At 39.9% G+C, this 144,179-nt stretch overlaps 3 protein-coding genes across 3 annotated transcripts in view; all 3 read right to left on the bottom strand.

The window, feature by feature from the left end:
• MRNIP (MRN complex interacting protein) overlaps nt 1-7,122 on the bottom strand; it is a 7,365-nt gene extending 243 nt beyond the window's left edge. Inside the window, exons 1-5 of the mRNA XM_063292249.1 lie at nt 7,023-7,122; nt 5,381-5,440; nt 4,060-4,157; nt 3,534-3,594; nt 1-773 (exon numbers count right to left, since the gene is read on the bottom strand). The exon at nt 1-773 is cut by the window's left edge and continues 243 nt beyond it. Coding sequence (XP_063148319.1) covers nt 246-773; nt 3,534-3,594; nt 4,060-4,157; nt 5,381-5,440; nt 7,023-7,082 — 807 coding nt within the window. The 5' untranslated portion in view covers nt 7,083-7,122 and the 3' untranslated portion in view covers nt 1-245. The remainder of the gene's footprint in view (nt 774-3,533; nt 3,595-4,059; nt 4,158-5,380; nt 5,441-7,022) is intronic.
• Nucleotides 7,123-13,729: 6,607 nt separating this feature from the next.
• On the bottom strand, nt 13,730-63,168 carry TBC1D9B (TBC1 domain family member 9B). The gene is made up of 22 exons (XM_063292220.1): nt 62,987-63,168; nt 58,551-58,661; nt 58,114-58,232; nt 57,190-57,418; nt 56,587-56,845; nt 49,801-50,008; nt 48,319-48,519; nt 46,344-46,505; nt 41,845-41,995; nt 41,173-41,387; nt 40,061-40,178; nt 38,510-38,795; nt 34,429-34,558; nt 33,568-33,666; nt 32,129-32,197; nt 30,006-30,243; nt 25,670-25,735; nt 21,808-21,879; nt 21,422-21,472; nt 18,623-18,676; nt 18,386-18,489; nt 13,730-16,012 (listed from the first exon to the last, which is right to left on the bottom strand). The coding sequence occupies exons 1-22, from the start codon at nt 63,102-63,104 to the stop codon at nt 15,353-15,355; spliced, it is 3,720 nt and encodes a 1,239-aa protein (XP_063148290.1). The 5' UTR covers nt 63,105-63,168; the 3' UTR covers nt 13,730-15,352.
• Nucleotides 63,169-89,594: 26,426 nt separating this feature from the next.
• RNF130 (ring finger protein 130) lies at nt 89,595-142,183 on the bottom strand. The gene is made up of 9 exons (XM_063292219.1): nt 140,929-142,183; nt 121,375-121,569; nt 119,855-120,105; nt 109,365-109,436; nt 101,530-101,612; nt 98,541-98,637; nt 97,188-97,392; nt 91,564-91,657; nt 89,595-89,771 (listed from the first exon to the last, which is right to left on the bottom strand). The coding sequence occupies exons 1-9, from the start codon at nt 141,185-141,187 to the stop codon at nt 89,756-89,758; spliced, it is 1,272 nt and encodes a 423-aa protein (XP_063148289.1). The 5' UTR covers nt 141,188-142,183; the 3' UTR covers nt 89,595-89,755.
• Between the last annotated feature and the right edge of the window lie 1,996 nt (nt 142,184-144,179).

Genomic DNA, 144,179 nt, shown 5'->3' with positions numbered 1-144,179 from the left:
CCTTTTTCCGTGCCTATTGTATCAATAATAGTGGCCCCTTTAACAATACAGTACTCTTGACAATTTTGGCATTCAGTGTATCTCCACAGATCATTAAAGCACTTTGTGCTATACCCAAAACAGCATGACTTGAGTGTAGTCCTCTTTATTATTCAACACTGAATTGTCTGTTTTTAAAGGCAGACCATATTGCTATTACTTTAAACCATCTAATTAGAAAAATCAGCAAACCTCACTGTAGAAACTTAAATATCATCAAAATCCTCTCCTGTAGAAAAAAGGCTCCAATAAAGGTTGTTTGGCTTGACAGTAGAAAGGGACCTCATAGAAGTGGTAAATTCTGCAGGTTCTGCCTTATCTTGGCAAGTAGCCAAAGCTGCAGAGTGTTTGCTGCTTTTCCCAGGTATTGTGTCTATTGCAAGGTGATCAGAGTTGGAGATCTCTATCGCTCTGTCAAGAGAGGTGACTGCATTCTTCTGCTGTTCAAGATGCCAGTTACCACACCCAGCACTGGAAGTGGCCATTCTTTCATCACTTGCACCTGCAGCAGGTGTTTTGACAGATGTCCTCTGCCTTCCAGCTGTCATGTTAGTGGCACCAATATTACAACTCTTGTCAGATAAGAGGAATTTCTCCCATTTTGAAAGTCCAGTTAATGTTGATTTCGGCTGTTGATCATTTCTTTGTAGCATGTGCTCTTCTGTCACAGGAATTTCACTGTCACATAAACCATCTTCACAGTTTTCACTAAGCATGACTAAGTGTCTCTTATCCTAAAATAACAAAAGTTGAAACTGTCAACTTAAATGCTAAAGTGTGGGGGACCTTTAGGCTGAAAGCTATCTTTATAGTTCCCAGAGCCCCTTCGTTCTACAAGTTTCAGTTCAGTGGTGGTGATTGCAGTTTGAACTGTAAGAATGGTGGCAATGGCAGCCCTCTAGAATTGTCAGCCCAGCAAGTCTCGGTAGCTGAGGTGGACTTTAACCTGGCACACTGTATCACACCTAAAAGGACAGTAATACAAACCAACCTAGATAAAATACAAGGTTTCTGCCATTCTCTGCCAACAGAACACTGAGACAGTGTTTGTCCTATATTTCCTAATACACAAACATCAGAAAGAGTCCTATTAATCACTCCTATGAAAAGGAAATATTCTGTGCTGGAACTGAAAGGGAACTTACTATTTCATAAAAAGCAAAGGATAATTTCTATATACAGGTAGTCCTTGACCTGCGACCATTTGTTCAGCACCTGTTGGTTCTCGGAGTTTGGCCATCATAGCACCTCTGCGGTCACACAATTGCAATCTGGGCTCGGCAACCAATTTGCACTTAGGACTGGTTGCAGCACCACGTGATCGCCATTTGCAACCTTCCCTGCTGGCTTCCCCAGAAAGTCAATGGGGACGCTGGCAGGGAAGGCTGGGGTAAGTCTCGCCCGCCTGCGCACCCTCCCCTAGGCTCATATATTGGCAATTCAAAACCATAAGCTTGTTTCTTCTCCTACCTTTTCAATGAAGGAATGAGGAATCATGATGTTGGAAGAGACCTTGGGGGTCTTCTAGTCCAACTTCCTGCTCAGTGCAGGAATCCTCACTGCATCCTGAACAAATGGTTTTCAAATCTTTTCTTGAAAATTTCCTGATGGAGCACCTGCAACTTCAGGAGGCAGGGTACTACACTGCTTAGTAGTTCTCAGTCAGAAAATTCCTCAATTCATTTTTGGATCAAACTGTAAAGCTTCCAACCATTGGTTCTTCTCTTACCTATGGGTGCTCTGGAGAATAAATCCACACCCACTTCCCTGTGACTTACCTTCATGTTTTGGAAGACTGCTACCATGTCCCCCCCCTTAGCCACCTCTAGGCTAAACATCTCAAATACATGACTGGGGGGCTCACAATGTTAAAACAATTAAAATATATACAAATATTAAAACAAAAACAGCAATCGAATCGTAAAAAGCCCTCAACATAGCCAAGAAACGGGCTCCGCCCCACACCCAGGACCTCAGGTTCTGGCCCAGAACCAGGTCTTCAAAGCCTTATGCAAGGCCAGGAGGGTGGGGGCCGACCTAATATCAGGAGGGATGATGTTCCAGAGGGCAGACACCATGGCAGAAGAGGCTCTTCTTCGGGGTCCCACCAGCTGACGCTCCTTGGCCGTCAGAACCCGCAACATGCCTCTCCTGCTGGATCAGATAGGACAGGTAGGAACAACTGGGAAGAGATGGTCTCATAAGTAACCCGGCCCTGAGTCATGTAGGACTTTAAAGGTAGCTACCAGCACCCTGAACTGCACCCAGAGCCGCATTCTGCACCAGCTGAAGTTTCCAAGCTCTTCGGGAGCTGCCCCATGTAGACTGCATTGCAGTAGTCAAATGGTAGGTCATGAGGGCATGAGCAACTGAGCGGGGGCCCCTGGTTCAGGAACAGGTGCAACTAATGTTCCTTTAACTGCTATTTGTAGGATTTAGCCTCCAAGCCCCTTACATCTTTGTCATTCTTCTTTGCACTCTTTGCAGTTCCTCAACATCATTTTCACACTGTGTTGACCAGAACTGGACACAGTATTGAAGGTGTGGTCAGACCAATGCAACATAGAATGGTACTATCATTTCCCATGATCTTGACACTATACCTCTATTGATACAGCCCAAAATCTATTGGTTTGAGGCACATTGCTGGCTCAGGCTTAATCTGTGGTCTACCAAGACACCCAGATCTTTCTCACAAGTACTCCTGCCAAGCCAGGAACCCCCTATCTTGTCTCTTCTGATAAGGTAAACCAACCTGCACTTGGATATTTTTCACGTAACAGCTGACTCAGTGTCAGATTCAGTATCATAGTCTCTTCCTGAGCTTGTGAGATTTGCTGGGCACCCACATCTTTGTTACGCCCTATCTTGACTACTGCTGTATGTGAAGCTTTTGTTGAAAAATACTTGGAAGTTGCAGTTGGTGCATCATGCAGCAGCTAAACTGCCCACCAGTGCACAGTACAGGGATTCTATGATGCCTGTACTAAACTGATTGCCAGCTGCTTTACTGGGCACAATTTAAGATGCCATTGATCGTAAGTGGCTTAGGATTCAATTCTCTAAGGGACCATTACAAATCTGTCTAAACCTGTTGTTAATATCAACAGCAGACCTGCCTGAAGATGTTGCCACTGTGAGAAGCTTGTCTTTCTAGTAATGGGAGATGGCCTGCTCTTGCTTTGTTCCCAGGCATTCTCTTAGAAGCTGCAATTGGCCCCATTCTCTTAGAGTTTAGGAAATCTGCAAAGTTGCATCTCTTTTGTTCAGCTTTTAATGGTTATTTTACTACTTTATTGATTTTTAAATCTGTACTGTTAAACATTTTTTGTTTTTGTTTTTAAATGTTGTAAGCCATCTTGACTGCTCGTAGAAATAAAAAAGTCGAATCAAATCAATCAAATCAAATCATACTTTTTACTTGATTTAACAGCTCATGATTGTACGTTTTGATTTTTTTTTAAAGATGCTCTTTCTAAATCAAAAAGTCTTACCTGCCATCCTAATTTTTCTTTGATGTTCTCATCATCTATTTGTACTGATTCTTCTTTACACCTGGAAGTAGATCACACTTAACTATACAACTGTATCTTTGTATACATACTGAAAAGTAAAGGCAACCTGTCAAATATCAGGAATGAATAATTAATGTTTAAGTGTACAAACAGGAAAACTGCACATACATGCCAAATACAAACAAACTTGTTTTAATAAGGGAGTAAAGGAAATCTATTGATACTTGCAATGAGAAGTATTCATATTCAATGATGTGCATAAATGCTGCTAGGCAAAAGTCTTTGTGCACACCAGCATCAGCACCAAATCACAATGACACCAGACTTACCACACACAGAATGATGACATGTACACAAATGCTACAATTACATACTTGTGTCAGGAGTTTGACACACATACAGATGGCATTTGCATGATTATATAAGTGTTGTTATTTACTCCATCACCTAGGATGCCTGTGTGCATAAGTACAGAAAAAAAGCAATCAAAATGTTAATACTATACCTAAGTTTGTTTACAGGTGTCTGATCCTGTTCTCCTTGCAGCAAGTTTAGCTTCTGCACATGGCGCCTGCAGTCAGCTCCAGAGCCCTGACCAAAAACCTAAATAAGTTGAAGTTCCATTAAAACATTATTTCCCTTCAATTATTGAATGCTAAACTAAAGATTAAAGAATATAATTACACCTGAGTACAAGTGTTCTAAGGATAAGTGGGAGGAAAACAAGTCTTGTACCACACTTGGGTATATGCATATACCAAATAAAAATACCACAGTAATACTAATACATATAGGCAATCTGAAATCAAGTAACATTTTGCTTTTGCCTATAAGCTTACATTACAAAGTTCAGTTTACCACTCCATAACTGGATAAAATATATTAGCTAGCCACTTTTTGCCATATTTAAATATCTATGTTCTTCAACAAAAATATTGTTTTTCATTAAAAAATCTATCATAGTAGCTTTCTATGTAATGTTTGTTTATATATATTATAATATTTAATTGAATATTATATATAATTGCATGTATATTTGCCTTTCTCCTTGAGCAAGTATACTTGGTAGTTAATAATAATAAATTACAAAATGCAAAATTAAAAAAAAACATGTTGAAGTCCAAACCAAGTCTGAAATCAATCAATAAGCAAAAGTATAGCAAAAGAGATTCATGTATTCTAATATCAAGAATGTGGGGCCAAAGGCAATTTCCAAGGGAGAGGCACTGATGTCTCTTTATTTCATGTCAGAATAGCAAAACCTGGCAGCAGGGACATCTTCAGCAGGGCTCCCTGGAAGATTTTAACATAACAGGACAGATGGTCCCTCAGCTAGTTAGATCCTAAATTGTTTAATGTTTCAAAGATTAAAATCAGCACCTTAAATTGTTCCCCATTAAAATGATCAACCTAGTACAGTTCTTTCAATACACATATCACATGATCTCTATATTTGGGCCAGTAGTAGCATAGCTACCATATTCTGCACTCTTTGTACTTTCGCATGTATTACAGTACTCTCTGCAGATGAAATATGTACAAAAGAAAGAAAAAAAGCGTTGTTAAACTTTAATGCTCACGTTACATGAGCAATTTTACAAAACTATTTTTTTGCAAGAAATGGTAACGCTGATGACAAAATCTTTTTTTAGCATTAGAAAACATAATCTTGTACATGTGAAATCAGAAGCAAGCCCTGTGAACTTCAGTGAGACTTGCCCATAGGTAAGTACAGAATTGAAGAGTGAGACTAAGGAAGTGTTCTGCTGCCCAAAAGCCATCCCACTGATAGTATTAACTTTAATAAAGAAACATGTATTACATACCCTTAGAATTGACTGCTTTTCATCACATATTTTGCAGTTCCATTTTTTGCTTTTTTTAATCTAAGAAAGAATTTTAAGTACAGTTACTGTATTTGCATTAATAGTTCAGACATTCACTGTTCAGACTGTGTAAAGAATTTCCATGACAATTTAATCTTTCATTGAATTTACATATGAAGAGAAAAAACTTTCTTTCCCCAAATAGCTATAAGTTTATAATCTGGTGACTAAACTCTAGACCTGAAAGATATAATTCTGGGTCACTGAAGCCTGAATTTCTTAACCTGTCTAAATTATGCAGATTAATTTAGATGTACTTGTTTAACTCACATAATTTATACTAAAGCTAAAATAATGCCATGCACAACAGCATTGTTGATGCTAAACTTTATGAGCTTTTGGTACCAGTTTAAAATGTAATTTTTCACCCAGGCTTTTGGTTAAAACTGTACCAATGGCAATGTTAAACCTTTGTATTATTACTTTAAACATTTCTTTTAACATACTATAATTTATTTTTAAGTTCCACATTTTGAGATCCTTTTTAACAGTGCATATGAACAAGCAAGCATTGAATCTTGCTTCAGATCACTAAGATGACCTAATTTTCTTCCTAGTTCTAAACATGTGTGTTCAGTGGAGCAACAAAAGGAGAGCAAGGGTAGAAATCTTCTCTATAATTTAAATATGTTGTAAATTTATAATGCAATGGGATCAAAGTTCTTCTGTCCCTAGTACTCTTCACTACAGAGCATAGCAACTCAGCAGGCAGCTGCACCTGGTTGACCTTACCGGAAGAGTCAGGCCTGGTTAGTACTTGGATAAGAGACCACCAGGAAATCTCAGAAGGCAATGATAAATCATTCCCATATTATTGTCAAGAAAATTGCACAGACTTGCCCATTAGTTAAACAACTCAACGGAGACTTCAACTTTTTATAGAGTGTGGTACGTGCAATCCAGAAAATACTCTGCTGTAAGAAGAGAGTAGGAAGTAGTTTTTCAATTAGTATCTCTAGGGATTCAACCACAGCACATTATATTGGAGGAGAAGCAACAAACTGGGGTTCAGAGTCAATTAAGGGCACATATTACATGGTAATATCAGAAAATAAAAAATAAAAATTAAGCCTAGCTTAATAACCAGGTCAGTTTGTAACACTCAGATTGGTTTGCTAATCCTCCACAAGTGTAGCTCCAAGAGTTCAATTAACTTGTCCCCTGAGAGGCAATCACTAGCTAGCTCCTCAGTCATCCCTGATTCATGTTCTGTTGGTTGTGGATTATGGGAATGGATGTTCAAGGCAATGGAACGACATCAGTTTGGGAAAGGCCCTGTGAAACTAAAGCCCATTTGATTTTATGCATCAGACCACTGCCAAACAGACATTTCCCTAATCCCAGATACTTACTAAGAAGATCTGCCCCTTGCTCAAGAGCATCAGAGCCCTGAGAATGGATGCCCGTTTTTTCCACACTTCTTATACCCTCCAACCTAGAGTATTCTGCTATTCCAAAAACTTCGTAGAGTTTCACTTCCTTGGTTCAATTCAAATTAGCCTTTTATCCAAAGCAAAAAGTTCCTTTTTTCTCTAAAAAAAAATGTACTCCGGATTACAGCCAGTCTCTCCCAGTTTCTCACCTGCTGCACTTGGAAGATATTACAGGAACAACATCTCAGCACCTGAAACTGCTGAGCCATCAAAAAAGGTTATTTGGTGTTTTCGTGGAAAAACAAAACGAAACAAGCCCTTCCCCTCTTCAGGTACCACACAAACAGCCAGCCGATATCTCAAGGGAGTCTCTCCACTTCCTCCCGCGGTCCTGTTTCACTTCTCTTCACTAAGGGTTTAGGCGGGAAAACGTGCGATGCCCCAACAAGCTCTTCCGCTTTGCACACACTGCCCTTCGCATTGGTTAAACGCGCAGAGGCACTGTTTTGACGTGCGCGAGCCCATTGGCTGAAAGCAACCGGGGTCTTCAAAGCAGCAATCAGACGCAATCGCTGGTGGGTCTGCAGAGCGCAGGTCTGATTGCGGCTTTTCATCGTTAGTGAGAAAGCAGGGTCGTGACCGCGCGCGCCCTCAGTAAAAGTGAAGCTTTCTCAAACTCAGGGCTACAGTATTCATTTGGAAAACATTGTGATTGTCAGTGTTGAGATATTTAACAACCGTCCGGGAAACATTTTGTAGTGAAGAATGTAATAAATTGTGGAATGTGATTATTCCCCAAAAGATGAGTTGAAAGATATGCCCGTATTGGGAAGGGTAAGAAACTGACGTCAAGAATAGCTTGCGATACATCTGCAAGAATGTCTCTTGCTATTTTACTTGTACTGCGCTGCAAATGGGTAGATGCCACTATTGAGAGAGAGTGGCTTGGGCAGCCAGGTAAGAGATGGTGTGGAATTAAGATTATCTCAGATATAATGTGTAACTATGAAATAATGCTGTTCACAACGTTGGAATGAGGATTTGGGTTGAGGCCAGAGTCACAAAGCAACCTTGTTCCAATCACTTGCATGCAAAAATGAGTCACAACAGGAGATAGCTATGAATGTCCTAAAGGTAGCTGGAAACCAGGGGAAATCTTCCAAAGAAGTAGCAGCCCAGCTCTGCTAATCTTGTGAAGTATGAATAAAAAGGCTCTTGAGGTATCCTAAAACACTGATCAATACATGGATGGGAGGCTAGAATGGGAAGTTGATAAAAGAAGAAAGGTGGTGCAGTGGCAAATTACTTTTGTATTTTCCCAGGAAAATTAGATGAACATGTAGCTGCTGGAAGTCAAATTCAGCTCTGGGGAAACTTTATAATGCCAGCTTTCACAGACAGGAGGCTGTTGTACAGTATTAAAGCTGGTAAGAACAATCTTCCACTGATAAGTTTAAACAAAATATATTTGATAATTTACAATCTATAGTAGTTGATAAATTCCTGGTTTCACTTAAGACTTGAGTAGATTCTAACCTGTTGATAAATTCAAGTCTAGTGATTTCATTCTGGAGCCTTTAATGCTTTTTTTCAGGTAAGCAGCACAGTGTCCTCAGCTGAGTTGTTACTCCTAAATAGATAATGGAGAGAGGGAATTGTTGGTGAATCACTGTACGTGTTACATTGGAAGAATGAGTAAACAAAGAGATGACATGGGTGATGTTGCTTGAACTCAATAGCATTGAGTTGGTATCTGGGTTATGAAAGATGAGTAGCTATTCTAAATTACAAGGGCTAATATAAGTATGTTCACCGCCTTGAGTTATTTATATAATAAAGGCGGGACAATAAATAAATAAATAAATATCAAGCTGAACTGCCCAAAAAGTATATAAGAGAAAGATAATTAGCCAGGATGAGGTAGGACAATTGATTGTGACTAAAGAGTAATTATTCTGGACTGCCACTTTTTGTTCTGGCTTCTGTAGCATGCTATACTGTGTGTCAATTTGATTTTTTTCAGTCCGTTTCTTCTGTTTATTGATTTGGTGTTACAGTCTTTAAAATGCCAACTATAAACGTTCTAAAACATAGGGATCTTGAAAGAGGTAACTCCCATCAGGATCACCTTTGCATCTTATTAATGTGCTACCTGGTGGACAAAGTGACTCTCAAGTCATTCCCTGAATCACAAGGCTTTTGGTATTTATATAGCTTCTGCTTTCAGAAAGGCTTGGGTCAGGAGCTGGTAACTTATTTTTTATATTTAATTATGCAGTTTATCTGCTCCCTCAGTCCAAATGAACTCTAGAGATACTAATACTAAAATAATACCAAAATGACATTAAATCATTAAGACCAATAGTGGTGGCCACAGCCAACCCTCCCAGTTTTTGCCAGCTTCTGAGAGGCTAGGAGAGAAGGGTATGATTGAGGGCCCATGTCCCTGTAGGGGCACCACTAAAGTGCCTCAGCTGTTCCCTTCATTATTGCAATCTGCTTGTTCTCTCTTTGATCTGGCTCAAACAGTGGTGAGAAGCAATAGGTGCTGCTATTTATTTGCTCCTTGGCTTTCTGCCCACCAAGCAAATAGCAGGGAGGAGGAAGAAGAGCAGCAGGTTGTTCTGCCAAGTGTCCAGGCAGGGATCAGGTGCCCAGACAATTGGTTGTTTTAGTTCCAGAGACAACAAGCACACCAGTGAATAAAGAGATTTTAAGCTTTATTATTAACTTAAGCTAACAGATTTAAACAGAAACACAGTTTAGGCAGATTAAACAGAAGCATAAACAGCATAACATAAGGAAAGAAAAATCATTAACATACCAAGCAAGATGATACCCAATCTCCCATTGTCTGTCAGCAGCCCCTTAATAACAACAGTGGAGATACCCCAGGGCGGCTCCATTTCCAGAGTACTCAGCCCTAAGTCTGGGGGGAAGCTTCCCAACTCCATTTTGCACCCAGCACCTGGTACCAGGGTCTGTGGCCAAGCTCCCCACTCAAGAGGCAATCCTAAGGTTTTTATCAAAGGCTGGCCCTAAAATCTCATGACCCTGTTTCCATGGTACTGAGACTGTAGGATCTGACCTTGACTGGATAGTTCCCAGGGTCTGGGCACCTGTTTATGACATAATCCAAAAGCCTGGGACGATATACAGATAAACTAGTGCTAACATAAACAATCTTGGGGTTTTCTCTTCTTCCCCTTTTCAAGCAAGAATGAAAAACAAGCAGATTAAATACAGCTCAGAATGAACTCTAAACTTCTATAATTTTCTTAATATGAAGGAGAAATTAAAAAATGTCATTTAAACTCCTTGAAATATAATCGTCTTCTGCATTGCCACTACACAGGTGACATCAGTGCTGGCAAGCCAGCAGACTCACTGAAATGCTGAGCAATAAAGGTATGTTGTCCATGGTCTTCCCAAAACCTGGAGTAAGAGTAGGTTTAGGAGTAGGTTTCTAGATGTATTTGACATGATTATTGTCAATTGCAGTTTAATGTTTAGAGTGACCCCATGGAAAGGCTTTACATCTGAGCTGGGTTGGTTTCTAGCTGTTCCTCCTATACCCCAGGGCTCTTATAACATGACTTCCCTCCTGCACAGCAGATGTTTTTACCTGAGTTGCTCATGGCCAGGCTGGCAGTGGAGTGTCCAAGCTAATGTTGCTGGGAAACTTAAACCTGCCATAGCTTGCTGTGAACTCTGGTGGAGTTTGGGAGTTCGTGGCTACCATGGTGACCATGACCCAGACCCAGGTCAATGAAGGTCAGTCTCTGGAGGGCACATGCTGGATCTATTTTTATCTTGGGGAAATTGCAACATGATCTGAGGAATATTAATGTCCCCCCTCTCTCTTTTTCAATATAATTTTTATTAAAATTTTACATAAGATTAAAAAACTATGGAAACATAGAAGGAAAAGTAGAAAAAAGAAAAGAATATGAAAGAATAAAAGAAAAAGTAAAAGATAACAAAAAAGAAAAAGACATTTAAAGCGACTTCCAATCTTCTTTACAAACGTAGTAATTACCATTCTGATCCTCCCAAATTACACATCATGGTCCCCTTCTTCTGTAAACAAACTTTTTAAATCAATAAATCCTGAAATCACCATTTGTATCCATTTTCAGCAAAAAGTCCGTAAAGGGTTTCTAGTCTTTTATAAAAGTTAATTGTTGTTCCCTCCTTAATCAAATAAATACCATTTAGCCATTTTTGCAAGCTCTGCCATCTTCCTCATCCATTCCTCCATTAAGGGTATTTCTGTGTTCTTCCATCTTTGTGCATATAATAGCCTTGCTGCAATTACCATATATAAAACCAATCATCCATGAGCCTAATATCTCTCCTCTCTCATGGTCAGATCACTCTCTCATTGGTCTAGAGCAGTGTTTCTCACCTTGGAAACTAGAAGATGTGTGGACTTCAACTCCCAGAATTCCCCAGCCAGCCATGTTGGCTGGGGAATTCTGGAAGTTGAAGTCCACACATCTTTGTCGTTAAAGTTGAGAAACACTGGTCTAGAGTTTGCCAGAGATGATCCTGCCAGCAGGGAATAGGACCTATTTGATTGGTCTGTCCAAGACACCTGATGAATTCTGTTGGTTTTCGGAGAAGTGCTTGAGGAATTTCCTGATGTTTTAGTGGGCAATTTGACTGAGGCCTAAGTCACCACTTGGAACAAGCATGTAAGCAAGGCCTGGATCAGATTGCTCATGAATGGCCTCTCCCTGTCTGTTGATCCCTGGGATCCCCTTGGTTACTGAGTTGAAGAGAGACCTAGTGTGGTTGAAAGGCACTGGGGGTGAGCCTGCCTGGACATGTGTACTGTATGAACCTGTGTTAAAGACTATCATGGCAATAAGAGTATAATTATTTTCAACTCTTATTTCATCTGCCAAGTGCTGCCCAGCAATCCTGTTTAGTCTGACCTAAACTTTCTGTGGAAAGGAAGGGCCTGATTAATATTTTAAGGGGTGCTGTGAAGATTATGCTAAGCTTCAGAAGGATAAAGTCACTCAGATACACTTAGAGCTGCACTTCGCCTGGACAGGTCCTATTGAGGTGACAGAGGGTGGGTCTTGCCCTGTTATATAAAAAGAGTTCAAGCTTCTGAGTCTCAAGGGAGGAAGTGAACAGCATTCTCAGAACTGTTGGTGCAGTCTCTTGGATGGTCAAGGCCACCTAGGAGATAATGCATGGTTTAATTAATTAATAGGATTTAAATGTATTAAATTTAGTTGGTTGACGCAGTGATTTCATCCTTGAGGGCTGATTCCTCCTGCCTTGAAAGTGGTGGTAGTGTACCCCTCCCCAAGAAGCCATCACTGGACCCAACAATACTAGACAACCATCTCATCTCTAACCTTCCCTTTCTGGAGAAAGTGGTTGGGCTGAAGCTCTAGGGAATGCTGGAGGAAATAATTATCTGGACCCTTTTCAATTGGGTTTCAGGCCAGGTTATAGCACTGAGACAGCACTGATTGTGCTTCTGGATGACTTCTGGTGGGATCAGGGTAGGATGGTGCAACTAGCCCTCCTTGGCCTCATGGCAGCTTTCTATATCATCAATCACTGTATCCTTCTGGACTGACTTCATGGTTAGGGAGTGGGACTACTGCTTTACAGTTGTTCTCCTTTCTCCAGGGCCAGTTCCAGGTGGTGTTGGGAGGCATGGAAAAACCAAGTCCTAGGGTTTAGTTTGCAGGCTTCCTCAGGGCTCAAGTTTCCCCTCTTCATGAGATTTCTGAATGTTATCCAGCAGCATGGAGTCAAGTATCAATATGCTGATGATATATCTTAGCCCCTAGTTTCCCAAGGGATGCTGTCAAATGCCACTCTACTGTCTGGAGACTTAAGGTGTGGATGGGAAGGAACTGGTTCAGACTCAACCCCAGCAAGACTGAGTGACTTGGGTTTATGGATCAGCTTTATCTGGAGACTTGTTATCTTTAGTTTTTGATGGGATTGCATTTCCCCAGATAGAACCAGTGAATGATTTAGAGGTCCTCCTGGTCTCAAGAGCAAGCAGCAGCCATAGCCAGGAGGGATTTTGCACAGATCCACGTTGTCCACCAATTGCACCTTTTTATGGATTGGCAGACCCTGCCCAGTCACTCACGCCTTAGTCACCTCTTATTGGATTACTGCTACGTGCTGTATATGGGGCTGAAGTATCAAATTTCCCCATCAAATTACAGTATTAAATCTTTAGTGGAAAAGCAACACATTTGTTTGCCAGAGGGAAGAATAGCAATTACACATTGTATGAACTGTGATTGCCTAAATTTCACAAGACTGAATAATGCAGAAAATTGCTGTGACATCACCTTCATACCAAATTGTCTAGTCCTCTCTTCTTTATTGAGTAGAATTTTATAAATTAACAGTATTGGTTAAGATTAAGTCTTAAGGTATAGTTAATTATTCAATTTAAATGAAGATGTTACATTCAGAATTACTTGGCTCTTGTTTTGCAATGGGCAAGCATAGTATTCTCATGTTTACCATTTTTCAAGGTCTTTCCCTATCTGCTTTTTCTTAGTTTTTGTCATATGCAGTGTTAATATTAAGACCTTCTATCTGAAAGGCATGTTCTCTGCCTCTAGAATGTCTCATCTCAGTTAGATGATAACTGTATATGCCTGTGCCAATAAATGAGAAAGAATGGGCCTCTTCCCACTCTGAAAGGCACTTCTTTTGCAAGTCTCGAAGATGACCCATGGCATTAAAAAGAGAGTTAAAGAGCTGATCTGAGTTTAGCCTAATAAAGTCATGCTTTCAAGTCTGCTTATTTTAAGTACTGTCTACAAAGCTCTTACAATGCATTTGAAAAAAAGAAATGTGGAACAGAATTGCAGGTATCTTAAATAGATAATCTCATGATAAACTAAAATGAAAACGAATCTGACTGATTCTGGTTATTTATTGAATATATACATGATTGATCAGACAAAAACAATGTAAAACGACATATATATATTTAAAAAGATAAATTATTGAAGAATTAGTAAAAGCTAATGTCATTATTGTCTGCTTTCAGATGCATGAATATGAAGTTTGAGACTTAAATATACAGAATATGCCACAAAATCAGACTAACACTGGGTATTGCACCAAGTGGTGTATTCCATGTATACATACGCTCAAGATCTTTAGACTTTCCTATTGAACAGCCAATGTGACCACACTAATAGGTGGCGCAGCAATTACCATACACTAGCATTTATACAATTTCAATTTAACTCATGCAACTTGTGTACAGAGTATGTATACAAATATAAACAAACAGTACTTCTTGAGTGTGAATGCCTTCCCACAGGGAAGCTATCATCCAAAATGGAGCTCCAATTTTCTTCCAGTCCACAAGTGATTTTGTACAGGACAGGTCCTGTATCTGAATACTTATACTATGCCAACAGAACACAAGGTGATATAAACTTCCCCCCTTAACATACATTACATACATGGCTGGAATCTTATTCTTGTACTGCAGTTCAAATGATGTACAACATTGTGGCCACCATATAGCCAGTAAGTTATGCATTTACATTTGATTTCCTATGGATTACTTACAAACAAAAGAAAATCATTTAGACCTACTTCAGATCAGAGAGAAAAACGTGACTGAAGCAGACTTTCCAATTATACAAGTAATCAAAGATAACAGGCTTGTAGGTTATAAGCTCAGGCTATGTACTATCTCAAATTATGAAGAAACAATAAAATGGTCTAAAGACAGTTAAGTCTTTTGCCGTCTCATGATCCTCAGGGCTGTGGTATTCTATTCGCTCCGCTCCATTCTCCATGGCCATTACACTCTTTTCTTTCAGGGAAATTAAAAATGAATATGGCACTGAAGAGTTAAAACAGGGCTGAAAGATATTAGTAAAGGTCTGTCTTTGGAGTTTTGGAAGTTACATATTGTACTGATTAACGTTAATGAATCACTTGGGATAGAAACCAGCTGTCCCAAAACTCTGGTGCATTTTGAGTTGCAGGATGCCAAGAGTAAGAGAATGCAACATCTCTCTCTATGTTGCTCCACTGTATTATCCGTTCCTAGCAGAGCTTACTTAAGCAGGCTAGAGATCTCTACAGCATTTTAACATGTTGTGTGAGGGCACAGGGAAGCGGCAAAAAGATACAGAGCAAGGCTGCACTTCTAAATAATTACCAAGAAACCCAAAGCAAAGGGAGGCATAGCATAGCGTGACTGAAATTAAGCTGCATTGAAAAAGACAGGCAGGGACACACGTGCATCATTTGCTGTAGTAATTTTAAGCCACAGACGTTATTAGGTTCTGTGCTTTCATGCTTTTAAGAATGTGATGTTATTTCAGCAAGCAAGGTGTCCTCCAGGGAGGCGTATATATCAAAGAGTCACTATGATAAACCTCTCATCCAGCTGAAGTTTCTTTAATTAATGCATAGTTACTGGTGTTGGTAAAAAACCAAACAAGACGAACGTCCATCCATCACATTCCTAGATCTCCTGCCTCTTGCCCAAGCTTTGCTTTATTCCCCAAGTTCAGCCTGATACCGAGGAGAGTTCATAATCACTGGATGAACTGAATTGCCTTTCAATTTTCCTCTGCTCCTTGATCTTCTGTGTAACATCAGTTTTCTTCTCAAAGTAGTTTACTAGGACTGACTCTGTAAGGATAGAGGCTAAGATCTGTTCAAAAGAGATGGACCAGTCCGTATCAATGGTGTTGCCACATCGTGCAGCCGAGCTGCCTGCCTCACAACCAACTAGAACGGTATCATCTGCAATATCTTCACACTGTAAAGAGCCTGTGCTAACCATAGAATATGAGGACATGGACATATCATCTTTAGTTTCATCATCTGAAAACAGCTGTATGGGAGATCCTGGACCTTCACCTCCTCCATCTACAAAAATCTGGTTTTCCTGCTGATTCTTCTCAATTTGAATGTCCCCAGAAGCTTTGCCTTCTGGAGTAGCCTGAGAATATTGCTCCATAATTGAACTCTGACTTTGATCAGAAGCTGGAGACTCTTTACTTACAGGATACTTTTTAACAGGCTGATGAGAGAACTTTTTGCCAACCTCCCCAATTTGTAGGAGAAGGCTGGCAACAGTGGCAATGGCATGGTACAGTTCTTGCTCCAAAGAATCTTCACTGAACATATTATATAGGGTCTTGCACAATTCTATAAACTGTTCCTTAAAAAGAGAAGGACATACGATAGCAATTAATAAGGTGAAACTGATAATGCAAAGCTAACAAGTCCAATTCTAACAGATGCTCTCTTAATCCTCTCAAGTGAACAGCCCAGCAATAGCATAGTAAATTCCCATTTGCGATATTCACACTGTAAAACTACAGACAATTAAATGTTACATATTATACATTCAGACTAGAAACTTCTATTAATATAAAAAGCCGTAACTTACTTATATGCCCTGATACAATATGACTGAGAGTGTAGCTTAAATTCTAAAATTTGTTGGTCAAATTCACCAATCAATGATAAAATAAATTTTCACTCCTGGGGAAATGACAATATTTTCACTTAGTTAGAAAGTTGTCTGGTTTTGACAATTAAAATGGAGATAAGTGTGCATGTACACCAGAGTATATTAGTGACCTCTATCTTTAAGATGTGCTTCTATTTTTAATTTGGAGTGAAATTAAAAGTATTTTCCATAATCACAAATTGTCTACCTACTTATGTAATCATATATGAAGTCTATTTTACTGTTTTGAATCTCTTTTATTTGTAATACTAAAAAACTAAACAAGCAGTTAATTCATTTTTTTTGTATTACCAAAAATCCTAATATCTGGGATCCATTCAAATTACCTCTCCTATCCTTGTTTGAAATCCTTTGAAATTCTACAAGCTAGGCTTCAGCAATATATGAATCGAGAACTACCAGAAGTACAAGCTGGGTTTCGAAGAGGCAGGGGAACTAGAGATCAAATTGTTGCTGCATCATGGAGAAAGCAAGAGAGTTCCAGAAAAACATCTATTTCTGCTTCACTGACTACCCTAAAGCCTTTGACTGTGTGGACCACAACAAACTGGCAAATTCTTAAAGAGATGGGAGTACCAGACCACCTTACCTGTCTCCTGAGAAATCTGTATACGGGTCAGGAAGCAACAGTTAGAACCGGACATGGAACTACCGATTGGTTCAAAATTGGGAAAGGAGTACGACAAGGCTGTATTCTGTCACCCTGCTTATTTAACTTTTTATGCAGAGTACATCATGAGAAATGCTGGGCTGGATGAATCACAAGCCGGAATTAAGATTGCCGGGAGAAATATCAACAACTTCAGATATGCAGACAATACCACCCTAATGGCAGAAAGTGAAGAGGAACTAAAGAGCCTCTTGATGAGGGTGAAAGAGGAGAGTGCAAAAGCTGGTTTGAAACTCAACATTAAAAAAACTAAGATCATGGCATCTGGTCCCATCACTTCCTGGCAAATAGAAGGGGAAGAAATGGAAGCAGTGACAGATCTTATTTTCTTGGGCACTGCAGATGGTGACTGCAGCCATGAAATTAAAAGTTGCTTGCTCCTTGGGAGGAAAGCTATGGCAAACCTAGACAGCATATTAAAAAGCAGAGACATCACCTTGCTGACAAAGGTCCATATAATCAAAGCTATGGTTTTCCCAGGAGTGATGTATGGCTGTGAGAGTTGGACCATAAGGAAGGCTGTGCCAAAGAATTGATGCATTCAAACTGTGGCACTGGAAAAGACTCTTGAGAGTCCCCTGGACTGCAAGGAGGTCAAATCAATCAATCCTACAGGAAATCAACCCTGACTGTTCATTGGAAGGACAGATTCTGAAGCTGAAGCTCAAATACTTTGGCCACCTAACACGAAGAGAGGACTCACTGGAAAAGACCCTGATGCTAGGAAAGACTGAAGGCAAAAGGAGAAGGGGACTGCAGAGGATGAGATGGCTAGATAGCATTACCGATGCAATGAACATGAATCTGAGTAAACTCCGGGAGACAGTGGAGGACAGGAAGGCCTGGTGTGCTATGGGCCATGGGGTCACGAAGGGTCGGACACGACTTAACGACGGAACAACAACAACAATCCTCATTTGGTGATGCTAGTGTAAGAGTTAGAATTATCTCTAAATAAAGATGTTACAGTTTGATTGTTTTGGTCATTCCATAATTATAAGGAATGCAAATGTTGAGTTCGTATCTTTTGTAAGGGTATGCTTTTTCAGTTAATCATATGGGGAGGGGGAGAGAGAGCCAAAAGAAAAGGAAGAGATTCTGGCTTCAGACCCCCACCACTACTGCAGGGGTAGAGGGTCCTACAACAAATTATCCTTCAAGAGTAATATTTTACATAGTGCTAAATTATTCAAATATGGCAGAGGGCAAATCACTTCATTTTTTCTTCCTTAGTCCTGATAACATGACAATTTTTCTTAAAGGGAACACCACCACCTCAAACCAATAAAAAGAGCTACAACAAAACTTTCTAGCTTGGTTTCACATTTTAAAACTCTCGATTTCAAAGACACCTTTTTAAACCCATAGATTCTCCAGTAAGTTTCTACCTGACTCATTTTAGGGAGATCTTTGATCGTTTCTTTTCTGGCATCCTTCTCCTTGGCCCACATTCGCAGGTGGTATCTGTAATCATGAGGACTTGTACCCTTCTCTGCAAGGAAGATTAATCCAATATAATTAATGCATATTCATGAATTTTGGTAATGTCAGCATTACCTGGAAATTTCTTTTAGAGCAAGACATCTTGTTTAAGGAAACTATCAACAATAAGAAAACTGCATTACCTTGATCTTTGGAGTCCCCATCTCTTGCTGATTTATCTTCCTGAATATCTGTTTCTATAAAATCAAACATGGTTAGAGTAATGGATATTTTTATTACAAGCAGGGCACGAACAAAGCAAATTAATGTTTATCCTATTATTGCATGTACACTGAAGTAAATATAATGAAGCTTCTGGATCAAAGTTAAGGAAAGACCACTTTTATAGTTACTGTAGAAAAAAAGTTGTACAACAGGCTAAAATTAGGTGAGGTCTGTAACTCAATTTCCTTTTCCCTGGAATTAGTTTTTAACCTTTTAAAAGCTGATTCTGCTTTTTTTAACCACAAAGGGGAAATTAATTTAACCAAATATTTGTCAGCAAAATACTTTAAACTTAGAATTTAAAAAAAAGTTGTGCTGCATTGCCAACAAGAGGAGGTCACATGGGTTACTTAAAATTACTGTCCAGAGTTATTGTTCCTTCAGTTCCTTGAATTCCCACGCATGCGAATTCTCTTATAGTCCCAATGCATCTGAAGCATACTAAGCTGGAGAAGATTGCCCTGTATTTGAATACTTTTAATCCTGGTGCACTGGGGGACGGGAAGATTTTAATTTATTTAATTTTTTAATCCCGCTTTTATTATTTTTTTATAAATAACTCAAGGCAGCAAATATACCTAATACTCCTTCCTCTTCCTATTTTTGGGGGTAAGATATGGGGGTAAGCAAAAATGTAAGTTAAGTAAAATAAGCAGTAATCAGGTATTTTAAAATTTAGAAAGCAACAACAGTGATGCAGTGGTAGGACAAACTACAAATGATGTGGAGAGAACAGAGATTCTCTAATAGGCAAAATACAAATAAAGTGTTTAATCAGAAAGTTCAATTAATATGAAGTTTCATGTGGCTACAAACTGATACCCTCTTTTTAATGATGTGCTTTAAAAGGATCAGGCAAATCCTTTCTCAAAAAGCACACCTAAACACAATAAAAACTATCTTCAGAGATGTTAGACATTTGATTATCAGACTCTGGAAACAAGGAGCAAAACATGGTGTATGGTATGGTTATGTCCAGAACGCCTGCCCAGTGAATCTGACTCTTCCTTTTTTAAAAAAAAGGTTGTTAACAGATGATCCAGAAAATATAAGTAGTGTTCATATTAGGAAAATATTAACAAGGTCTTCTGGAAGAGGAAACTACATCAATTACATATTTGATATGGCAAGAAAAAAAAAAGACTGCAACATCAGAGTATATAATGACCAGCAGGAAAAAAAAATGGAGTAAATCACAAAACCTAATTTAAAATAAAAGCATTTTCTTCTAGAAAAAATCTCAGTGCTTTAACCTGGAAGGAGATGGAAACATTACCCCCTGATAAAAGGAAATAAAAGGCCATCCATGAAGGGGGCAGGAGATGGTCCCCTTCCATGCCTGGTCCAGGTCAGTATAAAAGAATTTGAAGTCTCCATAACTGAATCTTGAGCTTTGTGGTGGAAAATGTGGGGAGTCATGCCCTGCTTTCATCCCCAGAGCTCCTTCCTACAACAGTCTGAGACCAGCAAGCACTTGAGGGTTGTCTAAAGTGAATGCAAAATGTGTGGAACAAACTAAAAAGTGATTTTCATTGGGGTGTGTATGTGTTTAAAAAGCCAGTTATTTTAAAATCTCCAACCACTTATGGAAAGAAGTTGGAAGTAACAGAGCCAGAGTCGTCATAAAATTGACATTCTGTGATCAAGCAAAAAAAAGGGAGCTTGCTTCAGATGTTCAAACAGATTTCTGTATTTTCAAACTTGAGATTTTACTTTTCTTTCAAGTGAAGCCACAGTTGATTCATGATGTCCCAGCCAAGATTGCAATGACTTTGGCATTAGACATTAAGCTTTTTTTGCAAATTTCACTTGTTCCTGCTTCTTGTTAGGGTTGGATATTTTTTATTTTTATTTTTTAGATTTTTTATCCTGCCTTTATTATTTTTATAAATAACTCAAGGCAGCGAACATACCAAATACTCCTTCCTCCTCCTATTTTCCCCACAACAACAACCCTGTGAGGTGAGTTGGACTGAGAGAGAGTGACTGGCCTAAAGTCACCCAGCTGGCTTTCTTGCCTACTTACTTACTAATGGGAATTTCAAGTAGCCTACATTTGGTCTTGGATAAGATCAATATTCCAATCTCTAAACCCAAGAACCCCCTCCCGAAAATAGTCGTGCAGTAATTATTCTCTTGAGAGCCACTACACAAATGGCCATGGAGGTGCAGAGCCCAGTGAATGGATGGCAGGGGGTGGTCGCAAAGCAGACCTACCAGGCCAACCAATGCTCAGCAGATTGCTGACCTCAAAACACCTCCTCCACGCTTCCACTGTGAATTGTCTTCTACCATGATAGCTGATTTACTTCATCCTGCCTCAGCAGTGGACTTGCAATGAGATGGAAACTATGTTGTTAGGACACACCATTAAAAAAGAGATGTACGGCAGGCTTTGTGAATGAACACACGTATATGACTTTTTATATTGAAAACATTTTTTTAAAGCTTTTGTTTAGCTCTGGAGCATTGGCCAATGATTTGCAGCTTCCCTGCTACTAGTTACACACTATTGTCAGATTAATTTTCACAGTTGTTCCTGTGCAGTGGGTTTGAAACAGGGGAATAATATGCCTAAGGAAATGAAATACTATGACTGGCTGCTTTGCCACAGTAGCTGTGGCTTGGAGAAATGTTAAAACAATTTCATTTTATATTAAGCAGGTCACTTTAGCACATCAACAGCAGCCCATCTGTGCCCAGCTGTTCAGACTAACCTTGAGAATCACAATGGAGGAAGAGATCCAGTTCTGAGACAAAGGGAGATACTAGAGAGCAAAGGGAAGAGAGAAAGAAAGAAGAAAGGCTTTGAGGACAGGGAGAAATTCAGGGGGAATGAGTGTGAGTCAAAATTCAGAACAACAGAGAGAAACCAAGAAAGGAACAAGTTATAAAAGATTTGAGCAAGAACCTTGGGCTGGAAAAAAGTGATAGTCTGACCTACGTTTCATATGCAAATAACCCACCCCCCATAATCCATGACAGAGGCTAGAGCAGTTGTGGGATAATAGTGTGATGGCAGAGAAAGTCAGAAAACAACTCTCCTGGTTTCAATGTGTTTGCATGCCCACTTTCCCAAATGGATAAAACCACTCATTTTTACCTTCAGTAGCGTTATTTTCTGTGAAGTAACTTGCAGCCTCCAGAGCAGACTCTGCTTCCTCTGGACTGAGAGCTATACAAGGAGGGGAAAAATGGTTACTGAATGTATACTCTATTTCCTTAAGAATTACTCAAGATAGGTCTAAATACCCATCTTGAGCTGATGGCCTGTATCCAATGGAATCCTTCCACTCAGGAAAGGCTCTCTGATCCAGCAGAAACTTCCACAGACAAAAGGGGAGGAGGCATTTTTAACTGATTCTCCTTTTCTTCCACAACTCTTCTGCCCACCCTGCAAATCTGCTCTGGAGGATTTGGGAGCCTCTGAAACAGCACTAGAGAGACAAGTGGGTTGTAGAAGAGAGGAAATTTGGAGGAACAAAAGCCTCCTTTTCAGAATGGGATGGCTGCTTTTATCTGTTCAAGTAGTAACCTGTTAAATTTCTTCTAAGGCAATTTCTAAGTACATAAATAAATAAAACAACCCTAACTGACTTTGACAGTTCTCCAGGCGGTGAACTTTTAGGATACTGCAGAAGTGGTACAGAGGTACACTACTGTTGGTGGGTGTTGTGAGGCTTTACATGTCTCAGTTTGGCTGCTAAGGTCAGATTGGCTGAAGTATTTCAGAGACATGACATGGCATAACCTGGTAAGAATCTTTACTGCAAACTGGAATGTAGCTACATCGAACAGCTGATTACCCTCTGTCAGCATGAAGTTGTGGTTTCCCTTTTACATCCATGGCAGCTTAAACCCATTGCTTCTTCTGGTTTTTCCCATATTTCAACTGACTCTTTGCCCTACAGCCTTTAAGTTGAAGAGCTGTTGATAGTCATAACTGAAATCTCTGCCTCTCACCTGCTTTCCCACAGGGGATGCAGTTGCTTTGGGGGTTCCTGTTACAACTGCGGAAAGTTCTGCAAACATAAATCAATCGTTGCATCTGCTGAGGCTAAATCCTAACATGCTGAGGGTGGCTCTGGGTCATTTTTCTACAGCTCCTACCTTCTACCAGGAAGTACCTAACATCTTAGAAAAACTGCCTCCCCCACATTCTGCTCAGTTGGTACAAGTTGGTGGGGTTACTTCTCCACTTAGTTTAATAGTGTGTGTTTCTCACTAATGTTATGTGCCATGCTGTTTTTAGAGCAATTGTAACTGGAGTTAGAAAAATCTAAGTGCCTGACCTCTTCCTCATTACAAGAACGAACCCAGGTCAGCCTTGCACATTCTTCTTTTTAACCGCCAGTTCCAATCAGAACCCTAGCCACCTTACTTTGAACTAACCAGACAATCTTCAGGAGAAGTCAAATGTATAATACATTATAAAAATATAAATGAGATATTACCAGTGCACAAATCAGAGAAGCCAGGCTACCTCTATCCAAAAGAATCATAACTGGCATAACAGCCTAACATGGTAAAAGATCTATGAATATCTGAGATGTTAATGACAAAGATGAATCCATTAAGATAGCCAAAGTACAAACCTGATCCTATTAACGGAAGTGCAATCTTCAGGCAGAGCCACTAAGTACCTCTGTCTGGTCTGGACTGAATTTCAGTTTATTGGCCCGCATTCAATTCATTATCATGGCCAGGTACTGATTAAGCACTTCTACTGCATCCCTTGAACCTGACGAAAAAGAGAGCTCTGCGGTCTCACTCTCCTGATGATTTTACTCAGTGGCTTCATGTTAATCAGTACAGAATGGCAGGGTTCTGTGAAACCACAGCACAAATGCCACCAGGTTAAACATAAATCCCCTAATATGCCCTCTGAAGATAGCCATCCCAGTTTAAGTGGGATCAGTGGGAACCATCCACACCCAACACAGGCAGTCCTTCTAGAAGAATATATTGCCAAAAACTGCTGGAAGGATAAGGAGAATCAACAGGGTCCCTCTTCCAGCAAAAATCATCCCATAGGACAAACAAGGCAATTGCTTTGTCAAAGCTAAGCATAAACCCTGAATTGTTCTAGAAAATAGATTAGTTTAGCCACTACACAGTCAAGCACCTTGTCCAGAAAAAAGCACATAATTTGTTCAGATCCCCTGGATCCAAGTTTGTTTTTTACCTAAGAAGTGGTTCCATTACAATTTCCTTTAAAAAGCCTGGAACTACTTCCTCTTTCATGGATGAATTTATAGACAAAATTGATCATTATCTTTAGATTTAATAAACATGAGAAATAAGGGTTGGGCAAACAGATGGTTGGCCATATCATCCATAGCATCTCATTCACATCCTTAGGCCCTAAAAACAAGTTCTAACCTGGACAAACCATAAACTGAATTACTGGAACTGATGCCACATAAAAGTGATTTTTCTCCTCATAATATCTTGCAAACATCTCACAATGCTTTAACCAATGTTTCATCAGATCTCTTACTAAGCTGAAATATAAAAGGCTCTGAAACATTCATAAAAGCTCTACTGGATAACCTTAGAATATGCAAAAGTGAAGGGAAAAAATAAAAAGTGTTTTTGTCTCCATAGCTTTCACTTATATAGGCAGTCCTCGCTTAGCGACCACAACTGGGACTGGCAACTTTGTTGCTAAGCAAACGCAGTCGCTAAGCAGAAAATCATGTGATCACAAAGGACTTACAATGTCATTTCCCATTCAGTTGATAAGTGAGTCACCATGGTCATTAAGCAAAACACCATATGACCATGACTTGCAATTTTACTTCCACATTCTCCATTAACTCTGCTTGTCACAAGCAGGCTGGGAAGCACGCAAATGGTGATCATGTGAATGCAGGATGCTGCGACAGTAGTAAATATGTGTTGGCTGTGAAGTGCCTGAATGGTGATCACGTGACCACGGGACACTACAACTGTCATAAATGGAAGGATTGGTCACAAAGCTGGGGTTTTTTACATTCTCATAACTTCAAATGGTCGCTAAATGAGGCAGTCAGTAAGTGAGAACTACCTCTATTCAGCTGAATTTAAAACATTTCTTCTACTTAAATTCTGATAATCTCTCAGTCTACTTTTTTTCTCTCAGCATAGATACATACCTTGGAGCTAAATGGACTGTGAAGAAAAGAGCATGCTAGAAAGTGCTCATGTCAACTGCCTGGGTTACCTTTATATTTCACAGGGTGATCAGGGCTTCAACACTAACACTGCACTAGAACTCTCTGGAATACTTCACCATTTTAATAGGTCCTCACACCCAAAAGAGAGGCATCGTAAGTGCAAGTCTACATTTCAGTAGGAAGTGGTTTGACACCCATCTTCCTTTCTGTAGGAAAAGATATGACACGTAACTGGAAACAAACCCAACGACCCAAAGCACTTAGCAAATACTTAAAGATTATTTTGCAAAGCTACTAAAATAATGCAGGGATGAAAAAGCTCACACAAAATTAAAACTGTATGCTAGAAACTCCTACCCCTTATGAATACTGTAATGAACATGTTCCCTAATTAACCACATCATCAATTGATCCATACCAATTAAGTCAATTAAAACTTACAAGGCAAATATATATATAATTAAAAGCTGTCTCTTGGGGCTACATGTCATATGTTAAATACGTAGAATAATTCTGTCTTCTTTTTCTTATGTAATGGGCCAATCCCGATAAGCACATAAAGAAAAAACTTCCATTTCTGCCAACAAGTTCTCTTCTTCATTAATTTGAGGGGTGATGGAGAGGTTAAAGCCTCTCCTACCTACGTACACTAAGTCTCCACACACCTATACTAAAATAAGTAGCATTATATATGTTCTTATGGATAGAATATTGTAACCACTTATATGTACCATCAGCCTAGTAAACTTAATAGAACCTACGTAATCCTTAACTACCACCCACAGAAGTTTGAAAGGAGTGGATCACCTGGGGGTAAATGTAGTTTGTAAAGGAGTTTCAGCTTCTCCGTCAGATCACCATGATACATTCCACCTGTTAGGATCAGAAGACACACCCAGATTTTAGAAGTACTCCTAGACTGCCATTTTTTTTCCCTGTTGGATTCTTATGCCTAATAACTATGACATGTGTCAGTTTAGCTGGTAAAGTTTTTCCTATTCCCATGATTATCTCTGAGAGGTTAAAGCTTGTTCTTATGCTTCTTCTCCCAATATGATTCATTAATTTATTACATAGATATATTTCTATGCCACCTCTTCTAGCAGCTCTAGGTGGCTTACAGTCTATGAAACTAAAAACGTCCATAAAATCACCATTGAAAAAACCACCATAAATAAAATTGTAAATACTATTAATAAAAACCATTAGATAAAAATTTTCTACCTGAATGCCTTCCCAAAGAGGATTGTATTCCCCATTTTTCCTAAAGGACAAAAGAGGAGGGGCACATCTGATCTCAGGGGGCATCCTGCTCCAGAGAGAGGGGCCAACAGCGAGAACGGCGTTCTATGGGGTCCAATCTGCTTAGTCTCTTTTAAGTGGATATCCAGACCACTTTCTTTCTGCTAGACCATTTAGAGCAGGCAGATTCTCCTTGGAGAAGACAGTTCCATAATAAGGCCCCAAGCCATATATGGCTTTACAGGTAATCAAATTGAGCCTAGAAACCCACTAGTGACTAATGGAGATTGGAGACTGGCTGATAATTATTTAAGCTGATAGAGTCAAGAAATGGCTTTCTAAGGAGTGGGAATATCACTGCCTCCTTCAAGGTAGGCAGCAACACCCCTTCCACCAACAGCGCATTCACCCAGTTCCTGTACCCATGCCATCATGCCCTCTCTGGATGTGCAAATCATGCAAGAGTGGCAAGAGTATAATTTGCAGGTGCTGAACTCATCCCACAGATTTCCTCACTGAAAAAATCCCAGATAATCTTGCATGATGTTACCTTGTTATCTCATGAGACTATTGGATAGTGTCCAACCCAAGAGTGAATACGAGCGATTCTGTCCTCAGAGTGATTAGCAAACTGCTCACAAAGGCCAGCAGAGCAATATTCCAGTGTCCCAGAACCCAAAAGGGAATGGGTCACTCTAAATAAAACTGCTGGTCTGCAGTCCATATATATAATAAATGTGGAGAAAAATTGGTACCCTGCCACCCTTATTGCCACAGTGTATGCCTGAATATGGGCTTGTGTCCATATCTGGTAATCACTCCTCCTTGTCTTTTGCCAGTGTCATTCAGGCATCTCCTTTGACACTTCACCCCCAGGATTGGTGCCCAATCAAGCCCCCTGGCTCTCTCTAAATTCTAGAGATCATCCAGGTGCCCCACAAAACTACCCACTAGATCACTGGGAAGCTCCCCAACCACCTGTCAAAAACCAAGTGAATCCATAAGGCAACTGGAGTGGACTAATTTAAGAGATCCATCGTATTTGTCACAGTGGTGGGTGTGAGTCTCTAGGCAACTAGATAGTGATGTGTCCATAAAATAAGACTGATGCTGATCTCCATCATTAGACCACGTCAGTTGCTCTGAAGCAAAAAGCAGATCCAATATATGTTGAGTTAGCGCTGTGATGACTTGCAGCAAGATAGCAAAGTATGCCTATGTAACACCACTAATATAGAAGCTGCACTGATTGTCAGCTTGCAGGTGTAATTCAAAGTGCTGGTTATTGTTTTTAAAGCCCTATATGTCAGCCCCACTAGGTAGACCAGACCAAGAATCAACTCCACAGGAAGGCTAAGACTAGTTTTATTGACAGTGGCTATAATAACAGAATCTTGCAAGTCTGATTGTGCTATGTCTCCTCCCCTTCTTATACACATGTGAATTAGGGAAGTTTCTGTCTGAGCCACTTACACATATATTCTAGTTATTTTGGACTTAACCTATGTTCTTCTCCTTGTTGCTTTGGTAAAGGATCTGGCCTATCCCTGTCAAGGTCAGCTTCCTTACCCTCTGCACTATGTGACTTAGGGTGTGGATATGTTCAATACTGAATTCTCTAGGTTGAATTTGCCTTCTAGTAAGAGCTGGGACAGAAGGCTTGTTATGGGGCCCTCCAGTGAGGAAATGCCACCTAATGAGGGTAAGTTCAACCCCATAGCTGAACTTTCACAGTGCTGGCCCCCTTCTGTAGAACAGCTTGCCCGAAGTGTCGGAACTGCCCCCGCCCTTCTGGCCTTCTGAAGAGCTGTGAAAACATATCTCAAATATTTCAGTACAATGATAATTAAACTATCCCTTTGGGTGTTGAAACTAGTAGATATTTGTTGTTATATTGTGATGACAATATTATATTATGGTTTTTAACTTTTTGTCATTGCTGGATATAAGCTGCTCAGAGACTTCAGAAGCCGAGTAGCATAGCAGACTTCTCGGGGAGGTATGGTGAACTGAAGATGTCTCCATGAAAGCGGAGCTGACGACTGCGGCAAAGACCAAAGAACCGGTGAGTAGAATGGGCCCTTGGAACCTCACCAGATAAAAAGAGGACAGGAGATTGCCCACATGTGCTCCGGATGGCTGCTCCTCACGAGGAGACCACAGGACAGTGGTTTTCCATGGGTTTGAGCACCAGGAGATGAAGGGATTAGCCATCTTGCTCGCAGCTGTGGCGGGGCCTTTTAAAGGACACTAAGTTTGCAAACCTCACTTCCTAATCACTTTTGGAAATTGCCTATTAATCATTTTAAAGCTATTAAAGACCTCTGAAATGGCACGTTTTAAAAGTCATTGGGTGAGTTTTATCTTTGACTCTGAACAAAAGAAAAATTAATTATAAGCTTAAGAACTTAAAGAATTAACAGCAAAAAGCTAAATAAGATTTTGATCTAAGAAAGTTATAAACAGATAAATTTGGAATATTGACTTTTACTATAAGATTTTGGAATTAACTATAAAAAATAAATAGCTTCTTGGGAGAAGCAGACTTATTTTGGCTATCTGGGCTATTGTAAGCCATAACAAAGATACATTACTTTATGATTTTAGAAACTGGACACTACAGGGGACTAAAGATTCTAAGCAGAAGGAAAAAAAAACACAAACCTGTTCTTGATGTCAGTTAATACTGGGACTTACAAAATGACACAAAATGTTTTAACATCGGAAACGTTAAAGGAGATCTTTGAAGAATGGAGCCAGAAATTAGTAACTACAATATCAACACTGTTGATAATGTTGTCTGCTTCTATGGATAGATTATGTCCAAAAGAAGTTAATGAGGGAATGACAGATGTGAAACAAATTTTATCTGATAAGACAGAGAAAGTACCAAAAGTGAAACTATAACTCACAGGCCAAGAGAATGATTTGGAAAAGGACGCTTTACTGGATATACAAAAGAAACTGGCTGAAGTTTTAAAAATTAAAAGGGAAATACAAACGATAAACCAAGAGAATAACCTGGAAAATGTTTTCTTATTGGATCTACAAAAGAGACTTGTTAAAGCCTTGAAGAAATCTGTGCGATGGGATAAAGAATTGAAGAAAAATCAAATCCTACAACAATATTTAATTGAATTAAAAATTAAGACTGTTAGACATAGAAAGAAGGAATATAAAGTTGGTTTATTTGATCAAGGTTAAAACAAGACATTTTTGCAAAGTTCTGGCAACTCTTTATGGACTTTTTGCTGATACCAGGATTGAAAAGTTGATGTTTTATGGATTTGCTTATAGATAGTAGTCACAATAAACCAATTAATCAATAGTTAAGTAAGAAAGAACATTATTCTAATTTTAAACATTTCAAAGGTCTTTAATAGCTTTAAAATGGTTAATTGGCTGAGAGATACCAGCTTGCCAAGGTTATTGAGCTGAATAATGGAACTTGAACCTCAGTTCCCAATCAGATCACACCAGTTCATGCTTCTATCAGTCAAATACAGATATTGTACAAATAGCTTAAAGCCATAAGTAGCTTTGGTTGGATTTCTGAGTAGAAGATAAGACTGTCAGAAATACCATTTATGATTTTTATCCACCCTGAGGGGAACATGAATCACTCTAATAACGATAATGTGTTTTGAACCATTTCTGAAGATATCATTCAAATTTCCAGTTTTGTTTGGAGCTGCTGTATCTGAACCAGATGACCACTGGGTGGCAACAAAGAATGAGAGTTTTCTGTATATCTTGTGTACTGTAGGGACTGCAGCCACTGGCAAGGACAGCTTGAACCTCAATCCCAACTCCAAGACCTTTTCCACTTCAAATCCAAACAGCTGCACTATTGTTACTTTTCACCAATGATTAACATATAAGATACTGAAAAGTTACTTACTCATGCCTGTTGCAAACTCTTTGAAGTTAATGAGCGCATCTTTATTTTCATCCAAAAGTCGGAACATTCTTTCTGCTAGCACTGCTGTGTGGAGTCCACAAGACCAAGGTGTAAGAGAAGCAAACAAGTCTTTGAATTGCTCAATATTGATGCGGTACTGCTCTAAGTAGGGTAGGGTCTGGTCTCGTTGAGCAGCTGAAGTATGATTTCCCCAGTAACAGCTCAGTAAGTGTTTTGCCTATAAACAGAATAATTTATTTATTAGATTTGTATCCTGCCTTTATTTTGTACAACTTAAAGTGACATACAGAAGCTCCCTCTTCCTATTTTCCCACAACAACCCTGTGAGCCAGGTTGGGCTGAGAGAGAGTAAGAGACACTTTTTTCAATCTGTCAGCCTTTATATTAAAGGTTTAGGCATCAGTTCTGAAACATGCAAGACAATGAAAAGTATAATTATAAGGAATCCAATCAATTTGCACACAGATTCAGGCAGAAATTGTTCAATAATCTGAGAGGACAGTTTGGAAATAAAGAAGGGATTTTTTTGGCAGTGCTATAGCCTTTGAAATGTCACAGTTACCTGAAAAGTTACTTCTAACATTATAATGAATGCTCTACTGCTTTTCTATGTTCAGTTGTGATAATCTGAAAGGCCTTGGTTAAAGCACCACAGCCTTCAACCTCTGCATTTGGAAAATTAGGAACTCATGTTTGTTGGGTAAGCAGAGACTGTTTCGGGACATTGCTAATTCTACAATGCTAAGAATGCTTATCTTTCACTAAAATCAATCCAATATACAAGGATGGTATCCGATATGGGAAGACTGAACCGAGGAGTCATGGGGGAAGCTCAGGCTGAATCAAAAGAGCTGCACCAGTTTACCATCACTTGAGGAAAAAAAAAAGGTGAAAGGTCCCCTGTGCAAGCACCAAGTCATGTCTGACCCTTTGGGGAGACGCCGCTTTTGCGACGTTTTCTTGGCAGACTATAGCGCGGTGGTTTGCCATTGCATTACATTGCATTGCATTGCATTACCATCACTTACAGATGGCAAATAACAAAGACAATTTCACAGAGGTGGATGGGCAGAAACATTTCAAATACTTAAATAATTTCTGTAGCAATAGTGGTAATTTCCTCTTTCTCCTTTAAACTGTTTTTAAAACAAGATAAATGCACTACAGTTAGTCCTTGATTAACAGTGGAAATTGGGACCAGAAACTCCATCACTAAGCAACACGGTCATAAAACACGATGCCATGCCGACTTATGACAGAGTTCTGGTAGTTCTGGTAGGCAGTCGTTAAGGGAATCCCACACTGTTGTTAAGCACGACATCACATGATCACCATTTACGACCTCCTGCCAGCTTCCCCATTGATGTCGCTTGTCAGAAGCCGGCAGGAGGCCGCAAATGGCGATCATGTGACCACGGAATGCCGTGACATCGTAATTGTGAGCCAGTTGCCAAGTGCCCAAATCATGATCACGATGTAACTTCTAATGGTTGCTGAATGAATGGTCGTTAACCGAGGACTACCTGTACTTGTTATTGTGGCATGGCAAAAGCAGCTCCTTTTCAAATATTTTTATTTTTAAAATGTTTGACAAACACCATGTTTCCTTTCAAAATCATGGTAATATGAGAGCATTAACATTTTAAAGCTAAATCTAGAAAGACCTGGTGTCATAAGGCACTACTATTGCAAGTATCAAGAAAGCAGAATCAAACAAAACACAGAGAGAAGCCAGGGCAAAGTCCCTAGTCCCTCAGAAATTGCATCTCTGATTGGACACTGGCTGAAACACTGCTCTTTTCCCAAAACACAAACTAAATAAATCTTATACATTTGTTTAGAATCACAGCATGTAACGAAACAAAACAGTAAATAAAACTGAATCAGCCTAACAAAATAAGATCCTCTCTAATTCTGTTGTATTTCCCTATATTTTCTCAGCTGCAAAAATAAACCCAAACTGTCTGAGCACAGAAGTCTTTTGAAATACACTGCCAACTTGGACCCTGGCAACTCTGTAATTTAAAGGAGTTTTCATAAACATGCTTTATCTGATATCTGCAGTAATAATAAAGAGGATAATTTTTGTCAAGGTCTCCCACCTTAAATACGACATAAAGATCTTCTAATTCTTGCATAGAAAAGCCAATGTCACCAGATACAGCTCGGACCTACAGAAAGCACAGAAACATATATATCTTAATTCTGTCAGCTGGGAATCTGGAAAGGTTAGATTCAGTGAAAGGAGGAAGCTGTATTTTTAAAAGCGTGGCAAAATGACTTTTGAAACTTGTGAACTGGAGAAAGGAAGGAGCATCTAATGATTTTGAACAGAATGTTAAAGTCTGTATTTGGGAGGTACTGATCTGTAAAACCAGAGGATTCTAAAAACCGAAAGACAGCTAGCTCTATTCTCTTGAACTGAGTCAATAAGCACAAGAAAAGCTGGTCAAATGTATTATATGCATTTCCTGCTCTCAATGCACTATAATTGGAAGCAGGAACAGGAAGTGGGTTGATTATTTTCTTCCTCAGCTTTTTTCTCCTTAATGTGCTTACTGTCAAACATTTACAAGGGCATTAGAGACATTTGCAAGATATCTGATGCTATCTGGAGGGAAGGGATACACAAGCAACAGACAAAAACAGCAGCAAGAAAATGTGAAAGCAACTCTTCCCTTGAGATTCCTAGACATAGCAACTCAGAGAATGAAAAGTCACTATTTCCTATTACATTTTCAGTAGGAAAAATAAGAGAGAAAATTAGCTACTAAGGTTCTGTGGCAAATCTGCTAAGGTACTTTCATAAAAAAGACTAGAATGTTTTCAGCCCAACTGTTATGGGATAAAAGTTAAAAAGAAATCACAATGTTGCTCTATGAGGAAAACAACAACCCCCAGTTGGCTGATACCTGTATCAGAATCAACCAAAAGGCCACACAAGTAAGCTTTCTAATTTGCCAGAACAATTAATCGGGGCAGGTAACAGAAAAAGCAGGGAATGTGGGACAAAGGAAAAAAATTATACAATTAGCCAAAAGTTGTGGCCATGAAGGTAAAAAGGTAAAGGTTTCCCTTGACGTAAAGTCCAGTCGTGTCCAACTCTAGAGGGCGGTGCTCATCTCCGTTTCAAAGCCTTGGAGCCGGCGTTGTCATAGACACTTCCGGGTCATGTGGCCAGCATGACGACTCGGAACGCCGTTACCTTCCTGCCGAAGCGGTACCAATTAATCTACTCACATTTGCATGTTTTCGAACTGCTTGGTGTGCAGAAGCTGGGACGAGCAACGGGAGCTCACCCCGCCGCGCGGTTTCGAACCGCCGACCTTCCGATCGACAGCTCAGCGGTTTAACCCGCAGCGCCACCGCGTCCCTATTGTGGCCATGAAGTCTGCAGCTTAATGCCAGTCTCAAGATGGAGACTGATAATACTTCTAATCAACATTCAAACTAGCAACATACCATTACACTATCACACTACACACCTTGCTGTAGAAACTAAAGATTAATACATACTTATAAAAACACGGGTACTACTCACCACGCTTCTCTTAGCAGTGTCTTCTAAAGAATGGATTACCTTCAGTCTTTGTTTAAAGCGCATCTGTTCAATGTCATCTGCTTTCAAGTGGCTGAATTTCTGCAGTGGAAATGAAGACTAGGTTTACAACTAAAGCCACAGAAAATACCACACATTTGAAAAAACCACATTCAAACCACATTCATTTGATGAAATACTTCAAGTTTTACTTAGCAATTATTTCTGTGATGACGAAACAATGCTTGCAGAAGTGATGATGGCCAACCATAGCGTTGTAGCCATGTTTGGAACCCATGGGCACCAAAGCAGGGAAAACTGGGCTACTGGATTTGTACTGCAGAAATAAGTTGAGCCACTAAATGGCTGGCTGGGGAATTCTTGGTGCTGAAGTCCACACATTAAAGTTGCCAAGGTTGAGAAACCCTGCACTAGATGGTAACAAAGAGGTAGAGCTTTTAATATATCTTTGCTACCCTCTAACTCATCTGGGTTTGTATTTCAGATCTGGAAGTTCTAATGGAAAGGGAAGAGGGAGATGATACTGTATGTTAGCAATTGGTAGCAACAGTAGAATCACCTGAAAATATAACACAGGATTTGCTATTGTAAGACTATGAATTTTTGGGAGCCAAGAACCAAAACTAGTAAGAAGTTTTAAAAGAAAGATGGGTTAAGAAAGGAATAATGACTACAGCTAAATGCTTTATCTATTGTATTCTTTATAAAATAGAGTTGACTCCCATACCTTGAATTTGTAAATGCTTTTGTTAAAGATGGATCTTTAATAGACAATACAAGGCCAGTACATAATTCATTTTAAAAATATCAGAGTAAAAATGTAAGATTTATGTTATCTCTTGCCTCATAGGCTGTTCTTATAAGTTCAAATATATCAATTTCCACTGGCGGGTTGTCCCCACTTGTCAGTAAAGCATGGAGGTGAGGAATACGTGGGAAAATACTCTGCTGATTAATTACATTATCCAGGTACCTACAGAAAATCAAAAGTCAACACAGAATTTTGGATTAGTGCATAATCTGAAGGTTACGGTCAGGAGTCTATATAATTTATTTAATAAAATATATGCCTGAGTCACCTTTCATAATAACCTAAATTGATTTTAAAACTAAAACAATTAAGGTAAAAATTATGATTCAAGACATTTGATTCATCCATATACTATATTAAATTACATATTAATTATAATGTAATCCTATATTATTGTGTAATTTAATGAACTGTATATACTGAAGCTCTGATAAATCACAGGAAAAAAATGTAATAATTATATATAAGCCCACATATCTCCATAATGGTGACTGAAAGGTGCCTTAACTGTTTTTTAAGGACTTATTTTTTGATGTGGTCCTCCTCTCATTCTCAACCTGTAGCTGGAGCCAGCTAACTGTGGTGGATTTCAGTGCTGCCGCCGATTCTCAGGAAGGAGGGAGCGCATTCAGGAGGTAAGAGGACTTGGTCTGAACAGCGTTGGTGGGAAAGTGAGTAAGTTCAGGGTGGCCCCGCCCCAGAGTCTCCCTAGTTATTTTCCCTTAGGTTAGTTAGGGTAGCTTTAGTCTGGCATCTGTCAAGGCCAGTCTAAGAACGACAAATCAGTGTATCCAAAACTCCAGAACTCTTTATTTGCTCTCACTGTACAGACAGACTCTTGCCAGACTAAAGCTACCCTAACTAACCTAAGGGGAAATAACTGGGGAGACTCTAGGGCAGGGCCACGCTAAACTTCTTCACTTTCCCACCAACGCTCTCTGGACTGTGAGTCCTCTTATCTCCTTGGAATGCACTCCCTCCTTCCTGAGAAACAGTGGCAGCACTGAAATCCATCACACTAACTTTGTATTTATCTACTTTGATAATAAAACAATGTTATCCATTTTCTCCTGACACAAGCAGAATTGTGCGTGATTTGTGACTTTGGTGGTGATCACAGTTAATGACATAGTGGAGCCTGAAATCTGTCCAGCTCCTGTTGGCCATTTTTGGCTAGTGCTGGCATGGCACATTCCCCGGTTGCTGGTGGCTTTTTTCTATGGCTACTTTGGCTTGAGCAGTAGGAGATATCGGGCACAAAGCACTATTTAGACCAGAGTATCTCAACCTTACAGCCTGGTGTGGCGCAGAGTGGTAGGCGGCAGCATTGCAACTGAAACTCTCCCCACGCAGTGGAAGCTGGATTTTCTCTCGGGTAGCCAGCTCAGGTCGACTCAGCCTTCCATCCTTCTGAGGTCAGTAAAATGAGTACCCAGCTTGCTGGGGAAGGTGATGATGGGGGAAGGCAATGGCAAACCACCCCGCTCTATAGTCTGCCAAGAAAACGTCGCGAAAGCAGCGTCCCCCCAAAGGGTCAGACGTGACTCGGTGCTTGCACAGGGGACCTTTCACCTTTCACACATCTCAACCTTGGCAACTTTAAGATGTGTAGACTTCAACTCCCAGAATTCTGGGAGTTGAAGTCCACACATCTTAAAGTTGCCAGGGTTGAGAAACACTGATTTAGACATTATGTGAGCTTCTTATTTACACATGTAAAACTATTAAAATGTCTGACTGGGAGGTTCTTTGCACAATGGAGCGGTGTTGGCTGAAACAGGGTGTCACTTTAAGATGGGACATTCCCCCCCATCAGCTCTTGTTAGAGAAAGCATGCAGAGGAGCAAGCAAGCAAGAATGAGCGAAAAAGATGAAAGAAAGCAAGAGACAAAGATGAGTGAGCAAGAAAGGCAACTGACAAGAGAGTGTAACAGATGAACAACAACACGTGAGAAAGACCAAGTGAGCATGAGAAAGAGGGCAAGACAGCCAGACAAGGGAGAGAGTGATAGGAGCATGCAAGAGACAGGGAGAGAATGATTGAGGTAATCTGGAGATCATACATGTGGTGGGTGGAGCTACAGCACCTTATCTGTGGGATGAACAGGGGCTAGACAGTAAAGCAGGAGAGGCAGAAAGCCTTTGGCAGATGGCTAAACCCATGGGTTTTAGCCATCTGCCAAAATGTGCTGCTCCTGCAGCCCAGGCCAGTTTAAAGAGACTGACTGGTAGGTGTTGTTTCTGCTTGCTGGAAATCCAGATTGCTTTCTGTACTCCACCCACAATTTTCCTTGCTGAGACCACACAAGTGCAGGCTGCTCACTTGCTCCTCCACTGGTGCTTTATGAACGTGTTGCCTAACAGCTGGACTGCACAAATGGTTTCTTCAACACTGTCCCGTGGCATGCACGGAGAGCAGTGGTGAAGACCAATTCTCATGGTAATCCCGTTGTTAATCTCAGTGATCCATCAACGAGGGAAAGAAAGCAATTTGTTTCAAGTGAAGTATTTCTAGGATAAATTACCCTCACTTTTCCTAAACAAGACAAGCTCTCTTGTTCCTTTCTGCAGTTTGCCCGCTGCTTTTTGGCAGTTCTGAATTTCATAAAGGGGATCATTTTGTTTATTTCACTGACTCACTGGTCACAGACACCAGAACTATCACAATCACTCTCATGAAAAGAAATCTAGGGAAAAATGGTGCTGAGCGTGGTTGAGGATAAATCTCACAACGAGATTAGGGGAAGGAGACTGCATGGGGAGAGTACTAGCTGAGTTCCCAACCACTGTATTCAGTGATGCAGGTGCACCCTGAGCACACGCAGATTGTTGAACTGTCAATCTGGTTACAGTTACATCTGGTGGAACCCCATCTCACCACTATATTAAGGCAAGTGATTGGTGTTTCTACTCCCTGCCTTGCAGGTAGGAGTGCGAACATAGACAGGAGAGCAAACATAGCCACCACTTGCTAAACTTTAACTTGGTCCACACTGAACTGTCAGCCTCATTAACAGGCAGAGCAGAGATCAGTTTGGGGGATACAGCAAATTCACGATGGCATGCTTCTGTGCCACCTGACAGACTGAAGGGAAGCACATTAAACCAGCTCTCTAGATGTAATCTTAGCATAAAATATAAATGACCACGCATGCAAACTGAAGTGGCCTCAAAGTGTTCCCTTTCACTGCAGGTACCATCTGCTCTAGAAAGAGGGGGCTCAGAGGTAATTTATTTCAACAGACCAATGGAATTGACCTGTCTTTATCTTATTTTTGTCCGGAGAGTCACCAATTTAAATTAAGGGGGCAAAGGAAGCTGAGTTGATTCCCAGTTGACTAATGGGAAAAAAAATCACTGATACTTATTTTACGCAATGGCTAATTGTTCGTGGGTTCTTTCTAATCACATGTTTCCACCAGAACAGAATTACTACTTCAGAGCAACCTTTCTTGAAAAATTCCCCTTCAGAATATAATTAAATTCAGCACTGTACATGTTCATCTTGCTACTGGCCTATACCTACTCCTGGCTGATGAGGATTCCCTAACCTCTCCCAAATGAACTAGATTTTTCAAGCCACGTTACACAAAAAGTTGAGCTGGGAATTGTTGAATTAGAATGCCATGAAATTAGATCAAAGGAATTCTGTAAGTACACGTGATCTTTCTAGCCACAACTCCTTACGTTGACACATCGCGTAACATGCTACGGCCAGTTTCATGTAGTCATTAAGGTACTGGTCTGGCAATGGGGAGACCCAGGTTCAAGTCCACTCTCAGCTGTGGAAGCTCATTCAGTGACTTTGCACTAGTCACTCTCTCTTAACCCAGCCTACCTCAGAGGGTGGTTGTTGTGGGGAGCACTCTCTATGGTGCCTTGACTTCCTGAACAAAAGGCAGGATATGAATCTAATACATACATGCTAAATCAAAGTGACTGAGGAGTCTGATTTTTATTACTTGCCTAACATAAGCAGCTCCAGTCTATTAAGGAATTAGCAATGAGAAGCAAGAAACTTCAGAAAGAACCAAGAAAGAAATATGAATAATAATTATAATAAATCCAAAGGCACTGCCATTCATTTAATTCTGAAACTAAAAACAAAGCTACCTGCCCAAGACAGTCATGGCTTCACCTTCATCACAGCAATTTAACAGCTTGTCCATGTTTGCATCCAGGATGGCCAGGGATACCTGCAAGATGACCTTTATGCCTTCATAGAAGAAACAGTCAACAATGACCACTGCACTTTCAAAAGGCATGACGCTGAGGAAGAGTGTGAGGAACCAAGAGAGCGATATGCTGGAAATGACTCCTAAATCTTGCATCTTCTCAGACAGCTGGGGAAGGCAATCCCGTGTTAGCTCCTCAAAGATGCCTTGGTCTACTAGTGCACCTAAATGGGCAACAGAGACAGAAGGAAGAGGGGCAGTGTTATCTCTATCACTGTGAGAGTGAGAGTGTGAAATAAAGTTCTATTACACATGAAGAACAGATTTGTGCAAAACAAATTTCAAATAAAAACTGGGGTATTCTGTGATGAGCTCACGTATGCACAGTCAGCACTTGATTTGTAAACCGGCTTCACTAAATATTACTGTACTGAAGGAAGTGATTAGCATTAGTTATGAAATCCTACTGCAAAGTTGAAGTTGCAACAGTTATTTCACTAATTGGAAATTATCTGCTGGAATAGAAACAGAGCGATAAACATTAATTTGCTTCTGAGAAGGATACACATTTTCTGATTTAGAATGCTTTTCGAGCTACTTTACTGCCATGTATTTGACAGCAAGATGCAACCTGAATTTGCAGACTCTGTACTGAATTTTCACAATAAAGTAACCCCTTTCACATAAAATTGTTAGGATTCTATATTTAGGTTTCATTTCTAAAGCTTCAATATACCTCTTGCGGCTGAATACCTATAATGTTTCTTTTCATACTAAACTCTTCCAATACTACTGACATGCTCTGCTACTTCTTGCCAGACTCTTAAGATTTCCTGACAAGTTATAATCATTCTAGCGCCTTAATTATTTTGAAAAGATGGTATCTTTTTCAGACTTGGGAAGCAACAATACTTCTCAATTCAGTGCTGATTAAAACCTTATCAGGAAGGTTTATATTCTGCAAAGAATGATATAGTAAAGCTCAAAAGAATTCAGAGGAGAATACAAGGATGAGAACAGTTCAGGAGGAAGTGATATGTGGAGCTATATGTGGAATATCTGAATGGATTTCAGGAAAGATATTTACTTATTATTTTAATTAAGAAAATAGGGTTTTCTTAATTAAATAGGGTTAATCTAAAAACTATAGAAACTCAATGCATTAATACAATTTGAGAGAATCACAAGAGAAACCCAACAAATAAACCGGCTAGGAAAATTCAAGGAATTCAACACTTGAAAATTTTTAAGAAGGCTGAATTAGGTGTAATTATTCAGTTACATGGTTTTATCCTGACTTTAGAAGCACGTAAATGAAAAGACAGCTCATTTAATTAATTCCAACTGTGCATTTCTAATATTAATATTTTAATTATACAAAATCAGTTAATTAAGCTAATCATTTCAACATGCATCTACTTGTTCTCAGGACAACCATCCAACTTCGGATTCCTCTGCCCCGTCAATCCTAGCTTTCGAGGTGACTTACCAACCACTCTGGTGTTATAGTAATCGGGCAGCATTCTCTCACACAGGGCCACAAGGAGCCAGAAAGCCTCTTCTTCATTACAATACAGCAGCAGCACTGATGTCACTATGTTCATGGCCTGACAAAGTGAAGACAAGCATGCACACGCATAAGCATTTATATTAGGTAAGAAGCATATTTAAGAAGGCAAGTATGTATTATCATTTCAATTTGTTAGAGCCTCAGATATAAATTATAAATGAGATGCCGCGAAGAAGACATTTTATAGCTCAGAACCATATCCTTGGCTCTGTGCAACTAGCACAGGGATCCTCTTGAGAAAGCAGATACATCTGGAAACCTTTGGGTTAAGTATTTCGCACAAGATAGAGCCGTTTACTATATAATAAACAATTTAATGTGTTTTGCAGTTGTTTATCAATGCCACATCCAGCTTTAGATGTAAAATCTAAGCAACCTTATGTTTATCAACCATAACATCTTAGGGATCAGTCAATATTAATGCAATTTTTTTTTCTTTATCTTTAAAAGTTTAAGTTATTTAAACATCAGTGTGTTCATAATCTCTAGTCAACACTGTATAAACACCACTGTACCCAAATAATATAATGTACTACTTATGTTTTATAATAAAACAAAACAAAAGAGAGAGATTGAGAGAAAGTAGGTCCGTCCTCCTGAAATTTCACTGGGGAAATGAAAGAGGAAAGGAGATATTCTCATATGCCCTTATATATACCCTCGCTTTTCCTTTCTCTTCCTTTCCTCCAGAACTCTTTCAAGGTAGAGATCCTTTTTCCAAAGAAGCACATGAAGATGGAGGGAGTGTACAAAAGAGGTGGGGGAATCACGCAGCCCACAGATTGCTCAACCATGCCCTGAGAAAACGGAAACATCCCATGCCTCAGAATGTAATCGCCATAAGGCCTTCCTCCTGCCCTGGCTTGTTCAATACAAAATAATACTCGGAGCCCAAACAGGGCTCTCGGTTAAGGCTTTGTTATTCCCACCCACAGGGGAAGGGAAAGGTTACACTCCAATGCAAACTATGGCTGAACTGTGACAGGAGTGCCACCAAACTACTAAGCAATCCAGGAATGCCGCTCTCTTACCTGGCAGTAACCAATTGTAGGATTCCGAAAAGCGTATGCTGTTAGCACCCTTCTAAGAGCAGCAATCCCTAGTTCATTCTGAAAGGCAGGGTGCTCCGGCATTGAACGATGCAGGTCCCTTTCAATTTCCTCAGTGGCAAGGCTGTATTTTCCCAAAGACTGTTTCACCAAATCGCTATAGTACCCAGGGTGAGTGGCCATCTCATTCCAGGCCCCTGTATCGACACACAAGCATTATTTTTTTTTGTCTACTGCACTCAAGATATGATTCAGGCTTAGGCTTCTAGGAAAAAAGTTTTCCTGCAGGTTGTCAGTTTCAAGCCTTTTGCAGCTGGTTTACACTGAGGACTAAATGCATGATGTTAATAGTAAGAATGAAATATTTAGAAAGGATATTTTAAAGAATACAGTAGCACTTACTCTGCATTCCATTTAGCAAATGTTTAAAAAAACCTTTTTAGGAAAAAAGCCTCAACACTGTCTGAAGCAGACACTGGCTTAGAAATAAGAAATGCTAGCTCTGGAAACAATGATTGGTGACTTTTCAGGTCACCTCCAGTTTGGGGAGCAATTTCATCTTAATGGCAGTAGCACTATACAACTGTTTAACAAGGGAAAAATATTTTTCCCTTTAAGTAGGAATCTGTTGTGCACATTTAGCAAGAATGTTACCTGAAAATAGGAGCCACAGTTCTCCACGAAGATTCTCTGGAATTCCTTTCTGCACCAGCTCACGGGTCTTGGCTGTGCGGTACATACACATGCCTCTCCCATATTCAAAGAAATGAATCTTCCAATATTCTTCTTTCATTGTCTCCTTTGCCTAAAGAGGAAAGCATAGAAGGATTACGCCACGGCTATGGATGTCAGGGGGGAGGGGAATGATAATTTGGGTGTGACGATCCTCATGAAATCCTGTGACTTATATACTTGCATCACAAATACATACAGGTAGTCCTCGACTTATGACCACAATGGAAAATTTGTTAAGTGGTGTGGTCGTTAAGCAAGGCATCTCTTGATTGCACCCAATGTTCCGACATTTTGTTGTGGTGGTCATTAAGTGAATCATGCAGTTCCCATTGATTTTGCTTCTCAGAAGCCGGCTAGGAAGGTTGCAAATGGCAATCATGTGACCCTGGGACACTGCAACCGTTGTAAATACATCCCAGTTGCCAAGGGCCTGAATTTTGATCATGTGACTGCAGGGACACTGTGATGGTTGTAAGTGCAAGGACCGGTTGTAAGTCACTTTTTCTAGCACCAAAATAACTTTGAATGGTCACTAAATGAATGGTTGTAAGTCAAGAACTACCTGTAATGGCAAATTTATAATGGTGCAAATACATAATGGCAGCATACGCATGACGGTGTCATCATGTGCATGTTGTCATTTTGACATCATTGTGATTTGCTGCAGACACTGCAGGCCACTGGAAACTTCAGTAAAGCCAAGCATTTTTTTCTTCCCCTCCAGTGCAGCATTTTCACTCTATCAGTAATTTATAAGCATTGATCTCTAATAGCAACTTACAAAGATGCTGCAATAGAAATGTGTAAAGATGAAATATGGTATCAAAAAGTTTTCCTCTGAATTGGTTAAAAAAAAAAAGGAATTAGTGTGCAAAGCACTAGCACAGTTCTTGAACTGTATTATCTAGATTGGTATAAAATGAATTTGGTCTCAGTCTATAACCGTATCAGAACACAGATTAGTGTTCTACTCCATCTCAGAGACTAACATTTTTAGATGTTTAAATTATGATTGTAAACATGTCTTAATAAACATATTACTAACAGCCAGTTTGGTTAAGGCACTGGATTAGAAACTGGGAGACCATGAGTTCTAGTTCTCCCTTAGCCATGGAAGCCATGGAAGCCTTGGGCCAGTCCCTTTCTCTCAGCCCAACCCACCTCACAGGGTTCAGGAAAATATGAGAAGAAGCACTATGTATGCTGCCTTGAGCTGTTTAAAAAAGAGGCAGGTTATAAATCTAATAAATAAAATTATCACATACAACATAGCAAAATTAACTGAATTTACTTCAGCTAGACTCTTTTACAATACAAGACAATGCATCATATCTCAGATTAAAAATAAACATGTTTTTCAATGGAACACAAGTACCAAGAACTAACTGTTCCTAATAGCTTCCAAGTACTCTTCACTGTAGAAATTCCTTAAAATATTTTTATATGAACTATTAATATTAATAGAGTTGGTCTTGTTCAAACCTCCTTCGGAATTCAAATACATAGCCTTGTTCCTCCTTATTGGTTGCTTCATTATTTATTTATTTGTCAAATTTATATGGCTGCCCATCTCACACGAAGTAACTCTGGGTGGCGTACAATAAAACCTACTATTAAAACCTACCACAAAACCAATTAAAAACAATTAAAACAGTAAACATAGCTAAAAACAAAACCACAGGTGGGAGAATCTCACATATAATACAACCAACATGCAGGCTCCCTACCACCAAGGGATCCCCAGTATCAGCCGTGGAAGGAACCAGCACCATACTGTGCCACCCGCTCCTGTCATGAGTAAGGATGGCGAGCAGGGGGCTCCCATCCAGGCTGTCAAGCGCATGCCATTCAAAGAGACACAGATCGGGACCGCCTTAACCCTTGGAGTTTTATATGTCTGGGTTTTTCCCACGCTTCTTCAGTTTGTTAGGATTCCTGTTATGTACTAGCAATAAATATTAGAGACCAGTTCCTTGTCTCAGTGTGTTTCCTCGTTGTTAGGACAGCTCCCAATCCCTGGAGCCAATCCAGAAGGATGGTCGATGGTATCAAAAGCTGCTGAGAGGTCAAGCAGAGCCAGGATGGATGCATTACCCCCATCCCGCTCCCGTCACACATCATCCAAAAGCATGATCAATGCCATTTCCATCCCACATCCAGACCTGAATCCTGACTGAAAGGGGTCCAGGGTCTGCTGAAGCTGCTGCATGACCACCTTCTCCACAACCCTCCCCCCAAAAGGGAGGTTGGACACTGGATGAAAACCGTCCAGTATGGTGGGATCCAGCAATTGTCATGTTCGCCGTTGCAATGTTTAATGTACATCGTAACGTTTCGCATGCCATGGTGCTGACGCGCGTTCCGGTTGGGAGGGAGCTGCTGGGAGACCTTGTACCAGGCTTTCTATCTGTTTTCATGGGGATGGAATGTGTTTGGGTTATCGTTTGTGTTCAAGGTCCTTTTTGCCTGTTGATTAGCAGAACTCGTTAGGAGCACCTGGGATGGGGAATTTGAAACAGTTGTACGAGGGGGAGGGCTTACATTCACACCAAGGGTTTTTAGTTTGTATTTGGCGTGCTTTTGCTCATTCTCAGCTTTCTTTGTACTTGCATAATATTCTTAAATAAACCAGATTTGATTTAAGCTCTCGCTTGTGAGTCTGAGAATACTTTAAGATAGGCAATCATTACAGCAATGGCTTCTTGAGAAGGGGGTGAACCAACACCTCTTTAAGAGACGAAGGAACCACCCCCTCTCCCAAGGATGAATCAACCACCACCAGAACCCAGCCACATGTCCCCTCCTGGGTGGCCTTAGCCAGCCAAGAGGGGCATGGATCTAAGGAACAGGTGGCCAAGTTCACAGTCATATGGACCCTGTCCACTTCCTCTGGCACTACAGGTTCAAACTGTTCCCAGAGAGTAGGACAAGACTGTGCCCCAGGCATCTCCACCGGACCTGACTCTTGGATGACAACTGCCACTCCCCCACCCCCGCCCTGGAATCTTGGTTGATGCTACCCTGAAACCCAGCTGAGCACATTTCCGAGAGGGGAACACCCCGCTCCAGACCCAGCCAGGTCTCAGTAATACATGCCAGGTCAGCCCTCTCATCTGTGATTAAGCCACAGATGCGGGAGGCCTCATTACAGAGTGACCTGGCATTTAGTAGTAGCACCCAAAAGCCAGGGCTTCTGAAGGCCTGCTGACCAGGAACTGGGTTGAGATCCAGGGGCCAGAACAACAAACCAGTATGAGACACCAGGCCCTTGTTTCCCCAAGAATAGCCCGCCCCCAATCTCCTGCCATACCTTCCCTTACCCATCACCACCATGATGTTCTACCTCACCTCCAACTCCCTTGAGACTCCAGAACACCCCACCCCATGCCCTCCAGCTCCCAAGAGAAGATCCCCACATCACTCCTTTATACTCATTTATCCTAAAAGAGGAGGAAGCTGAGTCCTCCGGGCACTTTAGCTCGAGTTCTCAGTGCAATGAGGGACTCAAAACCCCCCTCCTCACATGACCTACCCACATTGGCCTCCCCCACCAACTGCTCTCACTAGGCTGGCCAGGGGATGTCCCCATTCCATACAATCCATACACCCCAGTCCCTTCCTGGCTCTCACCCAAGGGAGGGCAACTCACCCAACCACTGGACACCCCCACCCTTCCAGCCTCAGCCTCGGACCCAGAAACAAAAGGGCTTTTGCAAAGGAGGGGAACCACAACAGCCCCAAGGCACCTGCCGTCCACTGTCGCTGCCCCTCCCAGTTCAGCTGATCACAACCCTCAGGCAGTCTTCTGAGCCCTTTGCAGAGTCCTGTGCAGCCTCTCAATCCTCAAAGGCCATGTAAAGCAATGTGCCATGCCTCTGGCTGTCCCTGGGGCAGGCTGATCCATTGCGCTGAGTATCCCAAGAAACAAAGCATCGCCACTAAATGATGTCACAAAGCCACAACTAGGCAACGTCACAAACCCCAATTGGGCAACTTCAGTGTTGGCACCAAAAACAAACTCACTGCCAGGGCCCACGCCAGACTAACCAACTGGGTTGCTGTCCACAGAAGACAGAATGGCAGCAAGCCCCCTCCAGCAAACCTCTTTTCAAGCAGCCCCAGCAAGCTCCCACTACAGTTGTAAATCCGCAGGAGCTGGGGGAACATGGCATTCCACCTCCTCAAAATCAGCAGCCCAAGGAGGAGATTTTCAAGCCACCATTCAATTTTTCGGAAAAGTAAGTAGAAGGTGCTTTAACTCATCTATGTTCTTCACGTTTAGATAAATGTATCTGAAATATTTTCCTATCTAAAAGCATACCACTGTATTTAATCTTATGAGCTGTTATAATTAAAAGGTTCTTAATTATAATATGAGCACTAAATTTTCTGAATTGATAAAAAAATCAGTAATATACCCATTTTATTCCAGAGGATTCCTCCGAATTGGTCCCAAACAGTTTCAACAGTCCCTGAGATGCTGTGGGTACCTCATTTGTGCAAAAGTTCATCAGCTGATTGTTGAGAGGAGAAGCAGGACTATCTGCAGGAGGGCTACTGGGAGACAGCTCTGGAACTTCCTGAAAAGAAATGTATAAATCAAAACATGCGGCAATACAAGCAAGTTCAACTGCAATTTGAAGGATATTTGGACTCCTGGTGCAATCAATACTGTTCTAGGAAGACATCCATCATGGGCACAGTACATTATTGATGGCACTGCCATTAATGCCTTCATCCTCATTTAAATCATGTAAGATATTCATAGATTATGCAATATGATCGCCACATATTATAGAGCAACAACTCCTTATTCATGATGTGTGCACCCATTAGGAGGCTATGGTTAACCCCGGCTCTCCTACAGAATACAACATCATGTAGCTCACATTTGCAATGTGTTTGTGACTATATGCACACCTTACAAATGCAAGCTGTGAATCAATAACAACCAGAGGAAAATAACTGACAGGCTTACCAATTTCCTGTCGCTGTCATTCTAACAAGTAAAATGATAGTCCAGTCTTTCACATGGAAAGTAATTTTTATGAAGCTGCTATTAGTAGGAATTTAATCTAAAATTTCAGATAGCTTTTCCACTGCTAGCATCTTAAGTCTGTTGCTTTGCTTTCTTTCATAATCAGTAAACTGCGATTTTGTATCTGAGAAAAACAAGACATGTTGGCTAGTAAGGGGCTGTTCACTAAATATGGTTGGCTTTCCTCCCAAGACTCATCACAACTATTTACCAGTTGTCTGCACATGTAAGTACATGCATGGGTAATATTTCTGCTGGGGCTTCTGGTAAAGCAAAGTGGTCATTCCTTTGAATGTTTTACACAACCCAACTGAACAGAATCAGGGCACTTAATGTGTGGCTCTGGGCAAATAAAACTGAGCTGAGAGAAGCAACCACCAACTCAAGTAGCAGGGATGTATTCACAGTTAAATGAATAGTCATGATACTTAAGCAACATTTTCCTCCTATGGGCAGGTCATCCCATGTGGGAAGATCATTATGTGCAAGCAGATGAAGGTGTTCAAGCAGTCCAATATTATTTATTCTGCCAAGTATCACTGAAGGCCTCAGCTTGACAGATTCCACCTACACCCCCACTCTTCTAATGAGAGATACCTAGCACGAAACTGGAGACCTTCTGCTCTGGTTTCAACACACACTGAACTATGTGGCTACCCAGGCAGTTAAATAAATATCCCATCTGCACTTTCATAGACATTTCTTTTTATTCATTATTCAAGATTTAGTTATTAAGAATTACTGACTTCTCAATGTTAAAAGATTCCAGATTGGTACCACAATTTGGAAAGCTCGCTAATGATCAAAAGCTTGGCTGAAAAAGAAGGATGAACAGAAGGGCTGAAGCAGGCTGGGAAAAAAGAAATGGTAGATGAATGAAAAAGCTTTGCAAGGCCTTTCAGGCAGCAACTCCAGACAGCAGCAGAAATCCAGACAAGAAGGTGTCCTTGACTTCTGATCATGACAAACAGATCTAAACAGGATTAAAAATCCTCTCTCTAAATAACCAGTCAGTGCCTTAGTGACAGTCAGATTTGATCCACTGTTCACAAATCCACATATAAAATTAAGGCAGTTTTAGATGCCAAATCAAGGGAGCAATGTAATTTAATGCCATTCAGAATGGGATGACCCCACGTGCTCTACCTCTGACCTACGATCTGTTCCCCAGCTGCCCTTAGATGAAGAACTTTATTAAAGATCTCAGCGGTTTTCCTTCTTGCTCTGAGGAACGGAGGCAGTCAATGCTATCTAATCAGTTCTAAGGCCCTGTCAATAATAGAAGTCACAGTCAATTGCCAGAATCATTACAAATATTCAGAGGATCATTCCAGGACTCATTGCTAGTAATGTACCTCGCTAATACTCTTCTTTTGCTCTCTGCCACTGCAGCATGTTTGCTTTGAAGGAGTCTTCTGCAGGAAGTCAGAAATTCTCTGTACTAGGAAGTCTCGGTCCTTCAGGTTGGCAAAGAGGAAGGTCATTTTGCTTCTGGTGCTGATGGAAAGTGGGCTAGGCAAAATACTGGAGCTGTCTGCTTTCTCAACAATTGTAACCTACAGAATACATAGAGGGATAAATTGAGTATATTTGTGTGTTTATGTAACACATAAAATTGTCATTCGACACTGCCCAGAGTTGCTTGTGTGAGATGAGCGGTCATATAAATTTGATAAATTAAATAAATAAATACATTGTATTGTATTATGCCTTTACCTAACACACTGAGCCAACATTCACTCCCTTTGTTGCAAATGTATGTGAAGCTCTAGTGCACTCAGCTTTTTTAAGGAGGTATGCTCTTAAATGCTCCAATTGATAAGATAATAATCAGATAGGCTTTTGGAAGAACGTTCTGTGGACAGTGGGGATGAAACTTCTGGGCATTCAGGAAAAACTCTGCATTTAGAGAAAACAAAGCACTGCATTCCAATAGAAGAACCCCATTTGAACCACACGGAATGATGGCAGGCGTATCATGCCTTGGGTCTGCTTTGCATCCTCAGGACCTGGATGGCTTCAATCGCTGAGGAACCAATGGATTCTGGATGTAGCAAATTCTACAGCACAATGTCTTGGTATCCACCTATGAGCTAAAACTTAAAAGAATATGGATCATACTGTACAAGAACCATAAATACACAAATAAACTACAACAGAGTGGCTGCAGTGGAAAAGCCCAACTGAAATAGTGTGGTTTGACCTGAAGTGAGCTGTTCATGCAAAATAGACCATTGCCAAATAACCTCCAAGCATTATGTGGGATCAGTTAATTGGTACAGGAAATGCTGTGCTGAAGTTACTGCTGATAAAGGAAATGCCACTAGTTACTGAACCTAAGCTTCACATATTTTTCCCAACAGACAGTGAAAGTTGGCTGAGGGAGTTCCATGAAGACATGACACAATACACTCTTCTGTATGTCGTCTGTTTTATTAATAGGACTTAGGTGAAGCTCAGATCACATTCTAGATCTGCAGAATTATGGATGGTTCTGAAGTATTTGTAATAACAAGGAACTTAAATGTGAAAAGCAAGCAAAACAATAAAAGGGGGATTAAATGTTATAATCTTAGGAGTATTTCTGAAACATTTTGATTTTTTCCCCCAGATAGGTGAGATTGTAGCCTCTTTCCTCCTCCCCCTCAGCCCAAAGAAAACTGAGGCTATAGCATCTTGCTTCCGTCACCCCAGGGAATTATTTATTTAACCAATGGACTAATATACTGAGGCTCAAAACCAAACTCCTACTATCTTCAAGGAAATCCTTCAAATTTAAATCAGTAACTAACTGCTGGATTCTGAAGGTAATCCATTATCAAAAGACAGCTTCTCACCTCCCTAAGTGGTATAATGAGATGACATGCCTCTTCTGCCTTGCTAGCAAAACAGATATAGTTATTGGAAACAAACATCTGGCCAAGGATGTGGATTTTATTGAATGGGGTCCACAAAGTACAGTCTGTGTGCCCATCAAGACGTTCATCCTTAGGCAGTCGAAAAGTAGCACGGTACCATTCGTTTTTGGCTCTGGCATCCAGATCCCTGAAGAAAAATACAATATATATACACACACATGCCCACTGGGCAATTAATGGGAAATATAAATGACTCAACCATTACAGCAGCCTTTCTCTAACATGGTTCCCTTCAGATGTGCTGCATTTTACCTTCTATCACACGCAATCCTTTCTCAATACAGTTTCAAAGAAAAACCTCCACCAGACACAGTTGTCATAACAGAGTACTGAGGGCCGAAAATCCCTAGTACAGGTATCTACTTTTCAGTATAAGTATGGAACTATTATAAAAATATCCTTTCAAGAGCTGCTCTGATTCCAAGGAAAGAACAACGGCACTGTGAAGATGACATGCCAAATGGAAAGAGCTGGCCAACATTACAGGACCTTTGGTCAGAAAAAGAAAAAAGAAACTGTTCAGGGTAATGTAAGAATATACAGAGACGTGATAGAAAAAAAAAAGGTGTAGTTCAGAAATCCAGTTAAAATATATACAGTATACGTAAGCCTAATAATAGAAATCACTGTGGTCTGGGAGAGTATTCATCTGAAAGGAAGACCAGTATTTTTCCTCCATATAATTTCTCTTTATAAATACAAGGGTTGTCTTATAGTTCCTAGGAATGTGGTAATGGAGGTTATCTTCCTTTGAGGTCGAATTGTCCCTTCTTTGGGGTAAATACAGTAGCTATGATTAGAGATGATTAGAGATAGCTATTTTTCCTAGGAATGAACTCAGAGAAAACTAGTTTTGCAAGTTGGCAGCAAGCAGCTGTACATAACACTGCCTGAACATATGAAAAATTAACCTTTCCCTGCCCATAGAGATGTTTTGCAAAAATTTTTAAAAACCTGGGTTTTTAAAAAATTATTTCAGTCTATTAATTCACTTTTAACAGGGCTGGAACCCTCCAGGTTCAAAGCCCCACTGGGCTACACCCTACTTCTTTGTCTAATACACTTCACAGGATTGTTGTGATGAGAAAAGGAAGAAGAATCAAATACAATGCCTTGATTGCTGTCATAATACATATTCACTGGATTTATATTCTGTATTTACAGGAGGTAAATATAGTTATAGTTGTAATAACAGCAGACGTGTTTATCAGTTGCTGACTAGTGCATCATGGCTAACCATGCGTTTTAAAAAATCTCCAAAAGGTTTGTGGCATGCAGCACCCAAGGCTGCTAACCCAGAATGGGAGAACTAACTGTTCTCTCCTATCTCTTGATCTCATTCTTCAACCACTCAAGCAGAAAAACATACAGAAAACCTGTAACTGTCTTGGCATGTGCATATGAGAGTGAAGTCCTGGCCTTTCCCTCAGGCATTACTGCCAGGTTATTAGTGGAGTCTGAGATGTGTGTTTTGGTGTCCTGAGCGATTTGTGTGGTGCCTTGATTACTGTATTATGGTTATTTTAATTGTATTTGTTTCATTTTAGATTGGTTTTATAACATTGGTCTGTGGCATTATCTGTTAGCTGCCCAGAGTTACTTGTTTAAGATGGGCAGCTATGTAAATTTTCTAAATTTATTGATTAATTATTAAATAAAGAGAACTGGAAAGCAAAACAGTGGCTTAATTATGCAGGCTGCATATGAGGATTTCCACTCATGAGTCCATCATTAGAAATCTAACAACTTTCAATTGGAACAACTGAAAGAGCAATTTTATGTTCTGGAAATCAATTCCATATCTGCAACAAAATCCAGTTCAAAGATTCTTGGATTACATAAGCAGTATATTTTTGGGATATAATTAGGCTGCATGGGAAGATCATCACCTACATGTTTCCTATTTCCATTATTTCTGGTGGCTCTAGGAAAAATGTTGGGAACAGAAATTGAGCATGTGTTTATGAGAGGCACTGGGAAGAAAATGCAGAAAGTTCACTGCCTGGTTTGGTAGTTGAAATTTCAGCCAGTCCCGTGCTCCTGCAATTCAGGAGATCAAGAATGGCACTAAACTAATTGGGCAGATCAGAAAGAATCCCCTTGGATTATTTTCTGGTTGCATATTTTCAATTATTTCATTTGTAACCACGAAAATTGGGGGAAAAAAGCATTATTGTTGCAAGTCATACTAAAAAGTACAGAACAGAAGATAATAAGCCCAAAGGAAGAGTAGGCAGAAAACAAACAACACATACACAAATACTACGTAATGCCCAGCTTACCCATCTTATCAACCCAGCATCACCTACTCCAGCTGAAATCAGTCCTGGATGTTTTCCTCCTCAATAAATGTGCCCACACTCATACGTGAACATTAATATATGCATGTGTGTACATATACATACTAACCAGAAAGCATACTCCAAAGTGTGCCCTTGCAAATTAAGTGATGTTATAGACGTCTTATCCTGGTGTCTGGAGGCTGTGACAGTCTGGATGGGGAACAACAGGCTTCAGCTGAACCCTGGCAAGACTGAGTGGCTTTGGGTTTTGGGGCCTGCCGGTTCTAGGACTATGCCATCTTTGATACTGAATGTGCGATCCAGTACCAGTGCACCATCTGGGGGTCCTCCTGGACTCACAACTCCTGCTTGAGGAGCAGGTGGCAGTTGTGGCTAGGAGGGCCTTTGCGCAATTGTGTGTGCTTCTAGAACAGCATGTTACACCTCTGCTTTGTGAGCTGCGTTAGTTGCCAGTCTGCTTCCGGGTCCAATTCAAGGTGCTGGTTTTGACCTTTAAAGCCCTTCATGGCATGGGGCTGGGTTATTTGAGGGCCCGCCTCTCCCCAATTACATCTGCTTGTCCCATCAGATCTGGCAAGAGAGGCATGCTGTCGGTCCCATCTCTCAGGGAACTACACTTGGTGGGCCTGAGGAGGTGGGCCTTCTCTGCCACGGCACCCACCTTATGGAACATTCTCTCCCCCAGAGTGAGGTCAGCTCCATCCCTCCTTATTTTCTGGAAGTCCTGCAAGACCTGGCTACATCATCAGGCCTGGGAGCCTCAGGGGACTGGTGAGATTTTGAGGTGGCTCTGTTGCTGATTGAATCTCTTGTGTGTGCCTTTTTAAAAAATATGACTGTGTTTGACATGTTTATTGTTTTATGCTTTTTTGCTGTACCCTGCCCAGAGTCACTTCTTGTGAGATGGGTGGCCATATAAATTTGATATAGACAGATAAGAAAGGGAAGGCCAGGAAAAATAACATTAATTAAATTAATAATTGCTAAGTTGAATTATAAAATGTTTTAATTACCCCATCTGTACAGAAAGATGCAAATCCCTGAACATGTGTGAACACACTAGTACACTTACCTTTCTTCTCCTACTATAGGAAAAGGCATGTTATTTAGTTAACAAAGAGTTACAATTCACCAATTACAATTGGTGAAAGGCATTTTCTCTGTATAGAGGAAACATTAGTTTCTTTCCTTTGGGTAAACATGGTTTGTTTTTGTTATTAGTTATTGTCAAGTCAATTTCAACTCATGGCAACCCTGGGGATAGTTGTTTTGAATTGTATTTGGTCTTCAGTCATGGAGCTAATTGTTCCTAAATTGGTATCCACAGTTGTTATTGTATCAATCCATCACACTATCAGTCCTCCTCTTTTGTGTTTTCCTTTACACTTGCCAAGCATATCTTTCCCTAATGAACTTTCTGTTTACATGATGTGAAGTCTTGTCATAGTCTTGTCATTTGAGCTTCCAAGGAAAGCTTAGGCTTGATTTACTTCAGTATCAATTGATTTGTTTGTTGGGCAGTCCATGGCACCCACAGTATCCTTTGCCAACAATGTAATTCAAAAGCATCTATTGTTTCCATCTCATTCCTTCACATTTCTTTCCAGGTGATATTATTGAAAATACTATGAACAAGTTGGATATTTGTACATCTCCTCACTTACAGAAGTTGTTTAGGTCCTTCATAGCCATTTTTCCAAGGACAATACATTGTTTGATTTCTTTACTGCACACTGTTTCATTATTGGTTTTGGTCCAAGCAAGTTGTCAACTATTTCTAAGTTGTCAACTATTTCTATTTCTTGTCCATCAAATGTGAAATTATTGATGCTACCAGTTGTTAGAATCTTTGTCTTATTTAGATTAAAATCCAGACCCATTCTGAGACTCTGTTCCTTGATCCCGATAAGCAGATGGTTCACTTTCATCCAGTAATGCAGTATCACCAGCACAGCTGAGATTGTTGATGAGTCTTCCAACAATTTTCACACTTCGATTTTCTTCATACAGTCCTGCTTATCTGATTATTTCTTCTACATAAGTATGGGGAAAGTATGCAGCCTTGTCATATACTTTTGCTAATTTTAAACCATTATATTTCTCCTTGTTCTGTTCAAACTGTTACATCTTGACCAATGTAAAAATTGCACATGAGAATTACCTGGTGTTCTGTTCGTCTCATGCTTGGTAATATAGCCCAAAGTTGTTCACGATTTATGCAGTCAACAGCTTAGCTATAGCTAATGAAACATCTCTAGACATCCTTTTGGTATTCTTTTGTCTTTTCAAGGATCCATCTCACACCCGTAATGATGTCTCTTGTTTCTCACTGTTTCCTGAACCCTGTTTTCACTTCAGCCAATTCTCACTCCAAGTATGGTTTTAGTCTCCACTGAACAATTTTGAGTGAAATCCTGCTTACCTGTAGGAGGGTGATTGTGTGGTAGCTTCCAGTAAATTGGATAACCTTTCTTCAATATTGGTATGAGCACTGATGTTTTCCAGTCAGTTGGCCATAATGTTGTTTTCCAAATTTCCTAGCAAAACCTTCTGAAAGCCGTCTAAGTGTTGTAACAGCTGCAGCTGATTGCTGTAATATTTCAGTGGGAATGCCATCAAGCTCAGTGCTTTTGTTCTTTGATAAATCTTTTATTGCTACTTTGACCTTTTGTTTCAGTGGTTCCTGATAGTAAGGTATAGGTTGAAATGGCTGATTAACTTGAACTTTATGGTATAATGACTTGGTGTAGTCTTTCCATCTTTTCTTGATCTTCACAGCATCATTTAACATGGATCCCTGAGTATCTTTTAGCATTCCAATTTGAGGCCAGAATTTTTTTTAAACTCTCATAGTTTTTGGAAAGCAAATCTTATTCTTCCTCTAATATTTTTTCAATTCTAGTTCCTTGGCAGGCATTGTCATAATAGTTCTCTTTGTCCTGCCTTGAAGCATGTTGGAAAGTTTGATTCAGTTCTGCAACTGCCTCTCTTGCTCTTCTGATTTTTGCTTCTCTGCATTTCTAAGCAATTTTGAGAGTTTTTTATTATCCATTTTGGCTGTTTTTTTTTAACCTTCTGCAAATACTTTCTTGTTTTCCCATAACTCTTCTGGTACTCTATTGTTACTATCCAATGCAGTGAATTAATTTTGCAGGTAGCTTTTAATTCTGGTGGTATGTTTTGAAGGTAATACATTGCTACATTTATGACTGGATTGTTCTTTTTCAGCTTTAGCTTGCTTTTGCATATTAGTAGTTGTGACCTGTACCACAGTCTGCTCCAGGTTATTTTTGTGGATGTTGCTGAGCTTTGCCATTGTTAACTTCCACAAATATAGTCAATCTGAATTTTGTACAGTCTAGTGGACAAAGTCTATGGGTAAAGTGACTCCTTGTGTTGCTGGAAGGAAGTGTTTGAAATGAATAGATTCTTATGAAAGGCCTTTCTCTCTGCAGGAAAGAAAGATTAGTTTGTTCCTGTTGGATAAACATGGTATAATTTGCCAGTAATTGTATGGAAGAGCCAGATGGGTGAAGTGATTAAGGCACCAGGCTAGAAACCAGGAGACCAGGAGTTCTAGTCCCGCCATAGGCACAAAGCCAGCTCAGTGACCTTGGGCCAGTCACTCTCTCAGCCCTAGGGAGCAGGCAATGGCAAACCACTTCCGAAATCTTGCCAAGAAAACCGCAGGGGCCTGTCCAGGCAGCCGCCAGGAATCAACACAGACTTGAAGATGCGTGCACACACACACACACACACACACAAAATGGTATAGTGCAGGGCCATGAACATACTTAATCCACATTTCTTGTGTGTGAATGATCAAATCACCATTTTCACTCCCCGACCCTAAGAAAAGCTTGAAGCAAAACTGCATCCAACCTCAAAATGCAGAGGAATGCCACAGGAGGCAATCAAGGCACCTTCTAGCCGACAAAAAGCAAGGTACAAAAATGGCATCCAAACAATGCCCCCCCCAATATTCTATTTGGCTTCTTAAACATCTGACCATTCACAATTAGGAGGAAGAGGGCTGCAAAGTCACCAAAGTGCCACACCATCAGAATGGCATTTCTCTGCCTAATTGATCAAAACAGCATATAAATGATAGTTTATCATAAGACAGCTTTATCTTTGTGGGAAGGGAAGCCAGGGAGAGGAAAGAGTTCTCCCCAGTGATCCATTCTGACATGACCAAGATGCAGAGCTTCTGCTGGAAAATATACATTTGAGGCTGTTTCTACAAGAACTGAGTCTGAGCCAGAAATAAATTGGCTCAGCTGTCAAATAAAGACAAAGTTGTGGGTGTGCTGAAGCCAATTAGGGAGTGACCTACGTCATGTGTGGAGGTGTCCTTAAATCCTGGAAGACAAAGAAACACAGGCACTTTATGCATGCTTACCTCTTGAGTGCTGAGATATTCTTGAGTGGCTTGCTGGGTTTGGGAAGCAACATGTCCTCCGTGAAACTTTTATTATCAAATAGTTGACGCATGGCAATGTTAGCCAATTGTTCCATTAACTTGAAGGTCTCACTGATGTTGAGGAACATAGAAAAGTAGAGTTCACTGTCTCTGGTACTCACTTTGATGCATTCAGGAAACAGAAGGGTAGCATTCTTCTCTAGCTGTGTTACATCTACCCACTGGACTATCAAGGTCACTAGAGAAACAAGCAAATCCAAATCATCAATTACTATCACAGAGGTTAGATGGGAAATCTTTTAAAGTAATTTACAGATGTTTAAACAATACTGGTGTGAAACAGCCCATTGTTCATTGCTGAACTATAACAAAGCAGTAAGGTTAAAAGATGCATATTTCCAATCCACTCCACCCTATGGAAGAGGTATGGGAATTGTGGAATTTGCTATTAGGGCAGTATGAATGTTAGTTATAGATCCATATTTAACACTAATCGAAAAGCAGGTTGAAAAAGCCAATGCTATCAGACTTAATACAAGTTCGAAGTATTAAACAATAAGAGTCCCCTCTTTGACAGGTTACCTTCTTTGCCCAAAAGGAAGGAATAGAAACAAAGGTGATTAACAGTGAGATACAGCCAGCCCTGTCTTGGGACACGTCCTTTCCAATAACTGCAGGAGTAATAATTGACAAGTTTCTCTACTTCAGGCATTCCAAACTGTTTATGCATCTTCAGTTCTGCTTCCTTAAATTTGCCAGGATCTTCTTCCCCCTGTGGCTGCTGATTCTTATTCTCTTCAGCAATAATTCCCTGAGGGGAAAAAGTGACAAATAAAAACTAAGGCTTTTCATTTGGTGCATTAGTTAACCGTTAAGCAGTTTTCCATATTCCTCTGGAAATTGCACTTTTCTGTGTGTATACACAATTTCCTAATGTTCAAAGCTCACATTCAATACTCCAACAACTATGTTAGCATACTGACTATTGTTAGTGACATTATTAATGAGTTTTCACACTGTTTACCCACATCCACAAAAGTGCCCGGATCACATACGAATTGCATTTCTTTATGTTATGTTTCCCCACAGATGGTACAGAAATGTCTGAAATGCTTCCCTAACTATAAAGAAAGCTGTGCAGGAAGTAAGGGAGCACAACAGAAGTGGAAGAGAAAAGGACATATGCAGAAGGAAGAAAAAGAATAAATTTGAGAAAGAAGAATCAACAAAACTCTCTGAAGTTTTTCTTCTCTCCTAATGCAACCTTGGTCCAAACACACTATAGCAGTTTAATTATACAGTGGAATATGAAAGGAGTTCATCTAGGAGTTTCAGGCTGAGTGATAGCGGGCAATCTATATGGCTGGTCCTTGCGAAATGCCAATTTAATGCACACCATGAATATTTGCCCCATTGATTTTTACGTGGAGATTAAAAATCTACAGCTCTCAGCAGTTTGTCTTTCAGTTACTAAAGAATCGGGTAAGAAGAACAGGTGCCTCTTACATGTATTTTACCCTTGACAAAGGTAGTGATATCTTCTTCATTGTCAAAGATTGCAAGAGTTTGGAGCAAATTATTCTCTAGCCATTCCCAATGTTTTGTAATCTCCTGGCGGGACGAGCCTAAAAAGAGATTAAGAACAACCACAATCAGAGAAAATATACACCAAGTTTTCATATCATAACCTTGGCACTAATAAAAAAGGATGAAAATGTTTGTATCAGTCAGTTATTTGTCAAGATTTTTCTTTTAACTTTCTATTCAGATCAGGATTTTTTGTCCCTCATTTGATCAAAGAGTCCTAAATTAAAACTCTTGATTATGTATGCCATACACCCCTGATGTGTGGATGGCTGAAACTGGGCAAAACAGAAAATATACACCAGTAGGATTTCTTGTTTAAAAACTCCCTGCTTGCCTGGCTATATCCCAGTACTTACCACATGCCACTGCCCAATAGATCTGAGAATCCTGCGTCTGATGTAAGATCCTATAAGGAGCAACTCTAGCACTGGAGTCTAAAACAACATCCAAGGTCCCCACAAGCAGTCCTAAGACAACAAAAATGCAGGGAAGAATGTTATGAACGCAATCTAACCAAAAGAAAAATGTTGGAATGGCTTAAAGGAATGTGCATATTGAACATAAAAATTTAAAGGACAGTAGTTACAGACTTGAAAAAAAGGGTCTCGACTTTAATTGGATGATCCAGAAAAAAACTGGCTTTAGACAGCTACTATAGGCAATTTACATGTTCCATTTTTAAAGGAAGTATTTCTTTGCTTTCATCAGGCATGACCAAGGGAGATGCTGCAATCCACTTCCTTTGATATGTTCAAACAGCCTAGACCAGTGTTTTTCAAACTTGGCAACTTTAAGATGTGTGGACTTTAACTTCCAGAAATGGGAGTACAGGCTTGGGAGTTCTGGGAATTTATTTATTTTTCTATTCCTCCTTTATTATTTTTATAAATAAATCAAGGTGGCAAACATACCTAATACTCCTTCCTCCTCCTATTTTCCCCACAACAACAACCCTGTGAGGTGGGTTGGGCTGAGAGAGAGTGACTGGCCCAAGGTCACCCAGCCGGCTTTCATGCCTAAGGCGGGACTAGAACTCACAGACTCCTGGTTTCTAGCCCGTTGCCTTAACCACTAGACCAAACTGAAGTTAGAAAAACACTGGTCTAGACAATCACCTGCTAGGGTTTTTTTTAACCTTGGAATCCTGCACTGAGTAAGAGGTTGCTTCAGTGGCCCTTCGAATATTCTGACTTTATGATAGAAGAAAAAATATTGAGGTTTTAAGGACGGTTTATTCAAAAACTCTCTGAAAAAGGTATCATGGCTGACAATGAATTTTGCATCGCTGCGAAGACTATTTTCTAGCAAGTAACATTTGTGCGCTTTGCTAAAGCCTGATAGAAGAAATTGCCCAAAGCAAGGATGGGGAGCCTCTGGATCATGGGTCAAACACAGCTTCCAGGGACTCCTCTGTAACTGAACTCTGCCTACTACCTGTACAGCAATCTGGCTTTTAGAAAACACTCAACCAAAACATTTCTAAAGCTTATGAACCAAACGGGGAATAATTTTCAAATGTGGCAGAATAGCTTCCTCCCCATACCATATATAGGCAATGGCTGGACTTGTGGTTGATAATTCAGTTCAACAGTTACCATAAGATAATGACTTCTATTACAATGAGCCAGCAAGCTAATCTATAGTGCCAGGATATATAGAATTCACTCCTCCAATAAATGAGAACAGCCAAGGAGATTAGGAGACAATTATTGCAGAGATAATCATCTTACTATACCTAATGATATGCTAAATTTATGCTAATAAAGTTCCATCTCCAATTAGAACTATGAATTCAAACAAACACCTTTTTGAATTTGCTCATATGCTATCTCTACAGCTGTTGATGACCAGTTAAATGTAGTCCAAACAAAAGCTGGGTTTACTCATTACACTAAGCCAAAACTTAGCATAATGTATGAACAGGATTCTCAATGGTTAATACAAAATGGAATTCTCTTCCTTTTCAAATACATTAAATCCATAGGTGAGCATCTTCTGGAAAATCCCTATTTAGGTGATTATTAGTTGTAGGGAAAGGCAAGTGAAGAATAATATTACATCATAAACCTCAGCTGTTACAGAACAGATACGATCTAAGCAATATTTGTAGTTTATATTTTATAAATATTTTCACCAGTTTCTTTTCCCACAGTTCTTATATATACCATGTGTGTGTGTGTGTGTGTGAATAATATATATTATATTCATAGAATAATATACATAGGTAAAGGTAAAGGTTTCCCTTGACATTAAGTCCAGTCGTGTCCGACTCTAGGGAGCGGTGCTCATCTCCGTTTCAAAGCCGAAGAGCCGGCGTTTGTCCGTAGACACTTCCGTGGTCATGTGGCCAGCATGACAGTCACAGAACGCCGTTACCTGCCCACCGAAGCGGTACCTATTAATCTACTTACATTGGCATGTTTTCGAACTGCTAGGTTGGCAGGAGCTGGGGACTAGCAACGGGAGCTCACCCCGTCATGCGGTTTGAACCGCCGACCTTCCGATCGGCAAGCTCAGCAGCTCAGCGGTTTAACCTGCAGCACCACCGCATCCCTATGTGTGTATGTGTGTGAATAATATATATTATATTATATTCATAGAATAATATACATACATACATATAATATAGAACTCATGGCCTCTGGATTTCTAGTCTGGTGCCTTAACCACTACACCAAACTGGCTCACATTTTGGTATTAGACAAGGGATATACTTGTTCCCTTTTTATGTGTTTGTCATTTTTGTAAACTACCGTGGAAACTTACTCAAAACGATAAAACTTGCAAAACCGCACCTGCCCTGTGAACAACATTCCCCTCAAGATCTGCACAACCCTGATCTTGTCTGCCCTCAGGGATCTGCCTATTGGAGGCAGGGGGTAAAGCCTCCAGGGAACCCACGAGCAGGTTTGAATATTGTGAAATTGTCTGCATCCACTGGATCCGCAGGCTACTGGAATTTCGTTTTTTATAGTTTTAACCCTTGTTAGCTCACTGGCTTCTGCCTAAATGAAACATATTTATTTGTTAAAGCTGGAATCTGAACTTAAGATGTGAACATATTTATTTGATTAATATCCCAACTTTTGTACACAAGCTTAAGGTGGCTCTACTGTTCCCTATTATTTTTCCCCACAACACCCCTGTGAGGTGAGGTGAGGTGGGTTGGGTTGGGTTGGGTTGGGTTGGGTTGGGTTGGGTTGGGGGAGGGGAGGGGAGGGGAGGGGAGGGGAGGGGAGGGGAGAGGGAGAGGGAGAGGGAGAGGGAGAGGGAGGGAGAGGGAGAGGGAGGGAGAGGGAGAGAGGGAGAGAGGGAGAGAGGGAGAGAGAGAGAGAGAGAGAGAGAGAGAGAGAGAGAGATAACAGATTGCTAGGAAAGCCTTTGGCCCAGGAGAGATCAGAAAAGTCACACACCAGGCATTTCCATAAAAATAATTTTATTTACACAAAGCAAACATATTTACAGGCTCTCAGTGAGAGCTGCTTAACTCTCTACATGCCTACACAGAAGGGAAACTGAAACTAAAACAAGTCCAGGCAAGTTCCTCCCCCCAGGTGCAAAAATTAACAACTGAAAAGGGGACAATTAAATTCAACCTCTTCACCCGGCCAAAATGATTAGTTACCATAGTAACCTTAATCTGCAGTAGAAAACAATATATTAACAGAGAGATCAACACAAAGTCACCTACAGAGTTCCCATGTTGAGGGTGGACTAGGATTTCTGAAGGAATATCTCCCTCCCTCTGTCTCTGTCTCATTTGTGAATTTCTAGGGCCAAGGAATTTGTTTTAGCTATAGACACGGTGTGCTATTTGGAAATCTCCCATGTTTTCCTACTGCTTCTTCCCTTTTTTCCCCTTATAAGCACACACACTCTCAAACAACATGCATTTGAAAAGTTAGACAGAAATAAAAAAATAACTGCATAAGCATTGTTGATTGACAGTGGTAGGAATCATAAACATGAAAACACCTTAAGCTAATGAAAGCAGAATCTTTTCAAGTGGGGCAGCTATCACAAATGTAAATAATAATAATAATGATGATGATGATGATGATGCAACTCAGAGCTTCCATAAAAAAAAATTCAGCACCCATAATGCAATCCTTTAAGTTGAATATAACCTTATCACCTCTGAAAGTAAGATTTTCAGTAAGCCCACATATTCCTAAGTGACATGTTACAAGCTTTTTGATTTGCTCTTTACAAGAAGTGTTAGATACTGAAGCAAAAATCCTGAGGGGTACCCCCACAGAACATCTACCCTGTATTTTTGGTAGGTGCCCGGTACAATGTACATGCATTGTCCAACACAGTACAGTATCAGCCTTTTAAAGAAAGGCTGAACAGACATTCTGGGGAAAAAAAAGGAGATGCCAATTAACGACTTGATGGCACATAATCAATCATTCAAATATATGAAAGACAAAACAGGGGCAATCTTCCTTCCGGGTTAACACTTTCTTCACCCAGAACCATCATTCTCTCCAGCCGACCTGAAAGCTGACTGGAGGGTGAGAGAGATCCTGGCATCAAAGCATTACAAAGGAGGCCTCTGGAACCGTTCAAGGCTGGTCCGTTTCAGGTTTAAACCCACCGCTCGTTTAGCTTCCGTACAGATCGGGGGTAAGACCCACTCAGAGGCTGCCAAAGCCCCGGGCAAGGCGCTTCCCTGAACCTAGGCCCCGGCTGACCCGCACAACGCCTCCGCCTCTCTGCGAGGCGGGGCAGACCCCTGGCGGCGGCGGCGGCGGCGGCCACTCCCTCCCTGCCGACCGGCTCCACTCACCCGTCAGGCCGCCCCCCTTGCCATGGCCCCGCCGCCGCTGGAGAAGGAAAAAGGGGTTGGCCCGCTCGGTGATCCAAAGCGCGTTAGCCAGCAGCACCTCCTCGGGGCCCAGCCACATGATGATGGCGCTGCTGCTGAGGCAGCGGCGCTGGCCCCGCCGCCGCCGCCTCCGTCTGTCGCCCGGGCTGGGTCGCCTCTCCGAACCGGCGGCAGTCACAGGTGGTCACGGGGCTGCGTACGCTGCCGTCAGAGCTAGCAAGGTCGGCGGCGCCTGTCGGCGGCGCCCCCTAGCGACGCTGCTGGCACAGGGCAGCCCAGGAGGCCGGGCGTTTTTCTCCTTCCTTGCGGTTACAGTTGCTGTTGCGGCTAGCAGTCCCAGCGTTGCGGGCGTTTAAAATCGCCCAGAATTACTCTGCGCAATGAGATTCCTCGCGGCCCATGGTTTTACACCTTGATCTTGTGTATATTTATTAGGGGATTACTTTTCTTGAGAGCGACCCCGATGTTTGACATTGCTTAGCACTAAAACCCAATGAAAAAGAAAATCAGGCCGGCTTTGCTGGGGGGAGGATGGGCTATGATATCTCAAACTGTATTCACATTAGGCACTAATCTGTGGATTGCTTAACCATGGTTACCTGATTAAGCCACTGTTGTCTAGGTTCTAGGGCTGTGCAATGGTCGCAAATTGCACAGGGAGATCTTCAGAACTCCCCTTAGCATATCCTAGCTGTTCATAAAGCAGCCTTGACTTTTTCAAGCTTCAGGGTGAACCTAGAAGAAAGATGGCATTTAGAGTTGCACCCTGGATTCAACACTGATGCTAGATAACTTCACAACGGTGGGTGGGGCTTTTAATCAGTTGCACCTCCGCCTGGAGAACAGTGGTCTGGTTTCAGTAATACTTGCCCTGGTAACCTGGCCACTGGATTACTGCAACATGCTTTTCATAGGATGGCCTTTGAAGATAGTTTGGAAGTTTGGCTTGCTTAGAATGCAGTGACTCAGTGACAAGTGGCACCTCTTTGGGTGGCATATCACTCACTTTGAAACAGCTACACTGTTTGCCAGTTGCTTTCTGAATCTATCAAGGTAATCTGGACCCTTCTAGTCTGGTTTCAGACAGGCAGAGTCCTGAGAGAACATTAGTTGCACTTGATGATCTTTGGTGGGCTCAGGATGGGAGGAGTGCATCCATTCTGGCCCTCCTGATCTCTCAGCGGCCTTCAGTACCATCAACCGTGGTATTCTTCTGGACTGGCTCAAGAGAGTGGAAGGCAAGGTGCTATGGTGGCTCTCTTCCTTGATCCAGGGCTGGTTCCAGTGGGGCTGCGAGATCAAACCCCTACATGAAGTCACTGGGGGAGGCCATCCATTGATATGGGGTGCAGGATCATCCATACACTGATGATACTCAGGTATAGATATCTGCCTCCAACCAAGTGAAGCTGTCAAAATTCTGTCCCAACAGGTAGAGGCTGTGTGGGTTTAGATGGGTAAGAACAGGCTTCTGCTCAACCCTAGCAAGATCAAATGGTTGTGGATTTTGTGTCTTCCAGTTCCCAGGACTGGAGAGTTTCATCCTTAGCTCGTGGGGAAGATTACTTCCTTTATAGTTCCCTTTCTCCTTGGTTTGCACCAAAACATACTAGTTGCCACAGGTCCTCTATATACATTTTGCATTTTATGCTCAGTGTTCTATGTAGATAGAAGCCGTGAATCTTGATCCTGGACTCTAGCAATGTTCACTGGTTTTCCTATTCTCCCATCCAACTACTTTTCCTCAAGAAATCTAATATGGGTTTCCCTGAAGACTATTATAATGAGGGACCAAATACAGTGCAAAGTAATATGAATATAACCAGCATGCCGTATTTGAGCACAGTTCTATGATTCCCTAGAATTGGTTCCCTGGGGACATAAAATTGCCATCCCTACCTCCCCAGTTCAGAGACAAGAACCTAAGCAACTCTCCTCCTTTTTGATGCCTTATCCTGAGGTGGGGGGGGGATAATTTTGAGCTTCCAAGTGGGATGGGGGAGGGGGTTGAAAGAGGGAAAAGACATAAACATGTGAGCAGCCAGGTTGCGCCTCACAGACATGCTGGGCACTGAATCCAAAGGCAATCCTACAGATTATACAGTGGGATTTACCAAGCGATGCAGTTTTCACAAACACAGCTCCCATTGAACAACACTGTCTTTTTAAACAGCTTTTTATTGAAATGTATTACATTAGCAAACCCTAATATAATGGCATACACCATTAATGGTTCAGCATATACCACACAGCTACAATACAGTAGTGTACTGACATCAGAATATGCAGACTATGAATTTTTGTGGCTGCCAAGCTACAGCTTATCACACAAGTCTGAAAGTTTCGATTGTCAAGAGGGTGGCATTCTGCTTGCACATGCCAAGATTAAACACAAGGCAAATAGTCCTTTTCACTTCGCCAGGCCTCTAGTAGCTTTCTGGATCATTCAACTCTTCACTGTTCTCATCAGTGTAACTCACAATATGGCAATAAATAATTCAATTACATAAGCCCTGCCATTATTATTTTACACACTCAGCATTTGGTATTTTAATAACTTTCATTTGTCAAATCCGATCCCCCCCATCTCCTTCTCAACATTCTTTTTTACTGGGTTTTTTTTTTTTGTGCATAGTTAGCGTTGACCTGTATTTGGAAATCCAGAGCAGACATAACCCCCTTAAGTACTTAGCTATCTGCTGCATCCTCGTTTGGGAAAACAGCTAGGATTTAAGATGTTACATGCGCTCGAATCATGATTCAGTGCAATCACTGAAATGGGTCTGACACTTTGAACCAATCGTTTGTGTATTTGTAACAGAATGCCCACATGAATGTCCCCTATTTAAAGCCACAAATCTAAGGATTTGAATGCATAGCCCTTAAATGGCACAGAGAGGGCATCTTCCTGATAATCCATTTCTTTTGCTGCAAGCTGCCCAATAACTGAGATACTGCTAGCTTTTGTGCACTTCTGAAAGATAGTTTTTCCTAACATAAGGCTTAGTGTGATACTTTAATCACCTCAGTGACAAATGTACAGATGTAGAGAAGATAGGAGTGCAGTGAAACAAATGCTTCATTCTGGTGGCTGCTTTAAAAAACAACAACCCACAAATGCTGATTTTCCACAACCACTGAAAAATTGCCTGCTCATCCTCTGCTTCTTTTTCCTGACAAAACTCAGTGTGGTTTCAGTTGTTGCACAGCAGGCAAGAATTCCATTTTTGCAGCTTTCTTTCATCACGGCATATTTATGCCAGAACAAAGGGTACCAATTGAACTACAAGGCCTAGGTGAAACTAATAAAGGCACAGAAGCTGACAGAAACAAAAGGTGGCCAACCTTCATATATAGTTTGGGTAATCCCAGATGTGAGGCTTATTCTTCCTGGAACAAATAACATTACACTAACCACCACCACTAGCAAGCAGCAAGCTATTTTTTTGCTCAAATTGCTGTAACTGAAGACAACTTTGTTTGTCATGGAAAACGGGATAGCTAAAGCCATTCAAAGTGCAATTTGCTTCACTGCTGGAAAAAGGGCCACTTGTTTCACCAGGCTACAGAGCTGCGTAAGTGACAGCTATTTTATATGTGCTTTTTGTTAATGCAGATCAGCCTTGCTAACTTGTTAACAAATGTGATAGCTGGGCATGTTAAGGTTATCTTCTCCCTGGAGCCACCAGCAGTGCTCAAATTACAGGGGGTGGGAGCGGGCCCTGTATTTCAGCTGCCATTTTTGGAAGTGTCATAGAGAAGCCTGATGATGCCATCAAATCGGTGAAGCTGAAAGTTGGGGCTCCTAGTTAGGCTCTTGACCTTTCCCTCTATAATTTAAGCACTGATTTTCAATGCAATTAGAACATGCAGTTTTAGAAATCTAATTATTGAAAGATCACATATTTATTAGCCGTTGCTAAAATTCAATTATGGATAACACTGGCAATTCCAAGGGGATAAATAATTCAACCCTTGCAACTAAAGCAGGCATCCTGGAAACATTAGGACTACATCAGTTAAGTGCAGAACATCCTCTTGAAATTATATTCCCTTCGATTCTGTCACTTGGATGCACCAAAAGTCAAGAGCTACAAGCAGACTAATCAAGCACAAGTGAACAAACACAGAAAGAATCAAGCGAAAGGAAGACAATTCAAGTAAATATACAAAAAATATTTTCACAAAGCTTTCATTAAAATGGTTCAGCACCTCAGAATGCCTGACATCTATAAGAAAAAAATGGGCAAGTAGAAACATGAGCAAACAAGCCAACATCTTCAAAACGGTCACACATACAAGCATTTACATAGCACCATCCATGCAAAAAGCTTGCCATTCTTCATAAATATGAATGAAGTCTCACACAATTCTTGTGAGGTAGGTATTATTACCATATTACATATGAGTAAATAAAAGCACTGAAGATAAATTTATTTGGAACAACTGATGGAACAAAGTATCTCCTGTTCAAAAACATCTAGAGCCAAGCTGGTGTGCGTTGAGTCACACCCCAGGGCTTATTTCCTTAGTTTGCTGGACAGAGGGAAAAGTGAGCCAGGGCTCCTCCTCCAGCAAATCCATTGGTGTGCCTAGAGCAGCTCATAAGAGGATTTTGCTAATTTTTTGCCCATACCAGAACATGGCAGAATCTGGGCTTGCACACTGCTGGCATACTGCAGATCAGCTTTGAGTTCCTCTGCAATATAGAAGGTGAAGTATAAAGAAACCTATCTAGTAATATCTCTGTAACAGAAGAAAGACAGCTTTCTCCAATAATTGCATCTGGATAAGCTTAATACACTGAATGTGACTAAAACAACAAAACAGCATGATTAAAGTTTACAGTCTGGGGGCATCTAGCTCTTCTAAAATTAAAATGCGTGGGGACAGACCTAAGAGCAGCAAATCCTCCTGAACTATGTTGATATGTAAACTGACTGATCAATGCATATCTGCTCCCTTGTCTTTCCCACTATTATCTTGGTTTCCTGCCTAGCCCCAAATATGATAGCCCTCATAAGTGAATATAGTTCCCTCTGAGACACTTTTTGCTCCCTTTAACTTCACCTGCAAGTCTGCAGCAGCAATTTGTGCAGCTGTGTTGCTTGAGTACAGCTAGAATGCACACTTAAGACTATACGAATCAAGTATAAAAACAATTGAAAGAATGCACAAAATCCTTTCCACTCATCCCTGGAAATAGCAGGACAGTAAACATACCTTACATTGCTAATGTTTCACTGCAAATGTTCAGCTTTTAAATGAACAATAAAACCACACTGTTTGTTAACCTAAGGTTTTATAGCAATTTCTATAGCAATTTCATTTAGCATAATAGTCCCTAATAAAAAGTTCTTCAAGACCATGGATAATAGATGGATGTAGTAAAATAATATGTAAACTGAGGGGAAAAGTTAATATGCAATAAGGCAAAACAGAGATAAAGGTATCAGCATAGTTCAATTGAAAAAGGGTAATATTGCACTGTCAAGATATAGACTTTCTATTGACATGCTATAAATAAGATTTGCTCTTTAATTAAACCATACATAGGAATAAATGAGCAGGTGTTAAAACTATTCCCCCGCCCAGCAACTTCCGGTTATATTAGCTTGAGATGATGGGGATTCAAGTCCAACTCTCTGTACATTATCTGGTTGGGGAAATCTGTTAAACCACTACGAAATAATTGGGACACAGCAAATTTGACCCATCCTTCCCCACTAGAGGTCACTGTAAACAACTGACAATAATGGAACATCATGAGGCTTCTTCATGCCTTTGTCTAGTCCCAAGAATGAATTCAAATGAATGCAGTTTTGACTGAAGTTTCCCAGACACTCATTACAGCACAGCTAATAAGGAAGCTTTATCATCACTTAGACCAGTGTTTCTCAACTTTGGCAACTTTATGAGGTGTGGACTTTAACTCCTAGAATTCCCCAGCCAGCCATGCTCGCTGGGGAATTCTGGGAGTTGACGTTTATGCCTCATAAAGTTGCCAAAGTTGAGAAACACTGGGTTAGACTGTAACGACTTCAGTTTATTGCTCTTTGACAGGTGCAGTTGCAGCCCCTTTTGCCCTCTTAAGCTTCAATTCGGTGCATTTTTCTCCCACCCTACCCATGGCTTAATGGAAATCCTGCTTTGTGCATCTCATATTTGGAATGAGATGGCAGTTGTACTGACGCTTTCAGCATTCCAGCCCTGGGAAACGCTCGTTCCCACGGTTTCTCCCACTCTTGCAAATTCCATGCCCTTTGGATAGAAACTGAATCATAAATAACAGCTCTGAGGAGCAGAATTAATACATGTGTAAGCAAAGTAAGGGAGAACAGGGTAAACTGGAACATGTTTCCTTAAAAGGGGTAGGGGGTAGCAGGATTAATTAGAAATCATCCATAAGCAGAACAAGTTGTAAAGTGACTGTCTAATTGGACAATTTGAAAATGAGCCTAGGGACATTTAGTAATGGTTTTAATTAAAAATAAAACAATTCAGGTAGTTACATTACATGCCTGAAGACTGTTCATCTTTTAACTGAATTACCTAACGATTCATCTTTGTTAAGGCTAGACTTAACCACCATTCTTCTCTTTTTGATATAAAGCAGAGGGTTGATGATTGGGAAAGAAATAGAGATTGCTAATTAAATTCTTAGCATTTGCTGCACAACCTTCCTCAGAATACTTTGGGGGAAAGCATGACAATGAAAATAGCATAAGCAAATATTCTGTAGTGTAGATATGGCCCTGGTTGCCATTCCACTTGGCTTAAAACTTGAAAGCTTTCATTTTACTATATAAAAACATGTGGATTTACTTATTGTATCTCAATGCTTCCCTTTGCTTTTGGTGGCACCAATCTATTTCTGAATAGAGATAGAAACGGATTCTTCTAAGTTTCTGAAAATTGTAATTAGGAGCTTTTTATATGCTAGAATCACATTTCTTCAATATGAATTTATTACGAAATTTAATAATCTTACTTTATTTCAATTTTATACTATATACTTAGGAGTATATATGCAGAATTCCAGCAAAGTAAGCTATTCTGCCATGCTCAAGATAGGCAGTCTGGTGCCCTCCAGATGTTTCAGCTTCAACTTCCGTCAGCACCAGCTCACATGGCAAGTGAGAAGACGCCGTGGGAGGTGCAGCCTCAAATATCTAGCATTCAGAGCTTATTTTTACTCTGTACTGTATTTTGGGTGTGTGGTTACCATTCTTTTTCATATTCCACAGAATTCGTCATCATTTTATACTGATGATATTCTCTTAAAGCTACTAAATAATAATTATTTGAATCACTCTTTTGGACATGAACATATGACATTAGCTTTCTTAATAGAAGTCCATTTCTGACACTGTAAAGCAGCTATATGGAAGGCTGGGAATACCCACAAGAAAAGTATATACCCTTCCTCTTGGCCATCCATATGAAGTGGAAAAGGAGCTTCATAGAGTGGCAACAGGAAAATCATGAGGAACAGGTTGGGTGAACATATCTCTGCATGAAATAATTCTTGCATATGTTGAGTAGGTGGGAAAACTGTGTGCCTTGGTCAACATGCGAAGAGACTCACAGTTCTCTACAATGGCAGTTACATACTTTCATAATTCAAAAAGGGGGAATGCAAAGTTAATATGGACTGAAAGACTATTTGTAAGACTGTATCATATAGATCAGGAATGCATAACTTGAGGCCTCAGACTTTAGGGATGCTGACCCAGAACCCCTGCAAAGATTTATGGCAAACTGTATGTTTAATGTGTCAGAAGGGGAAAGGTATGAACTGCATGAGAGTGGTCATACCTGTAATTAATTAATTAATTAAAATTAAATTAAGTCAAATTTAGATTGTCTTACTCCCACCTACTTCCTGGAGGGTAGTTCCCAGCATGCCATTCAAAAGTCAAGTTCAGCCCTTGGCCAAAAAAAGATTACATGCTTCTGCTGGGCACCAGCCTTTCTATAGTCTCTCTCCTCCCCCCGCGCCCCAGTTAGGAAAGCAGCAGACTGGGCGAAGAGGTAATTCAGGCCAAGCCTCCATCTGCTGCCACTGACCTGTCCTCAGAGCAGCTGCTTCATTGGGCCTAAGCGCACTGTCTGTCAGAATAGCCATCTCACTCTGGGAATGCCCTCTGAGCAGCATCTATTGAGTGGCCAGCTGGAGGATGAGGAGTGGCATTACCACTGCTGGGGAAGGCATGTGAATGGTGGGGAGTGGAGGAATAGGCCTCAGGCAATGGGTCTTCTTGGGGCTGCCCTTGACAATGGTGCAGTCTGGGAAAGCTGCAAAATTCAGACTATTATATCAGTATAACTAAGTGCTACATTTACTGTAATGTTTTCTGAAAGGGTTCACATAGTTATCACAATAGCCTAATATCTAAGAGTTCACAACAGCCTAATATCTAAGAGTTAACCAATCCTTTTGAATCCGTCTCTCCAGTTTCTAATGGTATGTCCTATAGGTAAAAAGTGGTTATGCCCAAATATCCATAAAATGCTTTCCAAAACTTTGGAGCTGGACTAAGGGCTCTTGTTCACTTGATTAGACCAGTGTATTGCCCTGCCTGTAAAACAAAGTGGGTAAATGGCAATTTTGGTTACAATGATGAAACTCCCTTAGGAAACACTACCTTATGTGTCACATAAAGGACAATCTCAGGATATGAAAACATGTGTATTATAAAGCCTGACCAAGTTGAGTTCACAGGCAACTAGAGTTATTAAAAATTTCCATGCCTTATTTTTAGAACTCTCTGTTCCCTATGCTGCTGCTTGATGACTAGGGCAGCATTCAAAGTATTAGTGGTTAGAAAACTAGCTACAACCCAATCTCTATATCCTACCTATGCCTAAGAGAAACCAGGCAGAATTAGAGCCTGGTGGTGAAGCACAGGTCTTTGCATGCAGGAACTCTGCATGCAACACTGTCCGTGGCATTGGCAGTTAAGAAGACCTAAGATCTAAGGCCTGGGAAAGACTCTGGTGCCCCAAGATCCTGGCAGGCCATTTCCAATTAAAATAGAGATAAGATGATACATGCGATTTGGTATTATCAGCTACACATACTGAAACCTCTGTTCAATTTGGAGAGTAAACTATTTATATAGAACATTGGAGGATCATGAGATTATACAGTAGCCCAAACCGTAATTGCCCTAATTATCTGTATGGAATGATTCTGGCATGAAAGTTAAATCTATATCTTGTGTGGGATACAGGAAATTTCCATGTCTGTTAAGAACACATTTTTTGATTTTGCAATTCACACACTGAAATGTCCTCCATCTCATAAAAAATGCTGCCTTGTCCCAATCAAAAATGTATTAGTTATACCTAAATCTCCTCAATGGTTGAGTTTAATGGGATTAAAATGGGAAAAAAATTCTCTGGATTCCTCTTCCCATAAAGTTCCTTATGTGTTCTGTTTGTTTCCAAAAATATATATTTTCATGGCCAAGTCAACTGTGCAGAGCTACACAAATAACAGTGATTTTAATTATCCCACCCCGTCTTACTAAAGTCTCAGTGTCTATTAATATTTCAATGTTCTGGATATCATAATAATTCAGGTCAGGTCTCCATATGGTCAACATTGTGTTAAAAATAACTTTAGCTAGTTCATGTTTAAAACATAAGATATGCCAATGGTGTTAGTAATCAATTATTGTAGATTTATAATTAATAGGAAAGGTGCTGAACTTTTTTTAGAATTATCACAGCTGCAGCTATGAACTACACACTGTTCCATATGAGAGCATTTCACATTTCAACACTGTATCTTAGTGATAATTATATCTACAGGATATTGGCAGTTAAAAAAAAAAGAAAAAAGTGCAGGATTTTTCTCTGTGTCTATTCAAGTCATATCCTGATGGTCTTACACCTGTCCTCAATGCTATTAATCTCCACCCCAACAGTTTTAACTTTAATTCACAATACGTCAAGATTGTGCGTTTGAATAATCTTGTTCAGAATTTTTCATGGCTAGTAGAGTGTATTAAAACTTACCTGACACATACATATACATATACATATACATATACATATACATATACATATACATATACATATACATATACATATACATATACATATACATATACATATACATATACATATACATATACATATACATATACATCAACCCTGCCAGTGTTAAATCCTTAAAATTCTATATATCAACCAGTGTTTCTCAACCTTGGCAACTTTAAGATGTGTGGACTTCAACTCCCAGAATTCCCTAGCCAGCATGCTAGCTGGGGAATTCTGGGAGTTGAAGTCCACACATCTTAAAGTTGCCAAGGCTGAGAAACACTATTCAATCAGTCACAGTATGGCCTTCCTAAAAACACTGGCTAAGCATTCGTACTAGCAAATAGGTCCTTGGCTTACCAGTGCTAGTTTCACATTTTTGCCTTTAAGTTTTAGCATGACTACATTCCAGGGCAGAAGTGATATTTTGAAAGCCCAACCTCTATCGGACAAAAAAAAAAAAGAATGTCTCTTTATTTACAGCTTAAGCTGTCTAAAGAGACAAGACACCCATACAACATTTCTTACCTTTTCTTTTGGTTTCAGTTTTTTTCAACAATCAAGCCTCACATAGAATTAAGCTTGTTTTCACACTACAAGGATATCATTTTTATGTCTATAGAGCTCAAATTTGCAATGGGAAAAAGTGATATTTGTCACTTGTTTTACAGAGCCTCCTCAGCAGGAACAGTTACCTAAGGAGCCCAATAACATAGTTCAGATCTGATTTTTTTTTTGCTTAAGCAGCATTTTGACTGCTTTAAAAACACGACTGTCTTTGTCCTCTTAACTGTCCATTTTTGCATCAGAATATATATTTTTTTACCAGTCTGCCCATTCTCATCAAAGTTTATTTCCTCCAGCATGTAATGCCCCAGTTGCTTGTCTTCCTCACTGCTTCATAATAGTGATCTCCTTAGGAACAGAATTCGCTTCATAAAAGTGTTTGTTGCTTCGTGAATACAGTTATCTCAAGTAAAAACATGTAGGAAGGAAGCTTCCAGATTCTTTAGTATGTAACACAAACATAACTGGCTTCTTAAAAATCTGAGTGAAAAAAGAACACATATTTTAAAAATCAAGCAATAATATATTTTTGATTCCTGGATTCTTCTTAAGAAGTCTTAATCATGTAGTGCTCAAATATTGGGTTTATAAATTTCAGCAGAATCTTTGAAAGTCAGAAGAAGGCTGTAAAAATGGCTCTCTGCGTGTATGTGTTTTCCTTTCTTACCAAGCAACTTTTGGCCATGTTTAGCCACAACAATAGAACATGAAAAAAATGCTCCAAATCCAGGAAAAATGTCACAGGTTGTAATGCTGCTGTATCAATCACTTGTTTTGTTAAACAACAACTTCAAATATCAATATATTTCTCGTAGATCCCTTTGGAATGAAAGCATTCAATATGAGATTAAGGACAAAATTAAGAGTAACTGGAGTACTTTGGGCAGTTAGCCTATCAGCTCCTGCATCAGGCAAGTAACCTGGCAAACATGGTGATTTATTGGTTTGGAAAATAAGAGAACTATCACGTGCCTACTCAAGAGACAGGACTGTTGTACAAAATTAAAACTGAGTAGGGCAAAATCTCTAGCATACTGACACCATCACATTGGCACTGCTAATGGTAATTTTGTCCTTCAGCAACTTCCAACACCCGACCTTGCGCGCATACTTCATCTGTTCAGAGACGTCATCCTCAGATATTGCCTCAGCTGAGCTTCACCTTTGCAGCCTGGCAGCCAGGCACAAGTTCTGGAAAAAGGCAGCTCTTCTTCAGACAAAGGACATCCATGGAAGGAGTAGACAACAATAGGAATGAGAAACGGAAAAGGGAAAGGGAAAGAGAGCAAAGCAAGAAGAATGCAGATTCCCTTCAGGTCTTGTTCTCATCGTACATGTCCAAGACAGGCTCGATCGAAGAGAAGTCATTCTCATAGACCAGGCTCCGAGGGGAGAGAGAATTACGGTGGAAAAAATGGCCACCTGCAAGAGAAGCAACAATTAAAAACTGTCTGTTACAAACAAGAGGAGAGAAATAAAAAGGAATGTGATTAATGACGTGTTGTCAATTCTTTGTTTTCATTCCATCTAAAATCATCCTGTAATTGAGCTCCATTTAATATTACTAGATTATAAGAACTGGTGAAAAATCAGAAAAAGCAACGTATTTGGATACATTGCACCTGGAAACACAAGAAAATATAGCTCATAAGACAGTAATTGATATCAAGAAGTCTTATAATATTCTCAATTAAATATAACTTTAAAAACAAATATGTTTATCAAATCGTAACAAACCCTTTTGGGTTGATCAAGATGACTAAGAATCTTCTTAGATGAAGATGGTATTATCCTATCTACTAGAACATACTTTAGCCAACTTTTATTTATATGGAACTTTTACCTTTCTACACAGTGTCAGATTGGAATATTCGTTTCATGTCTATTCTTCAAGAGATAATTAAAATTGTGTTTTTCCAACAATGGTATATGGAGGAGGAATCATAAGATTCAGGATACCATTTCAGCTACAAACTCCAAGTAAATCTTTATTCACCAGCCACTTCCCTTTTTTCTTCTACCATGTTCCTGATTCCCAACTAGATTGAATTCAACAAACAGTAACAATTGATTTCCTCTTGAAATTATTCCTACACTTCTGTAGCTTATTCAAAGCACTTCTAAGTGGTATTTGCACATCCTGCTAATAGATGATCCCCTTTCCGAGTCGCCTCCAGTTTCACCCCTAGAAAACCACAAATTAAAGTTCAGTTGAAAAGCAACAAAGCTCCTCGCAAATATTTAATTTTACCAGAATTTCTAAAAACAAATCCTGCTTGGTGGGGGTCTCTGTGTTAGCCCCTCTTTTCACTGCTATAAATAATTCCTTATATATCTCAAAAGCTTAATTCTACCACCCTCCCAATATATAACAAAGGTGACAATTATGTCCCTGCTAATAATCAACCAATCAGTCTTTTATTTATAATTAGCAAACAATATGCTAGATTAATATAGAATAAAATATTGGATTGGATGCTATCAGAGAACATCTTGGCCACTTAGCAGCCCAGATTCAGCTCTGGATACTCAACAATGGACTAATGTATAATATTATGTCACTTAGCTGAGACTGTATTCCACCATAAAGCATCTATGTTACCTTTATAAAGGTGGCCTTTGACTCAACACCACATGACAGACTCTGGGAGAAACTAGCCATTACATCAATCACTAGTTGTCTCCTTAAATTGATGACAGCATTGTACAATGGTGCTGTCATATAAATTAAGGGCAATTGCAATGGTGATATAACTGAACATAACCCCACCCAAAAAGGCATTAACCAAAGATATATTGTTGCCCCATTATTGTTTAATTTGTGTATTAACAACATGGTTGAGCATTTTTGATAAGCCAGAATTCCATCTTCCATCTTTTGCCCATTGCTCCGTTTCATTATTCCTTATGCTGACAATGGGGCCATTCTATCCATAACTCATGTGGGTATGAGTAAATGCCTTAAAATTATATTGTCATTGCTCTAAGGCAGTGTTTCTTAAAATTTTGCTCTCAGGAACCCTTCCCACTTTTACAAATTATGGAGGACACCAAAGGAGCTTTTGTTTGAATGGGTTGTATTTATCGATATTTACCATATTAAAAATTAAAATTGATGCATCATATAATATTTATTTATTGAATCATGTAAAAATAACATATTAAACCCATTAGATACTAATATAAATAAAATATTTTTCATGAAAAACCCTGTATTTTTTAACAAATAAAAAATAATAATGGGAAAAGTGACATTGTTTTAAATTTTTGCAAATATCTTCAATATCTGGCAAATAATTTTGATTTCATGGACCCCTGAGAGGGTCTTGGGGGATAGCCATGGGTCCTTAGAACACACTTTGAGAAACACTGCTCTAAGGAATACTGTACCTTGAAATTAATTACTCTAAAATGAAGGTTTTAGTATTCTCAAGAAAGTGTTTTAAGATTCCAATTGGTTGTAAGATCAACAGGAGACTTATTAAAGCAGGTCAAAACCTTTAAGCACTTAGGTGTTTTTTTTTCAGTCTTCCACCTGCTAGACTAATCAACAGAATGAGCTTAATCTAAGAGTTCGAAGAGCAACTTTTGTGATTATTAAACACACAAGTATGGTAATAACTCAGTCACTGTCATGATCACCGTTGCGATGCTTGTGACATCGCAACGGCTAGCATGACAATACAGGGAAATGGCACCCATGCACGCCCCCCCCCCCCAGTGATGATAGACGGACAGCAACACTTCGAAGTGAAGGAGGTACTTGACTCTCGCAAGCTGCGGGGCTCCCTCCAATACCTAGTAAAATGGAAACACTTCCCACACCCTGAGTGGGTCGCTGCCCGTGACATCCAGGCTCCCGACCTGGTCCGCAACTTCCATACTGCCTATCCCTCCAAACCCGCGGCTTGACTTTCTAAAGGGGGGCAGTATGTCATGATCACCGTTGCGATGCTTGTGACATCGCAACGGCTCGCATGACAATACAGGGAAATGGGTCCCTGGCGGATTAAGGCAAAAGGCAACCATGAAACAAAAAGAAAGCAACAGGTGCTGGAAACTAAGTAACAACCAAAGCTGGCGGCGCGGAAGACAAAGATACAAAGTTGCCAAAAGGTAATTGACAAAACAACAGGAGAGGCGCGCCCGGGCTGTCAAAGGGATTAAGAGCCTGATCGCCTGGCAATGAATCATTACCGTTCAGGAAGGCGATCGAGGCGACGCCTGGGGCACAGGGGGGCTAAACGACCTCTCACCTGACAAGGACGAAACCGGTGGGACTCGTGGGATGCACCTGGAATAAGGTGGGGTGGAGCACTGACCGGTGCGGGCTATTTAAATCCCGTTCCGGCGCGCTCCCCTCACTCTCAGCTTTTTAAAGGCATGCACTCTGTTTTCTCAATAAAGCCAGAACCTAAGCCTACGCTAGCGTCTGTGTCTTTACTGGTTAGCAGGCAGAGCCTGACAGTCACAGCACCAATTAAACTATTTAAAGCTAAAAATTCTGGATTTGATGTTATATGGTACTCAGATGTGCATCTATAAGGATATATCAACCTTGGAAGCCATCCAATCAAAATTCTTAAAAGTTAACACACATCCCTTTTTCAACTCTTAATGCTTTCATATGGCTAGAACTGGGCTGCACCTCTTTTGGGGCTTTATCATCTTAGATTCTGGTTGAAGCTAGTTCTTTTGGGAACTGGATGGGGAACAACAGGCTTCAGCTGAACCCTGGTAAGACGGAGTGGCTGTGGGTTAATGGCCCTTGGCTCCTAGGAATTTGCCATCTTTGGTTCTGGATGGGGTTGCACTGCCCCAGACAGATCCGGTGTGTAACTTGGGGTTCTCTTGGACTCATGACTCCTGCTCGAAGAGCAGGTGGCAGTCATGGCCAGAAGGGCCTTTGCACAACTTCGTGTTGTGCGCCAGTTATGCCCCTTCCTGGAGCGAGAGGCCCTTCGGTCAATCATGCCCTGGTTTTCTCCCATATAGACTACTGTAATGCATGCTACATGGGGCTACCCTTGAAGAGTATCCGGAAGCTACAGCTGGTCCAAAATGCAGCTGTGCGGGCAGTTTTTGGTGCCTCAAGATCAGCACATATTACTCCCTTGCTCCGCGAGCTGCATTGGGTGCCAGTTTGCTTCCAGGTCCAATTCAAGGTGTTGGTTATCACCTTTAAAGCCCTACATGGCATGGGTCCAGGTTACCTAAAGGAACGTCTCATCCCCATCACATCAACCCATCCCACCCGATCATGCAGAGGGGGCATGCTACAGTCCCTGTCTGCAAGAGAATTCCATCTGGCAGGGTCCAGGAGGCAGGCCTTCTCTGCAGCAGCTCCCGCCCTTTGGAACATCCTTCCCCCGGAAGTGAGGTTGGCCTCCTCTCTTCTGGACTTCAGGAAATGGCTGAAGACCTGGTTTTGTCACCATGACTGGAGTGGGGAGAGGAAGAGCCACTCTTGGGGCTGGTTAGTTCCCTAGTCCTGCCGGAACCGGTCCCGGTCCCCTTTGGGTGGAATTAGATCTGCCATCACTTGGATTTTATTATATTTTATATGTATATTTATTGATATTATTCTGATTTTATTGTATTTTATACTGCTTTATTGTGAACTGCCCAGGGTCCCCCAAGTGGGGGAGATGGGCGGTAATAAAAATATGACAAATAAACTAACAAACAAACAAACACTTGCAGTGTTCTTAAATTTTTAGTTACTGCAATTGCTGATCTCCCTAGGTTTAGCATCTTTCAGGATCAAAGTTTATTCCTGTACAGATGTACTCAAGTTTCCTAAGCAGCTTTTTATACTCTGACATGTATTCTTTAAGAAAGTTGAGCCCAAAATCATCACCACTCTGTTATGGATTCTGAGAACTCCAGTCTTCTTTTGCAATGATTGACCTGTCAACAAAGCTTAATAAATATTACATGTAGAAAGTTAGTACATTTCACAGCTCCATAAACTCTGATTAAGAAACACAACTAATTCAGTTCTAATTCTTATAACCAAGAGGAAAAAGGTTGCCCTTATTTCTGTAACAGGCTTTAGCAAAGATGAGGCAGGACACATAGATGGAATATTTTCCCAGGAAGAAAAATTGGAGTAGGAAATTCTATATATAAATCCTAATAGAAGTACCAAAAAAAGCAACACATACTATTTTGTTTCCATGTCCTTAACTTAAAAAAAACAGATTTTATTAGTTTAGGGCAGAGACTCTCAAACTGTGTGTCATGACTCCCTGGGGTATCACAAGGAACTTTGAGAGTTATTTAGAGATAGATAAACCCATGGGCCTAGCTATCTGTCAAAACCATTCATCAAACTCAGCAGTTTTATTTATTATCTAGTTATTTCATTTTCTAGTAATAAGGCTTGATTACTTATTGCTGGTAAATTCCCTCTTATACTTGGAGATATTTAGGTTTTGCAGATACTCAACCATCAGATTAAGAACCAAAAAGAGAAGTGAGAAAGTCTGTTTAGCTGCTGAAAATCCACATCCATATAATACTAGGGGCACAGAGAAAGGAGTATGGTACATACAGTCAGGACCAGAAATATTAGAACAAGGATAACTGTTTTGGCATTTGGCCTCTGTACACCACCACACTGAAGTTGAAAGGAAACACACCCAGATGGGAGTGAAGTCAGGACTTTCAGCTGTAATTCAAGGGGTTTGACAAAAGTGGGGCACTAACCTTTCAGGAAGTACAGCCAGTGGCATACACACACCCATCATTGGTGGCTCATAAGTAATGGAACAAACCAACATCATTACAAACATAAGGATCGCCTTTAATACCTGGATGAAAATCCTTTGCAGTCAATGACTGCCTGAAGTCTGGAACCCATGGACATGACCAAATGCTGAGCTTCCTCCCTTGAGATGCTTTGCCAGGCCTTCACTGCAGCTGCCTTCAGCTGCTGCATGTTTGTGGGTCTTTCTGCCTTCAGTCTTGTCTTCAGTAAGTGAAAAGCATGCTCTATTGGGTTGAGATCAGGTGACTGACTTGGCCATTGAAGAACATCCCATTTCTTTGCCTTGAGAAACTCTTGGGTAGCTTTTGCTGTACATTTTGGGTCATTATCCATCTGCAATATGAAGCGGCATCAGTTTGGCAGCATTTGGCTGAATTTGAGCAGAAAGTATAGCCCTGTACACTTCAGAATTCATCCTGCTGCTTTTATCAGCAGTCAGGTCATCAATAAACACCAGTGACCCGGCTCCATTGGCAGCCATACATGCCCATGCCATAACACTGCCTCCTCCGTGTTTGACAGATGATGTGGTATGCTTTGGATCATGAGCTGTTTCTTTCCTTCTCCATACTTTTCTCTTCCCATCATTCTGGTGCACATTAATCTTGGTTTCACCAGTCCAAAGAATCTTATTCCAGAATTGGGCAGGCTTTTTTAGGTGTTTGCTGGCAAAGTCTAATCTGGCCTTTCTGCTCTTGAGCGTTACCAGTGGTTTGTACCTTGTTGTGAAGCCTCTGTATTTACTTTCATAAAGCTGTCTCTTGACTGTAGATGTTGACAATGACATGCCTACCTCCTCAAGAGCATTCTTGACCTGGCTAGATGTTGTGAAAGGCTTCCTCTTCACCATGAGCAGAATTCTGTGGCCATCCACTTTAGTTGTCTTCCGTGGTCTTCCAGGCCTTTTGCTGTTGCTGAGCTTGCCAGTTAATTCCTTCTTTTTCAGGATGTTCCAAACTGTTGTATTGGCCACTCCCAATGTTTTTGCTATCTCTCTGATGGGTTTGTTTTCTCAGCCTAATGATGGCCTCTTTCACTCGCATGGACACCTCTTTGGACCTCATGTTGAGAGTTCCAGTGAACAGCTACCAAATGCAGATGGAACATTCAGAACCACCTCCAGGCCTTTTATCTGCTTGATTGGTCATGGGGTACCCAGGAAGCAGGCCACACCTGGCCATGCAGCTGCTTGTCAGTCATTCATTCCATTACTTATAAGCCACCAATGATGGGGGTGTGTGTATGCCACTGGCTGTACTTCCTGAATGGTTAGCGCCCCACTTTTGTCAAATCCCTTGAATTACAGCTGAAAGTCCATCTGGGTGTGTTTCCTCTCAACTTCAATGTGGTGGTGTACAGAGGCCAAGCACAGCCTCGTGTGGTGCAGGGTGGTAGGCAGAAGTATTGCAACCGAAACTCTCCTCACAACCCAAGTTCGATCCCAGCAGAAGCCGGATTCTCGAGTAGCCGGCTCAGGTCGACTGAGCCTTCCATCCTTCCGAGGTCGGTAAAATGAGTACCCAGCTTGCTGGGGAAGGTGACAACTGGGGAAGGCAATGGCAAACCACCTCGCTATAGTCTGCCAAGAAAACATCGCAAAAGCGGCATCCCCCCAAAGGGTCAGACGTGACTTGGTGCTTGCATAGGGGACCTTTCACCTTTCACACACACAGGCCAAATGCCACCCAGAGTCCCTCTTCTGGGGGAGATGGGAGGTGGCTAAATATGAGTAATAAATAAATAAATAAATAAAACAGTTATCCTTGTTCCAATATTTCTGGCCCTGACTGTAGTTTAACAATGAGTGTTTTCATTGATAAACTAAGTCTGTAGACCTTGGCAAATTAATAACATGAAATCCAATGATGAATGAACGAATGTTATATGTAGCCACATAAAAAGCTTTAAGAGTCCAGCACTCATTCTAATCTCAAAAGAGCAGCAACTACACAGTTAGGCTGTTTTGGTTTTGCTTCAGTGTAATGCTTCCTACAAACAATTTAAAAAGGCTTATACTTTTCTTTTAACTAGAAAAAGGAATCTAGGGGCAAATGAATGTATTTATTTATACATACTGTCTGTATAGAACTAAAAAATAGGCTCCACAATCATTTGTGCAATCCTCATTACAGATCAAGTTAATTCACTAGCCCTTTTGATGTTAAAAACAAAGATGTGCCCCTCCCATCTGCAATTTTTGGGAAGGCAGCTCCTGTAATGCCGTTCAAAGACTATGCATGATCCTCAGTCTGGAAAAAGTGCACCTTGGCTTTATGGGATATGCGCTGGTTCTGTTTGCTTGGTTCAAGCGACCGTGTCATCCACTTCCCTGGGAAATTCTCTCATTCCCTTGCACTGGCAGCATATGGTTTGCCAATGCCACAGTAAACGAAACAGCCATTTTCATCCTGTTGACTTCTCCAATGAGGCTGAGAAACTTCCATTCCTGATTTTTTTTCCCCCATGAAATAATGGATGATGGGTGTATGGCTGGAGGGCTGGAAAAGGGCAAATGTTGTTTCTGTCTTTAAAAAGGAGGAAGAGGCCCAGGTAACTACAGACCTATCAGCTTGATGTTGATGCCAAACTCTGAAACAGAGGATTAAGCAGTCCATGGTGAACATTTAGAAAATGATACATTGCTTTTCAGGAGGCAAAATTATTTTATCAAAAATAAATCAACATGATCTTTTTTGACAAAGTGACCAGTTTAGTTGAACACAGGAGTGCAGTGGGCATAATATACCTTGAGTTCAGCAAAGCATTCAAAGCTCTCATGAACTTGTAGGAGAGAAAATGACAAGTGCTGGACTATGCTATTATTACATGGATCCATAATTAGCTGAACAATCAAACTCAGAGCCTGTATATAAAAAGTTTTCAATCAAGCTGGAAAATCAAGTGGCATACTGCAGGGCTCTGTGCTCTTCAACATATTTACTTGGATGAGGAGTTAGAAAGTATGCTTACCAAAACTATAAGAAGAGCAAGTATCTTAGAGGATAGTATCAAAATTCAGGAAGAACTTAATGAGCTGAAACAACAGGCAGGAATCAGCAAGAAGAATTTCCACAGACACAAATGTAGAGTTCTGCATTTGGTGAGGAAAAATCTAAGGCCTGATTATAGGATGAGGGAGGACCACCATACTGGGGAGATGAACATGTGCAAAAGATCTGGGTGTTTTTGTGAATCACAAGCTGCACATGAGCCAACAGTGTGATGCAGCTACAAAAAAGTGGATCGCAACCCAAGCTGCATCAATAGAAGTAGTGCATCAAGATCAAGAGACGTCATCATTCCTTTCTATTCTATATTGGTCCGACTGCACCTAGAGTTTTGCATCCAGTCCCCCAAAGGTTGGAAGTGTTAGGTATATTTAGCCTGTAGAAGAAGAGACTCCAGAGAAAGATATCTGAAGGATATATCATGTAGAAGATGGGACAAAATTGTTCCGAGTTGTTCTAAAATGCACAGGTATACGATGGGGGATACTTAGTTTGGCAACAGGCCTTGTGAAAAAAGATCGTACACCAGTATCTGATCACAAACCTAATATTAGCCAGTGATATGAGATAGCTGCAAAAAAAGGCAAATGCAAGTTTAGACTGTACAACAAGAAATATAGTCCAATTCAAAAGAAGTATTATTTTCCCTTTCTTTTGCATTGGTCAGGCCTCACCTTGATTATTGTGCCCAGTTATTTTTCAGTCCATACTCTGGAATGATTAAGAGAAAGTAGAGCCAGTGCACAGAAAGGCAATGTGGATAATCAGGGAACTAAAAGGTAAATTCTCTGAAGAGAGGCTGAAGGAATTTTAAAGGTTTATCCTTTGGAAGTCTGAGAAGAGAGAAAGGCTGTCACAAAGAAGTTTTTCAAGGCCTGCTCTCTATCATCCTATAGGGCAAGACAGAGAATAATGAATGGCAGATTCCACTTGAACAATTTGACAATCTAACTAAAGTTTGTTACTGTCACTGGATGTTTTCACTGGGGAGCCATTTATCAGGGATGCTTTAATTGGGTTGCTGCACTGATCCAGGTTTGGCCCAAAAGGCCTCTTCCAACTTGGTTCCTATGCCATACATTTATTTATCTATTTGGTTTTTCCTCTGTATACACTATTTATTTTAAATAAACCATGGCCTGTGACCCCTTTGTCTTTAGGTCATTTCACCTGCACCTCTGTGTAGCACTAGTCCTTTAAAACATTTCCCCAAACTCCCAGTATTTCACCTTACTGTGTCTCTAAAAAGCCTCTTATTCAATTACAGGCAAAGCTGGAGAAAACAAATTTCTGCCACAATTTACTCTGTCTGAACTGATTTCAGAGGATTATTTTTCACTGCCAAGAAAGCACCGTTATGGGCAAAATTGCAACCTAGCCACAGGCAGTTTTCCTGGTATTTATGATGGACTATAAGCCCACTTGTATAGGGCAGTATGAAAAATGTTTTCATTAAATCTTAGATGAACCCATTTATAACTTTGCTGTTATAAATATGCTTATTATGTCTTAAACTGTCATCCTACTCTGGGTCTTGCTCTCCCCTCAGCAACTTCAATTAGTTAAATGTTCTAAACAGCTTAGTAAGGAAAAAAATTGTTTACAGATAGGACATTCTCTTTAACATGATGACACAATGTAAGACCACCTCATGAGGCACTCATGAGGCTTAATGATTTTGCTTGTTTCCTTAAAATGTTCTTAGCTTATTTATTTGATGTGACAACTTCTCTTAATAGTTTAAAAATGTGTATTAAACAAGATGGCTACTATTCCAAAGAAGGTGAAACCACAAGAGTTCTGGGAGCATGGTATGACAGGGCTCCAGCTTTGTCTGTGCAAGCCCCCCAAAGTGAACCTTTCAGATTTGATCACAACACACCATTTGAAAACCGTGGCCTAAAGGGTTTATGAAGTGTGACTGACAAAATCCCTCTCCTCCAAAGAATGGCAGACAGGCATATTAGATGCAGATGATGAAGATCAGTTGATGAAGATATATAAGCAGTATGCAATTTGAACCTTACCAAAATTCTTTCTATGACCCAAGTGCCAAAATATACCATATGTTATGTTGTAGAACACTAACTACTTGCTCTTTTTCTATGGATCTGTCAATCATTAACTTGCATAAAGTTTTATTTTTGCGCCTCAGAAACACTGATTGTACCAGATATTCTGAATACCAACATCTAATTTCTTGAGATTAGGTATCCAACTTCGTTGCAGCATAGCAAACTAGTAATGGTGACCAACTGATCTTCGTCATCTGCATCTAATATGCCTGTCTGCCATTCTTTGGAGGAGAGGGATTTTGTCAGTCACACTTCATAAACCCTTTAGGCCAAGGTTTTCAAATGGTGTGTTGTGATCAAATCTGAAAGGTTCACTTTGGGGGGCTTGCACAGGCAAAGCTGGAGCCCTGTCTTACCACGCTCTTCCTCTGCCTGAAGAAGTCAGCTATGTGTTCTATTCACTGACTGATTCTTTTGATTATCATAGGCTCTGGACTTTCAAGATCTATCAAGTCTGCTACTGTCTATTGTGTTCGCTCACTCCACCCATCTTTTCTTCCCCCACTTCCCATTTTTACCCTCTCCTCACTATAGGCCCCAGGTTCTAGTAGTGTTACCCATTTAGCCTGCTCTCACTTTCCTTCTCTTACCTGCCTTCTCTTGGTTTCCCTCTATTGGCTTAAATTACAGGACTCAAGTTCTGAAAGTAATTATGGCAGCAGAGACAAAAGAACTGAGTGAAGATTCAGGACTTAGGGATTTAATTGTGTAGTGTCAGTGCCACAAGACCAGGGTGTCATAGATTACAGATAGTCTAGAACACATAGAATCTAGAACACAAAGTCTAGAACTCTTGGTTGCTTCTTTCCTGGCTGGGGAGAGAAGAAATAAGGCAGAAGAAGAAAAGGTGGCAACGGGCAGAGTGGGTGAGAATGGGCAGTGGTTAGTGTGACAAATTTCAGAAGTCTGAGGGACATCCTAGACAGATACTGCTACATGTAGACCTTGCTTACCGACTGCCTCATTCAGTGACCGTTCAAAGTTACGACGGTGCTGAAAAAATAACTTTACGACCAATGCCCACATTTATGACCTCCACAGCATCCCTGTCACGTGATTGCCATTACTGTCAGTATGGGTTGTCCTGTGCCTGACCTATTGTTTTTCTCCCCACTCCCATTACAGAGCAGAGAGACTGGAGAGGAAGGGATTACAAGAGAGTAAGCAGGCACACAGTGGGGAATACCCCAGGCTGTTTGTGTAGCACACTTGGGGCTACTGGCACCAGTGCATTCCTTTTGATGTGTATTCCCCATTGTGTGCCTGCTTACTCTCTTGTAATCCCTTCCTCTCCAAAGAATGTAAATAAAAACATTAATTCCCTTCTTGCTAATTATCCCAGCACCAGGGTGAGCTTTCCAAAGGCGAGGGAGTGGGGGAAAAGCACAGTCACAGTCACATGATTTCCCAATTAGCAATCACTTCACTTAACGACAGAACTGCCGATTCCAATTGTGGTCACTAAATGAGGACTACCTGTATTGTGAAACCAAAATAATGAACTATAAAATAGAGGAGTCAGCTAGACCAGGCAGAACAGGAGCAAGTTGTGACAGGGCCACAGTTTTGCATGTGCAGCTCTGATGGCTTGCACGCAGAATTGCCCCGTGTAAAAAGCTCATACAACTGAAGAAAGTTTAATTATTTCAGTAGCTATTGATATCATTACGATTATCAGTATTATCAATATTCTGGAGGGTGTCCCACTAATTTATCATTATTTTAGGAGGTCACAGTACTACACATTTTTAGAATTAAATTATGCAAGTATCTTTATTTGAGATTATTATTGTAAGGCGCTTTGGAAGCATTAGCCAGTGCAACATTGAGATAAGCACCTGATTTCTGTACTACCTAATGCTTTGAAAGTGTTAATCATAGGAAACGATAATGTGAAACGTGGCACTTTCTCCTCTCTACTAACTCAGAGTGTGTTTGCTGTCACAGCTCCTATAGAGGTCTTAGCAGTTCAAGATCAAACTTAGGAAATGCTTTCTTAACCACACCTATCAAAATCAAAGAGTTTTTGAAGCAGGTTTGTTCTGTATCATTTAAACATTAAAAGCCTTAATGGAGATGATGCAATTGCTATCAATTAATAAGGCAGTACTGCAAATGCACGCCATGAAACAATTACATTGGTTGCAGTCACAAATACTGCTAAAAGCCATAATATAACTTGCAACTTAAACACTCTTCAAACAACTAGATATGGATTTAAAAGCCTCTTGTAAGATGCTCAGAGGAGTTCAGCATGGATCTCGGAGGTTCTCTCTACATAGCTACACAATGCTTTCTCTACAAAATCAGAGTAATCATTTAATATGATGAAGTCTAACCTTCCTGAAATGGTTGTTGCAAGAAATCTAGGAAATATTCTGGCCACATTAAAAAGAGCTATAGAATGATTCTTTTTGTATAAGAAAAATCATAGAATCCTTTCTCAATGTCCTCTATATGGCTTTCTCAACTTTTCAAAATGAAAATCCCTGCTTCTTCTTTGATATTTTTCTCAACATTTCCAAGGTCATTTTGAAATATTTATGTTAGTTAAATTTCAAGACACTTCATTTTTAATTATAAAGGCTGCCTTCTCACCTGAAAGCTTTTTGACAATAACTTTTTAACATAGATTTTGCCTCCTCTCCCAAGTTGAAGAAGTGTCTTGAGGTTTCACTTTCCAATCTTTCTTGGAAAATAATTCAATCCTATTACAAGGAAATTAGCTTTTAATGGAAAAATACAGTGATAATGTTTCAATAAATGAAATAAAGTACTATATTTGAACAAGTGCACAATGACTGTGAATCTTCCAATTCATGCCTTGGTGTCTGCCTCATTCAGTGGTCACTTGTATTAAATCTAATCTTAGATTTGGCTGGAGATCAGTACTCTACAACTGTACATTAATGAGGATGCTACATTTTTTTAATGAATTGAAGGATTGTATTCTGTCTGAAGAAGCAACTACATGTTCCTGTGGTGAATGGCCTAGAACTGCATACACTTCAGAAATTAGTACCTGGGATAGATACAGACTTCCAGAATTATGTAAAAGAAGAGTAACTGGACAAGTTCTTTTATGAAATTAAGATTTCACACTACATTTGTGCAATGTCAGGAAGATTCAGTATGAGCCACTTGGAGAATAATTCAATATATAGAAATATCACATAAGGAACAATTAAGTTAGTAATCTGTCAATGCTATCATCCTTGCCTTAAAATGACTTAAACTAAATCCGTGATAAAAGCTAAATAGACTGAACTCTTTTGTTCACTCAAATTGAGTTTATGACAGTCCAGTGTATCATATTTAAGGGGCAAAGAAAATAGGTACTGTATATTATCAAAGCACAAAGACCAAATATCATTGAATGAGAGCACTGTAAGAATGTACAAAAGCAGCAAGTAAACATAAGTATGTATTTTGGAGATTAGTAATATAGTACTTATGAGCACCGCTGTACCAGACCACCAGCTCCCCAGTTTTCCTATGGTGGAGGAGTGCATTTGTTTTGGCAGTAACACTATCATTTATATATTCAGATCCTTGGGCAAATTATTCATCTTTCTGTGACTAACCATAACCACCATGGCAGCCATTTTCTGCATGAGTACTCCCCCTGTGGCAACCATTTTGGTATGACAATTTTAAACTTGTAAATGTGCCCAGTGACCCTCCCCCCATGAAACAATCTTGCCTGGCACGGAGTGGGTACCCCATATTAAATGGCATATTACATGTTTGTATTGCTTTAGTGACAATTTTTTTTCATCTAGTAATATTACAGTATCCATTATTGTACATATACTGGAGACACTGAAATGGGGATTTCCCTTCTCCTCTCTGCTAAGAGCAGCTCTGAGAAACTATTACAGTCATCCCTCTCCCAATGAACTGTTTTTCATTTGCAACTGTTTTTTATTGGATTCCAGCTAGTGCTGTTTTATGGAATTTCTAGGACCATGTTGTGTTTTAGAAAAATATGTGCATGGTCTACTTTAATAGGATCAGCCTGAAAGGTTTACCAGATTAGGAAACAGACACCTTTCATTGCAATATGGTTAAATAATATAGAAGAGTCAATCTTGGGCTAATTTTTTCAAAAAATTTATTGATCATTTTCTTAATACAAAGCTTTAGCATTAGTAAATTATGAAAACACAGTGTACCAACAGATTCTTGTTACATTATCAAAAAAATGATACATAGAAATAAGCACTTTCTCCCTGCAGCAGCTGGTTAGATTGTATCTTCAGTACCATTCAGCTCTGTAAGAAAGAAAGAAAGAAAAAACAGAATATTAGTAATAATATTGTATTGTTAATAAAACTGTCAAATGTTCAAAAACAGCTATGAGCAGAGTTATTTTGAGGTAAAAAACAGTGCTTTCAAGTCAATGGGAAGGAAGATAAACCTATTCTATTCTGTAAATATAAACCCACGGACATTAGGAGTTAAATATAAAAAAGCAGCTTCAGAAGATAATAAAATGATGATTTTGGGAAGGTGCATTATTTATTTTTATTTTAATATATTTTAATACTGATTGTCATACAATAATATTGAAGCTGTTATTATCAAAACAAAAACACAATGATAAAAATTAAAATTAGTTACTATAAAAACTTATGCATTAGAAAGTAGATGGAAAGGAGATTTAAAATAAAGAAAATCATCCATGACATTTGCTGAGGTAAAGTCTATGATAGCCAGCCTCACATAGATTGGGAGGGAGCTATTCTGAGGAGCAGGTGCTACCACAAAAAAGCCTGGTGTGAGTAATCTTAAATTGCAGAACACAGAGAAGCACCTCTTCTGAAGATTTTAGTGATTGTTCAGCCTATAATGATAGAGGCAATTTGCAAGATAACCTGGTCCCATACTTTTTATTTATTTATTTATTTTCTATCCTGCCGTTATTATTTTTATAAATAACTCAAGGCAGTGAACATATCTAATACTCCTTCCTCCTCCTATTTTCCCCACAACAACAACCCTGTGAGGTGAGTTGGGCGGAGAGAGAGGGACTGGTCCAAGGCCACCCAGCCGGCTTTCATGCCTAAGGTGGGACTAGAACTCTCAGTCTCCTGGTTTCTAGCCCGTTGGCTTAACCACTAGACCAAACTGTCTCTTTAAAAACTTTTGGTTTTTACATGACAATGGGAAACCAGTGAACCTGGCTCGGTAATTTGCAGCAGAGATACAATATGTATAGTAGTATCTGCTAAAATTATTATATTGCATGACCACCAACTTTAGTAATTAGTGGCTGAAACTTAAAGTGAAGATGTACTGGCCTAGATAATCTATTGTGATTTCTTACCAGAAATTTTACTGGACTACTTCTAAGACTAGCTAATGAAAAAATTCCCACTATTTAAAAAAGTGATAGTTTGTAAGAGAAAATTGGGGAAAAAATATTTCTCATTGCCTGTTCGTATATTTCCTACATATAGCTATGCTATGTAAATAAGCCTTGGGTTATTTCACATGCATGCTTTTGGAAGGTGGACCAATGTAAGTAGACTGAGAACAGGATCAGGGGAAACTCACATAAACCTACTAGTATATGTCTAACTGGAATAGAAATCTGAATAAAATGTTGCCCTTACAGCTTCTTTATTCTTTCTATAGGTATTCTGATAGATTCACTTTTTTGTTATTATAATGATAAATAAAACTCTTGTTAGCTTTCCATGGATTCGAACAGGCACTTGTATGTTTTCTCTCTCCCAGACCTGCCATCAACTTATCCTTGATAGTAAGCATGATAATTCACAAGCTGAACTAAAAGAGAGGGGTGTTTCTGTAGATATACCTACATGTATATCTAAAAAGAGAAGAAAGTAAAAAACTAAGTGTGCCAAAAGACAAAGGTAATTTCACTATAGTTGACGTTTCCTTTTGAAGTGTCTATCTGCAGATGTTCAAAGCACTGAATACACAACTGAAATGGTAGGAAAATACTATTTTGCATTAATATGCAAATTTATCTTCTACTTGATGCTTCTCTGCAAATCTGTCATGCACACAAATGCAGTAATTTGTACAGTTACTTACTCATTAGCATTTAAGCTTGCAGTGGCTTTGATGATCATGTAGCAGAGTGTCAGGGCACTTAGGAGGCCAAAGCTGGCAATAATAAACCATTCTTCTGTTGACAAAGGAAAGGGAGGAAATCACTCGTGGAAGAAGGCTTATGTCGATGAAAACACAGCCCTCAAAGATCAGAAGCAGAAGACAAACATTCTAGTCATGAGGCACCAGGAAGTGAAGCTCCAGAGGAAAGCAGAAGTTTAGCAACGGAAGATACTAGGTGGAGAAGGGCAGCCAAAAAGTTACGGGGAGAAGTGAAGAAAGTAGGCAATATACTTGTAGACTGATTAGCAGAGCCCAACGATTAGTTTTGAACGACTTGCTAATGCAAATGCAAAGTAAAGAAAGTAGAAGCAAAAGTTTTACCTGCAATTAAAGACTGACAAAATTGATCATCCCCAAGTAAGCCCTGTACAGTGTTTAGGAGCATACACATATGACATGGAACCTGTAACTGTTCTTTGTCTACTTTACATAACTCTTTTAAAGGCAGAATTTCATGTAGAATCAATAATAATGCACAAAATAAATTCTAGTTTTAATCTAATGTAAGGCTACTTTGCAAAGTACTGTGTGTGTGTGTGTGTGTAATTTTAACTGGCTGGTACATAAAAATATCTGACCATATTTTAAAAACAAAACCTGAAAGCTTTTAGATAGCAATAACTAAAATGCTTCATTTTTTAAATTATCATCATCTCTATGTCTGCATGACCAGGACAGCAAACAAGACTGAAACAAATTACTATACTTGCTTTTAAAGGTGTGTTTTGGTGAATTGCTTTTAACCACTGAGATTTAACCTATATTTAAAAATGCAAATCTATTCTATTTCTATGTAATTTTTTTAAAAAACAGGCTGGCAAGTCATTTTCTAAGCATAATGTAAGCATGCAAGACATTTTCAAGAAAAATGGTAATATGGTGGTCATAACTTGACTACTCATTCTGAACTTAGCAGAGCTATCCCTGTCTATGATTATAGAATTGAGGCTGTAGGAAGAATAAACCTCTACTTTCAAGCTAGATGTTTTCCTTGTAAAAATGAAATGAAAAATAAGACTAAAATCATAATGCTGTAAGTAAAGCTTTTCAGCACTACAGATCGAATTTTTACAGAAATCCTGTATGACAAAGACTTTTGTAACCCGCTTGCATGAAATATGCAAACATTAGTGGAAGCAACATTTCCCTTCTCAAACTGCTTGGCAGTCTTCCAAACTACCAATTCCCCCCTCTTTCCACTCTCAGAATAAGAATTCAGTTTCAACAAATGAAATATATTCAATTAGTAAAAAACTAGAGCTCTGTAAAGATTCCATTCGAACATAATTTGACCATGTCTCCAAATTAATGTAACTTTTTGAATCAGACTGAAGACTCAAATCAGAGCTGATCTGTATACATTTGTAAAACATGCCAAAGCTCACAAAGTTGCCTAGCAGGGACTACAAGGATTTTTAACGGATACTACAATTTCCTTTCCTTCAGTATTAACTAGTAAACTGAAAGAGAAGTCATGTGTTACTGCTGAATTCATAAGGCTCATAAAGTATTTTGGACTTTTTAGAGAGCAGAGTGGGTGCTTTTACTAAACGGTTGCCATAGAGGAAAAGGCTTAGAAAAAAAATTCATTTTTCAGAAGGCAAGATACTACTACTACTACTACTACTACTACTACCACCACCACCACTTTATTAAACTGTTGAGGGTCAGAAAAAAGTAACTTAGACAAGAAATTGTGTACAAGGTAAAAGTGGAGCCTTAGCAGCAAATCACCCCACAAGTGCAGTACCTATTTTTTTGCAAAAGGCAAACTAGTAATGCTTTGAAAACACCAACCCACATCAAGATACATACAAATTCAAAGGAAGAACACTCAGAGCATATAGACAATATTTTGTCAGTTTTGTTGTTTGTTTTTTGCTTATAGATCTTAAGGATGTCAACAGGTCACATGGAATATTCAATCCTTGCCCCTTTCAGATATTTAAATAGCCCAAGATGTGACTGACCAACCTCACTGTTAAGGAATATGATAAATATCTCCTTGTAGGAGTGATGTGTTCCCCCCATCAAGTCCATTCCCCAAGTCATACTTTCCACTGGATGCAATTATTTCAGGGCTTGTGAGTTGGCCATGGTGTGGTCCTAAAGCGTGCAACAGTTTTCCCCTAACAAAAACCAAAGTAGATGTTGTACAGTACGCCTCTTGCCACACTCATTGGTCTCTGGTTTAATAGAGTACCCCTACTCGATCTACTAATTTGAGTAGATAGGCAATTCGGGTCTTTCAAATGACTCATTCCTTCGCTGCTCCAGCAGAAAGCTGTTCTTTCACATTCATTCCCATGTCATCAACTCTGATAAAATTTCTGCCACAGTTCCTTTCTATGTTAAGTCAGTCCACTATTTGATTCTTTCATTACCATAAAAAACTTTCTGCATTATTTCAAATGTCACAGATCCACAATGAGGCTATATAGAGAAAGTCTAGAAAGTCTACCAATTGCCATTTTCTCCATTCTAACATCTGCTTGGCTTGTTCCAGCAAGAATATGAAATACATTGGATTTAACTGGCTTCAAACAATTTGTGATAATTTAGCAGATGTTGTTCAATAATTGGTCAATTTTTGTTGAATGAGTGGATTGTCAGTGTATAATCAGTACCGGACTAACAAAGCCAAGAGTTTCTAATGGTTGCTGGGTGTGCCCCATTTGGAGTTTCTGGGATAGTGGAGCTCAAAACACTGACCTTGTTTCTCAATTTATTTTTGATCTGGGGTCACTCTGAAGTATACTAGTTTTATATAGTGATTCAATCATATCCCATTCCAGTTAAGGTTTAATTTCTGATCTGTGTTTTGACTGTGCAGATGGAAGAGGCTAACCTAAGTCTTACTTGTATTTTATTTAATTTGACTGCCAGCATAACAAGTGGTCAGTTTTTCTAATGCTTGTATCACTGTCTTTAATCTAAATAAACCTCCTTGTTGCACTGTTATAGCTAGACAATCATCAAAGATGAAGCTACTTCTATTTGAATGGATTAGTTGATCATTCACATAAACATTAAGAGAGGAGTGGTACAAGCACATTTCCTTCTGATAAGCCATTCCACTAAATATACTGTTGGTTGCATTTGCCTTCAAGCTCTACACCAAAGTGACAATTTTGATGGTATTTCTGGATATTTTGTATTAGTTCAAAATCCTGTGTCAAATTGTACACCTTGCACAGTAACGTGATGATTAACAGGGTGACATGCTGCCAAGTGATCAAAACTGTATGGGTGATTTGGGATAGGAGGGAGATTGGCTAAAAGCTCTTTGGACCTGAAGGATCTCTGCCCAGTTTCAACAATGCTACAACACTGATTGTCTCCATGTCTTGAATATTTGTTTTAGACACTGCTGAACCATTCCAAGAACTATTTTATGATGCCCTGCCCAAGGTGTTTTATTCGCTCAGTTTGCAGATCATTAATGCCAGAAACTTTACCATCATATGCTTCATGAAATTTGCTACTTCTACTACTGTAAAAAGGTCTTTAAAATACTCATTTGTTTCATATTCCTGCCATTTCTTTTTCTGTATTCTGTTTGGAGACTTGGGTAATTGGTGTGCCAGTTCATTGGCTGTTACATTATGATGTTGTTCCATCTTCTCTGGGCCTTTGTTCATCTTTCTAATTGTACTCCAAACTTTCTTCTTGTTGTGGGTTATGGCTATGTTCTCAAGTCCTGTCATATCCTAAATCATTTTTAATGAACATTAACATGGCTGTAAACTCTTCTCCTGTAGGGACAGTATTTTCTGGTGTTGTATATTTGGAAATAGTTATAATCTATAGTAGGTGAATGAAATATAAGATCATGGATATAATGGTGCCACAGCTTTGTGATATAAGTGCCAAAGTTTAATACTTTTCTGAACCAAATCTTAGATCTATAATTGCTATGTCAAGATGAGATGTGAAATATTTTCAGTTAAGTTCTTTTTGAAACTGAACTGATGTCGAGAAGTTATTATCTTTGGAGTATTTACTGGATGAATCTGAACAGCAACAGAGGGTATTGAGAATGTAGAACTGGGTCTAAAACAACTTACTCTTAACTGATGAAATATTACTGCTGACAAAGATCAAATTCAGATCATAGTGTTATTTCTATCAACAACAGGATCCTGACACAGATACCCCTCCTGTGTGGGTACTCCTCAATCTTCAGCTGTTGCTCAATTCACAGGTGACAATTGTAGTGAGAACTTTCCCACAATTATGTCTGTTGTGCCAGCAGCATCCCTTTCTATCTGTGACAGATATCCATATTTTGGCTTCATCTCACCTTGACTAGTACAATCCACTTTACATGGGGCTACCCTTGAAAACAGCCTTGAAATTGTAATTATTTATTTATTTATATTTATTTATTCAATTTCTATAGTACAAAATTCAGTAACTAGGTTGCTAATTGGTACAAGATACAGAGATCACATGATCCTTATACTGAAAGGTCACTTGCTTCCTGGCACTGGTGTTGGTATTGACTTTTAAATGCCTTAAGGGACTTCCTCTCCTGTTAACAACCTATTGGTCATTAACCAATAGGTTGAAGAAGCCCTGCAGTCAGATGCTAGAATTTCTAGCACAAGGGATAGGGTTTTTTTTTTTCATTGTTAAGCCTACATTCCATTGGGAAGTGTATCTGGCCTCCACTTTCTCAGCATTTAGGAATTCTGTAAATATGCACCTCTTCTGCCATTTAATTAATTGATTTCATTAGGCTTTTAATGCTAATGTTAACTTATATTCTTAAATTTTTACATTCTGATTTTTGTTTTTAAATTTTTGATAGCCAATTTGAGCACTTGCCAGTAGAGAAAGTTGAGGTAAAAGTAAATAATAAATAATATGTCTTACCTCTGATCACTTTGTTTATTCCCCAAGGTCACTTCCCTCAGTTTATCTTGCTCTTTTTTTTTCCTATGCTGTTCAGCAATCTTCAAAAAAACTGTGTATCACCAGAGTACCTCTGGGGCCCATGTGGGCCCTAGACCCAGAAGTAAATACAGGGCAGGAACTTTGTTTTGCCATATACTAATCTCCCATTTTTAACTATAAAATATGAAAAGATATGGCACAGAAAGCCTGGCAAACGCCATCATTTTTATCAAGACTATCCTCACAAATTGTTTAGTCTTCCAAAGCCCAAGGTAGCAAAGCACAACATGCTGGATAAAGTTGAACTTCAATTTCCATCAGGCCTAGCAAGTAGGGCCAATGGTGACACACAGTCCAATAACATTTGGAGAGCCACACGTTGCTTTCTCTTTATTTAAACAATGGTCTTATCTTCCTTAGTGTTATGCAATGATTGTTGGCTATTATATTTTGTCGGAAGTGTATTTAAGTTCAATATTTTGAGGCTGGTTCTATTCAGATTCAACTTTGTTCAAAATAAAACTTCACATTTTCTTTAATTCTGTACATTCCATAAAATTATGTGTATTGTAAGCCTGTTGTTAAAGAGAAACAAGTCTAAAGCAACAAAAGACCAATGATTCTCATACTGAAGGCAAACTTACTAGTTACAGCAATGTTGATCTCGCCTGTCCTTGGAGTCAGCTCTCCATCCTGGGGAAATTGTGATATTCCAGAAGTACGTAGGGGCTCAAGAGTGAGTGAACTGTCACCGCTAAGGTCACCAAGTACTGATCTCCTGTTACCTAGCTGGCTTCTGGTTAGTCTTTCCATGTCAAAGGCCATATTGTCAGCACACGGTACATTTGTCTGAAAATAAGTATCACCATATTAATGTATACCATTCTTGGACACTGCCAGCAAAATTATACATCCATGAGATAGTATCATGAAATATGAAACATAATGGAGATCAATTATTCCAAGTGAATCCCATCCATTAAAAACTTGGTTCAAAATATTTTAATCAAAACAACAGGCTTAACAGACATAAAATTTTAATGTAGGACCCATATAACCTTCTTTGAATGTTATCAAATTGAGCATTCTCCCTCCCATGTTTTATTCCTAGCTATGTGCATGTTTTTCTTCATTATACAGTATAATCAATTAATAAATCATAAACCCAGCAGTATACAAACAAATAACCAATGAAGTAGGCTGTAGTATATTCTCTTCAACTTTATTCATCGTCTCCCCACCACCACACCCCTAAAATACAGATGGGTATCTTCCAAGTGCAGACATGCTTTAATTTAATGCAGTAATGTTACAAAGGAAAGAATTTTTCATCCCTTTTTTTTCAGTCTGGGAGGTTTAAAAATGCAAGACAGGTTTAATCTATTTTGCACCTTCTGAAGATTAAAAAAAAAGAGTTAAAATTGTGTTGCCAAAAATTGGTAGTTTGCTCCCAGTTTCAAGCTACATGATGTGAAAGTGCTCCAGGAGCCAAAAAATGGGACCTTACATACTGATTTTATGATGCTCATGTATGATCTAGGACCAGTTAAATACCACAAAAGCATTTATCTTAATTTGCCCCATTTATTTCATTTGTGACTTTTCACAACAGTAAAGAGCAAAAGTAGAATACACTAAACTCAGCCTAAAAGAACAAATATTTTTTCTATTAAAATACGTTTTAATAGGACAAATTTGCTTTGTGAAATAGGTATGTTTTAGAAGACAGCAATTACTTAAGGCTTACTTTATGTCAAGATAATCAAGTTTTACTCTGGCTTTTTCATGACTAAGGGACATGGCAGAAAATATCAAGCTCTAACTAACAAAAACAACCCTGGATAATCAGAGGTTTTCCAAGTTATTACTTCCAAATATACTGTTGGGATAGCATCACTGTTTCATGCAAGCAATAACATACCTTGGAATTTCTTGTTAGGTGAATTTGTGATTTGAGGTATTTTAGGTATTAAATGTTTATGTAAGCTTCAACTCACCACAATTCCCAAGGCCTTCAAAATGTTCAGTTTACACATAGGACAGGTACAATGCTCACTCAGCCATGGATCTACACAGGTTTTATGAAAAACATGCCTAGAAATAAGAGGGAATAATTGTAAACCATTAATATATTGGGGAGGTTTTAATACTATTAACTAGAATTCTGAACAATCTGTCTGGGAGTTCTAATAAACTGACACTTATCCTTTTAACTATCTTACAGTCCCCTTAGTTTATATAACTGGAAATTATGCATTGCATATTTCAAATATATTGTTTGCTTCTATTGTTATTTTTCTGAAAGAATAAAAGAATAAAATGAAAAATGAAAAATGAAAAAAGAAGGAAGCAAATGAGTTAATATCTGGTTATATAAGGCTTACTAATGATAAAATCTCTTCATGTGTTTCCATATGCTGGTACTTTGAACCCTTGTCTATATACACAACAGCATACAAGTTGCCTCCTTGTTTTATACTGCTCAAAATATGTATAAATTGGCAATACATGGAAATTCATTTGGCTCTATCTTACATTTTTTTCTGCCTTATCTTTAGGCAATAATCCCTCCCCCTCTCCTTTACACTTAACAGTGAAGAACCACAGTGACATAAATTTAGATGAACTACAAGAAGCTTGTTACTGGACATTTATCTACAATATTTTGTATCTATTTGTTTTATTTTTGGAAATGATTTTGAAATTGTTACTTAAGTGCAGTATTTTAATAATTTAAAGCAATACAATTCCAGTAACTTATCATACTTTCTTCTGTTCTTTAGACAAGTCAGAGCAGATGACAGGTTTGATCACAATAACACCAATGTAGCTTCAACAATCCTACAATGTCTGATAGCTTTAGCTCACTCATATGCAATGATTTAATTATTCCAAAATTAAAACATAATAATAAATTGTAAAAAGCAATTGGATCTTACAGTGAGCTAGTCAAAAACCCTCAATACAATTTCTGCAACATGTAACCCATATATCAATCTGGGATAGTGTCAGGCTCCTCGACCAAATGTCAACATGACATCTGCTCAAACTCGCTTCCATTTTGAAGAAATCCAGAAACCCATGTCACCAGACTGTGAGTCGCCAGCAGGGAGGGGGAACGAGATTGGAGTGTGAATTATATTGTTTGGGTTAGATGCCCCTTGCCAAGGTCAGAAACCGTTCAAGCCATCTGCTGGTACCGGGGAGGGGTGCATGCCTAGGCGGGGAGTGGGGGGGGAATCAGAGGTTTGTGATTTTAAACTGTAGAATGCACAGGAAACGGCCATTTGCAACTTTTTCCTTGTATCAGAACGCTTCGCTTCATTAAACAGTTAATTGAGCCCAAGTCTCTAGACTGTCTTCCAATTGAATGCTCGAGTGTGCTGATCATTACAGATAGTTATACAGAATCTGAGTGGATTTAATTTGGGAAATTTAACTTGCCCATTACGAAAGCATTCAAGTTGTTAAATTGTCTGCTTTGAAAGCAGAATTCAGATAAAATTTATATAAAGAATATTTTAAATCCAAATCACCCTGTTTCTCCTTTCATATTTAAAGCAAAATAACATGCTCAACTAAAAATTAAATCAAGCTTTTATCTGCACTTCAGGTAAAGAGCAACTCATTTGATCTGACTCAATTATCTTCTATAAACTATCATGAACAGAGAGGAAAACTTTAGTTTCAGGGCAGTGTTGTTATATAAATCAATGAGACTGAGCATTTTAACTTTCTCTAGTTAACAGAAATAAAGCCAAGGGCTGAGAAGAGCAACTTGCATGAACAGATTCAAATATCCTGTTCATATTTAAACTACCAGCAATTGAAAGTCATCCAATAAAATCTGGATGCAGGACTGTATTAGTAAACTATGTTTGCTTTTGTGAAGTACAGCAGCTTTTGGAGTACATAGGACTATTTCTGCCTGCCTAATTTGGTAGAACTAGCTCCTTTTATTATTTATTACTTTATTATTATTTCTGTAATTTATTGGCTGCCCAACTCTAGCGCACTCTGGGCAGCATACAAAACTAGAAAAAAACATAAAAACAACTATTCTAAATAGTTCTAAATAGTTCTAAAAGTACAAGATAGAAGAAAGAACTAGTAAAGAATAAAGAGAGATTAAAAAAGGAAATATTATCTTTAGCTGAATAAAATACATCTTATTTTATTTTTAAATTTAATAAAAATAATTTATAAGATGTAATTCTTATTTTTTCAAAAAATAAAAAATACATCTTGTAAAAATAAGATGCATTTTTAAAATATATCTTATTTTAACTTTATAGGGACTTATCAAAATCTTGCATATTTTGTTAAGTCCCTATAAAGTTAAAAGCTCAAGCCTAACAGTCAAGTGGAGATTGGAACAGGAATGGAAGGAATGACATGTGAAAGATGGCCCCAAGCTTGAACAGGATATATGCCTTCACCCTGAAAGCATGTGGATCTTGATCAAGAGGCCAATTAACAGTTGGATATGTGGGCTGCAACCACAACGGGCAAAGGAAAACAAAGCTTTTACAAATCTCTAAGTCTAAATCAAAACACACCAATAGGAAGAGGGAAAACTGACGTAAGTAATCTCATAAAGAACAAAAGCTAATAATCTTTTATAGGAGAGTAAAAGGTAGAGAACAAGGAACCAATAACCATGAAGGAAAAATGGAACAGAGGCACCTAACAGAAATGGCAGGGCATTAAGCTGGAAATAGGAGCCCAATACAAAGCAGAATCATAAATCTGTAATTGACTAATCAGGAAACTGACTGGTATAGGCTCACTGACTGGATATTGAATAAGGACAGGCCTAAGTCAAGACACACTAATTAACATAGTCATGCTTATCAGAAAGAAAATCCTAAACCAGGCCCCTAAGCCCAGGATTTCTAATGATAGGAGTAACAAAACGATTTTTAAAATGCAATTAATTTATTTTGAAGAATAAAACAAACATTAAAAGAGAAACGATTGGCTTACTTGCATGGTAGAATGCGTACAACATCATTTTGCTTATAGCTTTCAATGCAGACAGCACAGTGATCAAAGTCTGGATCTGTTTCCTGAAATGAATAGAATGAAAATCCAGTAAGACCTATCTACAGCAGATACTTGTAGCAAGAAGCACAATGAGCTGAAGGACTAAAACTATTCCAGGAAGTATGTTTATTTTGTTTATTTATTCATTAGATTTCTATCCCACTTTTCTTCCAGAAGCTCAAGGGAGCTTATTTTAGAATCTCTCATTTTTTATCCCCGTGTCAGACTTTGTCAGGCACAACTATAAACTGTCTGGAAACTCAATCTCACATTCAGTAAGAAAAGAAGGTTCACAGGCTTGACAAGGCTAGGGTAGATGCTTTACTGCAGGTAGGAAAGAAGTCTTATATATGCAGTAGGACTGCACAAATACTAGGACTCAGACACTTATTTTTACATTACTTCAGAAACCCATCCTTTGACAAACTAACTCCTATGTACTGCCTACATCAATCTGGGCATCCTGTTTCTAAAATCATGATCATTGTATGATTTCAGTACTTTTATTTTAGAGTATAATCTTCAACTGTGGCATACATAATGTATAAACTTTCTTCCACTTAACCAAGTGGAAAAAGTGTATACGTTATGTATGCCACAGTTTTACTAAGATAGTAAATATAAACACAAAGGCCCCCAAAATGCTACAAGACAAAATTAGCAATCTCAGTGTTGGTAAGAGACAACTACTATCTCATACTGTGAATCTTGATGGTTAATACTGATGAATGGCAGACATATTTCTATATGCCTGCCAACAATATGCACATCTGCTGCTGCCTGCATTGTAATCTCTATATCTTTCTATCTGGGATTCACAATATAAGGAAGGCATTTACCTCCACGTTAAGAAAACTCCAAAACATGTATCAGCACACTTTTTGTCATGTTCTCATTCTAATGTCTGGTTAACATTGTAACGTTTCACATGTCATTCTCTGTTCCGTATCCCTTCACCCGGGGTTTTTCCATTCTTTCGCCCTCCCTTGTTTTGAGGGCTTGGAATGCATGTTTGGGTTTGCGCTCCTGTTCAAGGTTACTTTCCCAGGCGCGTCTAACGGCTTTCAGCACCTGGGAGGGGGAGCGTCCTGACGGGCGACGGGGCGGGACCGGCCCACAAGCAAGGCTTTTAAGTTTGTATTTGGCGCGCTTTTGCTCATTCTCAGCTTTCTCTGTATTTGCATACTATTCCTTTAATAAATCAGTTATCTTTAAGCCCGAGCTTGTGAGACTGAGTATTTGGGTTTAGGCAATCGTTACATAAAGCTGAGAATCATTCTATCCATTTTCCGCTAGCCCCATCCAATCATTGGATAAGAGGGAACGCTAGCGATGACAGAACCTCAACCTCAACTTCGCGCAAGTGAGGGAAGCGAAGAAGAGCGGGAGGCGGTCAAAAGCCGGCCAGTGCTAACTTCAAGAGCGCAAAGAGCAGCCCGTCGAGAGTTGCGAGATATCCAATTGGACGAGCTGCTGATATCCATGCAGGAGAGTCTCAGGAGTGAACATAGAACTGTCATGGAAAGAGCACAGGGGAGGGGGTCTCCACAATTGACCTGGGAGCACGAAGTCCCCTTGTCACCGAGGGTGGTGGTAACCAACCAACCCTCGGAGGAGCCGGTCACTCCGGCCCGTATGAGGGCATTAGAAGATAAAATGGATTTAATTGTGACGATCCTCAAGGATCTACCCAAAGAGGATCTACCCGGAGAGGCAGAGCCCACCCCGGAGGATTGGGAGGAAGAGCCGTCACAGTACCCCAGGCATAGTACCATGGTGACCCGGGGGAGAAGCAAGACTCGATCAGCCCGTCAAGGGGGGGAGCGAGAGGCAAGACCTCCTAGGGATCGACCACCCATGGGGGCTCGGCGCACGCTGACATTAGCGGCACCGCCACAGCCAGCTGAGCCGGCAAGATCCTTCCCACCATTTGGAGTGAAGTTCGATGGGGATCCCACCACGCTCTCCTTCTTTATTACTAATGCCAAGCACTACATAGAGGATTGGGGTCGAAATTTTCGGTCTGAACATGGCAAGGTCAATTTCATTGCCAACAAGCTGAGAGGAAAGGCAGCGGATTGGTATGTGCAACTATGCCAAGCTGAGGCAACTGAGTTAGAGGACTTCGATGACTTTTTGTGGGCACTTAAAGAGCATTTCGAAGACCCCCTAGCTCAAGAAACGGCCAAAAATGACCTGCGGAAACTTTACCAAGGGTCCCTCCCAGTTGCCAAATATGCGTTGGAGTTTAAAGCTTTGGCAGGAAAAGTGGAAGACTGGTCTGAGCCAACAATCATCGAATTGTTCAAGCAGGGGCTTGAACCCGAAATCCTTCGATGGGCTCTGGGTAGAGATGACCCTAAAACGCTATATGGGTGGATTCAGTTGGCGGGAAGCGCAGAAAATGCCCTACGAACCTATGCCCATACCAAAGAGCTTAGACAAACACGTCTCGCTAGAGGAGCGCGCACATCTGGACTTGCCAGCCGCCCTAAACCAAAAACCTGGGAAGAAGAGAGGGAGCAACGGTTCTCCAAGGGTCAGTGCCTCAGATGTGGGAAAGAAGGACATCGAGCCACTTCGTGCCCAAGACGCCGTCCAGAGGAACGACAGACGAAACCCACGGTAAAGACGCCTGCTCCTGCTCCACCACGAAAACTGAAGGCAGCCCTCGCGGAACTGGACCCCCCAGACCTTCCCTTCGGTGAAGAGGAGGAAGAGTTGCAATTCGAGCAGCCGGCGGGAAAAGCCTACCACCTGCCCTGAAGGGCGCCCTAGGGCAGGTGGAAGAAACCGGGCGTAACCATGATTCGGTGAGTGGAAACTTCCCCACACTGACTGTTAAAGTTAAACTAAGCTCAAAAACCAAAACGGTGGAAGTGTGGGCCATGCTAGACTCGGGTTGCTCCCGTTCCCTGATGCACCCTGATGTCGTAGCGGCTCTGGAACTGCCCACGTTCCCTTTGCCAAGACCCATGATTTTCACCCAATTGGATGGAACTATGGCGGGAGGGAAAGCAGTCAATCTTTCCACAGGACTGGTCGCCTTGCAGATGGGCTCCCATCAGGAAAAGCTGCCATTTGTGGTAGCTCCAGTGGGGGGTCCTCTGGTAATCTTGGGGATGCCTTGGTTTGTGAAGCAAAACCCTTTTATCAACTGGCTGCATAGAACTGTGACGTTTGCAGATGGATTTTACAAAGTACCCGAAAAGGACCTACTGGAGGACATGGAGGGTGGAGGGGTAGCGTATACCACTGTGCAAACGCTTCAACCTCTTGAGGGGCTACCCAATCAGTACCAAGATTTTGCTGAAGTATTTGGGGAAAAGGAAGCAGATCGCTTGCCACCCCACCGAAAAACGGACTGTGCCATTGAGTTTTTACCAAATGTAAAATTGCCTCACCCAAAAATATACCCCATGTCTCCCAAAGAGCTTACCACGCTAAGGGAGTTCATTGACAAAAATCTAGCTAGAGGTTTCATTGAGCCGGCAAATTCCCCGGTAGGAGCGCCTGTCCTATTCAGGCCAAAAAAGGATGGGTCATTAAGGCTTTGTACCGATTTCCGCGGGCTCAATGCGGTCTCAATATTAAATAAATATCCTTTGCCCCTGATCAAAGATATGTTATCACATCTGGCCAGAGGCAAAATCTTTTCAAAACTGGATTTGAGAGAAGCCTACTTTCGCATTCGCATAAGGGAAGGGGATGAGTGGAAGACAGCGTTCAACTGTCCTCTTGGGGCTTTCCAATATAAAGTCTTACCATTCGGGTTATCTGGGGCACCTGGGGTTTTTATGCAACTAATCAATGAGGTCTTGCATGACCACCTATTTAAGGGGGTACTGGTATATTTGGATGATGTATTGATTTATACTGAAACAATGTCAGAACATATCCACCTGGTGCGTCAGGTACTAGCTAAATTGCAAAAAGCACAGCTGTATGCAAAACTGTCAAAATGTGCCTTTCATCAGTCGCAAATTGATTACCTAGGGTACCGGATTTCAGCTCAGGGCATTGAAATGGACCCTGCAAAAGTAGAAGCCATCGTGGCATGGGAACCTCCCCGTACCAGGAGACAATTACAGAGTTTCCTTGGATTCTCTAATTTCTATCGAACATTCGCCCAAAATTTTGCGGAAATCGCCCTCCCCCTTACTGAACTGTTAAAAACTAAAGGACAGGGGGATACGCGACGTTCAAAGAACCCAGGCGCGCTCCTTAAATGGACTCCCGCCTGTCAGCAAGCGTTTGAAGCGCTCAAACAAATCTTTACCACAGAACCGATTTTACAGCATCCAAACCCCTCTAAACCCTTCGTGGTACAAGTCGATGCTTCTGATTTTTCCATAGGAGCAATTCTATTACAAGCGGACCACTCTGGCGCTTTAAAACCCTGTGCCTACCTCTCTCGCAAATTCACGGAAACAGAGAGAAGATGGCATGTTTGGGAAAAGGAGGCTTTTGCTGTAAAAACAGCGTTAGAGACATGGCGACACCTATTGGAAGGCACTTCAAACCCTTTTGAAGTCTGGACTGACCATAAAAATCTGGAGGCTTTAAGCACCAGTCGGAAACTCAGTCCCAAACAGCTGCGCTGGGCTGAGTTTTTCAACCGCTTTGACTTCACCCTTAAATTTATACCAGGCAAGAAAAATTTCTTAGCTGATGCACTCTCGCGCAGACCCCAAGATGCTGGCCCAGGGCCAACGGTCCAAGGCACCGTCTGGACCGACAAACAATTAGGTTTGGCAGCGGTGACTCGCAGCCAGACCCGAGCGCAATCAACTCCGCCTCCAGCCGCTCCGCCTTCCAGCCGCCCGCCTCCCTTGTCAATTACCTCCGATTTGCAACAACAGTTGCTCTCCCACCTTAAAACAGATACTTGGTTGCAAGCCAATAGACACATGTTAACTTTCACCGATGATCTTGCCTGGCGCAACGATCGTCTCTATGTACCCGAACCAATGCGAAAAACCATACTCCAGCGCTGCCACGATGACAAGCTAGCTGGACATTTCGGCTACGTGAAAACTTTACACCTCGTTCGCCGCCAATTCTGGTGGCCAACTTTACTCAAAGACTTAAAGGAATATGTCGCTGCGTGCCCTGTATGTGCGGCGATCAAGCGCAAACCGGGCAAGCCCCAGGGTCTCCTTCAACCCGTGGCCACTCCATCTGTCCCTTGGCAGGATATCTCTATGGATTTTATCGTTGATCTACCCCCTAGTCAACGAAAAACTGTCATTTGGGTCGTCAAAGACTTTTTCTCCAAACAAGCCCATTTTATCCCATGCGCTTCTATCCCCACCGCACAACAGCTGGCACGCCTCTTCCTCATCCACGTGTACCGCCTCCACGGTATCCCCGCCCGTTTGGTGAGTGACAGAGGCACACAATTTACGTCACAATTTTGGCGGGCATTTTTGAAACTTTTAGGTACGAAACAATCGCTTTCTACCGCCTGGCATCCGGAAACGGACGGATCTACAGAGGCGGTTAATTCTACATTGGAACAATACCTCAGAGCTTTTGTTAACTACCAGCAAGACAACTGGGTCGATTTACTCCCATTTGCTGAGGTCGCTTACAACAACTCCATTCATCAAACCACTGGTCAAGTTCCCTTTAAAACAGTTTTTGGACGTGAATTTGTTCCGATTCCTGAACTTCCTCATCCTCAACCGCTCCCAGCCACCCTCGCTGGCTGGGCAGACTCTCTCAAAGACTCGTGGTCTAATATTCTACTCGCTCTCCACCATGCCCAGGCTACCTATAAACGCCATGCCGATGCAAAGCGTTCCCCAGAACCATCTTTTGCAGTCGGAGATAAAGTCTACTTGTCAACCAAGTTTATCAAGTCCCCACAACCCTCTAAAAAACTGGGTCCTAAATTTGTCGGTCCGTTTTCAATTATTGCTCAACTCAACCCTGTTACGTTTAAACTTGATTTACCTCACAACCTTAAACGTTTACATCCTGTTTTCCATTGTAGCTTACTCAAACCCTGCCTGTCGTCGGACCGTTGGCATCCACAACCCGCTCCTCCACCTCCCCTCATGATTGACAACCAGCAACACTTCGAGGTGACATCTATCCTCGATTCCAGACGCCTCCGCTCCACTCTACAATACCTCGTCCGCTGGAAACATTTCCCTCATCCTGAATGGGTTGCTGCTCCAGACGTACATTCTCCTCGTCTCGTAGCCCAATTTCACTCTGCCTACCCTGACAAACCGGCTCCCTAAATTTTTTTTTGGGGGGGCAATATGTCATGTTCTCATTCTAATGTCTGGTTAACATTGTAACGTTTCACATGTCATTCTCTGTTCCGTATCCCTTCACCCGGGGTTTTTCCATTCTTTCGCCCTCCCTTGTTTTGAGGGCTTGGAATGCATGTTTGGGTTTGCGCTCCTGTTCAAGGTTACTTTCCCAGGCGCGTCTAACGGCTTTCAGCACCTGGGAGGGGGAGCGTCCTGACGGGCGACGGGGCGGGACCGGCCCACAAGCAAGGCTTTTAAGTTTGTATTTGGCGCGCTTTTGCTCATTCTCAGCTTTCTCTGTATTTGCATACTATTCCTTTAATAAATCAGTTATCTTTAAGCCCGAGCTTGTGAGACTGAGTATTTGGGTTTAGGCAATCGTTACACTTTTACTATTAAACTTTCTCTTAATAAAATGGCTACGCAACAATACAGTTTGTGACAGTTCAACAAAGGAAATTTGTTTGGTCTAGTGGTTAAACTAAATTGAGCCAGTTTGGTCTAGTGGTGAAGGTGCTGGGCTAGAAACCAGGAGTCTGTGAGTTCTAGTCCCGCCTTGTGCATGATAGCTGGCTGGGTGACCTTGGGCCAGTCGCTCTCTCTCAGCCCAACTCACCTCACAGGGTGGTGGTGCACAAGGTGCCGATTATTGCCAGAGCCTTGTACTGTCAATGACCTACAGCAAGCTAATGACAAAGCTGTGGCAATGGCTACATTTTGGCAGAGCAAAGTTTGATCTGGACACGAAATAAATAAATAAACCTCACAGGGTTGCTGTTGTGGGGAAAACAGGAGGAGGAACGAGTATTAGGTATGTTTGCCGCCTTGAGTTATTTATAAAAATAATAAAGGCAGGATAAAAAATAAAATAAAATAAAATAAAATCTAGAACTGATTTGCATACACAGAGAACCTTTAATATTTTTTTCTCAGAAAAACAGCACTGGATCAAAGCATGACCAGTATTTTTCCTGCTGATCTTCTGGCAATTTTCTACATGATACATAAAACAGAGGGGCACTACAAAAGGCAGTCAGTAAATAAAAATTAGGAATGGTAATAAAGTATAAAAATAGTTTAGTCAACATCAATTATGTACAAATTATTTCAAAAATTATTTTGATCATTTATTAATTTTATGTCCCACCTCTCCTTCAGGAACTTGAGGTGGTATACAAGGCACTCAGTGAACTTCCATGGCTGAGGATAAACTTGAACCTGAATCTCCCCAATGCCACCTTAACCACTACACCAAATTGGCTCTAACAAATTAGGAAGAGCATATGGGATTATGAAAATTTACAATAATCTTTCTGGCTTTAAAGGACACAACTAAGGTTATAGGCTATGAGAAACATACATAAACAGAGGAGGTATACTGATAATAGCCCTGTGAATAATTACTGAAAATGATAAACAGAACGATCATTGTAGTGAAGTAAATAAACTGGAAAGAAGAAATAGCCAACAGCTAATTACAGATCTTCTAATAAAGTAACAGAGTGATACCTTATCACCTTTCTTTACAGTTCTTGCTGTTAGTTTACCAACAGCTTTTTTGGCAGCATCTCCAAGACGGCGCTTTAAAAAAAGAAACAACAATACAGTGATTAGGTATTACAAAAATTGCACTTCTTACATTTGCTTTGGTGCTAGATGGTACTTTACAGTATTTCAGTTATTCCTTCCTTCCATCCCTCCCTCCCTCCCTCCCTCAGGATCTATGAATAGTACATGTACAACAAGGATATTTTTGTAACTAAAACATCTTTGACCATAAACATGAACGTCATATTTTATGGGATCCAGATTTGTAACAATGTAGATTGTTACAGACTTGGCCTATGCAATGCAGTCCTTGACATGCCATTTAAATACAAGCCTTCAGCCCAAGGGAAGCTCCAGTAATAGTCTACTATAGATTAATGAGGCATCAGTGTAACATACTGGAAACAAAAAAGTTGAAAAAGCTGGGAGGAGGGAGCATTTTTTGCTATTTAGCTCATGGTTTAAACCGTTCCTTGCTTCAGTTCGGTCTAATCTTTTTCTAAAGCCCTTTTCAACCCTGTCCAAGCCTTCTCTGAAATCTTTCCCTAAAAAAATTAAAACCTTTCATCCCAATTTTACAAATCATTAAATGTTAGTATCTGCATTTGTTGTATCTAGAAAATCTTAGTTATTATTAGGAAATAATATTCTTTAATGCTGTACTACCTTTCAATCTGGTCCTAGTTACAGTTGCACATATTCTATGTGAGTAGTATCTTAAATCTGTGAACCTGAAGGAATTATTTTGTGTAACCATTATATGCACAGAGTCTTATCACACACACACACACGCAGCAACAGCCTACAATACATTTTCATATTCAAATAGATAGATAGATGACACTGGAACGACATTATTGTTTTGATTTCAGAATGCACTGTAAAATATACAAAGTTATTTCAGGATCTGTTGTAAATTACAGAATGGATATATCAAAGGGCTGCCACAATAAAGAAATTGAAGTTTACTTTCAAACTGCATAAAGTCAGCAACACACAACCAGACCAGTAACAACTGTTTTTTCCTTTAAAACAGCTAAACATTTCCAACTGTGCTTTAGCTGTTGCTATTTCTTCATGAAAATTTAATAAGACAAGCTTTTTAAACCACATAAAATTTTCATCAAGTTTCTTTTGACCTTTGTAAAATAGTAAAGAAAGAAAAGGTCTTAAGTTTTTAACCTACAGAATAGCCATTTGATATGGATATCTCAATTGCAGAAATAGCTTATATATGGGATCACTATATTCCAAGTGCTTACATGTTATATTTTTCAAATGGCAAAGAGATGGAAGTATAATGATAAAAAGTTTGAAATATAGATATAATTAAACACTATGAACATAGATGTTTTAAAATGAGACAAATGACTTGACTTGACCTGGATTGAAGTGTGTAATATAATAAGATGAAAATACAATAAGTATCTGACTTCCCACACCATCTAACACTGTCAAAGCATGAACATTTGGATACATTGGTAAAATCTACAGAACACTTTGTATCATATAATGACCAGACATGTTTTTATCTCTCTCTCTAATACATTCGATTTTAAACATCTATATATACAAATATACATATTTGTAACAATACTATTTAAAAGATATCATCTTTGGAACAATATGGATGCAGAAAAAGAACAATATTATCTGATACTTTGTTTCAGAAGTATTTTCATAATATATCAAGGGATAGCAATAAATCTGTGTATTCAGTTAAACTTCGTGTCACTACCACTGCTGTTAGTGGATGTTAAGTCTAATATCATGTGCACTCTTACTTGAAGATGTAATCCTTTTTAATTCAACTATATTCTCTTTTCTTTACACCCTTTCCCATTTCAATAAACCTATTCTTGAAAATATTACCAGTTTGTTTCTCTAAACTTCCCCTTTAAGGACACACTTCTTGTACCTAACCTGTCACGGCTACATGCTAGTAAATCCTGTCAGAATAGTGACTATTTTAAGACAGTGATTATTTTTAGATAATCACCACCCACACATGCTGCAATTGGAGTGGAGATGCCAAAGACATAAGCACATGAAGTTAATGAAGTATGAAACTCATATGCTACAGGTTTCCCATTTTTGCTCTAATCAGTATCTGAAGGATCTCTAACTTCATGAACTCTGAGGTAGGCAGGTAGGCATTATAGGCTGTTTCACAGACAAAACAAAGGGAACTACAATAATCAATATTCAAATTAAAAAACCCATCCTAGTTTCTGATGGAGACAACAAGGATTACAAAGGATTTTCTAATATTATTAGTCCAGAAGGACTTTTGAACATGGACAGTCTGCTGCTTTTCCACAGTAGGTACTTTTGGTCATAGACCAAACGAGCAGTATTTCATTTCACAGGAGATACTGGGCTCTTCTACATGGTAGCACTGAAGTTCTCTTATCCAATGTGGAAGCCAGCAAAAAGATATCCAGCTCAAGGACATGGAATGAGGCAGAAGTGCAGGTATGTCTGCAATGAGAGCTCAGGGAATAGGAGAAGGTAGGGAATGCTTATTTTGGTGCCAATTACTGGCAGAACACCTGGATTGGACAACTAACACCAAAGGAGACTCCCCACCCCCCAATAGAGAGAAGATGCTTGATAGCCTGTACCCATTCTGGTAGGACTGCCAGCTGGAAAATTCCTGGCTTAAAATGCCCTCCCCAGCAGTTAACTGTTATACAGCATGTTTGCATATTTATATTTAGGCAACTAATTAGGATACTGTGTCCCACAAGCAATTTGAATGACAAAGCACTTCTTCTCAACCAATATCCTGTTTTTAAGTTTTTCTCCATCAGTCTGAAGATTAGGGTTTTTTTTTTAGATTTTTTAAAATCTTGCCTTTATTATTTTTATAAATAACTCAAGGCTGGGAACATAACCTAATACTCCTTCCTCCTCCTATTTTCCCCACAACAACAACCCTGTGAGGTGAATTGGGCTGAGAGAGGGGGACTGGCCCAAGGTCACCCAGCCGGCTTTCACGCCTAAGGCAGGACTAGAACTCACAGACTCCTGGTTTCTAGCCCGTTGCCTTAACCGCTAGACCAAACTGGCTCTCACACAGAGTAAACCAATTTTATATCACAATTATTTTTTCTTGTATGGTTATGGGTTGCCCAGGAAGGGGTAGCACTTCTGTTGGAGGGGCCTGCTGTACCCTTTTTAGGGCTGCTCACTCACCTTTGGTCCCTGCCTGGCACTCAGCTGTCACCTGCAGCTCCAAGTAGCTGTAACATGTGCAGCGGCCACACCCGGGTAAACCATCTCAGCCGATGGGCCAAACCAGATGAGGGTAGCTGACAGGTCTTTGGCCCTCAGTGAGATAGGGGATTTGTCTATCCCAGCGTATGAAGTCTGGTCCTGGCAGACTGAGTGGAGGAGACTGATCAATGGTCTAATGGTCAAGAAGGCAGGCCCAGCAGGCATTGTGGAGTACTAAGAGCACAACAAGATACTTAAATATCCTGGTCATCCACTGCAACAAGAGAGGTCTCCAGCCATAATGGTTGTCCATGCCACTGGATTAAGGTCTCTTCTGCCGAGAGAGTGGGACTGCCCCTGTGCAATGGCTGCTCCACTTAAAACTCCATTACACACAGCTTTCTGTTGTGCAATTCATCTTTGTCTAAAACCCATCTGCAATTCATCTCAGTTCCAAACTGAATTCGTTGAACCCTGCAGCAATGGGGGAGTGGTGAAACAACAGATGGAGATGACCATTGGCAGTAGTAGTCACAAACCTGCATGTGGGCAACCTTTGGACCAGTGGTTGCTCATCTCAGTACCCCACAGCATCCAGGGTGACTGGGCAGCCTTTTTAGGATAGCAATGCCCACCCCTGCATGAGGGAGGGGGTTAGAAAAGGTACCCTAAACATGTCTGTCCCACAACATCTGGCTAGCTAACCATGGCTGGCATATCATCTCCTTAGCAGTCGAGTATCAAGAAAAACAAATCAAAGAAAACCCATCTTTGGAGCCTGGAATGTCCGCACATTGCTGGATAGAGACAAGATGTCAAGGCCTGAAAGATGAGCAGCATGCATAGCAGCCAAACTTCTGCTGTTATAGCATTGACATTGCTGCACTTGGTGAGACCAGGCTTGCAGACGAGGCTTCATTATAGGAAACAGCAAATGGATATACATTCTTTTGGAAAGGAAAACCACAAACTGACAACAGGACTCATGGAGTAGGTTTTATAATCAGAACTGCTGAAGAACATCTCTACTCCACCCGCTGTAATAAAAGAATGTATAATGAAGCTCTGCTTTCCTCTCAGCAAGTCCCAGTACATCACCACTGTCAGCATCTATGTACCAACTCTCACGAGTCCAGACAAAGACAAGGAAGGTTTCTACAAGGACCGGGACCAGATTATTCAAACAACCCACACCAGTGACAAACTTGTCATTCTGGGTGTCTTCAATGCTAGGGTGGGGACAGACAGCGACAACTGGGACAGAGTCCTTGGGAGGCATGGGGTGGGAAAACAAAAGAGTAACGGCTTGCTGCTCTGAGTAAGCATGCCGAGCACAACCTGTGTATCATTAACACGATGTTCAGACTTGCAAACAAGTACAAAACAATCTGGATGCATCCCAGATCCAAACACTGGCACCTACTTAACTATGTCATAGTACATCAGCATGCCCTTAAAGACGTCACCATCACCCGGGCCATGTGAGGTGCTGAGTGCTGGACAGATCACAGGCTGGTCACAGGCTGGTCTGGTTGGTCGTCAACCTGCATATAGGATTGTCAGAATGTCATTCAACTTCAGCAGACTTCAGGACCCAGGCCAAGCCTAAAGTTTTCAAGATGTACTCAATGAAAACCCTCCAGCAATTTACCACTTGTAGGAACTGTTCCGAAAAGTGGATGCAGTTTAAAGATATTATGCAGACTGCAACAACTGTATACAGACTGAAAACCTGGGCGCATCAAGACTGGTTTGATGAAAACCACAAGACTATTTCAGCAGCCCTCCAGGCCAAGAACAAGGCCTATGCAGACTGGAAGAACAATTCATCATCCATCTCAAACAAAGACAATTTTAAACACCTGTTGTCCAAAGTACAGGTGGAACTGTGAGAAATGCAGGATGAACGGTGGCAGGCTGACCAGGTGGAACGGTATACAGACATGCATGCCACCAGAGAGTTCTTCAGTGCCACAAAGTCAGTTTATGGTCCTTCTCAATCATGATGTCCTGCTGTCATCTGATGAGTTGACCCTGATCAAAGACCAGGAAGGAGTGAAAAACCGCTGGGCTGAACACTTTTCCAACCTACTCAATAGGCCATCCACAGTTGATCCTAATGTCTTACAGCAGATTCCTCAGCTACCAGTCTTGGATGCACTGGACTTGCCTCCCTCTACTAATGAAATCAAGAGAGCGATCTCACAGATGAACTCAAATAAAGCAAGAAGGGAGATCTACAAAACATTAGACTCAAACACCTTACAGGTGTTCCAAGACATCTAGTTCACAGAGGAGATGCATGACTTCTGTGATGCCCTCATCGTGGCTCTCTATAAAAATAAGGGAAGCAAATCAGACTGCAGAAACTACAGGGGTTCTCACTGTATCCACTGCAGGCGAATTTTTGCCTGCATTCTCCTGAACAGACTTGTCACTGTCTTGGAAAGGAACCTCCAGAGGCACAGTGTCACTTTCGGCCAGAACAGAATACAGCAGACATGATATCTGCTGTGAGACAAGCCCAGGAAAAGTGCATTGAGCAGAACAAATCTCTACTCTGTTTTCACTGACCTGACAAAGGCATTTGACACTATAAACAGGGAGGCTCTTTGGACCATCCAAAGACATTATGGATGCCTGAGGAAATTTGTGAAGTTGATTCAGCTACTCCATGATGGAATGACAGGACAGGTCTTTTACAATGGTGATATGTCAGCTGCATTTGCCATTTCCAATGGGGTGAAGCAGGGTCGTGTACTAGCCCCAGTCCTGTTCAATCTGTTCTTTGCTTGCATGTTGTTCTGTGCTGTCCAGGAGGGAGTGTACATCAGGTACTGATTACACAGCAATCTTTGACCTTTGCCGCTTGAACGCTGGGATGAAGTGCCTCCATTCAGTCATCCAAGAAACCCTCTTTGCTGATGACTGCATGCTCCTGGTGCACAAAGACAGCGATCTACAGTTGATGCTCAGACACTGCTATGCTGTTCGGCCGACTATCAGCCTGAACAAGACTGAAGTATTTTACCAGCCTGCACCAAAAACCAACCCCATAGAACCAAAAATCACTGTTGATGACACTCGGTTGATGAATGTAAATAGCTTCAAATACCTGGGAAGCATCACAAGTGATGGGTCTTTGGACAAAGAAATTGACTCCAGGATCAGCAAGGCCAGCCAGGCTCTGGGGCAGCTGTATATTAGAGTGTTCAATCAACACAATGCCCCTATCTCTACACAGCTGAAAGTCTACAGAGCTGTGACTGTTCCTTCTCTCCTATACGGATGTGAGTCCTGGTCTCTCTACTGAAGGCACATCAAACAATTGGAGAAATTTCACATGTGTGCTTTCTGCTTTTTAATTGGCATTCGTTGGCAAGACTGTGTCTCCAACCTGGAGGTCTTGGTTCATGCAAGTCCACCAGCATTGTGTCCCTGATTATCACAGCCCAGATGCAGTAGATGGGACACGTAATCAGAGTTGACGAGCACCGTATGCCTTGCCGGTTGCTCTATGGTGTACTGGAGACTGGGAAGAGACATTGAGGTCATCCATGCAAGCGCTCAAAGACACTGTGAAGGAAACCCTATGCCACTGACATCAAACCGAGGGAACTAGAAGCTGTGGCTGCTGGCAGAACCTGTTGGTGAGCCCTGTGCTATGAAGCCTCCAACAGCTTTGAAGACAGGAGCCGCCAAAAACTGATAGAAAAATGTAAGCAGTGTCACAGAATTAACACCCACAGTTATTACAGCAATGAACTTCCAGTGCTCCCACTGTGCTAGACTCTGCACTTCCAGACTGGGACTGCAGAGCCACCTCCATGTCTACAGATGAACTGCACAACAGTTTTTTTTCTTCAAACCCAAAGGACATGTATTTTTTCTTTCTCTGCTGATGCCCTTCAAATCTGTTAAACCAAACTCCCATAATTCTCAGGTAGCATAAACTATGATAGGTAAGAACTAATGGCAAACAAGGGGAAGATATCCATTGGGGATGGGGGAAACTGACTTAGAGATGAAAAGCATATATTTTTGTGGAAAAATGTACTGCCCAATTGGCCTATGCTAATGTAAACTGTTAATGTGTATTCAGTATAAGGCATTAAGCTTCAAAACTAAGGAACAATTGTTAGTAAAAAATTAACAAAATCTCATACACACACACACACATAATATGGAGAGAGAGAGACCCACATACACACACTCATATATATTTATGTACACATATGAAAAATAGTAATTAAAAACTCAGATTCTAGTATGGAACTTTCAGATATAAAAGAGTTAACTCCTTTCCCTACCTATTTCAGTATGCTCCTACCCTTACTCCAATATTTTTGTGCAGTGTATGTTTAGATGGAGTTCTATCAGTCATTTTAGCTGAAATGCCTCATAGCTGTAGCTGACATTATAGAAATTTAATAGAGGAAAGCTGCATATACAGTGACAGACCAGTGCTTATAGATAACTTTTTTCTCTTTTGCAAAACTAAATGGGTGCAGCTAACTGATCTTGTTTGAATTCCAAATGCAGACCTAGCTAATATTTGTTTTTTTATAATAAATTTTATTAAGTTTCAAGGAATAAAACCTACAATAAAAACAAAAAAACTACAAAGAAAAAAGAAAAAAACTAAAAAAGTGCAGAAACCCAAGAGAAGAAAAAAAAAATTTAAATTTACAGGAGGATGTGGCTTCTGACTTTTAACAGCAAGGATATACAAAGTTTCCATAATCAATCTCTTACTCTATATTAAACCAAAACACCACATTATTTCTATAAATCATTCCCCTTTAACACATAATAAAAATCACTAAGTACAGTTACTTCTCCCCCTTATATTAAAATAAAGAAAAAAAATATAAACCTTCTGAACATCTTTCTCCCTTCCAAAACATAAATCATATATAATTATTCCCTTCCTACAACTACATTTCTGTCTACTATAATAACAATCAAATTGAAAGGCACATAAGTTGTCAGCTATTATACTTAAAGGTATAATAATTTTAATAATCCCAATCTTAATAAACACAAAATCTCAATAAACACAAAAAACAAAGCCAATTCAAAACAGTAAATCGAAATCTTTAAAGGCAAATAACATCAGTCAAATCCTTAAAGCAAAACAAATAAACATTCTTCAACCCTTATCCCACTTAAAAATAAACCAGAGCAGTTACATGTTCCCAAGATAGGCACAGAGCTTTCTTCTTAAGAAAATGAAACAGCCCAGCTGCCCCCCGCCAAAATTCCAGGTTCTTTTCATGGCATTCCACCAGGAGATCGACCCTATTCATGGCTTGCAGATCACTCTCTCCCCTAGATTTCTCCAACTCCATTTTCATCCAGCATCTTGACAGAAATCCCAATCTCAGTCTTAAAAGAAACCTTTCTATCGCTCTTAAGATTCCTCAATTTCATCCACCACATCCCCAACCTGATGGCACATTTTAGCTCTCATATTTTCCACCATATCTTGCACAAAGGTTTGGTAAAATTCAAAAGATATTTGTTTGAAGTCCTGGTGAAGGTCAGAAAGAATCTGTTTGAAATCCTCCATGTCTCACACAGTAGATTATGGCAACCTCAGGAAATTTCTTTTGGAAAGAAAACAAAACCCAAAACTTAAAAGAAATATTAAAAAGTAATCCCAGAAATAATGTTAAGCACCAAGAAGACCGGCTTCTCCTCACTGTAAAAAGCCTCTCCTGGGGTACATATACTTAAAAAAAACAAAAAAACAGAAATTGATGATTTAGAAATGGGGTGGCCGGACTTAAGTGTCTCTTTAAGGCTACAACGCAGCTTGGAAATGGTGATGTCACCACCTCCCTGTCTTTCAGGAAAGACTTCCTGAGCCCGAAAAAAGTCGCCACGTTGTCCGCTCCGCCCTCTGAGCCAGCAAGCAGAGTCAATCAGTCCGCCATTCCCACTGGAAGCCCCAGACCTAGCTAATATTTGGAGACCACAAGGAAATCTCAGGATTTTCAGCTAGAGTGGAAAGTAAAAAAAACAACAACAACACAAGGAAGGCCATGAAAACCACTTTTATATTGTTGCCAAGAAAACTACAGGGATGTGTCCTTTAAAACACAGAAGACACATTTGACTTGAGTTTTTAAAGTTCGAAGTAAAGCAGCCATCTAAGTTCTCAGGTAGTGGTCTTCAAGCTCCTTTCAATCTGAGATTTTTTTAAAAAAATTTTTTTAAAGTAAATTCTTTTTGATCAGAGATACTCAAATTCAAATTAATCATAGTACTTTAACAAAGAGCTATAGTTTCTCTGCTGAGATAAAGAGAAAACTAAGCAGTAGTACAAAAGAATTTCATTTTTAGGAAGAGAATAATTTCATTTCCTCACTAATTAAAAAAAATAAAAATCTACCGAGTACTATCCCCTCTGCATACCCAAAGGAATAGGTCTTCTTTCCATATAGCTGTGATACTGTCAGCCAATAAAGTATATTTACAACATTTTTAATGCCAGAGAAATGACAACTGCATTTCACATCCACAAGAGTAAAGACTGTACTACAGTGCAACTGATCCTAAATTAATCCTTAACAAATGGCAGTGTACTTTTCAGAACAATGAACAGAAGCTATTTTGTCCTTGATAATGATTCCCTGCATCAGTTTAAAATCCACTTAAATTTCCTTCCAATTTAATGGACAAATATAGGAGCTTTCACTCTGAAAGTAGAACAGGCACTTTTCATAAAGAAAATTCTTCTGTATTATATGTAGGGCGGGGGGGAAATTTTCATGAGTATGGTAGTGCTATTCTTCCAAAAGTCCCTTCAAAAGAAGCCGATTCAGAGTGAAGGATGTTTTTGTTGAATGACAGTAATACATAGTTACTGTAACCGAGTGCACATCTTATGTGATATTCTTACATTCACTTAACTGCAACTTCTGGGATTAATTTCATTCTTACTACCAGGAACTAAGGGCTTTTTTTCAATGTCATTAAAAACAGAATAGAGAAATAGTTCACCTAAGCAAGAGACCTTTTAAAGTAAATACATTTCCTGCCAAAAAAGCATTATTTTTGTATTATAAATCAAGAGAGCTAAACATTTAGCAAAGCCCCACTTGTATTCTTAGTATGCATACATATTTTTATCAAGACATTACCACTAGATAAAACTGCACATTTCACTGTAGGAAGAATATTCAATATTCAATATTCTCTTGTACAGCAAATCAAAGAAAAATTACCTGGTTTCGATCACGTGCACTGGTATATCTGATCTTCTGAATGAAATAAAATATTAGCCACGCTGAAGAAATTATCATCAAAACTATAAATGATACGGATACAAAGACAAGGGAACTTCGATTAACATTTTTGCTTGGATAGCGTGTTCCCACAGCTATTGAAATTAGGATGGACATATTTTTTTCTAAATAATTCAGGATTTCTTTAACCTTCATTTCGGTGATCATTACCGTAACGATGTCTCCAGTTCCTACAATAAACAAATAAATACACAAGAGAAACCATTTGAGTGATATGCTAATGTACATATGAACTCTTCAAACTATACATGGTGCTGTAGAAATCAAGAGCTCATTTGTTAAATTTAGGGTGTTTAAACAACTATAATTACTATAATTAGTAATCTGAGAAACTAGGAAATCACCTACATCTTCTAAGTAATATATTCATATATCTCACAAGTGTCTCCTTACTATAATTTGATTTCATAATGATATACATCCTAACTATTAATTATAATGCCAATAAATGATGACATTTTTTAAAATATTCATCTCCTTAGTTCTGAGACTACTGTTCTTTAATCCCAGCATCTTCAGGAAACAATACCTACCAAGTGATTAATGTCTTCAGTTTCTTTCTCCAAGACCTGGAATTTACTCCAGTATATGGCAGCAGCAAAAAGAACAAATTAAATAGGAGGAATAATTTTGAAAATGCAATAATTTCAAAATATTGGTTTCATGAATTTCCATTTGAATGAGACTCGGACTTTCAGGAAAATTGTAAAACTGGGACAGTTAGAGGAAAAGAACTTTCATTATGGATTGAACTCCTCCTTACTGAAAAGGTCCAATGAAATTGTCATGAGTACTGATGGTGAGCAGGAGGGGGCCCCTATCCAGGGGGGGAAACGCATGTGTAGTAGTGAAAATTTGAGCTGTCATTCAAAGAGACATGGAACAGACCCGCCTTGACTTTTGGGGTTTATCTGTCTGGGTTTTTCTCACGCTTCTTCAGTTTGTTAGGATTTTCTGTCTAATGTAGCAGTAATAAAACACTAGAGACCTATTCCTTGTCTCAGCGTGGTTCCTGGCTGTTAGGACAGAAATCATGCTTATAAATTATATACATTTGTTGTAATATGTTGAAGTGTGAAGAGCGTATGAAACATTCTCTCAAAAAGCCAGAATTCAAGGCCATCTGATAACACTGATTGGAAAAAGATTAAAGACCAACAACAGCAGTAATTATTAACCGAAAGATTTAATTATTACAAGGTAAACTGACAATATAAGCAATGTTAAATTTTCACTTCAAATCTACCCCATCAATGTAAAGTTGGGGGGAGGGGGAGCTGGGCTACATACCTTGGTCATTACTTCACTCAGAATGACAGCCAGTAACATACTTATATATTTGATCAGAACCAGTAGTTTTAATTAAATATACCTTTTTAAAAGCTACAAATGAAGGAATAGACTGAGCTGAAAGGAAGGTCTGGTATCTTAGTTTTTACCTTGATGAGTCATAGTAACAGGCTCTTCGCCAGATACATTGTTGTAAATTACCACGGCAGAAGCATTATGTGAAGCTGCCCGCAGAATTTTTTGTTTAAAAGTACAATTTCCTCGTTGCAACAAAGCAATCCACTGTTTTGTGTTTGGAGGAACTTGAAACCGTGTTCGTGGATCACATCCTAAACGATCTGGAACTAAAAACAAAGAATATTGGTTGTAGTTTAATTATACAAATTAAACCAGGGTTTTTCAACCAGGGTTCCATGGAACCCTAGGATTCAGCCCTAGGAGTTACTAGGGGTTTCCTGGGAGATCATGATTTAAAAAATTATTTCAAATTCTGGCAACATCACATTAAAGAGGTATGTTTCATTCTTTATTTTTAGTTTAAGAACATTGTTAATGCATATACACAGGCCTACACGTGAAACAAATATAATAATTTGGTAACTTCTGGCCTATATTTGAGCCTGAATCTGCAGGGGTTCCCTGAGGCCTGAAAAGTATTTCAAGGTTCCCCCAGGGTCAAAAAGTTGAGAAAGGTTGATTTAAACAACAGCCCGATAAATAGACCAAAATATTTTCTGATTAAAAAACCACATCAATTAGTGTAATTAATTATTTGCAAAAGTTAGCCATTTCTTTTAAAAATGTCATTGGTTTGATTCAAATACAGCTATACCGAAAATGACCCAATGAATTCAAAAGGCTCAGGCTGGTCATGATTACACTACATTTCTGTTGAAGTGAACTGCTCCCATCAGTGGCACGAAGAGGAATTCCTATCTCTAGCCTGAACATCAACCTCTGCCCTTGAGAAATGGGGGAGGAGAGGTTGTTTGAAGCTGAAGGAGGTGCAAAGGGGAAGAGAATGTTCTCTATACAAGCTTGCATCTGCTTTTATAGCAGTTGATTTCACTTAAGGATGAATAAATGTGGATCCAGACTATTTGATCTTGGGTTTTTTTTATTTTTTTAATGTAAAAAAATCTATCAGATCATTTTAAAATTGGTACCAAGAGAAGTAAGATGTTCTTTGGCATGAGATGTTGATATATAACATTTAAACAAAACACACAGCAGAGAAATTGGATAATTGGTACTTAATTCTTGGATATTAGCAAGCTATGGATTAACAGACACAAGCGTTGTGCAATGCTTCAGATTCTATTTGAAAAAGTTCCTTGGAAAGCCTGGGAGTGTGAATGCTGTGCCTGTCTGCAACTCATTAAAGGAGAGATTACTGTTTCCAGGATTACATGGCCACTGCAATGAAGCTTCCACTTGAACAAGGTGCACAGAGTTACTGTATCTGCACTCTCATTCACTGCTATTTTCCAAACTGAACCCGAGGCACTGTACAGGTTTAACAGACAGTACAGATAGTCCTCACTTAACGGCCCTAATTGGGACTGGCAAGTCTGTTGCTAAGTGGGAAGTCATGTGACCGTGACTGTGCTTTCCTGCTGGAAAGAAACAAGACTAGTCATTTTCACACCTTTGGCTTCCTCCCCCTGCAGAGTAGAGACATTGGAGAGAAAGAGATTTCAAGAGAGTAAGCTGTTTCCTCTTCTACATATTGAGAGCAATGTGATCACCAGCAGTGGGAAAGGGTCAGGCAAAGGAGAGATTGCCTACAGAAATCCCTTGCTCTCCCACTCCCCAGAGCGGAGAGATAGAAGAGGAAAAGATTTCAAGAGCTGTTCGTGTAACACACCTGCAGCACCCAGCCCTGTACTGCTGCCGCGATCACATTGCTCTCAATGTGTAGAAGAGCAAGCAGTTTACTTTCTTGCAAGTCTCTCTGGTCTGCAAGGTGGGGGAGAAGAAAAAAAGAAAAAAAAACCACAGCTCAGGCACAGGACAATGCATACTGCCTGTAATGGTGATCACATGACTGAGGAATGCTGAGAAGGTTGTAAATGGGCTGTAGTTATTTTTTTAGTACCATCATAACTTTGAACGGTTGCTCAACTAATGGTCAGTAAGTGAGGACTACCTGTAGTTATTATGAAAATTAAGCCTGGTTTTAATTTAAGTACTATTCTAACAATATATTCCATTCTATTACAGATTTCCTATAATATTATATATTCTGTGTGTGTTTGTGGGTATGAGAGAGACAGTAAGAATGAAAGAGAGAAAAAAATATATTAGGGCTGTACAAATAGATCAAAAGTGGTGCTGGGAAAAAATACAATGGGAATACAAATGGCTGTGAATATAAAAGCATGCACACACAGTTGGAAAGAGCTTCCAAAACAGTCACAGAAGCTTGGGAAGAGCTTCCAAAACAGTCACAGAAGCCTGGGAAAAAGGCACAACTACTTTAATGATTCAAAAAGAGGTTCTTTGTGCATCCTGCATGTTCTAAAGCATTTTGAAAGATCTGCACAGCCCTAATATTTTTTCTGATCCTGAAAACTAAGCAGAGTAGGATTGGTTTGGATGGGAGATCATGAGAAAATCACAGGCTAAATTGGAAAATCGAAAAAACACTCAGAAGGCAATGACCTTCATGTTGCCAAGAAAACTGCATGGATATGTCTGTGTAATCACCAGAAAGCAAGTTCAGCCTGAAAGAGTATAGTTCATACATACACATACATCACAATATTTTAACTAGTACATAAAAATGGCAGAATCACTGCAACCTTCTACAATCTTCCAACTTCAGCTGAACTTTCACATAAACGTTCAATTTTTATTAAACCTCAGATCTTCGGTTTGGCTTGAATACTACTGAAACACTGTATTAGCTCTTACTGAATATAACAATGTTGTTTTTCATCATGTGAAGACCAATTTTCCTAGCTTAAGAATTTCTTAACTAATGGATTCCACTGAATGTATTATTATAAGGATTCTTGTTAGTGTTCTTTATTGTGACAATGCTTTAATATCATGTTTATAGTGCACTGTTTCTCAGCCACTTGCTTACTATAATATATTTTAAATCAGCAACAGAGTGCTACTCTACAATTTAAAGAACCACAGGCTAATATTTTCTTAAATATATACTTTGTGTTGTGAAGTTAGTGAATAAAGGAAATGGGACAGAAAAAGAAGAAAAAAAACACTCATCATCACTCATGATTTCAAGGATATAGACCACTTTATTAAATTCAGGAGGACAAGATGAGGGACAGATTGAATTCCACAAAACTGATTCATGAGGCAAAATACACAAACACCACACACACACACACTCTATACCAGGGTACTCTTCAGATAGCAACTACGTATCTAAGATGATTTTATTCATCTATATGGTATTTGAACTTGTTATTTATGGCCTTAACCTATAAGCTACTTTAAGCATTATCTCCTGCAATAACACATGCAAATGTGAGTAGATTAATTGGTACCGCTTCGGCGGGAAGGTAACGGCGTTCCGTGAGTCATGCTGGCCACATGAACCGGAAGTGTCCTATGGACAACGCCGGCTCCAAGGCTTAGAAACGGAGATGAGCACCGCCCCCTAGAGTCGGACTCGACTGGACTTTACGTCAAGGGAAACCTTTACCTTTACCCTTTACCTGCAATAACCCTTTTCCTCTATCGTCTTACATTTGAAATCCTCAATACTGGAGTTAGAATCATCCTTCATCTACTCATTACTAGAGATGTACTCCTTTTTTCCTTCCAAAGCAGGTTTCCAGATTTCCAAGAATTCAACAAGATGAATGAAAAGAAACCAGGAAGAAAGAGTTAATAGTGACCAAAAAAATCTTAATACATACATTCCTTTCAGTATGTGAGGGCTTGGGGGAAAGTGGGCTTTGCAATAGGCAAGCTATGTTGTATTGTCAGGTTGGTTTTTTTTCCTTCTGATTCTGAGTTTGCATAAGGCTACAATTATTATGTAGTTTGCAAACCACTCAGAGTCCCTCTTTTGGGGGAGATGGGCGGTGACAAAATTTGAAATATATATATATATATATATATATAAAAGCAAGCAAGCAAGCAAGCAAGCAAGCAAGCAAGCAAGCATTTCCTCCTTTAAAGTAATGGGAACTGTCAGAAACAGAAAAGGCTCCAGAGTTTGGGACCGCATACCATCATGGAGATACAAGTGACACATCCCTTCTATAATGTCTTTTATCTTCTACCAACTGAACCAACTGAACTTTAGCATAATTTACATGTTTATATGTTTATGAAACTCAGGACTACCAGATTTCATGCTAGAATAAAATTCAGGATAGTTACCATGGCATCTACTTCTATCCATTCTCATATTAGACATACAGCTAAAAGGTTAAGAAAAACAAAATATAAATTGAACTATGTTTCCTAACTCTTAAATACTTAACCCCCCCCCCACATCAAATTACAGTCCCATAAAAGTTATTTAAGCAATCACTAAACTATTCAAAACCATATTCCAACAGTTACTGGAAATAAGGAATACTACTATACACCTAAAGTGCCAGACTTATCAATCAGCATTTTAAGGGACAGAGACAACTATGTCAGCAAGTTTAATTATCAATAGTTTTCCATTACCATCTGTCATCTATGATCAGTTATTCAGAATCCATTTGTAATGTATATTTTTTCCCAAGCTGAGGATTACAGATATCCAAGTTGGAAAGTCTCCATGATATAAATGAAAAGCAATTTAAGAGTAATTTCAGACTTCTACAAATCACCTATTTAAAAAGATGTAATCTGATGTCATTTATATCATTTTACAAAAAAGCTCAATATATACAATGTTTTCTTTTTTTTTCACTAAGATACTGATTCCATCACTTAGGCACTTCCTAAGCCTTTCTGCACAGCTATGCCTCTAGGTAAGACCCTTAACTGTTGGCAAATATCACTTTGGAACTGTTTTCTATTCTGTCGTTTTCAATAGAGAATTCTCATTTCATAACACTACTAACTGTAGTCCTACACAAATCCATTTACCTAATCTAAATCTTCATGGAATTCCAGGTTCTCCATTTCTCCATTATTGATTTCTAATCATCCAGTAGTAGTAATATATCCTTCCTTGATGCTGCATCTACTGTCTCTTGCAGTGATAGTCATTTCATGAAAACAAAGAACAGAATAATTAAAGCAATGAACTTTCCAGTGATATGTATAGCTTATGAAGTAGGGAAAAGAGTGAGAAAAATATGATACAGTATTAAGACCCTTTTGAACTATGGATTTACAGATGATTATTAAGGGGACTATGGACTGCAGGAAAAGCAGCTAATCATTCCTCAACCAAATAAATGCTGACTGCTCCCTTGAGGACATGTGATACAAGCAGATGATGGACTAGAAAAAGACAACAAATAAGATGGAGAGATGGGATTAAACAGATTACCTTAATATCCTTAGAACAGTCATTGTTGACTTCAGATTAAGATGGGAAGCATTTGTCCATATAATCACCAGGAATTGATGATTTGGTGACATCTGATTACCTCAGTGCTTATAAGCATGACTATTTTTTAAACAGTATTTACCATTGTAATAAGCCTCTCCCTCATTTTTAGAGTTCGAGGAGAATCATGAACTCTCCTTCAAAAACTATCTCCTTGAAAATATTGTACCTACTGAGAGGAAATTAGTTTGTGCATTCTATGTTCAATGTGCTAAAGGCTTTAGGATTGAAAAGTATAAGCAAAGCAAATAAAATTTCTCAGGTCTCATCCCCCAAGTGATAGCAAATGGCTATTAGAAAGAAAACTCGCCCAAATTAAGGAAAGTTGTACCTGTACTGAGTAGCTGCATTTTAATTCTGAAATATTTCAATTTACAGATAAGTCTAGAATATAATAAATTAAACAGGAAAATTTTTCATCTTTCAAGATATACTCTGAATAACCACAAGTTATCTAGCATTGCTATTCCCTTCCTTGCTGTGGTTGTTTTTCTGATTTATTTTTATTTGAAATGCACTCAAAATATATTACACAAATCTTTTATTATTTCAAACCTCTGAAATAATAAAAACATTGTCCTAAATAATGCTACATGTGAGAGCCAGTTTGGTGTAGTGGTTAAGGTACTGGGCTAGAAACTGGGAGACTGTGAGTTCTAGTCCCACCTTAGTCACAAAGCCAGCTGGGTGACTTTGGGCCAGTCACTCTTTCTCAGCCCTAGGAAGCAGGCAATGGCAAAGCCCTTCCAAAATCTTGCCAAGAAAACTATAGGGATTTGTCCAGGCATTGGCCAGAAGTCACAAAACAATCCGAAGGCACAAAACAAAATTAGACTTTTTAAAAAATACGAAGTCTGTTGAAAAAACCTAGATCTCCCCAATATTATTATTTCATAGATTCTAGCCTGGTTTTAAGGGTAAAATTCTCACAAGGAGATTACAACATACTTGAATATACACATCAGTAATCAAGGAATTAAAACAATTATGTAAATTAAGATAGCAGCAAATAAAATCTCAGCTAAAAGTACAGTATACTAAGATTATTTAAATTTAGCATGTTGTTGTTTATTCATTCAGTCGCTTCCGACTCTTCGTGACTTCATGGACCAGCCCACGCCAGAGCTTCCTGTCAATCGTCAACACCCCCAGCTCCCCCAGGGACGAGTCCGTATCCTCTAGAATATCATCTATCCATCTTGCCCTTGGTTGGCCCCTCTTCCTTTTGCCTTCCACTTTCCCTAGCATCAGCATCTTCTCCAGGGTGTCCTGTCTTCTCATGATGTGGCCAAAGTATTTCAGTTTTGCCTTTAATATCATTCCCTCAAGTGAGCAGTCTGGCTTGATTTCCTGGAGGATGGACTGGTTTGATCTTCTTGCAGTCCAAGGCACTCAGAATTTTCCTCCAACACCACAGTTCCTGTCCAGACAAGCAGGTACCACGCCGAGACGAGGAATAAGTCTCTAGTGTTTTATTACTGCTACAGTAGACAGAAAATCCTACCAAACTGAAGAAGCATGAGAAAACCCATACAGCTAAACCCCAAAAGTCAAGGCGGGTCTGTTCTGTGTCTCTTTGAATGACAGCTCAAATTCTCCCTACTATGCATGCGTTTTCCCCCCTGGATAGGGGCCCCCTCCTGCTCACCATCAGTGCTTATGACAGTTCCAAGGCATCTATCTTCCTTCTCTTAGCCTTCCTTACGGTCCAGCTCTTGCAGCCATATGTTACTACGGAGAACACCATTGCTTTAACTATGCAGCCCTTTGTTGTCAGCGTGATGTCTCTGCTCTTAACTATTTTATCGAGATTTGTCATTGCTCTTTTCCCAAGGATTAAACGACTTCTGATTTCCTAACTGCAGTCAGCATCTGCAGTAATCTTTGCACCTAGAAATACAAAGTCTTTCACTGCCTCTGTTTTCGCCCTCTATTTACCAGTTATCAATCAAGCTGGTCGCCATAATCTTGGTTTTTTTGAGGTTTAGCTGCAGGCCAGCTTTTGCACTTTCTTCTTTCACCTTCATCATAAGGCTCCTCAGTTCCTCTTCGCTTTCAGCCATCAAAGTGGTATCATCTGCATATCTGAGATTGTTAATGTTTCTTCCAGCGATTTTAACTCCAGCCTTGGATTCCTCAAGCCCAGCATGTGGCATGATGTGTTCTGCGTACAAGTTGAATAGGTAGGGTGAGAGTATACAGCCCTGCCGTACTCCTTTCCCAATCTTAAACCAGTCCGTCGTTCCGTGGTCTGTTCTTACTGTTGCTACTTGGTCGTTATACAGATTCTTCAGGAGGCAGACAAGATGACTTGGTATCCCCATACCGCTAAGAACTTGCCACAATTTGTTATGGTCCACACAGTCAAAGGCTTTAGAATAGTCAATAAAACAGAAATAGATGTTTTTCTGAAACTCCCTGGCTTTTTCCATTATCCAGCGGATATTGGCAATTTGGTCCCTAGTTCCTCTGCCTTTTCTAAACCCAGTTTGTACATCTGGCAATTCTCGCTCCATGAATTGCTGAAGTCTACCTTGCAGGATCTTGAGCATTACCTTACTGGGATGTGAAATGAGTGCCACTGTTCAATAGTTTGAACATTCTTTAGTGTTTCCCTTTTTTGGTATGGGGATATAAGTTGATTTTTTCCAATCTGATGGCCATTCTTGTGTTTTCCAAATTTGCTGGCATAGAGCATGCATTACCTTGACAGCATCATCTCGCAAGATTTTGAACAATTCAGCTGGGATACCATCATCTCCTGCTACCTTGTTATTAGCGATGCTTCTCAAGGCCCACTCAACCTCACTCTTCAGGATGTCTGGCTCTAGCTCACTGACCACACCGTCAAAGCTATCCCCGATATTGTTATCCTTCCTATACAGGTCTTCCGTATATTCTTGCCACCTTTTCTTGATCTCTTCTTCTTCTGTTAGGTCCTTGCCATCTTTGTTTTTGATCATACCCATTTTGGCCTGGAATTCACCTCCGATGTTTCTAATTTTCTGGAAGAGGTCTCCTGTCCTTCCTATTCTATTGTCTTCTTCCACTTCCACTGCTTGTTTAAAAATAATTCCTTATCTCTTCTGGCTAACCTCTGGAATTTTGCATTTAATTGGGCATATCACCCCCTATCACTGTTGCCTTTTGCTTTCCTTCTTTCTTGGGCTACTTCTAGTGTCTCAGCAGACAGCCATTTTGCCTTCTTGGTTTTCTCTTTCTTTGGGATGTATTTTGTTGCCGCCTCCTGGACAATGTTGAGTACTTCTGTCCAGAGTTCTTCCGAGACCCTATCTACTAAGTCCAGTCCCTTAAACCTATTCTTCACCTCCACTGCATATTCCTTAGGAATATTAGAGAGCTCATATCTAGCTGATCTGTGGGTCTTCCCTAATCTCTTTAGTCTGATCCTAAATTGTTCAATAAGAAATTCGTGATCTGAACTACAGTCAGCGCCAGGTCTTGTTTTTACCGACTATATAGATGTCCGCCACCTTTGGCTGCAAAGGATGTAGTCCATGTATAAAGTCATCTCTTAGGTTGTTGGAAGAGAGTTTGTTATGCAGAGTATTTTGTCTTGGCAAAATTCTATCAGCCTATGTCCTGCTTCATTTTGTTCTCCTAGGCCACGCTTACCTGTAATTCCAGGTGTCATCTGACTGCCCACCTTAGCATTCCAGTCTCCTGTGATGAAGATAACATCTCTTTTAGGCGTATTGTCCAGTAGGTGCTGCAGATCCTCATAGAACTGACCTACTTCAGCTTCTTTAGCATCTGTGGTTGAGGTGTATATTTGGATCACTGTGATGATAGATGGCTTACCCTGAATTCGAATTGAGATCATTCTATCATTTTTTGGATTGTATCCAAGCGCTGCTTTAGCCACTTTACTACTAATTATGAAGGCTACTCCATTTCTTTTGTGGTCCTCTTGTCCACAGTAGTAGATCTGGTGGTCATCTGATGTGAAGTGGCCCATTCCTAAATTTAGCATGGAATGAGCTATTTTTAAATAGCTTTTAAAGGAACTCTAAAGAGGTTGGGTCACTACTGCAGAGATTTCATCTATGGTATTTGCTAATCTCATGGTTTTTATCAGTGACCTAGACAATTTATGAGTCTGGGTTTATCAATTACATTATACTGCAGAGAAAAACTTACTTCAAAAGATAGTTCACATCTTAACAAAGATCTCAAGAAACAATATACAGATGTTTACATAGCTCTTAGTAATTAAATTTATAATATGGTACTCAAAAAGATGCATGGAAAATACCTACCCCCTACAACCTTAGTGTAAAACATGAATGTAGTTTAAAGATCTCTCCTGGAAAGAGAACCGTATCTATTACTGGAATGTTTTCACTGACTTCAAAGATATTCAAAATCAGAGCACAGAATCTAACTTGGTTGTTGCATTTAAGGTGCCCAAGACAATTCAGCATAGCAAAACATAAATCAGAAAAGATGCAGTCTTTAATTACCCCTAAATTTAGGGATAATTAATATACTGAAAATATCATCATCCTCAAGAATTTGAGAACTGCAGTTCTCATGCAAATAAAGATGTCTGACTGGTACTGCTCTGTTCCAAGCTCATTACTGAGATAAGATCCTTTCTTTTTAGGGACAAGTCATGCAGCCACTAAGCATGTAATATTTTAACAATATCAGTGGCACATGCATTAATACTATTTTCAGTATCATTATAAAATAACTCTTTGAACACTGAAGATATAGAAAGTTTACCTGCATTTAGCAGATTATACAGTTAAGTGGCTAACAAGATTTTCAAATGCCTTTCCCACAGTTACAGAAGATTTACAAAAACACTCAATTACAAGTACATTGTCATAATTAGTTCAAGGAACAGAATTCACTATCTAGTGTAGGAAAATAGGAAAACATATTAAGGTAAATAAAACGTATCACAAAAAAATCGACTTCTTAAATTTGTGTATTATGAAATGATATGAAGCATTGAATGTATTCAATATAAACTAGTGAAAAAAGAGAAAAAAGAGGAAATTAGCTGTTTTGCAGTATTATATATTATTACTGCTAATACTGAAATATTTTGGTAACTGACAACACATTTTTTAATTATCATACAAAAACTGCAATATTTGCTCCTTTTGACCCACTCCCCCTTAATTAGTTTTAATAGTGTAAAAATGGAAAAAATAAGACAGATAGTTTTTAGGTTCCAAAAGTAGCCTCCCTCCATAAGCAAATTAGAAATGATATAAATTACCTCAATTAACCTGTCTATATATCCTCACGGTTAGTCATCATGGGGATCAAGGGCTATTAGCCTTCATGGCAGTGTGACTGCCTCTGAGGGCCATGTGCTGGGAGATTCATGGACTTCCTTGTTGGCAGATTGCTAGGAAAGCCTTTGGCCCAGGAGAGATCAGAAAAGTCACACACCAGGCATTTCTATAAAAATAATTTTATTTACAGAAAGCAAACATATTTACAGGCTCTCAGTGAGAGCTGCTTAACTCTCTACATGGCTACACAGAAGGGAAACTGAAACTAAAACAAGTCCAGGCAAGTTCTTCCCCCCAGGTGCAAAAATTAACATCCGAAAAGAGGACAATTAAATTCAACCTCTTCACCCAGCCAAAATGATTAGTTACCATAGTAACCTTAATCTGTAGTAGAAAACGTATTAACATTCCTTGTGCAGTGGTTGGCCGTTAGAACAGACTGCTGGACTAGATGGGCCAGGGTCCAATTTTATGTCCTTAGTGAAAAGTGTAGAATTCAGATTCAAGCCTCATTAAGTAGTACATTGTGGGAAGATGTTCCTTTGGTGTCCTATGCAGGGTCATCCATGTCCATAGTGGTTGACTATGTTCCCTACTTTGTAATATCTGTATACAACCTTTGGGATATAGTTACAGAGATATAGAGATAGTTATAACTTTAGAGCCATCTGAATGTTAATGTGACTTAATCCATATTTTGTAACCTGTGGAATTTATATTGTCTGAGTTCAAGACTGGATACACAAAGCTGATTACAACATAATTACGCCTGACTTATATTTATTTCTAGAGGCCTAGAGGATTCAGATTCATTGCATCATAATTTTTAAGTATAATTTGAAAAAAAATGTTAAGACACAGACTGTCACAAGTAATCTAGATGACGTCTATATATCATAATGGTGGAAAGATTGAAAAAAACTGCACAGAATTGAAACACTGAAGATAAATTTTGAAAAGACATAAATTAGAAAAACTGGAAAATTGCTGAGCAGCCCACTGAGAAATGAAGATATAGAAAGAACTGAAATGTTTTTTTAATGCTACTATACTCTTTGCTTGATCTCTACATATACATTCTAATTTCAGTATACATGTAAGTCCTTCCAGCATAATTTACATTACATACTCAAACCATAAAGCCTTATGTTTATATCCCAGGTATAAATAGATTTTCTAAGTAAGTTTTGAGGTGTGATAAAAAAAATCATATTATATCATAAACAGTCTCTTAAATATACATGTACATTACATAAACTGAAACTATCTTGTAAGCTGGCTTCTTGAGCAACAGATTATACTAGGAAATAAAAAAGTACTTACTGTCCCTATTCCTTCCAAGCTCAAAAGTTTCCTGAATATTGTACAATATTAATGGAATTAGGCTATTACTGATTTTTAAAATATCAGAAAATATATTCCCCCCACCCCTGGGGGCAGTCAGGCTGCCTGTTTTGGACAGAACACTCCTACTGCATTTCCTCCCATGGGAAAAATGGCAGCCACACCGAGATTATCAGATTGTATATCATGCTGAACTATGGTTTGTTTTAACTACCAGTTTGTTTACTAAATGCCTATTCCTGATAATGAGTCACATTTATTAGGTTTCTTTGTAATATTCTGATTGACTCCCCCCTATTTTATGGTTGCTCCTATTTAAGAAGATGAGAGATCTGTTGGATCATTTCAGTGATTCATCTACTCTAGCATTCTAGATCTCAGTGGCCAACCAGATATGTTTAGGAAGTCCATAAATATGGACAGGACGGTAGAAGCCTTTTTCATTTGTATTGCTGGATAGCAGTTGCCAGTTAAGGTTTGCTACCTGTGATTCAGAAAAAGTAAACTGCCAAGAAGATTCATGGCCACTTTTACCCAAAACCTCTATGAAATAATCCTGTTCCCTTTCAAATCCTCAATTAATTGGCAATGCATGCCAACATTTAACTTCATAAAAAATGTATTAGATTTGTATGACCCTGAATTTAATTTCAATAGATGATCTCTAATTCTAACACTGAGAGGGGGAAAAAAAGTATCATTTGCCACATTTTTTCATACCATGTATGACTTAATATGACTCATCAGAGATTTATATAAGGACATTACTATATCGGTGGTTTTATCTTCACGTCCCTACCCATTAATTCCAAGCATGAGATTTGTTTTTTAAAATACCAAATGTACATTGGGTTGACATTTTCACTGAGCTACACATTGTGACTCTGTGATCAGTCCTGATCAATCAGGATTGATCAGTCTCTACCAGCTCAGTTCCCATTAATGTATGTGGAACTTTTGGGGTTTCTGTGCCAATGTGCATCACTTTGCATGTGCTTATATTAAATTGCATTTCCATTTTTAAGCCCATTCACTTTAAGCTTTTATGGAATTGTCAGAGGCTTGGATAAAGAACAAAACCAAAGCAGAAATAACCAAGGAACCACCAACAAAAGAATTCATCACATTAAGCTAGCCTTGCTCAACTTTTTGACCCTGGAAGAACCCTTGAAATATTTTTCAGGCCTCAGGGAAGCCCTGCACATTCATGTTGGCAGATTGCTAGGAAAGCCTTTGGCCCAGGAGAGATCAGAAAAGTCACACACCAGGCATTTCTATAAAAATAATTTTATTTACAGAAAGCAAAACATATTTAAAAGCTTCTGCATTCTTACAGGCTCTCAGTGAGAGCTGCTTAACTCTCTACATGGCTACACAGAAGGGAAACTGAAACTAAAACAAGTCCAGGCAAGTTCTTCCCCCCAAGTGCAAAAATTAACATCCAAAAAGGGGACAATTAAATTCAACCTCTTCACCCGCCAAAATGACTAGTTACCACAGTAACCTTAATCTGTAGTAGAAAACATATTAACACTCCCTTTTTTATACTACAGAATAAGATGCAAACCAATTTTCTTTGACAACTCTGTATGTCTTTCCATTCACATTATTTTAACATTATCTCCCCTTTGGTTTAACAGAAAGCTACCATCCTTCTTCCTGTCTATTTCGAAACCTAGGTTATTTGTTACAGTTCCAAGGCTTTTTAATGTGAAATGGCTTTTCATGCAGGCTTCAAAATCAAGCCTTTGTTTTTCTGTTGATGTGAACAGCAGCAAATCAACGTAATTGCAGAGATACATACAGCCTTGTTTGTCTTTCTTCATATATACACATGGATCTGCTTTTCCTTTTTCAAAACCAAAATTCTGCAGTTTTTCATCTAATTTTTGGTTCCAGGATCTAGCAGCTTGTTTTAACCCATAGATTGACTTCTGCAGTTCACAGACTAGATTCTCCCCTTTTTCATAGCCAGGGGGTTACTGCATGTATAATTTGTAGTCTAAATCACCATAGAGAAATGCAGTTTGAATGTCATAGTGGTAAACTGACATTCCTTTGAGTGCAGCAATTTTAACAGTAATCTAATTGATTCACCTTTAGTAACTGGTGCAAAAGTCTTGTCAAAGTCTAAATCTTTCCTTTGAGTGAACCCTTTTGCAACTAACCTTGCTTTATATTTTTGGATTTTGCCATCAGCATCCCTTTTCAGTTTGAAAACCCACCTGCAACCCAGACAGCGTTCATCGGGAGGTAGATTTACCAGTTTCCATGTTTTATTTTCTTTCAAGGATGCTAACTCTTGTTGCATGGCAGAAGGCCAATTTTGTGCAATCTCAGGTGGTAAAGCATTCACTTGTTCTAAAGACTCAGGTTCTGTGAATATGTGAAAAGCCTTTACTGTTTCAGCCTGAAAACGTGATGGAGGAACGCCTCTATTACTTCTCTGAGATCTGTGAGGTAATACAGGGCTTAAATTTTGACTCCTATCACTTTTCTGAGAAGCACCTGTCTCATCAGACAAATCTTCAGTTTGCTTTTCTGGTTTAATGTCCTCATCAGGCAAAAAATCACCATCAGCAAGTCCTTGCTGTTCTCTTGTGGTGGTCAGATCAACTGGAGAGCTAGAGTTTAATCTCCCCCAGTTTTGTTCAGCAAAAGAAGCGCTTTTGCTAATTATTAATTTCTCTCCCATTATGAACCTGTAGCTCCTTTGGCTTTGTTCATAGCCAGAAAGATGGCTTTCTTTGTCGTGGGGCCTCCTTTCCTTCTCTGTTGTTTTGGAATATGAACCCAAGCGGTGCTACCAAACACTCTAAGATGGTTTATCTTTGGTTTCACACTATAAAACAAATGGAATGGAGTGTCCTGAATCACAGAGTTATACAATCTGTTTTGTACATAACAGGCAGTAGATATTGCCTCTCCCCAATACTTAAAAGATAAATGTGAATCTTTAAGCATGCATTCCATTGCATTTTGCAAGGTTCTGCCCTTTCTTTCAGCAACACCATTTTGCTAAGGGGTGTAAGGGTTAGAAAGAATTTGTTCTATCCCCTTTTCCACTAGGAACCTTTTGAATTTGTGAGAAAGGTACTCTCCTCCTCTATCACATTGGAGTGCAGATACAGGCCTAGGGAATTTTCCATTTGCCCATGTCACAAAACCTTTAAATTTCTCAAATGCCTCATCTTTATGTTTTAAGATGTAGATGAATGTGTATCTTGAGAAATCATCAATGATGGTCATTGCATACCTTGCTTGTCCAAGACTTGGAGAAAAAGGACCAATAATGTCAGAGTGTACAATTTCCAAAGGTCTAGTTGTAACTGTCACTGTGCTTACTCACAGGAGCTTTTAGTGTTTTGCATTTTTTGCAAACTACACAATCTAAGTATTTATCACAGGGTTTTATCTTTAGGTCAGCACACAGCTGTGGCATTTGTGCTATAAACTTGAAATTAGCATGACCAAACCTCCAGTGCATCAGGTGTACACATTGGTCATGATATGGCGTGTTGCCAACTGCAGCCTTGCAGCTTGGCTTCCTTGCATTTTGCACAATGTACAAGGAGTCTTTTAATATACCAGTAGCACACAATTTTCCATTTTTACATATCTTAGAACCATTTTTCTTAAATGTTATGACATACCCTGTTGCAGCCAATTGTGCCACAGATAAAAGGTTTGATTGTAAATTTGGCACATACAACACACCTTTTACAGTTTCTCCCAACCAGGATAAATACAAGTCACCTTGTCCCATAATTTTGGTCACAGACCCATCAGCCAAAGATACACTTTGTCTTTCAGTTTTAGACAGTGACACAAAAGAGCTTTTACAGTTACATAAATGACAATTGGCCCCAGAATCTAACACCCATACATCAGAATTACCCTTCTCAACAACCTGTGCAATTTGGGTTGTCTGAAGAGCCTTCTTCTGTGTTGCCCTTGTGTTCTTCTTCTCTGTCTTTCTACTCTTGGGTCTCAAGGCACAGTCTTTCTGCAAACGTCCAGCTGAACCACAAGTGAAGCATCGCTGGCTGGCTAGCGCTGTGGCCTCAGCTTCCTTTCCCTTGTTTTCTGGTACTGCAGCTTTCCAGAAGAGATGGGGGAGGATCTTTCCTCTCTCTTCTCCCATTCAGCGAGTAAGTGCTGTGTAACATACGATGGGGTGAGGTCCGCTTCAGGCATAGCCTCCAGGGTACAAATCAGCATGTCCCACGTTTCATTCAGTGAGGACAGGAGGATATAGGATTTTGTGAGAGGTGTAAATTCCATTCCTTTCTCCTGCAACTCAACAAACAACTGCTGAATATGATGCAGATGCTCAGGAAGGCTATCTCCTTCTGCAAGGTAGGCTTTGTACAACTTTTTTGTCAGGGTAACTTTACTCCTTGCTGTTGCCTTTACATACAAATCTCTCAAAGCATCCCAAAGTTGCTTTGCAGATTGCATACCTCGCACGTGGACTAGCTGATTGTCCTCAACTCCCAGGATAATGGTGGCTCCAGCCCGCTCATCCTGTCTCAGCCATTCAGCACTGGGATTTTGGGGGGTTTGCTCACCAATTGGCAGCCAAAGATTCTCTCTGCGAAGATACATCTCCATCTTCAGAGCCCAATTCAAATAGTTGGTCTCTGATAGGCACTCCAGAGGCATCGCTGAGGGCTGGGAGGTAGCCATGGCTTCTTCCTTCTTTTGCAAGTCACCTCAGCTGGCTTCTTTGTCCTGTAGACCAGCAGTTGCTGGAAAATCTCCAGGTGGCTCCAAAGAAAATCTTCACAGGTCTTTGCTACCTGCCTTTAAATTGTGCATGAGGTGTGGAGCTGATCTCTCTATTCTCTCTGGGGTTTTACTGGGCTTACTGGGTTTACTGGACTGCTTACTGGGCCCATAACCTGTTGGCAGATTGCTAGGAAAGCCTTTGGCCCAGGAGAGATCAGAAAAGTCACACACCAGGCATTTCTATAAAAATAATTTTATTTACAGAAAGCAAAACATCTTTAAAAGCTTCTGCATTCTTACAGGCTCTCAGTGAGAGCTGCTTAACTCTCTACATGGCTACACAGAAGGGAAACTGAAACTAAAACAAGTCCAGGCAAGTTCTTCCCCCCAAGTGCAAAAATTAACATCCAAAAAGGGGACAATTAAATTCAACCTCTTCACCAGGCCAAAATGATTAGTTGCCATAGTAACATTAATCTGTAGTAGAAAACATATTAACAATTCAGGCTCAAATATAGGCCAGAATTTACCAAATTATTATATTTGTTTCATGTTTAGGCCTGTATATATGCATTAACAGTGTTCTTAACCTAAAAATAATGAATGAAACTTACCTCTTTAATGTGAAGTTGCCCAAATTTGAAATAATTTTTTAAATAAATCATGATCTCCCAGGGAACCCCTAGTGACCTCTTGTGGAACCCTAGTTGAAAAACCCTGCATCAAGCCAACAAGCCATAGTTTCAAATTACAGTTTACTGTCCTAGAACAAATTCTCGCTTACTCACAGACCCCATTAGCACATCATGCTCCAAAATCCCAAGCCACATTATGTCATACTATGATGTGTAACCAGAGTTAATATGGATGGTATCCATTCTACAGTGGGAAAGATACCACTGGCAAAACACCGTCCACTTGTTCCACCTCCCCCCAGAGTCTTCACATGCCCCCCTCAACTCTATTCTGGAAACCTGAAAGATTTTCTAGAGCAGATTTGGGTTACATGAGTATAAGAAGAGAGAAGCAGGTCCCTTTCTGCAAGGGGATGTCTGCTTGTGTGCAGTGAATGTCACAATAGAGTGTAAGGGCTTTGCCATCATGACCTACTTCAGAGGTTGTAAGAGACTGCACTGATGCATAATTCCAGTTCTCTTTCCTGTTAAACTGGATTGGAGAAAGAACATCAATTCTGTCTCAGCTCCATTAACTGAAAATTCTGTCTCCCTCCTTCCTCCCCACCAGATTTGATGCTCTGGTAATTATCACATTCCAAATGGTCTAGACTTAGCATATCATAGAAATCCTTCTGAAAATCAGATTTAAGACTACAGAACAGCAGTTCTTTGTAGCAGTGCTATAGCTCTTCAAAACACTGCCTAGCCACTTCATAGTTTAGACATCCCATGAAAACTTCTTTACTTTTATTGTAATTCTTTGAAATTAATAGAAAAAGTGCTATTGTGTACAGCTGTTTTATGAAGCAATAATTGATTTACATGATATGGTATTTAAAGACACTTTGAATACTGAGTCCAAAAATGCCCCAAATGAATCTTTCCAGCCAATCTAAAATACAAAAAGTAATACAATACCAAATATTGAAAAAACAAAAGTCTGTCTCAAAAGAATAGGAAATGAAACTGAAGTTCTAGGTAATTAATATTTTGCTGCCTATATCAAATGTAAATATTTTATTTTCCAAATTAGCCCTGAAACAGGGTAGAAATTCATGGCACTTCAAGGAAAAATACTTAATACCAAATACTTAAGCATTATATTTTTATAAATATACTTTAATGCTTAATTCCACAATTTTTTTAAATCTTTAGTCTCTCATATTTTCCTTCAACTCATATTAGAAGGAAGAATATTTTCTAAATAAATGTATCAACTTTACTTTTTTGTGTGTGAGCACTCATAAGGATTTTTACAAGTTAGCTAAGTAAACTTTCAGTATAATTGAAAGTGGAGTAATTTAATCATTACTATTTCTAGAGGCAGTGAGGAAAAATACAGACATGCTGAATATTATACAATGTTCATGCTACTCTAAACAGCATGTTTACTTTTAGTTATTTGATTTAAATCCCACTGTTCTATTCAAACAAGTTCTCCCACCAATTTCTTACCTTCAGAACTAGCAATATAAGTCTGGAATTCTAAATACAGTTGATATTTAATTTAGATCAACTGCTGATGAAAGGTTCTATGCACACCACTCAGTTCTACATACATTTTAATGCTATATTCTCCAAAATTATGACATTCAGCAACTTCTCAACTTTTTCCAACAGCCAGTTTGATTCTATGGTTTTATTTCTGAAACAGAGGCTTACATAAATTTTTTCTTCAATGACCTTGAATATTCACTAAAATCCATTCCATACTTTCTATGATAACAAATCAAGATTTTCCTCTGAGGGGCAATTTAATGGGAAGCTTCCTCCTATCCCTTTAGCTGATAACATTGCCAATGAAATACCATTGTAAGCGTTCATGATTTTCATGATTCATGACTGTTAGCCTTCACGATGCCAAAAGACTATATCCTACAAGTATGATACACATTTCCAATTATGTGCACATTTCAACTATTGTATACTTTTTAGATGCACATCTAGATGCTATCCTAATTTACCTTAGTCAGCTTCAAAATAAATATTTTCAACATTGTAGATTAAATAATATGTAAAAATGCATCCTGAACTCTTGAATTCCAGAAAGAAGAGACTTCAGCACACACTTTTAATCAACTCAACTACCCGAAACTGCAGCACATACTAACATGAGAAGGAAAATCCACAGACAAGACTTACCTCCATTGATTGGCAAAGGTGCCAGAAGTAGGCCTTTGACACCTATTTTGGGAGAAGTTTGTCCATAGCGTCCACGCTCAAGTGTTATGGAAGCAGATGTTGAACGATCAGGATTCAACACAGTTACGTTTATGAGAGCTGTATAATATATTTGATTGGTATTGTCTGCATTTGCTTGGAGAGGGTAACAGTTAAACAGGACCAAAATGGGCACAGAGGATAAGTAGTTCCAGTAAGGCAAAACCCACTTCAGAATCATTTTCAGCTCTAAAAACTGCTATTTTATTGTTAAAAATACTCCTCAATAAGATGCTTATGTTTATTATGGGCATAAATTTGTATTAATTTGCTCCACAGTCAAAAGAAGCAAGAAAGTAATCCAGCGTATATCTCCATCCGTTCACCCACTTCAATACTGCTGAAAAGGCTTAAGATGGTGGGAGAGTGAAGAAAAAACTCCCACGGTTAAAAAAAAAATGGAAACAAATCACAAGAAAGAAGCCCGGAGATATTCTAAGCGATACGGCACTGGTCAGGCTACGGGGGGAGCTTATTCATAGGGAGAGGGAGAAATATTCATACCCCAACGTTTGAGGCCAAGGCCAGCAGTCCTTCCCTTTGGATGTCAAAAGGTGCGCCCCTCCAGCCTGCCTGGGCGCCTCTCCTGGGGCTTCCCCAAAATTGCAGCCCTTAAGCCTGAGGCAAAGAAGCGCAGCTGGTGGCAACTGCCCCTCGGACAGAGCTTTGTTTTTCTGGGAAAGGCGAAAAGGAAAACGGCGGTGGGAGAGACAAGCAGGAGAGAAACGCGAAAGGGAGGAAGAGAGCCACCAGGATTTAGCGACGTCGTTCTGCTCGAAGTCCTCGTCGTCGTCGTCACCGCCACCTCCAGGCGGCTGCGGCGGTCGGCGCGGGAGGCCGTTGAACGCCGCTCTCTTGATCGCCCCGGAGACTTCGCAGCCGGCGGTCAACCTCAGGCTTCTGGCTGGGTCCCGAGGCGGAGCCCCCCTATGCACGTGGCCTCCACAGATCCTTCCCAGCCCCTGACGAGCGTCCGCAACGGAAGCAGGAGCGGGAGCTCCATGAAGCCTTAGCCGACCGCTCCGGACCCTGCCCTTGTCCGTCCTCGCGCCCCAAAGCTACAGGGAGCTTATAGCGCGCGCGGCCCCACCCACCAGGCAACCATCGGCCTCTCCTTTCCTCTCACAGCAAGGGCCGCCGCCAGCTCGCGAGCCACTTTCTTATGGCGGAACCGCCAGCTGCAGGCTGCCGGTTAGGGTGTCGCGCCCGGTGCGCAGGCGCACTGCACCAACCCAACTCTTCACCTCCCCCCCGGCGAGGAAGTGGGATTGAAAAGTCACACCCCCTCCCACGGAAGGAGAGAGGGGGCGGGGGGAAGAGACCCCGAGGGTCCAGGAGGAGGAGGATTGGGAGGTGCTGCACGCGGCGGCTCCCTGCAGAAAGTGAGGCGGCGTAGCTTACCACTGTAGACTGGTTGTTACTTTTGGGCGGTCCCCGTGATGTTGGTGATGACTGCAGCGTAGCCCACGATGGTGGAAGTTGCTGTCGAAGAACATATGGAGCTGTACTTTGCCCGACCCGTTTTATCGGCCCCCACCCATCGCAGCTAATTCTTGGCTGGAGTAATTCCTCGCTTTAGAGCGCTGATGTCCAACGCGCACAATGCAGTTTCAAACAGAGCGGACAGCAGAGAGTAACTTTTTCAGGATTTTTAGACATCATAATTTGCCACTTGCGATGAATGACTGGTTCAATAAACTGTTGGTAGACAGGGTTATTCTTTAGGTATGTATTTTCGATTCGGGGTGAGGAGACGAGGGCTCTCACAGTAGCAAATACTGCTTCAACCCTGGTTATTAATGTCCTTTTTGGCTCTTACATGTTTAGCTTTTGAGAGGCAGAATGAATGCTGGGGGCGGCGGCGGAGGAGAAGCAGTAAATATGTAATTTTTTGAACTGTGCACCACTCTTTGAGGAAATCATGGCTCTGTTTCTTACCTTGAATGGGCACAGGATAAGTAGTTGGTAGTTGAAGTGTTGGTAGATATGCTCATATGCGTTGCTGACACTTGAAATACACCTTTTCAGTGTTTGTTGAATAACAAATATTTCTACAGAGTCCTAGTGGCAAGTGGAAGGCTCCCAGAGTGTAAGCAATGATTAATCTTCAGTAACCTGCCTAAATATTCGTTTCAGATTGCTGATGAGGTTGTTATGATACACTTGATTGCCAGTGTGAGACAGCTAAATGAAAATCATATTGTATTGATTTAATTTTCCCTTAATGAAGGCCACATTTCTCTTCCCTTGTGAGGCTTTGCAGTGTGGGTGGCTTTAAGAGTAGATATTGACCCTGCACAGCCCACTAAATATAGGCAGTTTGTGGCTGTCCAAAACCCTCAGAGATGATGTTCATGCAAAACACTGTAGAAATGTCAGTATAATGCAGGAAACATTTCTGAGCTAGTAGCCAAACATTTCTGAGCTAGTAGCCGTATGTTCTGCTTTCACAGCATATCCTTCTCCTTCCATCTTGGGACATTCTTGGTGACAAACCACAATAATTGCACTTTCTAAGCATTTTGTGAAACTCTTCATAATCCTTTAGCTAAAAGATGGGCACAGAAATGACAAATGTTTCCAGGAAATGTGACTATCTTTCACCATGCCTAGATTGTAGATAGTAGTTTTGTTTTATGGGCACTTTGCCTGACACTGTTTAAGACAGATGTGGAGTGTTATGTATGTTCACCATCTTGAGTTGACCAAATACATTTAAAAAGTTGGGGTAAAAATACAAATAATAATAATAATAATACATCGTGGCTATTAAAAGCTATTCATACACATATTTCTGGATTCTTCATTTTCTCATAGGAATCTCAAGTTTTCATATGAAAATTAAAACAGACTCACTAGTTTACAAGTAAACTTCTCCATTTACATGAACCTTCTCTGCCAGTATTTGTATTCATATTGGTTTGTAAAATAAAACATATTCCTAGGAGCACATCTCACAGTGAGCCATAGCACATCATAGTGCCTGGGTTATACAACATTCCACACCAGAGTTAAATGCATGAGTCCAGTAATTTTCACTCATTTTAGAAGAAGCAAGCTTAAAATTGTCAACATACCTCTTTCTTGCTGATACTGGACTGGATATCATTAAAACTGAAACTAAAAAGCAGGGCAAAGGAACATTGAAGGGATACAGTCTAGTTCTTGCCCAT

This window comes from Candoia aspera, chromosome 2, assembly GCF_035149785.1.
Source record: "Candoia aspera isolate rCanAsp1 chromosome 2, rCanAsp1.hap2, whole genome shotgun sequence".
Lineage (NCBI taxonomy): Eukaryota > Metazoa > Chordata > Lepidosauria > Squamata > Boidae > Candoia > Candoia aspera.
The sequence above is the reverse complement of the archived record's forward strand: the minus strand, read 5'-3'. Positions and strand labels throughout refer to the sequence as shown.

What these genes read in the sequence shown, in the direction of transcription:
- RNF130 (XM_063292219.1), bottom strand. Translation starts at nt 141,187, where the DNA reads ATGATTCTGAAGTGGGTTTTGCCTTACTGGAACTACTTATCCTCTGTG. An exon ending in GTACGCATTCTACCATGCAA is followed by an intron (nt 98,638 to 101,529) that starts GTAAGCCAATCG and finishes TCTTATTTCTAG; the next exon opens with GCATGTTTTTCATAAAACCT. An exon ending in TGAAGGCCTTGGGAATTGTG is followed by an intron (nt 97,393 to 98,540) that starts GTGAGTTGAAGC and finishes ACTTATTTTCAG; the next exon opens with ACAAATGTACCGTGTGCTGA.
- TBC1D9B (XM_063292220.1), bottom strand. Translation starts at nt 63,104, where the DNA reads ATGTGGCTGGGCCCCGAGGAGGTGCTGCTGGCTAACGCGCTTTGGATC. An exon ending in CAAGGGGGGCGGCCTGACGG is followed by an intron (nt 58,662 to 62,986) that starts GTGAGTGGAGCC and finishes TTGTTGTCTTAG; the next exon opens with GACTGCTTGTGGGGACCTTG. An exon ending in ACTGTGGCTCCTATTTTCAG is followed by an intron (nt 41,388 to 41,844) that starts GTAACATTCTTG and finishes GTGTCGATACAG; the next exon opens with GGGCCTGGAATGAGATGGCC.